The sequence below is a fragment of the Pseudopodoces humilis genome, chromosome 1 (genome assembly GCF_049639895.1).
Source record: "Pseudopodoces humilis isolate 2021_Gansu_Grassland_sample_001 chromosome 1, ASM4963989v1, whole genome shotgun sequence".
Lineage (NCBI taxonomy): Eukaryota > Metazoa > Chordata > Aves > Passeriformes > Paridae > Pseudopodoces > Pseudopodoces humilis.
In genome coordinates, this window is record NC_142200.1 from 150,149,502 (window position 1) to 150,292,331 (window position 142,830).

General features: G+C 47.2%; 1 protein-coding gene across 1 annotated transcript; it reads left to right on the forward strand.

Annotated features, from left to right (window-relative positions):
* Positions 1–7,643: 7,643 nt before the first annotated feature.
* Positions 7,644–65,315, forward strand: WNT9A (Wnt family member 9A). Its single transcript, XM_005527801.3, has 4 exons — positions 7,644–7,773; positions 42,906–43,165; positions 48,295–48,557; positions 58,523–65,315. Exons 1-4 carry the CDS (start codon positions 7,679–7,681, stop codon positions 58,994–58,996), a joined length of 1,092 nt encoding a protein of 363 aa, XP_005527858.1. The 5' UTR covers positions 7,644–7,678; the 3' UTR covers positions 58,997–65,315.
* Positions 65,316–142,830: the final 77,515 nt, after the last annotated feature.

Below are 142,830 nucleotides of genomic sequence, written 5' to 3' on the forward strand. Positions count from 1 at the left end.
GCAAAACACTGTGAAATAAAACACTTTTATTAGCACGAAATGTCCAAAAAAAGTGAAATAACACGGCCGGCATCACCCGTCCTCTAAAAATAAAAGCAAAGAGAGAGAGTTTTCAGCAGGGCTGGAAAATCCCCGACACACTTTCAATGGGTGGGCTTGATGTTGTGGCTACAAAAATATTTCTGCTCAGTTTGTTTCTGGCTGTTTTGCAGCTGAAGGGTTGCCAGATCTCTTGGCTGGATACCCCTTTTCCTTCGGCATTCCGTAAAATGGGATTGCTCATCCCAAAAAGCCTTGGAGGGATGGTGGACTCGGGGAAATGTCCTAGAAATATCCCAACGCTTTGAGCCGCAGCAACTGCCAACAACTTCAGAGAAATTCCTTAAAAAAAACCCCAAAAACTTAATTTTTCTCCAGAATATCAGATTGGGAAGAGCGGGACCGAGAGACAACGCTTTTCCCGTTTTTGCTGAAATAAGTGTGGCTGCTCACAGGACGGAGGAGCACGGGAGGACACGTCCCTGGGGACACTCCTGCCATCCAAGAGCTGCTGGGGAGTGGCTTTGGGAACCCAAAACCAGGCTGGGAAAAGGAGGCAGGAGGAAGTTCAGGTAGTCTGGAAACACCAAGGGAGTTTGGCCTTTTCTTTATTTTTTTTTTTATTTTTTTTTGAGGCTTTCCAGCAACAAATGAAACCAGAGAACAGCAAATGTCCTTTTGGCTCAGCCCGTGACATCCATGGGAGCTCAGTTTTGTTCCCTTCTGAGGGCATTTCACTCCACCCTTTCCAGCCTTTCCTTTGCACACAGGAATATTTTTTTTTATTATTATTATTTTTATTTTTTTTTTTTAAGTCAGCTTGTAATTTGCAGGCAAAAAGGTCATATTTTGAAATATCCAAGGAAATATGTTGATGTTTTGGACCTGCCTTGAGAATACTTTCATTTTTTCCCCGTAGAAATTTTCTCCCATCTTTTGTGCCACCCACAGAATTTAAACATGGATTTTTTGGATATCTTCCCCTGCCAATCTCCATTCCCAGAAAAATCACTATTAAAAAACAAAATGAAAAACCCAAAAAACAAACAAAACCAAACAAACAAACCAAACAAGCAAACAACAACAAAAAATTAAAATAGATAGAGAAAGCACAGCCCAGACCTGTTCCTCATCCACTATTTTTATGAATTTTTTTGATCTTTGCTGTGTTAAAAACTGGTCAAACATCCCATGTCCCTTTCCAGTGGAGCCAATGGAGGGAGGATTTTTTAACTGGAATTATTTTATCAGAGCAGTAATCAATTAGAGGAATTTCCAAAAAAAAACCCCATGCCATGGGGGAATGCAGCACCCACAGACTATGGAGATGGTTGGAAACTGTTAAAAAACTTCAACAAGAAATGAATATGTAGAGATTTAAAGAGATTTCTGTTACCTCTTTCCAAGGTGACAGCAGTGACCACAGCCAGGGACAGCTGAACTCCCAAAAAAACTGGTGTCTACTCCACGCTTTCTACTCTTTATTCTTTATTTATTATTATTATTTATTTTTTCCTTTCCCCTTTTTCTCACATTGTCTCATCTCTCCTTTCCCCCCTCAGGAGCCGTGCACACCCTGCTGTTAAATGGTTTTTTAATGTATGTTCAAGGTCAAAGAGCCTTGACTGGGGCATCTCCCACTGCCATCAGTCCCTGAGAGACAGAGGTGGGTGACCTTAAAGACAGAGGGACAATCACCGGGGCACCTGTCACCCTCGGAGCGAGGTAAACAAGAGGTCCTGGAGGAGCAGAGCTGACGAGGGCATTGGGATATTTACCCTCCCAGTAACCCTTGAGTCTCCCTCTTCTCCCCCAATTCCTGCCCCCACAACCTCAGTTTCTTGATTTCTCCCTTCCAGTCGCTCTCCCAGTGAGCCCAGGAGTGCCACGGCTCGGGAATATTATTATAGATATTAGAATTAATCAGCTCAGAGGAGCTCCTCCACCACAGTGCACAAACCCAGGTCTGTCTCTGATTTTCGTAAGGAAATGGCAATTTTCAAATCGTCCTCACAATAATGGCTGGTTATCTCTGACACCTGATTTTCGTAAGGAAACAGCAATTTTCAAATTGTCCTCCCAATCCCTCAAATAATGGCTGGTTAACCCATGTGTTTTACAGCTCAGGCAGAAGGTGGGGACGGTCCCTGCTTCCGTGGCACTGCTCCTTCAGAACAAAAAAACCCCTCCTGCAGCTCTGCCTCACAGAATTCCCTCATTCCTGCCATGCCTGGTTGTCCTAAAGACAAAACTGACCTGATTTTGCACTGGGATTAATTGCATTAAAAAGCATTCTGGTCCTGACTGTAAAGCCCATCCTTCTCCATGGAATTACCAGTGGAAAGGTGATTTCCATGTGAAGAATTCCTGCCTGGGTTTGCTCGGAGGGGCTGTTTTGATGGTATGGATGTAGGGAAGAAAAAGCTTTGCAAGAGCAGAGCACGACTCAGGAAGGATGTGCACGGATTCAGGAGGCAAAAAAAAAATTCTCTTTTTAGGTATTTTAACAAATAATTTGCCAGCTCTTGGGAACATCAGTGAGAAGAAATGTGCTTTGTAGCCAGAACAAAAGGATTGGACCTTAACAGAAGCAATAAGAGAGAAAAAGAGGATCATGAAAACACTCCAAAGGCTGGAGCCCCTCTGGAGCTGGGAGAGCTGGGAATGTTCCCCTGGAGAGGAGAAGCTCCAGGGAGAGCTCAGAGTCCCTTGCAGGGCCTGAAGGGGCTCCAGGAGAGCTGGAGAGGGACTGGGGACAAGGGATGGAGGGACAGGACACAGGGAATGGCTTCCCACTGGTTGGATGGGATATTGGGAAGGAATTCCTGGCTAGGAGGGTGGGGAGACCCTGGCACAGGGTGCCCAGAGCAGCTGTGGCTGCCCCTGGATCCCTGGAAGTGCCCAAGGCCAGGCTGGACAGAGCTTGGATCACCCTGGAACAGTGGAAGGTGTCCCTGCCATGGCAGGGGTGGCACTGGATGAGCTTTAAGCTCCCTTCCAACTTTTTTATGTTTCCATGATTCTCTGAAGGTCTCTGCAGGCACCTCGAGGTCACTTCATGCAGAAAGGTGAAGAATCGGTGCTTCCTTCTGCTTAACTTGGAAGCAACAGCTTCCTAAATTAGAGGGAAAGGGAAAAAAAAAAAACTCCTAAAAATCGCCCCTTTCTCTTCTTGCATGAGGTACTTTCAAAGTGTTTTATTGTGTGTCCTGTAATCAGCTGAGGGAGGGGATCTCTGAGGGGAGGGGGGTTTAGGGAAACCTCCACCTTGTTGAGGTTTGAGGGGCTCTGCTGCATTGTGATCACCTCGGTGCCCTGGCTGATTCTTTCCCCAGAAGTTTGCCCCGTTTGGGGTAGATTTACAGAGGAGCAAGGGAAAATTGAACACTGCAGCCCAATAACCACGGCTTTGAGTGCATGGATTCCAGAGGGATCCCAGATGGACCTCAGAGGCAAAGCTGGTGGCTCCACAGCTTCTGCAGCAGGGGACACACTCACAATACCCCAGATCCCTCCATCCAGCTCTGCTCTGCATGGAAAGAGTGGCAAAACAGCTCTCATTTGCTTTTTGTTTTCCATGCCACAGCAACGGGACCACTGCCTTTTCTTCACTGAGAGAAGTGGGAAGGGGCAGGAGGGGGGAGCGGGGCCATGCTACTCCTTATTCCAGTGATTTGCACGATGCAGAGGCCTGGGGAAGCAGGGATGCTCCCAGCCTGGCTCTCAGTATTCCAGCTGAAAGGAACAGGCGTGTTTTGGTCACATTTTTACCCCTCAGAATTACTGACCCCAGGAAGGGATGGAGGTGTAACAGCAGCAGTGAGCTCAGAGGTGACTCCTGATGGAAGAGAAGCAGGAACGTGGCTTCCAGCCCATGTGGGGTCACTCCAAGGGAGGAAACACCCTGGAAGTCCACATGATGGTGAAAAAAGAGTGACTGGAAACGCAGGAGGTGTCAGGGAAAGGTTTCACGGTGTGACCCCAGTGGAACAAACGTTGTCCCGTGGGCAGGCGGCGTTCCCGGCTCTTGTCTGTCATTTCAGCCTCTGTCCGGAGGGCAGAGGAATGCCAGGCCTTCTTCTAATTCAGGAAACTGAGGAAGGGAAATGTGAGTGGCTCCTCTCGGAGGAGATCTGCCGTGAGGAAACACCACCAGAGGCTTCTCAGCTATGCCAGGAACGGTCTCGGACACCCAGCCCAGCCCAAGCCTGGTGAGGTCCCCACCTCTCGATGCCTTGCTTGGGTTACTCCAACCTGGGAGTCGCTGCCAAATATCTGGTGGGGAATCCATGCAGGACTGGCAGTGAGGGATGAGCGAGATGAGCTCACGGGTATTTTCCTTCCCTCTCACCCTCCTGTGAGTCAATCGCCCTGCTGAGCTGGAGTCACTGCCCTGGAGAGGCTGGGACTGTGCAGAGAGACCTCCGTGGGCAAAATCCCGAGCTCTCCAAAGGGAATGGTTGGAGGGTGGGTGGAACCCGGTGGTGCTCTGCAGAGGAAAAGAGCTGGAGCAAAGTTCTGGGAGGGAAGGGAAGCCCTGACCAAACGACGCACTGGGATTCCTACAAAAAACACGTGGGTGGGAGTGAGGGCTCCTCCGGGATGGGGAAGCCTCAGGCAGAGCTGAGTCATGAAGCAGGAAAACTTGAAATCACCCTCCAGATCTCCCTGGGAAGAGCCTGCTGGGGTGGACACAGCAGGGCTGGTGAGATCCTGGCACCTGAGCTGCCGTGGGACGGTGGCACCCACAGGACGGGGACACAGGGCTCACCCTGGCACCGGGAATGGGAGAGCAGGACCCCTTGCAGGATACCAGGCTTGGATCCTCACAGGTCCTGCTTGGCCTGCAGGAACATTCCAGAAGCACAGCGGTGGGGCCGGGGCTCGGGGGAGGACACAGGCTTTGTGGTGGTGCCAGACCAGAGGTGACGACAACTCCGGGGCTCCTTGTCCAGCGCAATCCTTGCACCTGGCACCTCTTGATCCCAGAGAAAAAAAACAATTATGACCCTTCGGAACTGCCACTTACGCCACCAAACTCCTTGGGCGCTTGGCTGCTTCCCCCTGGCTCTGCTGGGTCCCCTCCATCCCGGAGAGACAAATTCCCACTCCCGCAGCCGTGGCACTGCGCCGATGTGGCACTGCCCTCTGCTGTCGGTGGCTGCGGGGACACCGCCCGAGGCCGCTGCTCTGAGCACAAACACCGAGGTTTATGTCACCCCAGGGCTTCCTGAAGGACCTGAAAGCCACAAAGCTGTCCCACGGAAGATGCTGCATCCATGGGACCCAGGCATGACAAGCGGCAAAGCCCCGGAGGAGGTCGGTGCCTGCTCGGGCTTCCCTTTTTCCCCGGCTGGAAGCAGAAGTGGGGACTATTTTTGGTGCTGCCTCACTTTGGAAAGAGTCACACACGCCCAGGGCATCACCCTGGGTCCGGCACCTCGCTGTGGGCAGAGAAAATGAGTAACAGCAAGGGTCTCACTGCCTTTCCATGACCCACAGCTCTGCCTCGGGGCTGCCGGGAGGAACCGGAGTTTCCTTCCACGTGCTGGGATCACCAGCTTCTTGGGGATGCGCGTGGAAAATGACTCCTAAACTGCTTTTTCCACCGGACAAACGCTCAGGCAAAGCCTCCCAGTGATAACACGGCTCGTCCTGCCCTCCACCCACAGCCCTCCATCACCTTTTCCCAAGCTGGAAGAGCTCGGGTGGCAGGAAAAGGTCACTCAGCATGAGCCTGGCACTGGTCCTATCTCCTGAATTCTCCTCGAGGAAAGGCCTCTAGATGAGGTTTAAATGAAATATTGCTCTGGCCTCTGCCAGGCTGTGATGGCCCACAGGGCTTCTGCCCCCAGCACCCACAGGGGCTGGCTCGGTGCCGCTTCACCCCAACCACTGGGAGAAGGAAATTGAGATATTCCCAGATAAAGGTGAATCATGTGGATTTGAGGAAGCTGGAATGGACGTGACACCCACCCCAAGCTGGTTTCAGCCCCCACATGCCATGCACGGGTGGATGTGGGAAGATTTGAATGGTGCTTCTCCACAAGGCCACTTTTATTTTGGCGAAAATGTGGCCAGGAACTGGGCTGGGATGTTTTAAACATTAAAAAAATAAAAAAAATCTTTTCCCTTCTCACCCCAGAAATAAACAGAATCCACACAGTTTGCACAGTGCTGGGAAGACTGGAGATGCCCAAGGTCACAGTCAGAGGTGAGAACAAATTCACTGAGCTCCCGGTGTCACTCCAGGAGCTATTCCAGGACAAAAGGCTCATCCCCATTCACTCTCCCCCTGTGTGGCTCCTGAACTGGTTTCTCCACGGATTCTGGGGGTCGGGAACACCGATGACCCCATTCTGAGCACCCAAGGGTCTTGCTGCTCATCATGTGTCACCCGCTGGGCACAGCTCCGGGGTGGGGGGCTGAGCTTCAAGCCCTGGGGGCAGTGGCTTTTGAGATGAGAGCCCAGTGCCAAGTGTCCTCCTGTCTCTGTCCCCATGGGGACACGGGTGGCTCAGCAGTGTGACACACACATGCTCAGGAGGGGAACCTTCCTGCTCTTGGGTGCTGGAATTACCTCCAGGGTGACGACGACAGTGACATCGGCAGACCTGGAAAAACACTGCCAAGGGGTGACATTCAGGGCATTAACTGCTGTCACTCTATTGGGAACAGCGAGAAGAACAACACCAGACTCTCTTGTGAGTTGAACAGGAGAGCCAAGTTTATTATTCATGATCTTCTTTCATAGAAATGTTCGACAAAGTCCGAGAGGTAAAACTCTCATTGGTCATTCAAGTAACACATCACCATCACTGGTTAAGTGTAACATCATCCCTTGATTGTTTCCCTAAACCTGCAAAGGTTGTTGTCCTTTACCAAGGACTGTTTGGATTCTTTCTCATGCTTTCTCAGGCCAGAAGGAGAAGCCTGTGACTTAGTTTCACACAGGCTCTGTTCCCTTCTTTTTGCATTTAGTATCCACAAACTGCTTCCCCGCGGGGAGCTCCGTGTCCTGTCCCTGCACTGCTCACAGGTGTGTGGGTGTGCACACGAGTGTGCGATGCCTGTGCCTTCCCACATCCAACCTCTGCCCAGATGTGGCAAACCTCGCACAGCTGCCCACCCCTGGCACACCCAGCCCTTTCACGACTGCCTGGTTCTTGCACAGCTGCCCAGATGTGGCACATCCACCCCTCGCAAGCTCACCCAGCCCTCGCACACCCCATCCCTGCCCAGCTGCCCACCCCTGCAGCACCCACGCCTTGCACACCTGCCCCTCGCACCAATCCCTTGCACACCCACCCCTGGCACACTCATCCCTGCCCATCCCACCCAGCCCCTGCACTCTCACCCCTTTCCCACCCAGCCCCGTCCCAGCGCCCCGCTATCCCCGCTCCGCTCGCGTTTCTCGGCGCTCTCCCCGCCCCGCCGCTCCGTCCCTCCTCCCGGGGCGCGTCCCCTGGTGTCCCCCCGCCCCTCCGCCGTGTCCCGCCCCCCCTCCGGCCCCTCCCCGGCCCGCCCCGCCGCCGCTCGGGCTCTCGCCGCCGGCCGCGCTATAAGAAGCGGGGCGTGCGGCGGGGCCGCAGCGGGCGCGGCGGGGGAACGAGATGAGCAGCGCCGGCGCCGCTGCAAGATGCTGGATGGACACGTCCTGCTGGGATGGCTCTCCTCCTGCGCGCTCCTAGGGCTGCTCGCCTGCGCCCCGCGGCCCTCCGCCGCCTACTTCGGGTAGGTGCCCCGTGCCCCCCGCTCCTGCTTTTTAACTTTTGCCTGAGTTTATTTTATTTTTTTTTTTTTGGATGCCGAAGGGGTTTTGCGTCTTGCGCGTCCCCCCCGAGGTGGGGATGCTGCCGTGCGCCTGCGGGCACCCTCCGTCCTCCGGTGGGTGCGGGCATCCCCTCCTGCGGGCGCTGACAGCCGGCCCGGGACGGGACAGCGACAGCGCCGTGCCCGCGGCTGTCCCGCGTCCCAGCGCTCGGAGCCGAGCGCCCGGAATCCCCTTGGCTCTGCCAGGCGGGACCGGGCTCCCCGGGAGCCTCGGGGCTGTGCCCCGGGGCCGCGGGCAGGAGCTGCCGGGGGCGAGCGAGCGCTCCGTTCCGCCGCTCCCCGCGGGGGTGCCGCGCACGGAGCGGACCCGCAGCGCACCAGCCGCGGGCTGGAACCCCTTCCAGCACGGGACAGCGCGGAGGAAACTCCTTTACCCCCGCGATTTAAGGGCGCGTTTCCACAGCAGGTGCTGGCGGGCGGGTGTCGCTGGCTGGTTTTTGGGAGGGATCCGCGGGCGCTGCGCGGCCGCCGCATCCCCGGCGCTCACCTGTGCGCGGGGCGGGGCGCGGGCGGCAGGGGGCGCTCCCGGCCCGGCGCGCGCCGCGCAGGTGGATCCCGCTCCCTTCCCGACCCCCGATCCCGGGGGTTTCATCCCCCTTATCCCGCTGTCCCGGCTCTGTCGGGTGAGCTGGAGCGGCCAAATCAACCCACGCCCCCGCTCCTCTTCAACAACGCGGGGCTTTCCCTCTGTGCTTTTTGGGGTGTCGCTGCCTCTTATCCTTAATTTGAAACCATTTGTCCCAAAATGTTGTCGGTTGGAGAGGGGAGTGGGACGCGAGCAGCTGTGGAAGAGGTTTTGTTGTAAGTTTACACAACAGTGGTGATTCTTGCTTATTCTTAATTTTTTTTTTTCTTTCTGCTTCTTTTTTTTTTTTTTTTCCTTTTTTGGGGGATGTTATGTTGTGACCACTGGTAGGAGCCACTGGACCAGCCCTGGAGAATGTTTTAGCAGACTTGAGGTTTTCCCCCCTTCTTTCCAGTAAAACAAATCCTGGTGTTGAGGCTTGTCCATTGCTTGTGGTCTGGCAAAGTTTTCCAAACAGTGCTACTTACATCTTCTGTTTCCAACTCCAGAACCGTTTCACTTCCTGCTGCTGGGGCTGGTTTTCTAAGGAAGCAGCCTGTCCCGTGTGTGCAGGTTTTTAGGGAAAGCCCTTTTCTCCTTCGCAGTGCTCGTGTGTCTGCCGAGGACCACCGGCGCTGTGCAGCTGAATTGTGCCTTGGGGACTGACAGGCTTTGGAAGGAGCTTGGCTGTAACTCCCCTGTTAATCCCTGCCGTGCTGGTATCTGCTCCAGAGCAGCAGGTAACTCATTCCAGTTCCTGCTGGGATTTCTCTCTTGGCTGGTTTTAACTTAAGAAGGGGAGTTCTGAGCCAAGGGCAGTGTCTGCTGTCTGTCCTGTCCGCTTTGGGTTTTTCTCAGTCTCGGTCCAGCTGCTGTTTCTGATTCCAGACTCCCTCCCTGGCAATAAGGAGGGGAGAGGAGATGCTGCCAGATGTGCACCCAGCCAGATGTGCGCTCCAGGGCTGCTTTGGTGTGCAATGGAGTTTGTTTATGCAAAGCATCCTTGTCTGTGGTTAAAGCCCTAGCGAAGGAGCAGCATCTGCTGCTGATCCCCTCTTTGTTCTTCCAAGAGCAGAGGTTGCACTTGCTGAGCTGCTGGGGACACTGGGAATAGTCAGTGCCGAGATCCCGGGTCCTGATAATCTGCAGTGAGATCCCACACGTGTGTGTGGAGGAGCTGAGCCCTCCTGGCTGTGGGCTTCTGTCTGTGCATAAGGAAAGAAATCCCATCTGGTAGAAGCTGGATGTTCCTGCAGAACTCGGTGGCACTGCAAGTGCCCTGGGAAGGCTGGTATTGATCTTTTTTTCTTGTGCCATGTGCATGAAGGAGCTGCTCCAGGTGAGGCAGCACATCTGTTCGATCTGATAAATGTTTGCTAACAGCCCGAGCTAAAACACACCCTCCAGGCAGGGAAAGGGATGCTTATTTTGAGTCCAGGGCATCCCCAAAGCCGGCTTTTGGTGGCCTGCTGGTCCCTCTGGGTGCTGCCATCCCTGTGGAGGAGGTGGTGGGGCACAGAGCGAGGCTGTGTTAAGCAGATGTCACGCAGTGGCTGCAGCTTGGCTGCTCCCTTCCTCGGTCTGGATGGGGATAGGGACAGCTGTGGATGATCCCTTCCCCCCCAGCCCCAATGTCTTATTTCAGGGAAAGAATTCCATGTCTCCAAATGTGTTGCCTGGTGGGGAATTAGTGCCCAGGGACAGAAATGGGGCATGGTTACACGATAACGAGATTGTGTCAGCATGGAGTTATGTCTGTGCCTGTCCCGGGGGGCGGCAGGAAGGGATGCTGGGCTGGGGAGATCATGGCTGGAGGCTACTGCTTCCCTGGAAATCTGGCTCTGGTGTTCTTAGAGAGATGCACAAGCAGCCAAATAGGACAAATGCCCCCTGGAAACAGAGTTTGGGGTGTGTGTGTGTGAGTTAAAGCCGTGGGGCAGGTGGGGCTCTCGCTGTGGTTTTGCTCCATCCCCAAGCTGCCTGACTGGGGGATGTGCCGAAGTTGATGCTCCAGGGAGGGAGGGAGAGATTTTCCCTTTTTCTGAGGGGAATTCTGGCAGACTGGGTGTTGCTGCCCTCCTCCCTGGAGCAGGTGCCAGCATCACCTGGGGCTGCTAACCCAGCTGGGGATGCCGGTGCGCAGCACGGAGCAGAGCCGAGACCCTGCAGGCACCTGCTCAGGAGGGATTCTGAGGGGTTTGGCTCAGCCCTAACTCCTGGGAAACAGCTGGAGCAGCCTGGCTGCAGAGATGTGGTGATGCTACAGCTCCAAAACCTTGCCTGATAAAAAACTTCTTGACAGGGAGAAGAAAGCACATCTACAAAACCGAGCGCAGCCCTGCTGCCTTTTTGTGTGCTTAGAGCTGCCCCTCGGGAGGAGGATGATGACGGTGGTGGCTGGATTTTGGGGTAGGATGACTGTGGGAGAGGCCGAGCCTGCACCAGAGGGGGAGGCATTGCCTCGGGATCGGTGTCAGCCTGCTGGGATGCGCCCAGAAGTGAGGCTGCTTCTGTGTCCAGCCACGGCCTCTGCAGCTGGGCTGGCTGAACGCTGATTTGCACCGTATTCCAACTGGCTGCTGGGGGGAGCTTGGAGCAGCCCCAGGCTGCCGGCATCCCTGAGAAAGCATTGCATTTCACTTTTCCTCCCTGCTCTGCTTTCCCGGTGCCTGACACGCTCTGGGTGTGGGCACCTCCCCTCCCTCCCTTTCCTCTCTCAAATGTGGCCGGGGGTGGTGGAAATGCCGGAGCGGCATCTGGGAATTGTGTTGGGACTTGCAGTTCTGGGCTTTGCAAGTGGCAGGTGACAAGATTAGCTGTGCTGGGGTGACAGGGTGGCTGAGGAGCTTCAATTCTGCTGTGCCCTGTGCTGGTGGGAAGGGAAACCAGCCTGTAGGAGCTTCTGCTTTCCTGAGCTGCCTGATCCGTGGATCTGAGGTGACCCAGGCCATAAATCAACCCCCTTCTATTTCTGGGGGTTTTGATGTGGAGTCTGATTCAGTTTTGATATGCCTCTTTAAAAAAAAAAATAAAATAAAACAATATAAATTTTTGTTGGAAGAAGTGTTTCTCCTGCAGGTTGGGATTTGCTCCGCTTTCCCTCTGGGAGCAGAAGGATCCCAGCAGCTCTGCCCCCTCTGCAAACACTTGTCAAGACAGCAGTAATGTTACAAGTGGCTCATGCTTACATAGTGTTTATATTGACAGATTGCAATGTTCTGCATAAATGTAACTGATCTGTCCCCTGCACGCAGGCAACAGGAACCCTCAAATGCTCACAGGGGGGAGAGGGAGGGAGGGGAAGCATAGCTTGCCCTAATTTACCAACACACCACTCCCGAGGGCTGCGCTCTGCGGTTTGGAGTGTGGGAAGTGCGATGTATTTTTATTCCCTTTGGCAGGTGCAGAATAGGTGCCCTGCTCTGCCGCAGGACAGAAACCTCGTCGCTCAGGGTGTGATTTTTGTTGAGAGGCTTGGGAAAGAGCGGAATGTTGGACTCGAAGGGCTGTTCAGGAGCTGTGAGCACTCTGGGGTGGGCTCCTGAGCGGGGCGAGAAGTCACTGCGAGTTCCCGAGCTCCGTGTGGCGTCAGCTGGCGTGTCACCTCCAATAAAAGCACTCCCAGGGGCTCTGCCGCCTGTTTTCCAGCCTGTGGGCCACGCTGGGCGATGACCCGGCGGTGGCAGGTCCCGGGTGTCTGTCGGTGTCACCGGAGGGTGCGCGAGGCCTGCGCGTCCAGCACGACCAGGCCGCGGTGGCTTCGCGGACGCGCCCGCCGGGCTCTGGCGTGTGTGAGATGGAGCAGCTGCTTCCCAGCACAACCCAAAAAAGCAAAACCTGGCCTCGGCTGGCGAGGCAGGAATGCGGCACGCAGGCAAACACAGCTGGAGCGGCCGGAGGCAGCGCCCTCGGAGAGGACGGCTTGGCCATCGCGCCCTGAGCGCCTCTGCTGCTTGCTCTGCCTCTGCCACACGGCTCTGCTGGGTTTAAGGTGCTGGATTTGTGGTTTTTCCTTGGAAAACTGGAAGGATCTGCCTGGTTTGGGAATTGTTTTATGGATTTTTTTTTTTTTTTCCCCTTGCTTTTTTGGAGCTGGGTGAATTGTCAGTGCAGTGAGTCCCGCCTGGCTTCACTCCCAAAGTTGGCCTCTCTGGGTCAACTCAAAGCAGTGTTTAAGCTCCATTCCTTTGGAAAGGGAACCCCAGAGGCAGCATTTGCTTTGTGGGTGCTTGGAAGTGGCATTGGGTTTGCTGAGGTGCCACAAGGGTGGTGACAAAGCTTGGGAACATTTGGGAAGATAACTCTGCCAGACCTGCATCTTCATCCCTAGGGAGCAGGATTTGTCCCAAATCAGGCTGGGAGGTACCTGGAAGCTCCTTCTGCCTACAGAGGATGGAGCAGCATTAACTCAGACAGGAATTAGAGTTTTTTTGGCTTGAGTAGTGGATTGACCACGTTGCTTGGTGTTTTGGAACCACTGCCTCGTGCCTCACCTGGGTTTCCCTCACCTGGGGCTGTTCATCTCTGAACTCAGGTTAATGATGAGTGCTGTGGCAGCCTCCATGTACAAATACTGCATTTTGCTTTTTCCCAGAGCTGTAAATGACACCTTGGAGGGGGGAGATGGGTTGTTAGGAGAATATTGAGTGGATACCTGGCAAAGCAGGAGGCCAGTGACTTCCTTTAGCCTGGCTGGTGATGCAGAACCCGAGACCAGCAATCCACAGGACTCTGGTCTCCTGCTGAAAGGCCTGGTCAATGATTAACTTGATTTCTGGAAGCTGCTGACAACAACAAAAGGGAGTCCAGCCCCACAACCCCAACACAAAAAGCCCCAGAGTGTTTAATAATTAAAGGCCTTGTGCTTTATCGGGGTAATGAGAATCGCCTTAAGGCTTATTCAGTGGCAGGTAATTGAATTAGGCTGTGGGATCAGGAAGGTGGAGCAAGTTCAGTGGAAAGTTGGGAAGACTGCAGGGAGAAGCCTCTGTGATGCTGCTTAGTCTGAATCTTTCTGACCAGAGCAAATTTTGTCAGTTTTTGCAGCTTTCTTCATTTTTCTGTTGGATTAATTCGTTGAGCTGGCAGACTTGGTGTAGTTGCCTCTTGGAGGATCATGGAATGATTTGGGTTAGAAAAGATTTTCTTGTTCCACCCCCTGCCATGGGCAGGGACACCTTCCATCATCCCAGGCTGCTCCAAGCTCCATCCAGCCTGGCCTTGGACACTGCCAGGGATCCAGGGGCAGCCACAGCTGCTCTGGGCACCCTGTGCCAGGGCCTGCCCACCCTCACAGGGAAGGATTTCCTCCTAACACCTCATCTAAACCTGTTCTCTTCCACTTTAAAACATTCCCACTTATCCTATCACTATCTACCTGTATAAAAAGTTCTCCCTAGCTCTCTTGGGATGCTCCATTCCATTCCCTTTTTAAGGGACATGCTGACAGTGTTATTTCTAATAAATGTTGATATTTAAACATTCTTTAAGATTTATTTTTTTTTTTTAGTGGAAAATCTGAGTCAGAAGAAACTGCTGAACTTAAGCTGTTGTGGGGGTGGCTGGGCAGCCAGAGGAGGTGCTGGACCAGTGAGCATCACTGGTATTTCCACAATATCAGGCATTTATGGTCCAGAGCTGCTCCAGGCGTGGTAGGACACGGAAGTCTTGGCTCAGGAGAGCTGAAGATTGCATTTGCCTTCCCTGTCTCCTGTTTCCCCCCTGTGCTTTGATGCCTTTGAAGAGGGAGTTAGGTTGGAAGGGGATTTTGAAGATGTTGAATTGAAATATCCCCACCAGGGGAACCACCAGAGGTGGGAGGACTTCTGATGCCAGATGCTCCATGTAGATCCTCTCTGCTGCAGTTCCATGGGATAATGGAATTATTCCCCATGTGGCCCCTTTGGGGCTTGGGTTCTGTGACCACCTGAGTTCTGCAGAAGAGAAAGGGCTCAACTCCTTTCCTGGTGTTTGAGGAGAGGACTCGATGCGTTAAAAGCATCTTGATCTGCTCTCTCTCAGTTTCTGACCCCGTGGTTCCAGCTGCCTCCTGAGAGACCCTGCTGGGGTGGGGTGGTGCTGAGTTCATGCTGAAACCTTCTGCTAGACAAAAACTTCCCAAGTTCCCAATTTCCAGGGGTGTGTTGGAGCAATCCAAGAGCTCTCCTGGATGTGGCTTTCCAACCTGAAACCTGCTGAGCCTCTGGCTTCCCTCCACGCTGCAGCAGCCCCTTCTCTCTGCAGCCAGAACAGCTCTCTGGTGGCTCGTGGTGTGTGTTCACACAACTGGTTCCTCCACCTGAGGAGCCCTCGAGTGCAGGATTTGTTGTTTGTGCTCTGAAATGGTCTTGGGGGGCCACTGCTCCTCCTGCAGAACGTGGCTGCAGGTTCTGGACCAACCTGAGCCAGGTAGGATCTGTTTTCCTGACTTTTTCCAGAGCTTAGGTCAAGTTGAGACAACCCAGAAATCATTAGGATTATTATTTTTATTATTATTATGGAAAGGGTTAACCCTTTAGAAGCTTTTTTTTTTTTTTTTTGACGTCAAGATGCAAACTCTTTTCCTCTTCTCCTGTTTGTAACTGTGCTTTTTAAGGTTCCTTCAGATGGTGGCTGTAAGTGCTAATGAGCCTTATCTCTCCAGATACTGTCATAAAACACACTTATGAAGTTTATCAGCTCAGCAAGCTTTACATTTTATTGTAATGTGTGTTTGCACTTCCCGAAGTGGAACAGGGAGTATTTTGACTCCATGGATAAACACAGCAGTTACAGGATTTGCTGGAGCTGATAGAAAAATCTATCCTGATTTTTTTTTTTAATTTTTTTTTTATTTCACCCCCCCCCTCAGCTCTTAGCAGGAACTCTCGTTTCAAATGGATCAAGCAGCTCCTGATGGTGTCTGTAGCTTTCCAGTCTGTTATTATAAACCATTCTCTGGGGCGTAATTTTGTTAATTCAGTTGCTGAAGGATTTTTGGGGAAGGGGAAATGATAGGTTAAACTCTTTCTTTTGGGAAGAACGCAGAGGAAAAGCTCTTTTCTCCCCATCCACCACAGGACATGCAAACTCAACAGTGTCTGACAGTAATGCTGAGTCTGGGATACAGCATGGAACACCCAATTCCTGTTGATTCCCAGCAGGCTGGATGGGAGTTGGCAGGAATTTTATGAGCAGATTCATTTGGCCTAGCTGATTAAAATGGCATTAATTGGGCAGCCACATGGACTTCGGGGCAAAACTTGCTCTGATTTCTGCATTTGCCACGCACCGGATGGAGGAATTTCCCAATTGGAGCAAAACTTCCTTTTCTTGGAAAAACTTCTTGGAGTCTTCCAGGGAGTGAAGCAGCAAAAAGGGGCCATGAGGCGTAGCAGGAGGTGGCTTTTTGTGATGTGGAGGGACAGATGATTTCCCCTAGACATGAATGAAGCACTGAACGAGGCCCACAGGGATCTCTGAGTTTAGCTTGAAGCTCTCCCTGATGGCTGCCTCAGGCAATCCTGGGAGGAACGGCCAGAAGTTTAACCAGAACGTTGGTGTGCTGTTGAAATCCTCTGAATTTCTGTGGAACAGCCCCCCCAGCACAAAGAGGGTCAAGTTGTTTTCGAGGCCAAATCCTTCTGGAAGGGGTCAATTGATGAGCAAAAGGAATAATACTCAAAAGCTAACAGCTGGTTTTGGAGTATGCAGGGAGGTGTGTGGAGTCTGACCCCTGGGTGATGCATGGGAGGTGACACAGGTGGGAAAAGCGAATTGTTCTGACTCACAGAGCCCTTGGCACTGGGATTTCTGCTTCTGGATCTTCAGCACCTCTTAACTCTGGCCATGGAGAGACCTTAGAGCTCCTTCTTGCTTAAAGGGGCTCCAGGGGAGCTGGAGAGGGACTTTAACAAGGGGTGGAGGGACAGGACAATGGGAAATGGCTTCCCACTGCCAAAGAGCAGGATAAAATGGGATATTGGGAAGGAATTCCTCCCTGTGAGGGTGGGCAGGCTCTGGCACAGGGTGCCCAGAGCAGCTGTGGCTGTCCCTGGATCCCTGGAAGTGTCCGAGGCCAGGTTGGATGGGGTTTGGATCAATCTGGGATGGTGGAAGCTGTCCCTGCCCATGGCAGGTTCTTCTCATGACTTGGTGGGATTTTTGTAGCCTTCCCTTCCCTGATCCTAAAAGGAACAGCACAGAGGCCTCGCTGTGCCCTGCTCCTCATGGTTTTCCTACAGCAAATTCCCAGTGCAGAGCTCAGAGGGAACCCCTGTTGTCAGCCCCTGCTGAGCTGCTTTGCTTTGTCACTGTTGCACTGTCCTCACTGTCATCTCTTCTCTGCAGATTGCTTCATTTATTTTTTTTTTTAAATTGATGATCTGGTGTTTGGTATTGCAACAGAACAAATCCAGGCAGCTCTGGGGGTGTAACTGCATTTTTTTTTAGAGATTGCAGAAGATTTTAGCTGAAGATGATTCTCTCCAGAGGACCCTGTGGGGTTTTCCAGCTCTGTTCAAGGATCACTGTCAGTGAACTTCTTACCCTCGAAAGTGTCCAAGGTGTGAAGTTTAGTTTTCTGGGTGTTGGATGATTCTCCTTGCCCGTGGCTGAAGCTGGGATTGGGGTGGCTTCATTTTGCAATGTCACACCTGGGATCTGGAGGAGATCCCTGGCAGCTGGCTGCTCTTGGGTGAGATTTTTGGGGTGGATTTACCATTCTGGGCCTTGGCACTGGAGCTCCTCACAGCCTGCAGGAAGGGTCGCTGTCTTGTTTGCAGGGGAAACAATTTTGCTTCTCCAGATTTGGCTTTGGGCTCAGTGTCTCCTGATTCCTGTAGAGAATCACTCAGCTGTGCCTCCCACGGGTGCAGAGCCTCACCTGAGGCACTGGGGAAGGTGAGGGCTCATTAGATGAGGCTTTGAAAATTACTCAGATAATGAAAGAAAATGTGTTTTCCCTTGAGTTGAACATGGAGGGGCTGCTGTATTTTGGTGTTTCTCGGCTTCTTTGCATCCTGCTTGAGCCTCAGCCCATCCTGGATTGGGAAGCTGTGAGCCAGCCCAATGATTGCACTTGGGATGAGCGTCCACCTTGGACTGCATCCACTGGTGTTGGCTGCAGAGCCTCTCCCAGGGCAATCCATGACTCCAGGGGACCTTTCCCAGCTCAGGAACACAGCGTTCAGCTGCTCTGCAGGGCTGCCCATCTCCTCTGACAAGAAACCAAATCCTGCAGCCCAAACCCCTCTGGGGACAGTTCACCAGAACTGATACTTGGTTTAAAAGAACTGACTTGTTTGGCTTAATCTTGACAAAATTCTTTTCTAGTCCTAATCCTCTCCCAGTGTAAGGTGAGATCTTGAAATACCTGGCAAACTTAGAGCTCAGTACTCTCTCTCTGCATCTCTGGGCCTCTCTGCAATCAAAGGTGAGGGGGGTAGGGGCATTTTCAGCCCCTGCCAAAGATAAATCTCCTGCTGGGAGCAAGCAGGGAGCTCTTTCCCAGTCTGTGGTTAACAAGTTGATCTGAGAGGCCAGAGGTGAAGCAGCCACTTGAACTGAATTACAGGGTCTGACCAAAGATCCAACACTTCCTCTGGCTCATTAGCACAGCTGTGTTGCATCCCTAGGGACTGTTTCTATCTTCTGGCTTGTCCCATGTTGACTCTGGAAATCCAGAGGCTTAGCATGAGTTTGGAGAGAGGACTGGAGCTGAAGAGCTGCCCTGGGGAGGGCGTGAGCTGCACTGAGGAAGGCTTTGAGCAGTCCCTGTGGTCAGTGTTACGAGCTGTAATGTCCATACCGGTTTGTGGAGCTGAGGAAAATGTGTTTCCAGGCAGAGTCCTGCCTCTCTGCAAGGTGCAGGGCAGGCTAAAGGGAGAGTGCTTGGAGGGGACTGAGGCCAGGCATAATCCTGCCTGTGCAGGATCAGCTGGACTCCTGAGCTTGCAGAGGGCCTACCAGCCATGGAGAAACAAATCTGATGTCGTGGAGATGCCTTAAAACTGCAGTGCCTGGGGGGATTTTGTGTTCCCGGTGCACAGATGGGTTCAGCAGGGCTGTCCCAGGCACCAGGGGAGGGGAAGGGAATCCTCCCTCAGCACTGCATCCCTGGGGCTGCTCGAGGCTCATGGAAAATCTGAGGGTGGGGGGAGCTGAGCTGACAGCCTGGCCTGGGCTGACTCACTGGGATGAGAACACCTCAGTTTGGGGCTGCACAGGTTCAGAGACCCCTTTACACCGTGGCTCTGGGGGTATTTGTGCTGGGGGCTGGATGTTCCCCCTCACAGACTGGGGCACCTCATGGTGAGGAGTTGGGGGGTGACTCCTCTGCTCCAGAGCCTCCACAGAGCCAGGACTGAGCTGAGCTGCTCCCAGGGATGCTCTGCTGCTGGACAGGGACAGGTCAGTGGCCTTGCCCAAACAGCTGCTCCTCCCTGCCTGTGGGGCTGTGTGTTCTGCTCCCAGAGCTGTCTGGAGGCTCCTTTCGATTGAAGTGGCTCTGCAGCTGGTGTCTGACCTGTCTGGATGTGTTCGGTTTGACCCCGTTGTGGCTGAAGGGAGCAGAGATTGCTCGGGATCTGTGTGGCTTTGGGTGCTTGAGCTGTGGCACCGGGCTGTTCTCACAGTGAGAGGCTCTGAGCTGAGCCAGGGATCTGGTGCACATCCTCTGGCTCTTCTTAGAGCCCCAAAAGGCTGTTGGGCTATGGATTATATTTGAAAGTGCCCTCAATCTGTGCCTGACAAAGCAGAGCCCACTGGGTTGGAGTTTCTCCTCTTGTTGCAGCAATAAAAGGAATCCAAAGACAAATTTATAGGAACCTTCCTGCTGACCTGGTGAGGTCTGAAGTGTTTAAAAGCAGGAAACACCAAGCTTCAGCCCACGAGGTCTGGCTGCATAACAAGATGGGTGGTGCAGGCTTCATTTTCGGGGTGCAGTGTTGCACCTGCTCTCCTTTTCCAGAGCATGGCTGGGAGATGTGTGGCTGGATTTCCAGGGCAGCTGCTGCCCTTGCTTCAAGCACCAGCCACACGTTGCTCTTGCTCCTGTCAGCTGCCCGAGCTCCTCTGTTTGTGTGTCTAAAACTTGAAGGCTGGGAGAAGGAAGAAACCTGACCAGTGCAATGGAAACCTTCAATTCCCCGCGGTCCCAGGAGGAGCAGAGCAGCTCCAGGCTGGAGCTAGGAATGAACTCCGTTTGTACACCGCCTCGCCTCTCCAGGAGGAGCAGCAGCCAGGAAAAATATCAACAGTTCCATTAAAAAGTCTGCTGGTTTGCTAAAGTAGTGGAATAAACATACCTGTAGGTAAAACGGCCTGAACCGCACAGGAAACATTAGCGGGAGCGAACACACGCAGCCTCGCTGCCTCTCCCTGCGGATCTCCTCGATAAAAAACACTGCCTCCATGGCGATGGGGACATCAAACAGCAGCTGGGGGGATTATTCTTAGCTGGGGAAGAACTGGCTTGCATGAAACAGGGGCTCCGTGGTTTCCTAGAAAGGCAAAACCTGGGCTGAGCCTGCCGGGTCTGGAGAGGAGGACCTGGAGTAAAAATCGAGGCAGGATGTGGTTTGGGGTGGTTGATAGCTCTGTTAGATTTTTATTGTCCTTCTTAGCTTTCTGATCCCTGTTTCTGTGGGAATCGTGTGGGGCTGACCTGCTTTTGCTCTGAAAACCAGTGGGAAGTGGGGAAGCACCTTGGGAGCTTCCGGGTGAGCGGGGCAGGTGTGGTAGCACTAAATGGGGGATTCAGTCACCCCCCAGCCATCAGTGCTGGGTGGGGTTGGCCCCCTCCCACCTGCACAGACCCCAAATCCATCCTCTGACCCCTTGGGGGACAGGGGGAATGGAGGGAGACCTGTATTTGGTATTTCAGAGAGGGGACGTGGGAGATGCTGCCAGCACTTCTTGGACCAGGGAGCTGCCCATAAAACCCAACTTCCCCTTGGCCATGCCCAGAAAATACGGTCTGCCCAGAAAATCCATGTGGAAAATGCCTTTGGTTGCAACCAGGTGGCACCTGTCAGGCACAGGGAGACGTTTCTATTAGTGCTCTTCTTGGAGCGTTCTGGATCCTTCCCAGGCCCGAGCTGTCCTCCCCGGGGCAGATGGATGGGATTATTGCATGCTAGAGACAGTCCCTGTGCTCCCAGGCCTCATCTGCACAGCCACTTAGCACAACTAATCTGAACTGACTTTTAAAGTGGATTAGTTCAATTACTCTTAACTAGGCCCAGTGGAAACACTCTCCTTTGGGGATTAAAGATCCTTAATTCACTTTAACAGACTTGATTTCAATGCAAAGCAGGCTAAACTGAATTAAGGGCACTTTAGAGCCTTGTTTGGAGGAGGCACTCCAAAACTGATGTGGTTTAACCACGCCACTTTGCATTCCTGGGCTCGATTCATTCCAGTTGAGCCCTGCTGGAGTGTCCCCTTACGGGTGACTAACACAGGCAGCCTCTCAGATAGAAAGCTGCAAACTTTACCTCAGCTAACGTGGGAATCGGCTCCTCTGTACACCTCCTGCATCTGCTGAGCCACTGCCTAAAATTGGTGTTTTAGAGGGGTTTACTTGCTGTAATTTTTATAAACCTTTTCTTCTCTTTTCCAGATCTTGCTTTTTTATTTTATTTTTTTTTTATTTCCCTTTAACTCTTTAAACCAAGTTTTTTGCTTTTTCACTTAAAAGTGCAGGGCAGTGAGTCACACATCAGCTTTTCCCTGATGTCTCTGGGTGAACTGGGAATACTTCACCAGCAGCACACTCCTCCTTTAGCTGAGGAGTTTCTCTCCAATTGAGGGTGAGCTGTGGTTGTGAAAGACGTTTTGGCCTCATTTTCCCTGAATTTTTTTTGTGAAAAACAGTCATTCCATGCGGTGCCCTGGATAATTCTTGCTTTGGAGGGAGCTGGGTGGGACAGGGCTTTTCCTCTGCCTTTGAAGTGTTGGATGATGTGGGTGTGGAGGAGAAAGAGGGGAAGTGCCAGGGAAGATCCCTGAGGGAAAAAGTATCATGACATTTTTTTTCCTTCATGCTGATCCTAAACATTTTGACTCTGAAGGGGAGAAGAGGTAGCACTGACCCCTCTGCAGATGGGGCTCTCCAACCCTTGTCCTCATCCCTACACCCCATTCTCTCATCCAGTAGACCCTGAGAAGATCCTGACCCCTTGCCCTTCCCATGAGGCCCCAAATTTAATCCCTGAGGAGCAGATTGTGGAGGGAGTGTCTGCTTGGCACGGCTTTGCCACCTTTCCTTTCCAAGGAAAGGAAGGGTTAAACCCAGTGACTGAAATGAGTGCCAGCACTGCTCTGGGTAAGGCTTCTCCAGCGTGCCAGAGCAAGGTTTATTTTACTAATAGCCCTGTGTAACTTCACCCTCCCCTCCTGCTCAGGATATTTCAGCTCCTCTCCTTAGTTCAGCATCACTTCAGAACTGGGGGAGCAGTTTGGGTGGCCACAGCAGCAGCTGGCAGCCGTGTAAGGATTTTTTTTTTTGGGGGGGGGAGGAGCTGAACAAACCCTGAATTTCTTTAGGTTGGGTTTTTCACGGCTCTCCCGAAGAGTCCCTGCAGGCTGTGGAGAAGGGAACAGACACTGCACACAGGCAGGACATGGATGCTGCTGCTGCCCTGATGTGCTGGGGCTGTGAGACCTCTCTGTGCTGCCGCTCAGAAATCCCTCAAAGGCCCCTCTGTGCTGCCCTGCCCTGGCTGGGTCTCGCTTACGGCTCTGCCTGAACCCTAAGCTGATTTAATCTCATTTTCTTGCTACCAAGGAACTCCTCCCTCCCTCTTCAGAGCAGCTGAAGGACATCACCAAGCTGCTCCTCAGTCCCTGGTGGCCATCAGGCTCGGCTGGGAGCTTGGCACGGACAGTGGCAATGTGGCTGCTGTGGTTCTGCACTAAATCTGCTGAAGTTTTCTGGAGCGGTGATGGGAATCAGTGGCCAGATTTGGGGAGGTTTTTTCTTATTCTTATCATGGAATGGGTTGGGTTGGCAGGAGCCTTAAACATCATCTTGTTCCACCCCCTGCCATGGGCAGGGACACCTCCCACTGTCCCAGGCTGCTCCAAGCCGAGCCTGGCTCGGGACACTTCCAAGGATCCAGGGGCAGCCACAGCTGCTCTGGGCACCCTGTGCCAGGGCCTCTCCACCCTCACAGGGAATAATTTCTAACATCTAATCTAAATCTCTATTCTTGCTCAAAGAGTACCCTCAAACAGAAATACCTTTTTAATTTAAATTTTTAGTTATATGCCATTGTTTTTAATTGCCTGGGCCAAGAGCTCTTTCTCCCTCGGTTTTGCTGACAATGCCTGGCGAGTTCAGCACCATGAGGTGCTGGTATTTTATTCTTGAAGACACCAGGCTATTAACTTCATCTTTAGCACCTCTTAAGACTTTTGGGGACAGTTGCTCTGGGAAATACTGAAAACAAGAACTGAGAACACATCAATTTTGTGTAGGAGTCCAACTGAGAAACTCCTGAGAAGACACCAAGGTGTTGCTGAGAACTCTTTCACCTCAGGACACATTTTTATTTTGGAATGATGCTGTTTTTCAGCCTCAGGATCTATAAAGAGGCACATTAATACATCCAGCAAAACCTTCTCCTTTCTTAGGCACACCTGGGGGTGTTCAGTGGGCTGGACAGGGCTTGGAGCAACCTGGGACAGTGGAAGGTGTCCCTGCCCAGGGGAACTGGCTGGTCTTTAAGGTCTTTTCCAACCCAGACAATTCCATGACTCTCTGTCCTGTTCTAGGATAGCTTTTTGAAGTCCTCTTTGAGCTCAGGCTCTCAAAGCTTGAGTTTGTGACCATCATCTAAAGAAGGAGTCCAACAAGCTGCCGTTGAGGTGGGAATTGCTCACATCCAAGAGCAGTCCAGCGTAGTTTTCCATCCCTTGTGGCTTTCTGGGGGGGACTGCGGAGCTCCAGAGCCGCTCTTGTTAAGAGGTCAGGAGTGCAGGAAACCTAAATGCAAGACCTGCCTAGTCCTGGGAGCTGCGTTTTTAGACCCAAATTAAATTATTTCAGTTATTTCCCTTGCAGTGCCAATTCTTCCATCGTGTGTTGCTGTGACCATTGTGGGGGTGGGGTAAAGGATCTGCTGGAGTGGCCCTAAAAATGTTCTTTCAGTAGGTAGGAGATACCTGGCAACACCTAAACTGAATTTTTCCTCCTGTGCACTTTCAGTCTGAGGGATGTGGACCTGCGGCAATCATGGGATTGGTGAGGTTTTCAGTATTTTCTGTGCAGATCTCCATTGCCCCCTTCTTTCTACTCCTGAAGCTTTTCCACAGAGAGGAGAACTTCTGTTTGATCAAATCCTCAACTTCCATCTACAAAAATGAACTAATCAGTGTCAAAACCAGGAGTCGTGGATTGAGTGAGATGTTGGTGTATGGATTTGATGGCTTTTTGTGGTTTCATGTTGGGAAGAACAAACCCAGGAAGGTTTGAAGAACCTAAGAACCTCGTGAGTTCTTGCTGTGCTCAGGTGGTGGTTGGGTGGAGGAGCTGAACAGAATTAAATCTGGAGCAGAATCACAGCTGCTGCTTTGAGGATCCAAAGGGGAAATTTCTTTGCAGACCAAGCTCTTGTCCAGTTAGATGAGGCCAACATCTTCCCCAGTAGTTCCGAACAGGAAGGTGGTGCTCTGAAAATCACTGAAAACTCTTAAAAATCACTCAAAACCTCTGCTGTGGGATTTATATACATCCTGCTTAATGGGTTCACACTGGAACACTTCTTGATCTCTTGCTGCCCTGTTTTCAGCAGCCCCTGGCCAACCTGAGGACCGTTGCATTTAGGTGCCAGGATAATTTGGTAAGGATTTGTCCTTTTTAATAGTTTCTTTCCCACCTCACTCTTTAAAGCTGCTCTAATTCCATTTTGCCCTAATTGTGATATGTAAACTTTAAAAGGAAAATCGCAGCCAATGTATTTTAAGATCCTTTTGGGCAAGCAGCCCCCTACTTAACGTGATAAATTTGGACAGCTTTTCTCACTAAGGAAAATAAAAAGCTTTCCAAATCAAGAAAATTATGTAAGCAAATCCGATGAGTGTGCTCTAAAATTAAACCTGCCTCGCAAGCTTTGGGACCTTCAGTGTGGAACTAGTGTTGGGGTTTTTTGGGGTTTTTTTGGTTGGTTTTTTATTTTTTTTTTTTTTTTTTTGGAAGCTGTAAAACCTTGCTGGGGAATCTCCAGTGGTTTCTTCCTGGTCCACCCATCCACTTATTATGACCAAATGTGGAAGAATACAGAATTATTAGGGACCATCTTTTCCCAGGACCTTCACCCTAATCAGCCTTAATCAATGAACTTCCCATCATCCTAAATCAGCCATAATAAGTATTGGCCCAGAAATTTTACGGGAGCGGTGGTTGACTTGTCCTGATCCTTCATGGATCTCCTGCCATGCAGCATCCAAAGCCACGACTCTGTAGAATTCCAGAATGGTTTGGGGTGGAAGGGACCTCAAAGCCCATCTCATTCCAACCCCCTGCCATTAACCTTCCACTACCCCAGGTTGCTCCAAGCCCCATCCAACCTGGCCTCGGACACTTCCAGGGATGGGGAATTCCTCTTCAGGAACTGCAGTGCAATTGTAGCTCAGTGTGGATTTTCTGTGCTGGAGCAAAGTTGTGCTGTCTCCTCATCTGTGACCCAAATTCTTGTGTGAGCTTCCTAAACCTGGAGTTTGCGAACTGCTACGGACACTCTACAAATGATGATTATTCCAGGAGGAAGGTGGGATAGGAAGGTTTTTACTGGTCACTTTTCCATAAATCCCTGTCTCCTCATTCCATGTGCATTGGGAAATTCTCTTTTCTTGCTGCTGTCTTCATCCTCCCTCCCACTGTACCACCTAAACTCTCCTCCACTTTGTCCAAGGTGTGTTTTTCCATGGCCAGAGTTGAAGACCTTCACTCCCTTGCTGCAAACTCAGAAGAGCTCAGTGTTATCCTCCAGGGATAGCAGTCAACAACTTCCTCCTGAGGGAATTGGAGCTGAGGAATTGAGGAATTGATCTCCTCTCTGTAGTGACCAGTGACAGGATCCAGGAGAAGAGTAGGAAGCTGTTGAGGGGTTTAGGTTGGAGATCAGGGAAAGGTTCTTCCCCCAGAGGGAGCTGGCACTTCCCAGGCTCCCCAGGGAATGGTCCCTGAGGCTGCCAGAGCTCCAGGAACATTTGGACAATGCTCTCAGGGACAGGGTGGGACTGTTGGGGGGGGTCTTTGAAGAGCTGGAGTTGGACTTGATGATCCCTGTGGGTCCCTTCCAGCATGGATATTCCATGATTTGAGTGTCTCCATGAACGTTTCCCTGCTGACTCTGGTGCCACGTGCCTTTCCAGTTTGGAATGGGAGGGAGACCCTCAGCTCTGCGTGCAGTTGTTTTCTCCAGCCAGAGCAGGAGTTAATTGACCTTAACGTTGTTCTGAGTCGTCTTGGGGCTGTTGATGACCTGGGGTGACTTTAGGGGTTTGTGGCACCTTTTCTGGCCAAAGCCAGATATAAACACCTGTAAAACTTTAACGTTTCACCCTTTGGAGTCTCACACTGTGCTCCTCGCTTGTTGCCCACAACAGCTGTGTCAGCTTGGCCTCCCAAGGTGTTTCCATGGGGGAAAATCTCCCCTGATCCTGTTTTACTCCTTTATCTTCAGCCTGGGGACGGGTTTCCAGCAAACACTCGGAGCAGTTGTTAGCGTTGCTATCCTTCCCCTCTCTTGTTCTTGGCCCTTGGTCCTCCCGAGCTCGTGCAGCCAGGAGACACTGAAATCCCGACTCTGCAGGACACAGGATGGATAAACATCTTAATCTCACGGATCCTTCAATCTAAATGTTTTCTGGGGCCCTCCTTCAGGCAGGATTAGCCGGGAATGGTGTCCTAAAGGTCGTAGCCTTGCTCTGACTCGCGCCGCTGCTCAGAATGCTGAACGTGTGTGAAAGCCTCAGCAAAAGGCCTGAGATGCCATCACTGTTCTCCGAGGAGCATCTGTGTGTCCTCTTGGGCTTTGGACTTTGGTCTTGGAGCTCTGCCTGCCCCTGTTAGCCATTGTGATAGCGTTGCCTGGAGCGCCCAAATGTGACATGTAGCAACTGGCATTTTGGCTACACTTAAGTGTAAGATTTTTCCAGTGTAGGTTTATATCTGGTTTGTTTTTTTTTGTGTTTTTTTTTTTCTTCGCCCTTCTCTCAAGTGTGTGCATATTACTGTTATGATTTATTTTCAGTCTCTAACTTGGGTTTTATCACTTGAAATGCTTTGGAAACTTAGAGGGCTTTTTTTTTTTTTTAATTAGTGGCATGGCCCTCTTTACCTCGGAGGAAAATTCCAGGGTGAAGAATGCTTTTGATGCACAAAGAAGTTATGTTAGAAAGGTTTTCCTCTTATCTTTGTGTTCTCTGGGCATTACTTTCCCCCTCGAAGCTGCCATTTGCTTTGCTGAAGTTCACTTTGCTTCTTGACAGCTCTAGAATGGATTAGGGTTTGTTACTGGAATGTCAGAGCCCTCAACGTGGATATCCTTCAGGAGCCAGTTGAGTGGGAAATCATGGTCCTGGGAATACAGTGTTGAGTTCCTGCTTAAAGTGACACGGGGTGGAAGAAATGGATGCAAAGAGTATTTCTGATGATAAAAAGCAATATTTTTGTGCTAGGATGGGTTGTTCTTGCTCCATTCATCCCTAGACCTGTAACAACAGAGTGAACGTCCCCCAGGGGTTCCCTCCCTGTAAAATGCGTCTCCATGATTTTGGTTTCGGTGTTTTTCATTGCTCCAGCTGCCTGCCCTGCGATGTGTTGTTGGGGCACTTTCAACCACTGCTATTTTGGGGCTGCACAGGGGTAAACTGGAGGGATTCCTTCCTCCACCACCAGGAAAATAAACGGCACCTTGGGGAATAATGTGGTGAAGCCAGCAAAGCTGGCGGGCGCTTCTTGTTCCTGTGGTTCAGGCCACGGGATCGCTGGCGGGGTTTCGGGGATGTGAGACGCGAGAGCTGCAGGTTGGTGTCACTGGGGATGCGGCTCAGGGGATGCTGGATGCCTCCCCAGCCTCGGGGAGGGCCAGGGGAGGCTTGGCAGGAGGCTCTGGCAGCAGGGAGCCACCAAGGCTGGGGTGGGACAGGGCTCTTGACACGGGGCCAGCAGGAAATCTCGGGCTCGGATGGAGAGAGGGGCTGGGGAATGTGATCCCGGCTCCCAGGAAAGGACGTGGCCAAGTTTTGTCACAGAGCTCTTGGGTTTCAGCTGCCGCTTCAGCAGCGTGGTCGTGCAGGATTTGTTTAAAAAGCTGGGAATTCTGGTTGGGTTTGTCCAAGAAACCAAAGAGAGAGCTCACCCTGGGGTGTGTGTCTCCATAAACTCCAAACTTCCTTGAATTTCCCTTCAATTTACATCCATACCCCTCCTTTTTAATATGTTTTGCCACAGGATTCAAGGAAAAAAAATTACTCAGGCTAAATTGAAGTGCAAGCAGGGCTCAGCCAGATTTTAATTTCTTTTTCCCTGAAATGTCTTTGTATATTGAGTGGGCAGCTCTGGTCCTCCTTACCCTCCCTGCCGGGAAGTTTTATTCATAACCAAGTTTTTATTTTATTTTTTCAACTGGAAATACATCTACTCTTGCACCAGTATCATTATTCGTATTTTTTTTTTAGATTTTACTCTATAGCTGATCACCTTTGTGACACTTGGAAATTAATTTAGACCCTTCTGCCTTTATTTTTTAAAAAATATTTTTAGCTTATTAACTCTGATTCTGATAGGCTCCGTGTAGCTGTGCCCTGTATCCTCCTGGGAATAATGACTCAGTCTCCAGATCCACAGAAATAGGTGGGATGTGGGATTTGTACAGCTAAGCCCACGTGCATTTTGGAGACAGATGGAAACTCCATTTCGGGCCGGGGCTGCTCTGGTGGTGATTAGCTCTAATGAGCATCTGTTGATGGAGTAGTTCAAGAGGGGTTCTCAGTGTTCTTTATCCCTGCTTGTGTTGGAATATCAAGAGCTGAACTGAAAAGGAGGATTCAGGAAGTTTGAAGACTTCCAGCAAAGCTGTCTCACTTATGGAATATACCCAATGTGGGGGTTTTAATCCTTATTTTAATTTTTATTTCCCTTGTTGTTGTGCTTCCGTACCGGACAAATTCCACCCGTGTTGTCAAAAACACTCACTTTTTATTTATTCACGCCTCAGGATTTCCCTGGTGTGTCTGTACCCTCAGGTACGGGCTGTACTCCATGGAATTTGCTTGTCCCTTGTAGTGCTGGACACAATTCCTGGCAAATCCATGAAAAACTGAGCATAACCCCCAAAATGCATCTGGGGTGAATGCAGCTGTAATTTGTGATTCGATGCCAGCACCTCAGGTATCTGGAGACACCTTTTACTGCGCAATTACTGCTAATCAAGAGCTCACAATTTAATTTGGGAAGCTCCAGAGGAGAGCTGTAGGAGTTACCTCAGTCATCCCCTCCGTGCCTGCACCCTGCCATGGAATTTTGTCCCGTGATTCCATGCGAGGTTTGTTCTGCAATTCCTCACCTCTTCCAGTGAATGGGCAATTACTGAATATTTCTTTACTGTTCTCATTAACTGCCTGGCCCCAGGGCTGATTTAGAACACATTATCCGTGTTCTGTATTTCATGGAAAACACATTTGGGTCCTCGTGGGTGTTTTTAAGGTGCTGTCTGAGACACAGAGCTCAGAGAAAACTGTCAAGAGGCCACTTACTCCAGCATCCCTCCTGATGCTGAAAATCAGATTTCTTTTCATTACTTGGGAGTACTTGGAATTATTATAGGTCATCCTATATTTGGTTGTCACACCAGGGAAACCTAAAGCCTGGAAAATGAGGAGTGTTGATGACCTGGGAACAACTGTGAATGTTCTTTCCCTGAATCTGCCTTTTTTTGTGGCACTACGAGAATGAATTTTAATTCTCAAAATTGAGTTTGCTCCTCCCATTGCCCACTGCCTCCTTTCCTTCTAGCTATCCTTTGGGAATTAAGACAAGATGGGAATGTGGAAAAGGATTCTGCTCCCTTGCAGTATGGCCATTTTTCTATTCTTTTTAATAGAATTGATTTCCTACTGCATACATAGAATTATGCTGATGTTTCCTGGCCCTTGAGTGGTTCAAATACAGATAATTTGTCTGTAATGATCTTGTTCCTTTTGCTTCTTCCACTCCTAGTTCCCAAAGGAATTCACGAGGAATAATTTAGACCCCCAAACCTTTCAAATCTCTTCATCTCTTTCACAGATGGATTCTGTAGCACTCTGGGTTTCAGAGGAATTTCAGGACGTAGATAATTATTTCAAATGAGATGTTATCTAAATACCTCTGAATCTTTAGAAAACTGATCATTGTCCAGGCCTGAACTGGGAATGGATCCTCTATTTTCAGCACAAGCAATTTATGATTCACGTCCTCGTGGGTCAGTGCTCTGTGCTGAGTGCAGGAATTGCACCACTCGGCTTTTCCCAAATGTGTTGATTTTCGGGATATCTCTCAGCTGGGACTCCTGGCCTCGCTGAAGTTTCTCACAGATGGAACCTAACGCCCTCCATTCAGCTGAAACTCAACCATCTTCCTACAGGAAAAGATTGAAACCCTGTGCTGGGGATGGGTTGGGGAATGGAACCCCCCAAACCCCCCCCTTTCCGACATCAAAAGAGTAAAACTTTTTTTTTGTTGAGACAAAGGGAAATCATGGAATCACCCCATGGTTTGGATTAGAAGGGTAAAGGATAAATCACCTCATGCCACTTCCCTGCCATGCCAGGGACACCTCCCACTGTCCCAGGCTGCTCCAAGCCCTGTCTGACCTGGCCTTGGGCACTTCCTGTGCCAGGGTGTCCCCACCCTGACAGCCAGGAATTCCTTCCCAATATCCCACCTATCCCTGCCCTCTGGCAGTTTGAAGCCATTCCTTGTGTCCTGTCCCTCCAAGCCCTTGTCCCAAGTCCCTCTCCAGCTCTCTTGGAGGGTACCAGAAGCATTTTCTTTTTTCCTCAAGTTCTTTGGGACTCAGGAATGCCCAGTGTGGGATACTGGAAGGAGCCAGTATTAGACCGTGGCAGCTTTACTGATCTCTCAGTCCTGTTCAGCAGGTGAAGATACAACATCATTTTTCTGGGTAACCCATGATTTAGGATCTCTGCTGCTTTTCTGAGCTTTCCATGGCTGTTTTAGGAAATGGGAACTCGCACAGACTGATTGAAGGTGTTTTGGATGATGTTTACATGCAGGGATAACTCTAAACAGGTGGATACTCTTCCCATGAGAATTCTTCCTCAAGATACTTCCTATTGTGTTTTCTTCCACTTTTTAATTGGCATTGAAAATGTTTTTCCCTTTAACTGCAAGACACAGGGATGCAGAGGACTGGCAGAGGAATAACACAGTGTAGCTCTGCTGTTGGGACTTCTTTCTCAAACACCCCCAACTGCAAATGAAATGGTTTCTTTACCTGCTCTGCTGCTCCTGAGGTCACCTTTTTTAGGCAGCGGTTGTAACTCGAGGCTTGCTCTGAGCTGCTTCTTGGAATTGAAGTGGAACAGCCCCAGTTTGATGAAGGATGGGTCTCACAGAGCTGGGGAGCAGCTCTCAGCTCGATGAATATGGATGCAGCTGTGGCATCCCACAACTTCACATCCAGCCCTAAAGCCAGGCTCTGTCCCCTCAAAAGGAACCCGAAATCTCCCAAAACACTGTGGGGGACAGCTGCCGCATTCAGTGAGGACTGGGCTGGTGAGGCACACAGTGACATAATATGTCTTTGCCCTCTGTAATCTTTTACCCCTTCCAGCATCCAGGCACACAAGAGCCGATTCAATTCTTAATCTTGGTGTAACGAAACCACCTCGTGGTTTGTGTGTTTGAGTTGATCTAAATTGGGATGGCAGGAGCTCTTGAATCCGACAGCTTTAGGCTATTTTGGGTGGTGAAAATCTGCCATTGGCACCATGAGAGGCATTTATAAGTAACAAGCTAATTATGTAAAATGCACACTGTCCACTTGTTAAGATCTTCTTAAAGTTTCATAATCTAATCAGAATTTGCTATGTATAACACTTGGCTTGTTGTCCTCCCCCCCTGCCTTTTTAATGCCACTTTCTGGGGTGGGGGCATGATCAATACAGGAAGGAAATGCTTTCCTTAATACTGGTTGGTGGGGTGTGCCCCACGTGCTGCTTTAATACAAGGCACAAAGGATTTTCCTTTCCATTCCTCAGCACGAATGCATTGCTTTGAAGTGGATCAGAGGTTGGGTTGGGTTGGAAGGGACTTTAAAATTCTCCTCCTTGCCTTGGGCAGGGACACCTCCTGCTATCCCAGGTTGCTCCAAGCCTCATCCAGCCTGGCTTTGGACACTTCCAGGGATGTGGTGACTTACAGGGAAGAAATTCTTCCTTATGTCTAATCAAAATATTTCTTCCTTTTGTTTAAAACACTTTCTAAAGGCTTTATCCTATCATTGTATAAAAAAATGACTCTCCCTCTTTTTCCCACTTTTTATGGATGCCGTGCAGTCCCATCTGCTCAGCAGCACTCACAGAATAAAACTGTGGCTTTCCCTGGCCTGGAGTATTTTGGTTAACGTGGCTCTTTGTTCAGACAGACTTTATGTAGTATAAAAAAAAAAACCCAGGTATGTGCTGAACTCAGCAAGTATCCTGAGGGTGTTCACCTGAAGTGTTGGCCAGGGTAGGTCTGGCTGAGGTCCTTGCCAGAGTTCTGTTGTCAAGTCACATTCGAAAGGTAGCTGAGGTCTGTTAAAAACATCAATATTGATCTGTTTGTCCCCTCTGATAAACCCCAGACACAGCATCTGCTTCCCTTCCGTGAATCTGCAGGCCTTGGAGGAGGGTGACGCCGTTCCCGTGTGGTGTGGGCCTGTCCCGTGGTGGTGAAGGACCATCAGGAGGCTGAGGGCAGATGTTCACTGTTCTTTCCCTTTTCCTCTCGCTGGGACAAGCTGAGGTGTGCAGGAGCAGGGCTTTGGGGCTGGGGGAGCCCCAGGGCAGGAGCAGCGCTCAGGGGCAGGCAGGGAAGGAAGGAGCAGGCAGTGCCCCTGAATCTGGAGCAGAAAATGGTTTGTGGTGTCAGTGGCTTTCTGGGAAGCTGTTCCAGGATGCAGCAGCAAGAACAGATTCCCCTGCCCTGGTGGCTCGTCCTTACCTGAGTTTGAAACCTTGGCCAGGGCTGCTCTGTTTGGCTGGAGATTTGACCATTAAAGTCCCATCTGAGGCTTGTGAAGCCTCAGGACTGCAAGGCTCCTTCAGGAACTCATTCACAGGACACCGTTTGTCATGGGATGAGTCTCCTGCACGAGCCTTTGAGTGTCTTCCTGTTGAGTTTTGTAAGGAATCAACCTCTGTTCTCACACGTGATTCCCACAACCTGTGCTGGGGCTTGGGACGAGGACAAACTTCCAAAACCGCGTCACCTCTCGTGCATCCTGCTCTGCCCAGTGCCCTGAAAGTTTGTTTTTTCACCTGTTTAGTTTTGAAACCTGCCACGAGGATAATGTGACATTAGAGTGGAAAAGCTATCGGGGCTGTGCAGGGGAGGAATTGCAGACCCGTAAACTGCTCCCAAAATAGCTGAGATGATGTGTCAAACCGCCCAACCATCCCAATCCTCCACGAGCTGACCTCCCAGGGATATCTAATAGGGGCTGGAAACGTTGTGAGGGGAGGGGGAGCTGACCCCCCTCCTCCCTGAATCCACATGCTTGTTTCTAGAAGTTGTCATTTATCCAGAAGTTGACCAAGAGCCAGTCTCCGTTTCCAGCTGGGACCTCCAGGTCCTGGATATAAAACTAGGGCTGGGGAAGGAGGAAGAAGCTCATTCTCCGGTTATTTTTGTGTCCAAATGAACTGGACGAGCTCTTTGCACTCGCTGTGCCTCCCTCAAAGGTTTAATTTAATTTGTGTTGTCTGGAGAGTAAACTTGATTTTCTCTTTAGCTGCTGGAGCGTGTGTGAGCGCGCTCAGGGATATCTCCAGGCAGCCAGGGAAGCTGCTGCCTTGGCTTCGAGGAGTTTCTTCCCTGGCTGCCAGGCTCTGTGGTCTGGGCAAGGGCAGCTCTGTGGCTGCAGCATCTGCCGGGAACAGACCGGGCAGTGTTCGGGATGGACGGCACAATTTATCCCACAGGTGGGATAAGGCAGGGGAAAGGCCCAGGCTGGATCCTGCTGCTGCAGAGCTGGTCAGCCTTCACCCCCCAGAGTGGACAAAAGGGCTGGCTGAGGTGTGAGGGAGACAAATGGGAATTCAGTGGGAAGTCAGATGCATTCCCTGGCGGTGGGAGACTGACACCGACACATGGTCGCGGGAGCCGTGCGAGCCGTGCCCACAGCCCGGCGTGCCCGGGGCTGCCGTGGGTGGGAGCCGTTCTGGGGACCTGGGAGGCTTCTGCTGGGATTGCTCCAAGCCCCCTCCAACCTGGCCTTGGACACTTCCAGTCATCCAGGGGCAGCCTTGTTTTTTACCAGCCAAGAACTTGTTTGTAGCGCCTCATCTAAATCTCTCCTCTTTATTTAAAACCATTCCCCCATGTCCTATTCCTTTCTTATTAACAGTAAAAAGTCTCTCTCTCTCTTTTATAAAACTTCTTTAATCCCTGGAAAAGGCCCCAAATGAAAAAATACCGGTGTGGTGTGTGCTTGTCGCCTCTGGGGCCGTTCTTGCCGTTCATCTGGCGGGTTCCAGAGTGCAGATGGGTTAAATCTTAAATGTCTGAATGCTGTGGCTGGAGCAAGGAGCACCTCACAGGTAGCTGGGAGTGCAACAGCTGCCATAAATCAAATCAAAGGTTTCTCCAGACAGACATGGATCTCTGGATCCATGGAGATCCAGGGAGAACCGGGACCAGTGATGTGGCTCCTGCTGTGTCCTGCTCGCTCCTGGCAGCCTGTGGCTTAAAGGCTTCCTGAGCCCTCGTGTTTCATCAGCCATCTGGATGAACCTCCCTTTCCTGAGTTTGTTTAATCCCTCTTGGAGTCAGTTCATCATTTTGGGCTTCACAACATCCGGTGGCAGTGAGCCTTGACGTTTAATGATGTGCAGTTTGGAAAAAGGGCTCCGTTCTCAATGTCTGCCATTTATTATTATTATTAATATTATTATTTTTAACACTGTGCCTGGTCTGAGTCAAAAGGTCTGACTCCTGCGCTGCCCTGAGCAGAGCTCTCCCTGTGGAACTTCCAGCCCTGGCTGGATCCGCAGGGTTTGGTCACGCCTTGTGTCAGGAGCTTGAGCTGTAGAGAGCCAGAAGGATGAGCAGGAGGTGTTTTGGGAGCTGGAATTACCCTTTTGAAGGAATCTCCTTCCCCCTTGTGTGATGTTTTCTGATTTCTTCTTGTAAACCTGCTGGAATGAATAAAAGCAGCATCAGTGCAAGAAGCACAGGGAGCAAACATTTATGGGCCTTTTGGGCCCCTCTGTTTAGATTTCAAGTGCCAAATATCATTTATTCTGTGCAACTCTTCCCAGATAAGGGGAGCCGGTGAGAGAGACCATGAACTTGGATTTTCTTTGCTTGGAATGGAAAATCAAAGCTGTTTCTGCAGGTTTATAGATGACATCTTGGCTCCTAGGAATTTGGGATTTGTGGCAGAAGCAGATGGAACAAAGTTTCTGTGGGGTTCAAATTGGTCACGAGAAACTCAGAGCACCTGGGCCACTTCCTTTGGTCTCCTGCCTTTAAAACCTTGTGTAAATTATTTTGTTCTGTTCTGTCATGTGATCCATGATATTTGTGGTCCTTTCCTGATGCTGAATCCCACCAAAAACTGCTGAAAAACAAGGCAGGGATGATTATGCGTATTTTCTGTAAGCGGTGTCTAGAAATGTCCTTTGTTTTCTGTGTCATTTCAGGCCTAATTTTAGATTAAAAATCACCGAATATCTTGAGTTGGGAGGGACCTGCAAGGAATGAGTCCAACTCCTGGCCCTGCACAGGGCACCTCAACATTCTCACCCTGTGCCTGAGAGCATGAATTTCTCTAACCTTATGTCAGGGATGGAGCTGGGATCCTGGGATAAAAGGATATTCAGTAGTGTCAAAAAAAAAAAAACCCAAACCCACAAACTCTTCCCCCCTCCCCCAAAAAGCTCTGACAAAAGCCCAAATATTTTGAAAATCTCTCTCTTTTTGGGTTTTTTGATTTCTTTTTTTTCTCCCCTCTAGACCATGTGGAGTTAATGGATTAAAAAAAAAAAAAACCACCTTTATTTTCTTCTCTGGGTTAATTCTTCATCTTCCATCCCACTGCTCCCCATTTTCCTGCTTCCCTGCACCAAAACTCCCAGCTCCTTGTTGCCTACACTGGAGCAGGCTCTAGGCCAACAGAAATGATGTTAGGCTAAAAATCAAATTAAATAAAAACAAGCAGTGGCTGGACAAGGAGCAGGGGTTTGGATCGGGGGTTCGGGAGCTGTCCAGCCAAGGAGGGGACAGTGTGGGGGGATAATTCCTGGCACAGGCTTCCAGGGGCAGAGCTAATGCCTCTTAAATCGGGAGTGAAAGCCCCTGTTGCCGCCTGGCCCATGCATTCCACTGGCACCGTTGGGTTGAAAATCCTTTGTAAATCTCCCTGATTGTTGTTTCATTCTTGAGAGGATGAAGGGGAGAGGAAACAACCTTTCCCTCCCCGCCCTCTTTCTCTGCTTCTGGTTGTTTGTGGACAGAGTGGGTTGTTCCAGGGGAATTAGGTCTTGGGGCTGAGGTGTTTACCTAAAATAAAAATGTCTTTGGCTCTGATGGGCTGGGAACTTCCTGAATAAGGTTTGGTGTAAGGAGAGATGGGGGAAAAGAGGAGAAATCCTTCAGCCTTGTGGTTCAGGTGCACCACCAAAGACCCAAAATTGATTTTTTTTCCTCTGCTGTGGGATCTCTCTGAGTTTGTTCCCCTCACTGGAGAAGGGAAATCCTTCCTTCACTGAGTTGTAATTCATAAGCGGTGCAGGTCTCCAGCTTTGCAGGAGTGGGGAATGCTGCAGCAGCTCAGAGGAGTTTCTTGTGGTGCTCCTGATGGCCACGGTGCCAAAAGAGCTGTTCCTCATGCCACCTCCATCCCATAAAGTCCTCTGCAGGAACGGGAACATCTCCAGCCCTCCACAGCTCAACTGAGTCACATCTTCCCTGCTCATCCACTGAGAGATTTTTTTCCTTTATATATTTCATGCCAAACTCTTTGGTAATTTGTCCAGGGGAAGGTGAGGGCCTGTTTTGGCAGGAAATTGGATGGAAGTTTATTTATTCGTGCAGCAACCATCCTGTATCTGGGAGAAAACCATCCGTGCCTTGTCCCATTCCCAGGGAAATCCCTCCTGAACCGGTTTAACAGCCCAATGGTTGTTGGAGTCCAGTGTTCTCGGTGCAGGCCTGGGGAAATTCCTCTCTCTTCAGCAGCCCGGGGGAAATCTTCCAACTTCCACATGAGCTTCACCTGCAGCTAAAATGGGAAACTCTGGTAACATCCAGAATGAATTTTGGGATCAGAGTGGTTGCTGTGAGTACTGGAAGCGTTCAGGGAAGCTGTGTTGGGAGGGGAGAAGCTGGAGGCTTGCACCACTGGATTGTTTTGTCCAGAGGCAGCTGTTGTTTTCCCTTTTTGCTGGATGATGGAAGAACTCTGGATAGGACCCAAGATTGTGGATCCTTCCATGTCCATGTGTCCATTCTAGGACTCTCAGAGGAGGCTCAGGAAACTACTGTATGAATCTATCCAAGTATGGTTGAACAAAGGCTTGGAAGATTGAAACCCACATGAATCTGCACCTCTTTTTCCTAGAAAAGAACCCCAGAAATCTGTCTGAGCAGATTCCATAAGGAGACTGGTGCTTCCTTCCCTGGTAAGTGGGATCTGCTGGGCAGGAAGTTCCCCTGTACTGTCTCTTTTATCCTCTCTCCTTCCCATTGCTCAGAAGCCGATCCAAAGACCTCGAGGATTTCCCTCTATGCTAAAATCCCAGAACCTTCCACTAGAAAATCCTATCAAGCATGTGCTGTCCTTTGGAGCAGGACTGTGGGGTTTGGCTGCTTCCCAGCTGGATTCTGTGCGGTTGGAAGGTCCTGTCACCCCGACTTTGTGTTTTTTGGGAGCAGGTAAGGTTGCAGTAGCCTCTGTGTTAGGGGCTGTGACTGGTGTAGAAGATCTGAACAAGGAGGAAGTGACATTTGAGAGGTTGTCACCTAAAGAAAGCTCTGGCAGAGTTTTGTCGCTGTTGAGAGGAAGATAAGGATCAAAACAGCCATTGGGGCCTAATTGTGATGGGAATTGCTGGAGTTTCCAATTGCTTGGTTCAATGGTCTCCCACAGCAAGCCACCATTGTTCAGGGACAATGACAGGGAGAGGTGAGCCCAGGGCAGAGCTGGTTGGGAATGGTCCTGAGGGAAGAGAGCTGGCAGGGCCTTGAGGAGTGGTGGGACTTGCAAAGATGAGTTTTAGCAAAGCTGGGTTTGATTTCTAGCCGGGGTTCAGCTCTGTCTTGTAAAGCTCTGGATGGCTTGGATTCCCTCAGGCTGGGATAAACACTTTTCCTCCTGTCACCTTCCCTGACCCTCACGATGTCACAGCATCCTCTCAGAGGAGATCACTGGGAAAATTACACCGGGAAGGGGTTGAGGTAGAAGAATTCTGCAGAATTCTGACAGAACAATCTTTGAACATTTGCTGAGATTTTACTGTGGAAGCCTGAGGTTTGGAGAATCCATAGCCTTATTTTTATGCAATCTAAGGAGATCTGGGGTATTTTAGACTTTAGGGTTCATGTGGGCACTTAAAGCTGTAAAACACTTAAAAACCCAAACAAGACGGTGCAGAATGAGGCGTTTGAGCCTTCAGTGCAGCTCTTCTTCCAAATATCAAATCTTCATCACGCAGCCTGAAATTCAGATGTTTTTTCTCAGACTTTTGGGGTTTTGTGCTTCAAATATTCAATAGCCTTTGTGGGAGGAGGTATGTTATGAATCAATTTAGGAAAGATTGATGGTGTGGGAATGTGATGATAGGAGAGAGAGAGAGAGCAACTGGAGGTTATTGGGTGCAAAACAGAATAACATAGGCCTGGTGTCCAGAATAACTCAGACTCCTTGAGCTGTGCAATCATTAATTTAGGTGATTAGGAAGATTTGTGGTCAGTTTGTCAATTTTCCAGAAGCTTTTTTAGTTATTAAAAGGAAAATGGTGGAAAAAGAAGTAAAAGGGCTGAAAGTGTGGCAATTCCACAGTAAAAAAATAGTGTGGAAAGCAGAACCAGAATTAATTCAGTCATCGCAGGGATGGACCAAAGAGAAATCTCTTAACAGAGAAGGAAGTGGGATAGGAATGGAGATTCCGGCAGCCCTGTAATTCCAGATGGGAATAGCAGAGGAAACAGCTCACCTTGGATCCCATCTCCAGTGGCACTTGCAAAGGAAACACTGGGGCACCTGAAAAATGAGGGTGCATTCACAGTGTAGATGCCTTAAATCTGCCTCATCCTGCTCAAATCCTCATCAGGAAAGTCCCCACTTAAACAAGGGAAAATCCAGGGGCACTGATGGAAGTGTGAGCTGATGAGGCCATAAAAGCTCTTGACCCCTGAGATGAGTGGGAAGCAGGATCTGTCTTGAATTGCCTCTTGGAAGGGCAATAATTCCATGATGTCACAGATAAAACTTGGCCTGTGTAGTGGCAGGGGCTCTGCTTGGGATCTCTCCCAAATCCTTGGGTGATTGAACTCCAGGAAAAAGAAAAAAAAATAAAAAATGCAATTAGCAATGTTTGAGATGAAGTTCACAACCAAGGAAGCTGAGTGACACCAACAGAGTGTGTGTGCAAACCAGATGGGTCTTGCTTTTTACATCAATTAATGATAAACCACCTGGTTTTGTTGGCTCCAAACTGGTGGGACTGGAAGGGGAGTAGCACAAATGATGCTGCAAAGGTTCCTCTCCGCGTGGTGGGTGTAGCACAGGGCAGCCAGGTCCTTCCTGAGGTTTGGACATTGCACTGGGAGCAGAAATTGGGCAAGATTAGGTCAAAAAACCCACAGAATATCCTGAGTTGGAAGGGACCCATGAGGTTCATCAAAGTGCAGAATTTAAGAGCAGAAATTCAAAATCCTGAATTCTATAAACAGTCTCTTGACTCTGGAGGTTGATGCTGCTCTCAGAGAGGCCGGAGTTAACTTGCAGAGAGGTAAAGTGCAGAGAGGTAAAGAGGTTGTGTGCATTGAGCTGTTTGCTCTCTCCCCAGCTTCCTGGTGGACGCACACACACAGTCCTTTGGAATCTTGGAATCTAGCTTAAAATACTTTGGGTTGGAAGGAACCTTAAAGATCATCCAGTTTCAACCTTTTTCCCCTTAGAGGTGTCCACTCCATCTCCCACTCAGCCCCTTCTTGGAGCGAAATAGCACAATCACAGGGTTCTGGCTGGCAGTTTAATCGTAACAGTCGTGGCTTGGGTGTGTAAAAAACAAAAAAACCACACACACACAAATGCACACCCCTGAAACGTTTCCTTGGAAAGAACAGCTTGGCCTTTGTGAGGAGCTGAGAAAGCGTCCGACTGACACCGTTGCCTTACAGGACCTCTCTCAGCTGAGGTTGCATAAAAGGGCTTTATGGGATTAGAAAGGTTCCATGCAGCAGCGTGTCAGGTGGGGCAGCTCTCCCTGGCTCTGCCTGCGCTTTGTTATTGATGCCACGCTCTGGAAAGTGCCACCTCACCCCTGTTCCCAGGGCCTCCGGAATGTGCGGAGCTGAGGGCCCCGCCAGGGAAAACGTGCGCATGGGTGTGTGTGTGTGTGTGTGTGTGTGTGTGTGTGTGTGCGCTCCTCTGCTCTTCACCTGGCGGAGTTTCTGCCTGCTGGTGAGGGAAAACCCCTTTTCCCCCTCAATTCACTCCTTGTCTTGTTCCGGGGATGCTTCTGAGCAATAATGCAGGCAGCGATGGGCGGATCCGTCGCGGTGTAACGTGGGTTGTTCTTCCAGCAGCTGTGGAAGAGTTGTGGCACTGTGAAGCACCGTGAATCCTATTTCCTGCCACCCACCGGATCTTTATTTCATGTGTGTTTAGGTGGCTTTTGTTGGAGACACACATGATTGATATCAGCAAGTTTTGGAAGGCTGATCTGTGGGGAACTGTAATTTGAAGTACCCCAAAGCCAAGCACCTGAGGGGGACAGGTGGGAAGAGGGTGAAAATCACCAATTGCTCTGCAGAAATCTTGGCTGTAGGATCTATTCCCATATCCCTCCTCACTCCAAGAGCCATCTGCTACAGGGTCCTTGGAGTTTTTTCCCAGACCATTTAGGTGAACAATCCCTGCTCAGTTGGAAATTAAAAATGGGGAGAGGGAGCTTAGGAAATGCTTCCATGCCTCCCTCCCTCTCCCGTGCCAGCTGAGGGTCGCTTGTGCCAAAGATGAAAGTTTGCAGGAATGAATCTCCAGGGTACCATGGAAGCCAGGAATGAACGTCCTGGAGATTTTGTTACAGATCTTTGCTCCAGTGAAGCTCAGGCTGAGTCACCTCTCTCAGGAATGAGCCTCCTGGGAGCTTTGTCTAGCGAGGCACCAGGGCTGGCTGAGGACCCCTCTCCGTGGGGAGCAGCTGGGACAGAACAGAAATGAAAGGGTTAAAATATGCATAGAATGGGTCTTGCTGTTTGGCCTTCCAGGTTTTTTTATCATTTTGCCAGGTGAAAAAGTTGAGGGAAGATATTTTTCCATGTTTCCCACAAATTGCTTTGTGCTTTTATCACTGCAGGGTTTTTCTGGAGACATCAATACCTTTGAATGTAACCAAAGGAGAACATTTTCCTGCCCATCTTTGTTCTAAAAATCCCGCCTCAGCCATTTTTGCTCCCTCCCTGAGATATCTGATATTAAATCACCTCATCAATGCCTCGGTGATGACTGGATCTGTACTGGATGTCCCTGGCTGGGACTCAGGTCAGGATTTTATGCCCGTTGTGCCCCAAGGTTTGGGAGTTAAAGCATCCCGAGTGCCTGCCCTCAGGAACTGTGCTGCTGGCAGGATGCATCCCGCTGATTAGAGAAAAATACTCTTTAAAAGCAGTGAATCACTGCTCCTGCAGTGGGAGCTTTAGAGGGTTTCCAGGATCTCAGCAAAGGGGGTGAGGGAGTGCTCCCCTCCATTACCATCACCCTGCTTTTCCCAGTGCTCCTGCAGCGCTGGAGATGTCTGAGCCCCCAGCCCACCCCTGTGCTCCCCAGTGCAGGACTGCCACATTCCAGCATCTTTCCAGTTCTGGATTTCAGCCATTCTTCCTTTTTGGCCAGGGAATGCGTCTCCAGGTCCTCTGCGAGCCCGGATAGTGATTCCCATTGACTGTGTGGACTGGCACCTGGCCGGAACAGGGCAGAGCCAGGAGAGAGGGGTACAGCAGCCTGGCCAACAAAGCTCTCCTGAGCCCAGCAGATGTTCCTGCAGCCTCTCTGCTCCCTGGGGCCGATGCCAGCCTGGTCCTTTTCCAGCAGCTCGTCACTTGACACCGGGAACAGTCCGCTGGCATCTTTTGTTGCCCACTGTAGAGCCAAGGACCTTGTGCTGGAGAAGGCAGGGGAGGGAGGGGACACGGCAAAGGGACACAGATTTCTTTGGGTTGTTTTTTTTTTTTTAGGTTTTGGGCTTGTTCTGTCTTGTAAAAGCTTTTGGCAGCATCTCCTGGAAAGTGTATCCTGCTCTCCAACCTCGGGCTGTGGCTCGCTGGGTTTTATGTCAGGATCTCTTCTGCTGAGGGCAGGGTGGCTTTCTGTGCTTTCTCTCGGTGTCTCTTGGGCTTTGATGGGACAAATCATCCTCTGTCCCTTCCCAAGCTGGGTTCTGGCTCTGCTTGATGTGCTAAAAGGATTTTTTTGTTTATGCCCAGGACAGTGACGGTGGTGCTCATGTATTTTTGCCAGTTCCCCAAGCTCATGCAGTGGGGCACCTGAAATGATTTCTTTCCACTTTCAGTTTTGAACGCAGTCCTGTGGTGGAGGTGGCCAAGAGTTTATGTCCAAACAAGCTCTGTGAGAGCTGGTAGGGAGCATAAATCCAAATATTTCCTCTTACCTTTCTCCTGCTGCCACCTTACACACAGACTGTGAGGAACCTCACTGTAAAATCAAGTCCACAGTGATGCTCAGCCAGGAGATCCCAATCCCACCACTGACCCCATTCCTACCACAGGAACCCAAATCAATCCCACGGGCTGGGTTGGAAGGACCTCAAAGACCATCTAGATCCAAGTCCCTGCCCTGATGCCACTCACTAGATCAGTTTGCTCAGCATCCAGCCTGGCCTTGGACACTTCCAGTGATGCTGCAACCACAGGCCTCTCTACGCAACCTGTGCCAGGGCCTCACCACCCTCACGGGGGGAGAATCTCATCCCGTAATTTTTGTTTTCCCTGCCCTCACCGTCGTGCCCCTCTGTTTCTCGGCAGGCTGACGGGGAACGAACCCCTGACCATCCTCCCTCTGACCTCGGAAATGGAGGAGGCGGCCGTCAAGGCCCACTACAAGGTGTGTGACCGCCTGAAGCTGGAGAAGAAGCAGCGCCGGATGTGCCGGCGCGACCCCGGCGTGGCCGAGACGCTGATGGAGGCCATCAGCATGAGCGCCCTGGAGTGCCAGTACCAGTTCCGCTTCGAGCGCTGGAACTGCACCCTCGAGGGCCGCTACCGCGCCAGCCTCCTCAAGAGAGGTGAGTCTGGGGGGCTCTGCACCCGTCTCCTGCCCTGATTGTAACTTCTCTGGATTTCTCAGCCCCCTTTGGGCTGAGCTCCTTTGGGATCTTCCCTCGTGGGGAGTCCCACTTATCTCAGCTCTCTGGGTTTGAAGAAAACTCCCAAGCTCGTTAGAATCTTGTTTCTCGTGTTTATTAGGATGCCATTACAAAACTTGGCAGGTCTCTCCAGACTTTCTGCACAAGTTCAATTCACCACAACCTGGCTCATTTTGCCCTGATGGTACAAAATGGCCCCAAACCACGCAGCCTCTTCACTTTTATATCTATTTTTACCCTATTAACTATGGACAGGTGTAGTGTTTTTATATTTTAACAAATAAGTTTTCTGTATCTACTTACGCAATTAAAACTGCGACTAACTCTAAACCAATCATTCTTTGTGCTCCCAAAAACTGCAGATTCATGGAGAAGAAGGAAGAAGAAGAGCTAAAAACCACACCCTTTCTCTTCCATCTTTACTTTAATACCATGTATTAAACCCCTCTAAAATCTCTATTTTTCACCTCAGTGGCATACTAAACACTTTACTACTTTCTACTTAATTCTTTTATAAATCCTGGTTTACCCAGGGGTATTTGGAAGCCTTTCCAATAGCAAATAGGATTGATATTTTGGAGAGTAGAATAGAACAGAGAAATGTCTCTCCATCTCTGGATTCCTACACTGGTGGGCAGTCCGAGCCGTCCTGTGCTGGGGGTGCTTCCGGCCAGGGCCACAGAGGGCTCTGTTGGAAGGCTGGAGCTCATCCCTGGAAGTGCACAGCAGGCAAAGAATGTGCTGATGGGGGTAATTTATGGGCTTGCCCTGCCTGCTTCCCACTGCTGGCTGCTCTCCTTGGAGCCTGGAGGTGTTTGTGCAGGTCTCTGCAGCCAGGAGCTACATTTTCTCCCCATTTCTGCTGGAAATTCTGCTGCTGGAGGACGGGGCTGGGAATCTCTCAAAGGTGTCCCCTCTTTGTTTATTATTTTGTTTATTTATTTCCTATTTATTTCTCCTGTGTATTTTTCCTATTTATTATGCCAGCCTGTCAGGAAAGAAGTTAAGAAAATGCCTTTTTTAAGGAAATAAGGTGAGCCAGGCTGTTCTGTGCTGTCCTGTTAGAAGGGGCAGGGGGAACCCTGTCACAGTACAGGGTAAAACCTGCAAATGGCTGTGTCCGGTTACTGCCATGGATGTGAGCACTGGGTAAATCCCAGACCTCTTCCCATCAGCCCAGGTGGAGATGGCCAGGAATATTGGAGGAGAAGGTGATATTTTTATTTCTTTTCTTTGTTATTACCGCATGCAGTCCAGTTTCGCCCACCCTCCCAGTAAAATCCAGTTCTTATTTCCAGGCTGCAGCACCATTTTACAGACAGCATGCGAGGGTCTCCAGGGCTTTAGTGACTTCCAGAAGGTCCCACACTCAGGGCCTGGACCTGGAAAAGCTGGGGTGTGAAGTCTTTACGGATAAGAGCAGAGGTTTGCAGGGCTAATTAGTGAGGAGGAGTAATTCAGAAGCACCAGGGCTTAACTAATGCACTGTCACTGGCTGGTGGAAACAAGGAAAGTCCTTATGAAACCCAAGAGGTCCGGCCAGAGCTGCAAGACATTTAAAAATATCCCTGCATGCCAGAGGAGTCCCTGGATTAGTGGTGCCTTGGGGAAGCCAAGCACTTTCTCATGCTGACACCTGGAGGCCACAGCTCGTTCCTTCAGACGTGCCTGTCCCCTGGGCAGCCCCGAACGAGGGGCACTGCAGATCCTCCAGCAGTTAAAACCCCACGGAGACCCCCTCGTCCCAGCCCTTGTCAGGGACCTGGGTAATAAATGAGAGCTCTGAAGGCTGCAGGGCTCTGCTGCTGTCTCATTCTGCCGTGTTTTATATCCCTGCAGCATCTCTGCCCTGCCCCGGTGCTGTAAATCCTTCAGGTGGTGTTCCCGAGCAGTAACACAGTGCCCTGTAAATCTTCCTCCTCCTCCTCTCCAGGAGCTGCTGGTTCCTGGCTCAGCACTGCAGCAGGGGATACCCCAGGGCACAGGCTCACGTGTATCACCCACCAGGAGACAGCTTTCCAAAGTGATCTCTGAGGCCTTGTTTCCTCTCCTCCAGGGCTTTGCAGGGAGAAAGGAAAAAGGAGGGGAAAAAACCCCACTTTTTTCACTTAAAAATTTCTCCCTCTGCTTTCACATTTTGGTCACCAGACCAGCCCTGGCTGCTGGTTTGCAACTTGGGCTGATACAGCCCCGTTTCTTAAAATAACAGGGGATTGTTTAAGGGACTCGTTATCCTCTTTGGATACTCGGGCACAATTTTGGAAATGGCTGAAACTGGATAGCCAGGGCCGGCAGACTGTCAATGCACTGGGGCTTAGAATGCCTGCATTGATTTAAAGCTCATTATCTTGTTACAAAATATCTTAGTGCAATCAAATAGTGCCTGGTGGAGATGGCTTTAAAATCTGGCCAGAGCCAAATGTCACATGGAGCTGGTTGGGAGCTGCCTGTGGGTGAGATGATCCCCGTGCTGATGGCCACGGGGAATTTGGGAAGCTTTCAGTGATGGGGAAGGGGAGGAGTGGAGACAAAGCTGATGGCAGGGGAGATCCTGGCAGATGAGCTGTTCCTCCTGGCTTTCTGTCAGGTCTGGAATGTGTTGTGGTTGCACGGCGCTGACTTTCTGCTGGGATTCCACAACTGCTCCGAATTCAGCGCTTTAAATCAGGAGGGCTTCAAGCAGGGGGGAGATCTGGGCTGCCTAATGAATCAATTAAGGCTGATGGCTGTGAGTTAAGTGTGCAAGGCCAGCTTGGATGGGGCTTGGAGCAACCTGGGATAGTGGAAGGTGACCCTGCCCATGGCAGGGGGGGGCACTGGATGGATCTCAGGGTCCCTTCCATCACAAACCATGCCATGAGCACAGTCTCGGATCTCCAGGGCAGGGTTTGCATACCCCATTCTGCTGAGGATTCTGAGTTTGACACGGTGCCGCTTCACTCTGTGTAGCTGTGGCAAGAATTCTCCAATCCAGGAGCACAGTGGCTTGGGAGCATCTGTCTTTGGTAGTGGCATCCCTCTGACAGGCATGTGGGCAGTCTGGCCTGGGATGTAACCTGGAGAAAATAGTTTACAAGGGATGAGAGATGCTTCGAAGGCATTTTCTACCCAGAGGAGTCATTGGGATACCCAGGAGTTTTTGTTGTGTGAATTAAGAATTCTCTCACCACTTCCAGTGAAGTATGTGTAATGCTGAAGGTGTTTCTGGGCTGTCAGAGGACATGGTCTGACTTCAGTGTCCTCATTGAGTGTAGAGTTAAACCTTTTTTTTATTTTAATGTTTCTAGTGGGGAAAAGGTTCCCGTTCTCTTTTTCCAGGTGAGCAGTAGAATGATTGGGTAATTCCTACCACAGTCCAGGAGGAAGCAGAACCTCAGAACCTTGAGAGGACCAAACCTCAGTCTCCTGGGCTGGATTTTCATCAGTCTTCCTGCTCCTGGGAGTGTTTTGGGAAGGCAGACTCTGGGAATGGCCACATGAGTTTGCTTGGACTGTCATGAACCTCCCAAGGAACAGTTCCAAAAATGACCTGGCAGTGTCTCTGCATGTCCTTGGTTGACACACCAGCTCACAGATATATCCACTACTGTCACCATCCACTTGTGTTATTTTTGAGTGGGGGATTTCTTGAGTCCCATCCAAAGCTGTTCTGGAATTGCATCTCAAATATGCAGTCGTTTATGGCTTCCATAGCTGGAGAATGGGCGGCTATAAATACTGCCATGTTTGCTTTTTATTTCTGGCTTTTGTAACTTGGATTGAAACCCTGGGTCCCTCTGGGTGTCGTTTACCTGTCGGGGGAGTGGATGCTGGTGCATCCCTGCAGGTGAGTGTGGAGGTGTAAAGAAAGGCTGTGCATGGAAGGTTTGAGGTGTAAACTGGGTTTTTTTTTCTCACCCACTGCATTGGGTGACACATCTTCTGCTTCCCAGCCCTCAGGTGTCTTCTGTCAGCAATTCTGCTGGTCTGGAGTAGGACCCAGTGATTTGATTTGGGAAGAGAGGGAAGAATGAGGAGGACTGGAAGTCTGTGCTCAGTTCCTGCTGTTTGGTGTCCCCTTGGTAGGAGCAATTGTACCTCCGTGTCCTGTCCAGCTCTTCATGGAGTCAAACAAAGGCTTTGAGGGGACTTTAAAGCTCATCCAGTTCCACTCCAGGGACACCTTCCATTAGACCAGCCCTGTCCAGCCTGACCTTGGACACTTCCAGGGATCCAGGGGCAATTTTTGCTCAACTCTTTCCATTTTCAGGCAGAGAATGTGAGTGACACAGAGTGACAGCCACTGAGCCAGCCAGATTCCATTTGCATTCCTGAATCTGAGCTTGTGCCACCTCTGCCCAGCAGTCCTTGCCCTCCCCAGTGCCCTCTTCACCATCAGTGATGCAAGTAGAGCTTGCCATGCTTTCAGAGTGTCAGGACCAGGCTTTTCCCAGTGGTGCCAAGGAGGAACAAGCAGGAACTGATGCCCAGGAAGTCCTACTTGAACTTGAGGAAGAATTTATTTCCTGGGCAGTGACTGAGCACTGGTGTGGAGTCTCTCTCAGTGGGGATGTTGCTAAATGATTCACACAAACACTCTCAGTGTCAGAACAAGAAACCTGCCTTCATTCTCTGACTCCAGGGTTTATAGATTCTCAACAATGACCAGGGATTGGATAGTTAAGTTACCACCTTCCCAAGCACACTGGTCATGAGAAATGTCCATCAAAAGACATTTCTTAGGAGGAATGTGATAAACAACTTATGTTTATAGGATTTTTATGGGAAAGTAACTAAAACTATGAAAACATTATCAGAAAGTTTAACTTTCAGGGTGACATGGGGATATTCCAGAGCAGGCTGGATGTAATCCTGAGCCCTGTGCTCTGGGATGGTCCTGCTGGAGCAGGGAGGTGGCACCAGATGCTCCACTGTGGTCCCTTCCAACCTTATCACTCTATTTCTCTGTCACACAACTCATGCTCTTCTCACGATGGGTTCTGCCTCCTTTTCCTGGGTTTTTTCCTTCCTTCAAGCTGCAACTAGAGCCTCTCCCTCTGTCCCTGCAGGTTTTAAGGAGACAGCCTTCCTGTACGCCATCTCCTCGGCGGGGCTGACCCACGCCATGGCCAAGGCGTGCAGCGCGGGGCGCATGGAGCGCTGCACCTGCGACGAGGCCCCCGACCTGGAGAACAGGGAGGCCTGGCAGTGGGGAGGCTGTGGGGACAACCTCAAGTACAGCAACAAGTTCGTCAAGGAGTTCCTGGGGAGGAAGCCCAACAAGGACCTGCGAGCCAGGGTGGACTTCCACAACAACCTGGTGGGCATGAAGGTGCGTTGAAGGCGCCGCGGGGTGGGGGGCTCACGCCACTGTGGGGTTTTGGGGGTAATAACGCTGGTTTTGGGTGTGGAGAAGGAGTTGTTGGATGTGAAATGAATGGAGTGATGCTCCTTCTGGAGGGGAGGAGTCTGAGTTGTGGGATTGTGCCCTGGTTTTCACTGTGCAAAACCATTGGAGAGAGAGCAGAGGGGAAAAAAATGGGACTGGCCAGGTCTAGGAAATTGGAGGTGGAGACAAAGGTTGCTGGTTTCCCACAGGGAGGAGAGGGTTTCACATCTCAAAGGGTTGGAAAGACGGGTTCCTCAGGCTCACATGAGGTAGGACACAGAGGAAGGGTTTTACGCTGCCTTGAGGGACGCCTCCCTTGCAGCAGTTCAGTAGAACATGGACAGTGTAGCATCTCCCTGGCCAAGTTTCTTTAAAACTGGCTGGAGAAACACCTGGCAGGGAACCAGGGTGGAGAGATTAATTTCTGGCTGACCTCAGACCTAAAAGTCCCTTCAGCTTTCTCTTCTGGCAGAAACCTTCTGTGTCACCTAGAGCAGAAGACGGTGCTTGGCTGTAGAGTCCCTTTTTCCTTCTCCCATCTTTATCCTCTCTTCCTGCTCTTCACACCTGTGAGGCTGCCTAGGGGCTCCCCTGCAGGACTGCCAGAGTTCAGGAAGCATTTGGAGAATGCTCTGGGGCACATGGTGGGGTTTTTGGGTTTGTCCCGTGCAGGGCCAGGATTTGGACTGGATGCTCCCCGTGGGTCCCTTCCAGCTCAGCATTTTCTGTGACAGATGTAAAAGACAGGGTGTCTGCAAGTGCTGGGTCATCCCAGCAAGGGGGAAGAGGAAGGGGCTTTCCATCTTCTCCCATGATACACTTGGCTGTACCTAGCCTGGAGTTGCTCCAATGTGAAAATCCCTCAGATTGGCCAGCACAGGTGCTCAGGATCAGTGTTTCATTGCACCAACCTCCAAGGGGGACATACTGCAAGGCCAGAAATAGCCCTCGAGCCTTGTTATTGTCTGTGTGATTGGATGCAGGCTTGGGGCTGGGATGGGGGACCTGGGTCTCCAGTTTCCCAGGCAAATGCAGCCCAGCCAGTTGTGCATTCTAGGAATGGCCACCCCAGCTCAGTTGTTGCTGTGTCTATGTATAAAATGTCATTCCTCGCGACAGAATTGGGGCATTGGGGAATGCCACCAGCCAGGGCTGGCCAGCAAAATGTCTCCCCCTCTCCCCAGTACCAGATGCTCCTAGACAGCGCTGAGATCAGGATTAGAAATATCCTGGATTTAGCTGGTGTCTGGTTTTGGCTGACAGCTTTCCTGCTCTGGATTAAAGGGCTCAGTGTCTCTGAACTCCTGTGGCAGCTCTTTGACATGTGAAACGGGCTTTGGAAGGTGATGGAACTTGATTCAATCCTTGTGTTGGTTGCTCTGTCCCATCTTTTGGAGTTGAGTGTGTAGCAGGTGGGACTGGCAATGGAGAAGGAGCCCATGGAGGCTGTGATTTCATCCTGGATGCTTCTGTAGATGTGCTGGCTCTCCTCTCATTCCAGAGTCACACAATACAGCCCCATCAAAACCTCCAAGGATGTGACTTCAGCTGCCACTGGCAAGTCCTTGTAGCTCCAGGAAAATCCACCAACAGCGGCAGGGCTAAAAACCTCCCAGATGGGTTTGGCGTGGCTCCCCAGTGTTCCCAATCCCAGGAGCTGCAGTCAGGATGTCCATGTGGTTGAGGCCACTCTTGGATTTGGGCTTTGTGTCCTGAATTATCATCTGTGCTCTACACTGCATGACTTGGAGCTAAACAGACTCCAAGGATGAGCTGGAGGGGTTGAACCTTCCCTTCTGTGTCCTGATCCTTGCAAGTTAGCTGCCAGGGGAAGATGCAGGACTCTCCAGCATCCTCTGCCTCTGCTTCCCTTGGCACAGGCGGGCTCTGGCAGCGGTTTCATGGTGTGGTATCTGCAGCTAAACAGCTGAGTAACAGTTGTGACGGTTGTCCAGACGCCGAGAGCCCTCCTGGCAATCCAAGTCACAGACCTTTGCTGCAGGTCAGTGATCCAGTGTTCCTATTTTTGTCCACCCACAATGTGTCTGTCGAGTTGGGATTGCTGTCTGACAGCTTTCCTTTGCCTGTTTGCAGCAGCAGTTGAAATGATTTCTCTCTTTGTGCTGCTGGAATAATTCATTGTGCCGTGGCCTGGTTGAAAGCCAAGCCACACAGCCCACCAGGCTGACAGCACCACCGTGGAGCCCGACAGGGAAGGAGGGAATGTTGAGAAGGAAGCTTTCAGGAGGGTGGTGGTTGAAGATCAGAACACACATCTGTGTGGTTGGGATATGTGGCCCTAAACCACTGGCACAATTCGGTGTCACTTCAGATGATGATCAGAGATGAGGACCCAGGCTGGCTTTGTGACTACAAAGTCAAAACTTGCAGTGCTTGCTTCAGATTCCAGAATACTGAAACCGGTTTGACCCTCCTGATGTGGAAGATGGATTGTCTTTGGCACTGCTTGCACTCAAGTGTAGATTAATATCAGGTTTGGTCTCTGTTCTTCCTCCTGTTCCCACTGCAAGTTCAGGGGTGAGAGGATGGAGGCTGAGAGCACTTCTACTTTCCTTGCTGAGTTTAAGGATATTTTCCTTGAAGAAAAAGGTAGTGAGTTAAGTATGATTCTCAGCACATTTCTGTGTCTTCAAAGAAGCTGCTCACCACCCAACTCCTGCCGTAAAGACTTTGCAACCATCGGGTAGGGTTTGCTCACCCGGTGACTGCAGCAGTCTGAAACCGCTTTGGACTAACCTGGTGTGGTTATTGGAACAATATCTCATCTGGATTTGATTTGGGGTGGATCAGAGGCAGCACAGGAGTGCAGACAGCCTTGATGTGTGACATTTTGGAGCTGGGGTTCTTGCAGTGCGTGGATGTGTGTGTTTGCTGAGGGAGTGGAAGAGTCTCTGCGAAAGATACAGCACAAGCTTGGTGGTCTCTCACTGATCCTTTACGTGTCATTTTTCCCATCTCATTACTCCCAACCATGGCAAAACATACAAATAATCCCTTGAGACCCAGCAGAAAAAGGACCAGTGCTGGACTGACTAATTTGGCAAGCAACCCTCTCCCCTCCTGGTCACCGCAGCAGTTTCTCCATGGTGTCACACCAGCAAACAATCCTTGTATTTCTGTGAGGGTGACACGATCCTATCCCGCCTAGTTTTAGTGTCTCTTGGTAGACGTTCTCATTTAATTATGATTTTACTTCTGCTTTTTACAACCTTGATGGGCTGCCTGTAATTTTGCTGCCACCAGTGAAATAATCACTGAACATGTTGTGCCCGTGGTGGCTCACCAAGTTATATGATATGACCTCAGTGGTTAATGAAAGGGCGAGCTTGTCTAGTGTGAGGATGAGGTAATTAGACCAGGACTTCTCCAGCCTTCTCTTTATTGAAAAGCAGGAGCTCTGAATAGACCACTTATTAAAAAAGCAATTTCCCTTCCTTTGCCAGATCGACTCTCCCTCATTCAGCCATTCTTTCGGAGGGGTCTTGGGTGGAGAGGGTGTTCTGGGGGGAGATGTGTGTGTGGAGGGGATGGGGGTGAAGTCAACTGTATTAAAGCTCTGTTGCCAGCAATGAAGTTTCTGAGTTATATTAAATGAAGCCCAGGCAGCCTTGCTAAAGCTCTCATCCTCTCTCTATCCTCCCCCCTTTTCCCCCTTGTACACACAAGTGCAGCCCTCTTTTGTAACCCATTAATGAAAAGGCGGAATATTAGAGCACTCAATTAGTTCCACTGGGCTTGAGTAAGTGATGTTTTAATTAAATTTGCCCAGTTTCTCAGCAAAGTATCATTAAACATGACTTTCCAACTCCCTCTCTGGAGCGTTGCTAAGTTTCTTAATCCCAGGAGTGCTGACCTCTTCCAGAGGTATGTCTGGTCAAGCATGTCTTACAGATCCAAGGGGCACAATTAAAAGGGGCTGCTGTTACCCTAGAAAAAGAAATTATCATGTTCTCATTGCCTTTTTCCTCATCCTTCCAGAAGGAGGGACACAAACCTTTGCCTGAAGCCCGTGTGTAGCCTCAGTTGTCTTGAGAGCCGAGGGTGATTAGTACAAAATTATGGGGAGGCAGGAATGGAGAACAAGAAAAGATCTCTCTTTAAGTAGCTTTCTGCTTTGAAACTGGTTCCTTTCATGAGGCTTCATTGTTTTTTTGCACAAGATGTTTTGGTCTGTGCAGAGCAGGTGTTTCTGAAGGATCACAGAATCCTGGAATGGTTTGGGTTGGAAGGGACCTTAAATGTCGCCTTGTCCCAACCCCCTGTCAAGGTCCTTGTCGCCCTTGTAGGCTTCAAGTCCAGACCCATCCTGAGGCAGCTACACCTGAAACCATCTGGGATGCTCTGGAGAGGATAGTGGGAGGTGCCTGGACTTTCCCTTGCTGTTGACTTGCTTATTTTGGAATTCCATGTGAGGAATGGCTTTTCCCCCCAGGCGGTGCTGGCAGGGATCTCTCTGGAGGGCTGGAGATGCACTCTCCATATCAGGGAGATGTTTGCCCAGCTATCATCTGTCTGAGGAACTTCATGAGCTATCACATAACACGTTATCAGAGCATGCCACCCTCTTCATTTCTGGAGCTCCGTTGGGCAGAGGGGGGAAATTGAGACCCAGAAAGATTAAGTGACTCACTAAAGGTCACACACAGGCGGAGGGAGGCACAACTCTCCTGTTGCAGAGGCAGTGTTTACAAGCACTGACCATCCAGTCTCACACAGTTCCTACTCGTTAACACAGTTCCAGTCCAGCTCCAGGTTTTGCTGCACACTCGTGATGAGCACTAATTGCTGTTTTGGAGCTTAATCAACTTGGTGCATGCAAAAAAAATAAAGAAACAAACCAAAAAAAAAACCAGAAAAAAGAAATAAAGCATCCTTTTTGGCAGTTTTTTAGGGATATGTTTGAAATGAGAAGTGAGAAATGGAGCATCACATGTTTAGCAAGGTACAAATCAAACCCAGCAAATAACAACCTGAGAAGAGCTCTTAATGTACAGATCAGTTTTCAGGGCCACCACTGGTATTAATTGCTGCAGGTTATGACAGGTAGGAATGCTCAGGCGTGCTCTCTGGATTTTCTTCTCCTTCCAGGCTGAGAATGGCTCAGCCAAAGCCTTTCTTAGGCCTGGAAATCAATACTCTGGAAAAAAATTGCTTGCTGTGTCCCATAAGTGATTGCAGTTGGTTGTTTATGTGGAGCTTTTTTAGCACGGGAAGCATGCTAGGAATATTGAGCATGGGGAAAATACTTCTGAAGTTCTCAACTTTAAGTAGGGTTATGTTGTTCTATGCTTAAATGTTTGTTTTTTAATACCTATGTCACTAAAATATGAGCGTTCCCATTTTTTAAAGAAGGGAAGGGTGGTAGGAGGGGAAAGCTGTTCCGAAAAAGCAGGTTGAGAACAGGCTGAAAGGAAACGTTTTCTTTTTAACAAGGTAGAAGGAAAAAAGAAAGGACAACTTCTAACAATCTGTGAAAGTTTTTTTTAATTCAGCCAACTGGCGTTGGCCAGTGTGAGGGGACAAGTCTGGTCCGCTGGTTGTGTGTGGGGACCGTGGCTGCTGTCCAAACAAACATTAATACTTGAGCTGAGAGAATGACTAAGCCTACTTAAATTGAAGAGGGCTCTGTATGCGGGGGATGGAAGGGATTGGATTTGTGGGGAAGCATCCCAAAGCCCTTTCCAAAGCCAGGCAAGGCTTTTCCCCGTATGAGCTGCCTCCGAGGAGGGTTTGCTGCCTCCTGTCCCCCAAACCATAGCGAATGGTTTGAAGCCCTGGAGCCGCAGCCCAGCCATGACGACAGCGGAGCAATAAGCGAGGAATTCCCACGGCTGGGTGTCCGCCCTGGACTGCTGCTGCCCAGACAAGAGTTGTCTGAAAAAAACCACTGCCAGAGCCCCGTGACCCAGCTGGGAATGAATGGGAATCCTGTCCTCGGCGTTTCAGCTAAAACACTGAGAAATTGTGTGTTGCAGCATGTCTGAGACTGATCATGACGGGGGCACTTAGTCTGAGCTTCGCAGCGCACCATTGTGGGAGGAAGGATTACATGTTGCATAGCAATGCTCTGCTGTGATCCCTTTTCCCCGTGGCTCCTCGTAAAGCCAGTTGGGAAGGCAGTCCAGCAGCGCTATCTGATTTCCTCTGAGCAGCAAACCCCAGGAAAAATGGTTGTGGCTCGCTTTGTGTTTTCCTCATTCTGCGTTTGTCACTACTGGGTGTTCTCACAGCAAGGTCAGTGGGAATTTGTGTTCCTAAGTCAAGCTAAATAGCTCAAAAATCCTTATTTTCCTCCCAAACTGTTCTGTTTGAGGCTGCCAAACCAGGTGGTTGTTCAGAGGAGAGTGGGAGGATGGAATTTCCATGTGTGATGCCATCCCTGACCCACCACTTGTCTTTGTTTGGCTTTGTTTTCATAGTAGGAGCTCTCTACAGCACACCATACTCAAAGGATGCTCCTTGTTGTTACTCCTGAGTTGCTACAATCCTGCTGCTGCGTGGTAGCTGTAGAGTTGGGGCTGTGGGGAGCATTAAATATTTTGTGCCTTGGATGGAAGCTGAGCCATTCTGTGACAAACGTGCAGGTGGCCACATCCTTGGTGATTATTCAGTGGTGTGTTCAGAACAGGTTCAGGTCTGTGTAGGATGAAGGTAAATCAGGCCCTGGACTGTGACGAGCCTTGAAAAGCTACTACAGCTCTTGAAATATGATTTTATATGGTAAAAATTTATTCTTCCTCATCTAACCAAGAATTTTTTTGGGAATAAAAACTGTGTTTTTTCCCATCCTGGAAGCCCTTGCAGGTTTGAAAGCCTGATCCAGACATTTGTCCCAGGATCCAGCCAGCAAAGCTTTCTCCAACGCTGCTCCAAGCAACCTGCTGACTTGGATCAGCCTTGCTCTGCTTCCTGAAGAAATGAGGTGGATTTAAGTGTCTCTGACAGGAGCTTGCAACAAGAGGAGGAAAGGTCGTTGTGGAAGCTGGGGAGCGGGACAGGAACCAGAAGGGCTTTGCCAAGATTCATTCTGGCTCGTGGGTGGTTGGGGCCTGGAGGCAGCAGTTCCCCATCACACAGCGCCTCGAGGAGCTGCAGCGTGACTGACAGCAGCAGGGGAGGCTGCCTGGGCAAGGAATTTTTCTAGGATTTTCACTCTTGCTGTCTCGTAACATTCTTGAGCCCTTCCCGGTCCTTCCAGGAGAAGGTTTACGGTTGGGATGTGCCGCACTTGCATGGCAGCCATGTGAAAATCCACATGCTGGATTTCATGAACTGCTGAATTCATGGGGATAGGGACAATGGAAACCTTTTATGCTTCGGTCCACCAGTGCATGACACCAGAGCTGTCCCAGCCACTGCTTAAGAAGGAGCTAGAAGCAAGTCAGGAAAATCCAGGCCGGGGTTCATGTGGAACTTTGTTTGGGCCCAGATGAGGAGAATAGAATTAATCTACCTAAATATACTTATTAGTAGTATTTATTAGTACTTATTACTACCCCTTGAGAGACCTTTATGCTGCTGGAAGGACAGCTGGTGTGAGGAGAATGTTTTAAAGCACCTCAATTTTTGGTGCTAGGTGGAGATATTTAGACACCTGAATTTGGCCCAGAGGGTGTGATTCTGCTCACAGAATCCCCAAGCTGAGGCGCCTCTGTGTGAGCTGGGTCCCCAGGCTCCCGTTGGTGATAGAGATGTGCTCAGCTGTCAGTGGCAGCCTGGAGAGCTGTTCAGTGGAGCAGGTGTTTGCCTCACTGCAGGGCCCTCTCCTGCTTTGGCTCCCCTGACTCTGATGGGACTTCTGAGGTGTTTCTCAAATGGAGGTGTTTAAATCAAGTGTTTGCCTCAGTGAGGTCAGCCCTGGCTGGCTGATGTGATTCAAGTGCCTAAACCTACCTGACCAAAGGTCTTCTGCTGTCAGCCAGCTGCCAATCCATCAGGATCAGGTTTTCCAACACGTGTTGGGCTGTATCCACCAGCCCCACGTGGATGCCTTGGCTCTAGTGCTCTGGCAACATCAGCACTCCCACAGAGCTCCAGAGAGGTGGCTCCTGACAAGAACAGCCCCGACTCCAGGTTCCCTTCCTGAGTTTCATGACCCTGTCTTGTTCAATCAGCTCCAAGTCCAGGAGCATGACTACAAGCTGAGCCAGTTCCCGTTGGTTTCTTGTTTTCCCAACTCCTGTACAATGGGGGTTGTCTCCTTTTCCAGGTGGAGCAGATGCAGAAGCGCTGGGGGAGGAGGAAAGGTTGAGGAAAGCCTGAAGTGATGAATGACTGCAGTGTGCAGCCCTTTCCCAAGTATCCCAGCAATTTCTGCCCGGTTTGCTGATGGTGTGGGCGTGAAATCAGGTGGAGGAGCTTTGTTTCACACCAACTCAGCTCTCACTTCTGGACAAGCACTGAAACAGGACTTTACACGAGGGAGGGCACGGGTGAGGGTTGGGGTTTTTCCCCCCCCCTCAGTGTTGAAATGCGTTCTGCACGCTCTTGTCTGACATTGTGGGATTTCTTGTGGACTTGGCGAGACACTTTGGCACTCAAAGCGTGACAGCCCTTACCCAAGCCATCCCAGCTGAGCGCTATAACCAGCAACACATCTCCCCCTGTAACCCGTCACCGCTTTGAATGCTACTGTGTATTATTGGATTGCGCTTGCAGAGGTCTTTGGCTGTCACAGGAATGAAGTGTGACCATTGGACAGGCTCTGCTGAAGGCTGCATTATGCATATTGTCTTTCTAAAAACGTTTCTGGAATATCACAATTGGGCCAGGCCCCAATTCTGAGTCCATGACCTATTGCACGGTTGCACATGGGGCTCAGCAGGATTTGTGCAGCCAAATAATTAAGAACCGGATGGTCAGGAAATGGACTGCAGCCAGTCCTCTGCTGTCAGGAGGCCACAGCGTAGCCAGATGCCATCATGGGCACGGGGGGAGGTTGTTTTCTTCTTTTTTAGGTACCGTAGATGCCCGAAGGAAGGGCACTTTCAAGAGTACTTTGGTACCTTGTCAGGACCCAGCTCTGTAAAAGAAACTCTGTTCTCACCTGCTGTTTTAAGAGGTGGTTGTACCTTACCCATTTAAATCAACAGAAACTAATTTTGGGGAAGGGGCAGGGTGGGAAAATTAGAAATACAAATTTGTGTTTATAATCTGTGGACAAGACGTGGAGTTTCTGTGGCTGTCCAAATAACATCTCTGCTCTTGTGTTGCCCGTGGAGGTATCCCAGGTGTAAATCTCTCTCTGGAAAAAGGGAACCGGAGCCATTCCAATGCTGTTTCTAAGGAGATAGATGTGGTTTTGTGCCGTGAAACTTCTTCATTTCAGCTGATTTGAAAAGGATGGGATCCTTTGTTGAGCATCAGTCAGTTGATGATGCTGAACTATGATTACTTCTGCTCATACTTGGCTTTGGGGTTCTGTGGTATGGAGAAGGTTCCTACTGTCCACATTCCTGCTCTGGAGCATGTTCCACCCCACCTCTTTCTACTAACTTCTTCCACTTTTATATCTTATCTAATTATTATTGGCAAACATAAATAGGTGTTAAAATATGTATTAAACTCTTAGTTGTATCACAGCTTCAGATCTCTGTCAACATGATGAATGGCAGCACTGGACAATCATTATGCACCTTTTTAGTATCTTTAATTAGCCAATTAAGCAAAGTTTTTGCAGGCAAATGTCATATTCTGGGAACTAAGAGCCTTTTGAAACGAGTATTTCCTGTAGGATGTGTTTTCTGTCTACTTCCAACAGTCATTTTTTTGTATTATCGTCAACTTAGCGTCCCTGAAGTGTCTTCTAGAAAATGTGGTGTTTTACTTGGTGTTTTGATTTCTTCCGCCATGACTGATTTTCTCTGGGGCCGTGTGTGTGTCTGCAGGTCATCAAAGCCGGCGTGGAGACCACCTGCAAATGCCACGGCGTGTCAGGATCCTGCACCGTCCGAACGTGCTGGAGGCAGCTCTCCCCCTTCCACGAGATCGGGAAGCAGCTGAAGCAGAAGTACGAGACCTCGCTCAAGGTGGGCAGCACCACCAATGAGGCCACGGGGGAAGGCGACATTTCCCCCCCTAAAAAATCCATCCCCGGCCACAGCGATCAAATCCCAAGGACTACAGATCTCGTCTACATTGACGACTCCCCCAGCTTCTGTCTGATGAGTCGGTATTCCCCCGGGACCTCGGGACGGAAGTGTTACAAGGACAAGAACTGCGACAGCATCTGCTGCGGCCGGGGGCACAACACGCAGAGCCGGGTGGTGACGCGCCCGTGCCAGTGCCAGGTGCGTTGGTGCTGCTACGTGGAGTGCAAGCAGTGCACCCAGAGAGAGGAGGTTTACACCTGCAAGGACTGACACAACCTGCGGCTTCTGCTGCACGGCCACCCCCGGGGATGGGCCAGCTTGGAGAACTGCCTATGGAGACAAACAGGGTTTGATTGACCTTCTGGGATCTGGAAGCTATGTTGAGACATAAGCACTTTGTAGGGTACAGGTGACCCAGCTGTGTTGCTGTTTTGTTTTGGGGTTTTTTGGTTTTTTGGGGTTTTTTGTTTGTTTTGTTTTGTTGTTTTGTTTTTGTTTTGTTTTTCCTGTAGACTGAATTTTCACGAGGTCCAACCATGTGGAAATAAGTGCCTGTCACACTGGGGTTAGACACCAGTTGACCTTCACCATCTACGCAGTTTGACGGATCATTTCTCCTTGGAACATTGTTTCAGCCATCCTCCATGAACCCCTGGGCTAAGATATTCCCTTTGGCATAAATATCCTGTACATCTTTATTCCTGGAGATCACCCAACTGCTTAGAGAGCTGAGCAGATACAAAAGATCTTTCCGCTTTGAGCGTGGTGATACAGGAAGCCGGCGTTTATTTCTCCTAAAACTGGAGAGGGATTGGTAGGGAATGATGGGTTCTTCCAGTGGGGTTTCTGCACATGGAGCACACCAGGCTCTGACAAAGAGACCCACTGGGAGCATCAGCTCTTTAATGACAGCTCCGTATCCACGTGCATTGTCACCTATAGCTCAACAACGTTGGGTCCACCCAGCAGAAAGAAACAGACAGAAATAGATCCAAGAAAGAGGTTGGGAAGTCAGCAGAACACCAGACGTGCCTGTCCCTTCAGTCCAATCCCACGTTCTTTATTGGAAACAATTCGCTCAAGTGCAGGTTCTTTAGCGCTATCGCTGTCTTAAATTTAATATTGTTTTTTTTTTTTTTTAAACCACTAGATACTTTTGTTTCATTTTCACTTCGCGCATGATTTATTTTCCTCTCCTCTTCCCGCCTCTTGCTGATGGAGGTCAACCTGTGGTAACTGCTTCAGAAATCCCAACTGGAACTTGTTGAGTTTTATGCCAGCTGAATTTGGACGTGTTTCCCTTGAGCAGGACGAGAGGAATCCGAGCGCATCTTGGAACCCGGGGCTGTCTTGCATTGTGGAGCAGCCGTTTTGGCCTGGATCAGACCTCTGGAGGAGTTGACTTTTCTTTCCTAGGTCATCATTCCATTTACTCTAAACCATGGCAGTGGTACATGACACAAGCTGTATGTAAACCCTATGACCTTAAGATGAATTTTTTTTTTTTTTTTTTTTTTAACCACTAGATCGAGAACTGTATTTTAAAAACACACCTGCTAAATCCTACCAAACTCATGGATTTGGAATAAGCAATCGACACAGAGACAACCTGAATAAGCCAGAAATTTGATGCAGGGGTTGATCACTCCAACGCTGTGAAATACATGACAACCTCCAGCATTTCTTTTTGGCTTGGAAGAGGAGATTTAGGACTTGGCGTGCCAATTTTCTTCACATAAAAGTGGATTGGAGGCAGCCAGAGAATGCCTGAATGAAGCTTTCTAAGGAAAAAATGGGGAGCAGAGGGTGTTTTGTTTGATTTTTGGTAGCAATTTTTGATTGTCCAGTGGTAGCAACTTCCACCAAGTTTCTATAAGCCATTGATCTGGTGTTCAAGAGAGTAGATTCTCATGCATTTGTAAAAATCAGTAAAACAAAATGAGAGTGATTTCCCAAGACAGACCATTATTTTGCAAAATCTCCTTTCCCTTATTTTTATTTAATTTTTAAATTTTTTTCCTCCCAAATTGTGGCCACTAATATTTAAGCTGTTCCTATGCATCTACTGGGAAAAGAAAAGATAGGTTTGGGGTTTTCTTGGTAACCAATATCTGCAGTCCAGCCCTGCTCGTTGGCATCAAATCTTGAGGAGGGAGCATGAGGAGGGACAGGATGTTAGTGTTTAATAGCACCATGGTTCTGCAAATTGAAGCAAAATGTCTCTTTTTTTGGTGTTTCCTTATTTGCTGTACAATTCTGGAGGCTGGGATAATGCTGGAGGAGCGAAGGTAGAATCCACGTATGGAATTCCCACCTTCCACCCCAGCAAAGCACCAGGAAGGTCTCACAGCTTTTGGGAAATTCACCCCTGAGCAGTTTATCTAATGGTTTAAAAAATAAATTGCCTAGAAACCTATTATTCAGTGTGTATATATGGATATATATATACACACCCTGACACATAAATATATAAATATATATATAAATATTGAACATTTATTTATTGTAAAGCCCTTCAGAAGGACCTTCTTATGGTTTCAATGTGGTATTATGTTAAATTCTCTTTCTCTGTCTCTCTCTCACACATATGTGCAAACTCACTGTTACATTTTTGTGTGTTCTAGAATAGCTCTTCCCCTCCAAAGTAAAACCAGCTCCAAACCTGCTCAAAACAGGAATTTTGGGGTCTGAATTACTATTTCTGGCTCCATTCTTTTTTTTTTTTTTTTTTTAAATCTGCTCTTAATTAAAGAATGGGCCACAATTTATGTGCATTATTATTATTAATAATAATTAATTATTATTATTGTTATATTTAAACCGTGGGCCTCATTTTCCTCCTTTTCACTGGTGTCTCTGTCTCCGTTGACCTCGCTGGAGTAACTCCACATTGCACTGGTGTGAGAGGAGAATGAGTCCCTGGAAGCAGAAGAGAGGGGAGTGTTGGCACAGATATCCTGGCTGAGAAAATGCTGGGATTGGGAAGGGATGGGATGGGATAGGGAAGTTTGGTGTGTTCGGCAGTGCAGGGGAGAGAGAGATGGGTGGGAAAAAGGCAGATTGTCCAAGCTTGTCTCGAAGAAAGCAGCAAAGAGTGAATGAACTACTGAGTGAATGAGCTCTTCTGTGTATTACAACTCACGCACTGAAGCCTGGATGCTTTCTGCGAGTATTTAAAAAAAAAAAAAAAAAAAGACAAAAAAAGAAAAAAAAAAAAAGAAAAAAATGAATAACAAAAAAAAAAAACCACCACAAATTGTATTTATGTTCATGTGGATATAGTACTTGCCTGTTATATATTGTAAATAGCAAGGTTTATTCTCCTGTGGTTAAAAAACAAAATATAAATAACTAAATAGTAGCGAGGCACATGTGTTAAATGTATAGGCAGTGTATAAAATATACTAACACTCTGAAATCAGGAGAACTTGTCTTCTTGGCCTTTTGACCTAGGGTGGTAAAACAAATGTGGGTTATTTTTCTTCTCCCCCCAGCATCACGTTGTGGGTGTGTTTTGGGTGGGGGTCTTTAGTTCCAGCATTTTCCAATGTTTGCCTTATTGTTGAAGAAGAAATGGGGGAAAAAGCCTCCTTTCGGAAAAATCCAGTGGAGCTTAAGTAGGAGCTGGGAGAGAAGATGTAAAACCATCTCAAAACCCTTTGGAGTGCTAGGCAGGGTTTTCCAATGGTGAGAGATGTGTTGAGGTTTAATTAACTCATGGAGTTAATTACTCCATCCACAAATCTGGAAAAGCCTAAACAAGAGACTGGGAACTCCTGTATAAAACACTGGGGAGTGTCCTGTAAAACCTTTTTGTCCCAGCTGGATTAAACTGGATTTTTCCAGAGAGGCTGATTCTGCCACCACACCATTGGATCTCCAGTGCAATTCAGTGAAATTGCTCAGCTTTGTAAAACTACTTCAATGGTGGATTGGGGTCCCTGAACTTTTTCATGGTGTCATTTCATATATATATTAAAAAAAAAAGTGCAAAGCAACTTAACCCCTTATTCTTATCCCCAGAGAAACAGGATTTTGCTCAGATGTAACTGGAGAAGGATGGATGGGTGGAGGGGAGATCTCTGGTTCCTGACACCCTTTCACCCCCTGTCCCCCCAAAAGTGTCAAAATGTTGGTTCTCCTAAACTGATCCAGCCAGATCAGTTTTGGGGTGGGGGGGGTGCAACCATTATTTATATAACTTTTTTATTAATTTTTTTAAAAAGAGAAGTTAGCTGATGGAAGAATATTTTTATTGAATAGTGCATTTTAGTTATGTCAGAAATATAAAAAAAAAATATATATAATATTTTTGTAAACAAGGCAAACTGAAAACGTTTGCTGTTTTATATTAGAATTTTCTATTAAAAGAAATAAAAACCCACAGAAATAATTGTTGCACCCGTCATCTGTTTTTTAACAAGCTTCTGTTCTGTGTGACTGACTCATTTATGCCAGATGTGGAGAAATGCAAAACAAGTCCTAAACATTATGTTCTCTTTACCACTTATCAAAATCTCCAGTTGGTGAAACAAGCAGTGTTTAATCAAAGAGGTTTTTTTTTAATTATTATCATTAGTAATGCTAAAAATGAGTTATGAAAAATGAGTATAAAAAATCTACCCCAAAATTTCAACTTTACCCTTTTTTAGCTGAACATCCTGGTTTTGAGATGGGTCTGGATGGAGGAAATCCCAAATATGTTCCAAATAACCAGGGATTTGTCATTGAGCTCAGTTGGCTTGGGAAGAATGGCTCTTAAAAAAAGTGGTTGGGGAAAGTAAAATCATAATCTGAGTACATTGCAAGGTTAAATGAAGAGGACCAAATTCCAGGCTTGATCCAACAAGAGGAACTTTTATCTGTTTGAATGGGGCAGTGCAAAACTGGGGAACTGGGGATTTGATCTGCTGTGATTAAGGAAGTTTGTCCATCACCTTAGGAAGCAGGGAATGATTTATGGACCCCGTTTTCTAAAGCACTTTTGAGATTTCTGGCTTGGAGACCTGAGCAGGGGCTAAAATGATTTCTGAGGAGTTTTTGTTGTCAACCAGCTCGTTGACATCTGCCTTCCTTCAGCCCAGGTCTGGAATTCCTTTGTCTGTCACTTTTCAGCTGCCCTGTTTTAGGGAACATACAGTCGGGTGCTTTGGCTGGGGTAGGGTTGGATGAGACCCCAGATGAAGGGACAGATTTCTCAAGGGTACTTTCATGGAGTAGATGCTGCTTAAGGTGATTTTCTGGTGGATTATGGTGCCTGTGAAAAATTCCTCAGTTGATGCTGCAGTAAAATCCGGTCTGTTCTGTACCCGATGGAACAGGTGCAGTAAAGCTCTTCATTCCCGGTTTATCCAGCTCTGCCGGCACATCTGTTGGGTTGAGTCTAGCTTCCGTGGCCAGCTCATCCTGGATTTCAGTTTTTAGGATGCTAATTAGGTGATGACTTTTAGAAAGTGACGTTTTCCCACAAGAAATACAAGATACGGCCTTTCTGGACCACATCACTCAGTATGGCATAGGATCAGGTCCAGAGGAATCGTAGGAATCGTGGACTTTGGGATTGGAAGGTCTCTGTAAGATCCATCTCATTCCAACCTCCTGGTTGAGTCTGCTCAACCCCCTGAAACCTGGTCATGGATATTAGCGTGGAATAGTTTTTAGATCTGTTTTTCACCGACTGATGTTGGATTTGACCAAATTATTTGCAAGTTCCAGAAACTGAGTGTTTCTGAATAGAGCAAACAAAGGGAAAAAGGGAATCTTGAGGCTTTGTGGGCGGGGAGGAAAAGAAAATGGATTTGGCAGCACAGTTTTACTCTGGCTTCCTGTAACTACAATTCCTCAGGTGCAGGGAGGGAGTGGGGAGACCAGAATTATGCAAACACATCAAATTCACCTGTCAGGGGAAACATCGGAATTCTGCCTTTTTTCAGATATGGGGAAAAAGCCCTTCTTAGCACTGGGCGAGATGACCCGAAAGGACAGGAGATTACTTCCGTCAGGAATGTTGGGAAAGGTGTTGGCATTGTTGTGCAATGGATCTGGAATCTCCCCGCCTTAGGACAGGAGCCCGTGGTCTGCAGTCACTGGGGGCACCTCTGGAAGGTGTTTGGGCCACGTGGAGGTGCCAGTTTTCCCTGCTGACAGTAGAAGGGGACAAAGACATCCAGGTTAAGAGAGGTGGGATTGAATTCAGGAAAATCAAGATAAGTGTGGATAATCCTTCCAGCTCCCCTTGAGCATGGATCCATCTGAAACACCAATCACCTAAACAGCCCAGGAATTTCCCTTGGACCACCCCACCTTTAACAATTCGAAGCAGGAATGTAAAGTCTAGGATTTGTTTTGCACACCTGGGATGGCATTTCCTTTTAAAGGGAGGTGGGAATACTAACATGAAGGATTCGTATTTTTCTTGTTTTTCTTTTTTGTTTTGTTTTGTTTATTTTCCAATGTCTTATGGGAGCCTAAGTTATTTTTCTCTACCTCATATGTACAGCTTGTAGGTATAAATCTGATTCTGAGTGACTGTTGAGAATGTATTTAAGTTATTTAACATCTTTGTATAACAAAAAAAAAGAAAAAAAAAAGCAAGAACAAATGAAACAATAAATGTATTTTAAATTATACTTGAAGTGTGCTCCTCTTTCTTCACATCTGTTGGAAAAGTCTTTTTACAGTGGTTGTGGGAGATCCTTCCTTGAGCCTTATTCATGAGCATAAGCCTGGCCTTGGGGCTAATTTGAGCCCCAAAAGTCGTACCCTGAGCTGGAGAAATGCCTCTCCATCCATTATAAATGACATTGTTAAACAAGCTGAGGGACTCCATCAGCTTCCCATGGGATTCCATGGTCATCATACTTTGCTGGAGAAGTCAGGATACACTGGCAGTGTGTCACTGACAGGATGTGATTCCAAAATAACTGGCTGGAGCTCAGAATAGGTTGGACGTGGCCAAATTTAGCCTGCGGGAATTACAACAATTAAAAGAATCGCTGTTATCCTAGGCAACACACTGACTTGCTTGATCAAGTGTCCTCCTCTTCACAGTGGACCTCTGGAGCTGTTCAGTTCCTCATTGCAGCTGAGCTTTAAATAACCAGAGTTGGGAGGGACCCATGAGGATCTTCCAGACCCAGCTCCTGACACCCCAACAATCCCACCCCATGCCTGAGAGCGTTGTCCAAACACCCCTGGAGCTCTGTCAGCCTTGGGAATGTGCCCATTCCCTGGGCAGTGCTCCACCACCCTCTGGGTGAAGAACCTTTCCCTGATATCCAACCTAATCCTTGGAACAAGATCATCTTTAAGGTCCCCTCCAACCCAGACCATGGTATGATTCTGTTACTTTGGAAACTCTGACTTGGGTCCCCAAAGGATTTCCAAAGTCCCTTTGGTTTTTCAATTCTCTTCTTCCTGTGCACACAAAATTCTTGCATTTATTCATTTGTTTTGCCTTCCAGTCTCATTTCCTGCTCTGGGAAAAGCACACAGGTATTTAATCCACCCTTTCAGAGCTGGTTCCTTCACCCAGAGTCAGTGCTGCCCATCCTCAAACAGAAATGCTGGATCTTTATCCAAGATTGTGCTGGTGTTGGGATGGCATCCCACAGTTGCTCTCCTCACAGATTATTATTCACCCAAGGAATTGTTTGCTAAATCAGTGAAAACTCTGGCACAACCAACGCTTCTCCTGCTTTTGCTTTGCTTTGTCCCTTCTTGTGATGAGAAATAGCAGCTCAAAACTCCCATGAACCAGGCAAACACAGAGCTAGGTATTTTTCATACAGTCATGGAATGGTTTGGGTTGGAAGGGAACTCAAAGATTATCTAATTCCCATCCCCCTGCCGCGGGCACCTTCCACTAAACCAGTTTTTAATCCAGAAGAGCGGACGACTGGTGATGATGGGATGGGAGATGGAACTCCCACCAAAGCCCGCAGGGTAACCCCCTGCCTTCTTCAGCTTCCCAAGCGAGCTCCCGTTTTCACTTCCTGGCGCTTGGGTAATGGGAACTCGCAGGTTTGGAGCCTCACAGGCAGCCCGGGCAGCCCCTTCAAGAACTGCTAACAGGAGCCGTAAAGCCGCAGGAGCCAAGGATGTGGCGGCGTTTTGACAGCTGTTCCCGCAGAGGAAGTGGGTGACGCGAGAATGCATTGTGAGAATTTGGGATTAAAACAAGGATCAGATGAGAGATTTCACCTCCAGAAAAATGAAATAGGTTTCTTCCCCCCTTCTCTCCCATCGTTTTCCTCAGCGTCACTGTGATGTCTTGAAGGTGGTTGCAGGCTGTGGATGCGCTGAGCAGAAGGGGAGCATGAGAAGTAAAATCCACTAAAAACAGGGTTGCCTTTAGCTTAGAAAGAAATAATGACTTGCCTGAATCTCTTACAAGCTTCCAGGTACACTGAGGGATGTTTTGTGTGGAGCTGTGTGTAACCCAGTGATTGAGCACAGATGAGTGGAGAAGAGCATGCGAGTGAAACACAGAATGAAGAGAGAGAAAAAACAGTGAGGGGACAAATTTTATACCAAGCTTCCTCTTAAATAGGCATGAAAGACTAAAATGCAACTATTATTTGGGCAAAAATAAAATCAATCACCAAGAGATGAGATGAAAGAGTCAGGTCCCACAATCACAGATTAGTTTGGGTTGGAATGGACCTTAAAGTTCTTCTCATACCACCCCACTGCCATGGGCATGGACACTTTCCACAAGTCCAGGTTGCTCCAGCCTGGCCTTAATCACTTGATATTGATTCTTCATCATCATCATTAACATAGCTCAAGCTGTGTAGTGGTTTTGAACATCTCCTTTTAGGGGTTCTAATTGAGCTGCTTAAGAGACACAGGAGATGCCTGAATTTTTTTAGTCTAAACAGAATGACAAAGGGCCAGAATGACCTCACTTGTGCCTGTTTTCCTTTCTAATTCCTTGTGACAGTCACAGGGACACGAACCCACCTCCAAAACTACAAGGCCACAGTGAGAAGGGGGTTTGTTTGTAATTGAGTTTTATTTCTGGATCGCATTTGCCATTAACTTTGAATTTTCCCTCTTAAAAACCCTGCAACCACCAAGAAGCCATTCCTGGCTTCTTTTGGATGCTCTGGGCTGGTGGTGGCCTTGCCCAAGAGGGTCAGAAATGAGACATGACTTGGCCAAACTCATCCCTCACTCCCTCTGAGAGCTGGGCCTGGGGCCAGGTGGTGGGAAGTGCCCTCATCGCTGATATGTGGGGGCACCACAGGTGAGCAGGGCAGAGCCCCAAGTCATGCCACATTTCAGAGTTCATATCCTGCCTCTGTGCTGTGGGATGTGGATGGGACAGCAGCAGGATTTTCCTGATTTCCAAGAGATTTGCTGGCTTCGAGCTGTCTCTTCCCCTTCTGCCAAGGGCCAGTTCCGTAGTGGGAACCAAAGCTGGAGCTGATGGTGAAGGTTTGACTCCCTCGTGTGCTGGTGGCTCCAGGGTGTAACTGCTGCCAGATGCAGGATTTTCCTCAGGATCTGGGACATCCAGGTGGTGGGAAGTTGTTGGGAAGAGAGGAGGTGCCATTCAACCCCTACATCCTCTCCCAGGCCACCTCTGCTCCTGCTTCCAGGAATTATTGTCGGTACAGGGGGTGGATTGGACTTTTTGGCTACAGCTCCATGAATTAATTAAACACAGCCCTCATGTTGATGCCACCTGGCCTAAACCAGCCCACATCCAACCTATGAAATATCCTGGCCTTCCAGAACAAGGTGGCTCTATCCAAAATGTCCCCTGGGAATGGCTCGTGGCCCATGCCAGCTCCCGAGCCATGCCAAGGAATTATTTGGGAGCGTGCTTTTACCTGAGCCAGAAGCACTCCAGGGATTTTCTAATATTTTAACAATATATTTGAGCGAGTTCCAGTGCCCAGGAATGTTCCTTGCCACTCTTTAAATGGGCTAAAATCGATGCAGAAATTAAAGTGCTTCGCAAATAACCCTCGCAAGCCAAGCCTGAAGTGTTATGGGTTGGTTCTTTGATTCTGTTGGTGGAGAAACCACATTTCTGGAAGGCTGACCTTCCTGGCTGGACTTAAAGAATTAATTGAAGGAATTAAAGCAAGAAACAAGTCCATGGAACTGCTCCAGCACATCAGCCTCTAGCTACCCCTGAAGGAACGGTGAGTAAATATAATTGGACCACACAAAACTCCGCATTTTTTGTATAAAACATGGCCAGACCTTGAAAAAAAGCCTCATATCAAACGGCAGAGTGGGAGTTTATCAGTGTTTGTAGGCCCTTAAAACCCTTCCATTGCTTCATTCCACATTCTCAAGGACTGAACAGCCACAGCTTCCTTTAATTATTTAAATGAGGTTCCTTTCTAAGGAGTGCAGGGGGGAAACCTCCACCTGTGATTAACGGGGAGAGAATCAGTGGGAATCAGAGGGAGGCGGTGCCTTTCCTCCTCCTCTTCCTCCACTCTTCGTGCCTGGGGCTGTTGGTGTGCCTGGCCTCACACTCATTTCTTACTTTCTTGTTTGTGTTCCCTGAAACTGGTCAAAAATGTGTGGCTGTGGCAACTGGGGCGTGGTTAAACGGTGAATATGGTGCTGCTGGGTTAAGTTGGACATGATGATCTTAAAGGGTCTTTTCCAACCTCATTGATTCCATGATTTACATTCCCATATCCTATAAAGGCTGGCAGCATTCCCTGCAGAATTCCAAACTCAGGGACTGGTACAGGATCTTCTTGAGTCAAGAGACAGACCCTGATGGCTCCTGACCAGCCCAGAATCCCAGATCCACACAACTAATAGCAGAATATAAATTATAAATATCAGAATATCTATTATAAATATTATACATATTATACATATTATAAATACTATAAATATTATAAATATTATAAATATTAGAATTCAAGTCCAGAGCCTGCTTCTCAATCCGTTTCCCACCTCCCCTTGGATGATGAACTCCCTAGAACGGCATTCCTGTCCTGGCTTCTCTTTCATTCCTGGCCTTCTCAACTTCCTAGGGCAGTGTTAATTTGCAAGGTGCTAATTACAAGGGCACTCAGCCTAAATTAACACTCATTTTTCCCTCTCACTTGCACAGAAAAATCTCTCAAAGGATTAGGACGGGTTGGATGAGGCTTGGAGCAAGGTGGTCTGGTGGGAAGTGTCCCTGCCCCTGGGACAGGGATGATCTTTAAGGTCCTTTCCAGCCCAAACCAATCTGAGATTCTACTTTTTTAAAGCTTTTCAGGCTCTACCTGAGCGATGTCCCAGGAGAACTGGGCAGCCTTTTGGGAGGGCTGAGGTAATAAAATGAAAATAAAATGTTTGGGCACTGAGGGGTTGACTAAAGGGGTCTCCAGCCTAAAGAAATCCCCCAAAACCTGCTGGGAAATTTTACCAGTTATCCCTGCTAGGTGATTCAGACAGAAGGCTCTGCATGTCTGAAATTTCACTTATTTTCCTCAGAATGAAGGAGTTAAAAATGGGATTTGTTACTTCTAACAAAGGTAGCACTAAAATTGTCATGGAGAGAGTTTTACAAAAAATCATAATGAAGATATTTGAGACAATTTGCCTGATTTGGTGTCTTGGTTGTGGATGGCCAAAGGTCCCAAACATCAAGGCTGGTCTGGTATCATGTTTTCCATGAGCCACCTCTCTCTTGTTCCTCTGTTTGTTGTCTCCTGAGGCAAGGAAACTTCAATAAAACCAAAGTTTTCCCTTCCTCAGGTGGGAATGACCTCACTTGTGCCTGTTTTCCTTTCTAATTCCTTGTGACAGTCACAGGGACACGAACCCAGCTCCAAAACTACAAGGCCACAGTGAGGAGGGGGTTTGTTTGTAACTGAGTTTTATTTCTGGATCGCATTTGCCATTAACTTTGAATTTTCCCTCTTAAAAACCCTACTTCTATCAGCTGCCATTTGGAAAAAAAAAAAAAAGCCCCACAAAGAAGCCATTCCTAACTTTTTCTGGATTCTCTGGGCTGGTGGTGACCTTGCCCAAACCATGTTTGGTGGAGATTTCTTTGGTTTTTTTGTGGTAATAAACTGGATTTTGAATTGAAAATGGGATCTGTAGTGGGAGGGCTTTTCTGGGGAGAAGCTGAGCTGGAGGTTTCCACTTTCAGTCATGGTTTGAGGCTGCAAAAGTGGGAAAAGTAGGTACAGGCAAATTTTCCTGAAGTTTTGGCAAGGTTTGGTGATGGAAAATGAGCTGGAACCAGTTATTTCAACAGCATAAACATGGTGAGAATGACTGCCGTGGGTTGGATGATGTTTTGGGTTGTTTCCTTTTAATCTGTGCAAAAAACAATTTGTTTTGGTTAAAAAAAAAAAATAAAAAAATTAGAAAATTCTGCACTGGTGCCTCAGAAATCAGAGTCAAATTATTTCCATTCTCACTTTTCCCAATGGGTTGGCCTCCTGGGCACACCAGATTAATCCATCCTCTCCATGGGAGATGAATTGGCCAGGAAGTTTGGGCTGTGTCTCAGAGCAGTGACATGAGATATTTGAGTTTTAATTCTCATAAAAACAACAACAAAAAAAAAAAGAAAATAATAATTTCATTGCATGGAAGTACAAAGAAAAGGATAGCAGGGAGGAAAACTGATGAAAATAACGATATTTTTCATGAAAATCACAAAATATTTTATAGAAAAAATAACTCCACTGAAAGAATGTATGAGAATTTTTAAGTTTTCTGAGGATAAGAGGATTCTCAGAGATCATCAGGATAATCCTGAAGCTTCCTGATCCAATTTCTTGGCTTCTGATGCCAAGATCATCCCAAGGCCAATCTCACCCAAACCACCTCAATTTTACCTCTCACTCTCAGATGTGCAGCGACACTCTCAGAAGGGGAAGGTTGTTTACATAAATCCATATTTCATTTTTATTTTTGGATTCTGTGTTGTGAGTTTCTGAGAAATCCAGAGTTCTAGCAGGTTAAACACACTCAAAATGCAAAACAAGCAGCTGTGTGGGAGGCCTGATAATTTAAGTATTCAGGAATTATAGATCTGAAAATATGGTTCATAATTTAATTATTATTCATTTTAAATTAGGGTTTGTTTGTTTTGGGTTTTTTTTTTTTTAAATTCCTGTTATTTTCTATACAAATGATCGTTCTGGAATATTCTTGCTTTACACAGGGCTTTTAATTCCATTTTTAAAGTATCTGTGTGGAACACTTGGTACAGGAATCACCACTGGAAGGTATGTGATGGAGTTATTCCTGTTTATTTTGAGGAAAGAAAAGCACAAAACGGGAATAGGATCTAAATAAAACCTTTTTGCTGGATGCCCTCCCCAGTGCTCCATCCAGCCTGGCTCCCACTTGAACGCCCACCTCAACTGGAATTGGAATTATTATGACAACTGCCAAATATCCTTGGGAAATAATCAGCAATTCCTGACTTCCCTGTGGTTATTTCCAAGCGTTTTCTTTTATTCTGGAGTTGGGGGAGAAAGCAGTGTGGCTCCGACGCTTCCTTTTCCCAGGGTGGGAATTCTCTCCATGCTCTCCCCTGCCCCTGGGAAGAGCCAACTGCACATTCCACGCTCCATCCTCGCCCGGGCACCTCTCCCTTCCCACAGGGATGTGTCCGAGAGGGTGGAGGAGGTGGAGCAGCAGGGAACACCCCTGGAGATCCCGATGGGTGGGGATGGGATTGGGACATCTGCTCTGCTGGTCTCCAGCTCAGGACACACACAGGGGGTGATTTACGGAATAAATGGCATTCCATGGGGTGCAGGGTTTTTTGGAAGTGTTGCCATGGCTTTGCTTGCCTTTCCCACACTTCCTGACTCCATATCGTCTCTCTACAGTTCATCAGTGCTTCCAAGCCTGGAATTAGCCCCTCTAGCTCCCAGAACTCTCTACAAAGGCTCCACTTCCCACACCCTGATGTTTTTCACACCAGTGACCTCAGCTCCTGGCATGTGGAAGCCAGGGGAAGATCCCAAATGGATGCACCCAGCATTCCCAAGCCATTTCCAGCAACCATAAATAACAGTGTTTGGAACCAGCTTGATGATAGAAGTCAAAGCATTGCATGTTTGGGGCTGTGGCATCTGAATTAGCCATGAGCCAGGCCCAGGAATTTTTGCCAACTCATGATTTTTGATTAATTAAGATGTTTGGAAATTAGATATTTAATATTTAAGAAAAAGTTGTGACTTTTTCATGATTCTTTTTTTTTTTTCCCGTCGTGTTTTTTTCTCAGGAATGTATTCTGTTACACATTTTAAAATATCAAATTTCTAGCATGCAAAAAAAAAAGAGCTATTATTAATTTCTGCTTTTAGGGAATGTTTTGCATTTCTGCAGCTACCTGGGTTTTCTTTGCAATCTTCTTCCTCTCTTCTTGGTTTCTTTCTCTCTTTTTCTCTTTTTTATTCTCCCTTTTCTTCTCCCAACTGGTAACCAAAAACCAGACAATGATGTTGCTGCTGCTGTTCTAATTGTGTCTGGAGAAATTTGTGTTAAGGCCTGGTCTGAGCCGTATTTTGGACCAGGAGCTGACCTGATCCTGCAGATATTTTAATCAGATTTATTTTTTTAGCCATTCAAAGGGCTTTGAAGGGTCCTGCACTGATCCAGTGTTATTTTGTGGTGTCTGTATCTGTATCTTATCTTTTTACAACTCCTTATCATTACGGTCACGTCAAACACACTGATAAAGCTGAAGTTATCTGCACCAGCGTGAGGCAGAGGTGCAACCTCCTCTTCTTCATCTGGGAAGCAAAGCAGGAGAGGTGAGACACTTCAGGCTATCTCAGAGGACATGAGATGCCCGGTTCTGGGCAGCTGAGTTCAGGCTTGGACATCCCAAAGGCCAGTCTGGGAGATGTCATTGCTCTGATCCCACTTGGAGAAGCTTTCACGGGATCACAGATTATCCAGAGTTGGAAGGGACCCAACAGGATCACCAAGCCCAGCTCCTGGCTCTGCACAGATCCAAGAGTCACACCCTGTGCCCAGGGGTGTTATCCAAACTCTTCTTGATGGTCTTTCAGGTCAAGAAAAATTCAGCCCCAAGGAAAATGCTGGGAACAGCTGCCAGCCCCCACTTTCTTCCCAAATTCCTTCCTCCCAGCTGTGACTTCCCCATGGCGCTCACCACGGGCAGGGGATGGGCGCTGAATTTGCTTCCCTTGCAGTGAAGGGCTGTTCCCATCCCTTGAGTGCCACCCAGAACGAGGGGCTCTCAGCAAAACAGCAGCAGCAGAAACAATCCCTGTCCCCTTGGAGCCCAACCCGATGACCACAGCAACGGCCCAAATGTCCTTTTTGCCACCAGGTGGAGCTGGGAGAGAATTCCTTGGAAGGGGCCAGCTGACAGCACCCCAGGATGAAGGCACAAACAAAACCAGGAATTTTTGTTTGCTCATCTGGTTGCTTCCAGTGCTTCTCCCAGAAAATTCTTGTTCTCTCTCACAGAGAAGTTTCCTCACGAGAAGCAAAAAAAGGGGAAATCACAGATTGTTTAATTTGCAATGAATAAACTCCTGCATGGCTGGTTGGAACTCGATGACGTTTAGGATCTCTAAACCCAAACCAGCGTGGGATTTTGGGATTGAAGAATGAAGATTGGCTGAGAGGAGCAGCAGATACCAGGCTGTTGTCGTTTACCTCACGTGCGACTGCTCGGTTGGTGTTCACTCCTGCCTGTGGTCACCTCATGGCTCAGGACTGTCCAAGCTTGCTGGGAACAAGGCTGGCTTCAAGCTATTTCCATGGAATTTCTGTCCCCACCCCTTGGTGACAGCTCCAGGAATGGCAGCAGCGTTCCTGAGCATCCTGTTGGTTCAGCCCTAGGCCAGTGGGTGTGGAGATGCTCTGCCCTTGCTCTTCTCCCATCCACGAGAGGCTCTCAGCCCCAGGAGACACTGAGACAGCTTCTCCCACCCAGCAGCTCACAGGAGCCGCTTCTGTAGACGGGTGGGGCTGGTCTTTTCTCCCAGGCAACAAGGAGAGACCTCCAGAGCAGAGAAATGTTTTCCCAGAGTGTTCACAAGATCATAGAAACCCCAGAACGGTTTGGGTTGAAGGGACCTTAAAACTCATCTCATTCCACCCCTGCCACAGCCAGGAACACCTTCCCTTGCTCCAAGCCCATCCAGCCTGGCCTTGAACACTTCCAGGGACATACACAACTTCCCTGGGCAACCACCACCTTCACAGTAAAGGATTTTTCTCTCTCCATTTTACTTACACCCAACCAGGCTGTTTCTAGCCTCCCTTTTTTTTTGTTTCCCCCAGCTGTGCCATTCCTTCCTCAAGCTGGTTTATGTCTTTTCCATACACTCGGCATCTTTCACAGGGCTGCTGGAAAGGCTTTGCAAGCTCCCATGGAGGTACCCTAGGTAATAAAATTCATGTTACTGAATGCTGTGCAAACAAGTGAGGTCACCCTGTTTAGTAAATCTGTTTTTCCCCCGACTGAGGATAAAACCTTGTTCTCTCAGAATGCTGGAAAGTCTTAACACCTTCCTTTTTTCCCCTCTCTTTTTTTTGCTTCTTTTGCTCATTTTCAATTCCCTCCGTCGGTTCCCCTTGTGAGTATCCCACCTATTTATCCAAAGCTGTTATTGTTGTTGGATGACTGGAAAAGATCTGCCTTTGGTGAGCAGTCTCCCAGCCCACAATGCTGCCTTTTTCTCAGCAAAGACGCTGAGGATCACTAATACCAGCTTTATTTTCCTTGGCACTTCCCAGAGCTGGAGCCACCCAGCCTTTCCTTGCCGAGTGCTTCTTAATCAATATTAAAGGGCTGAGAGTGCAGGCAGCTTCCCTCTGCAAATAATTATTAATCAATGGTGTGGGGCTTTGGTGGGGAAGGGAGTTCAAGGAGCCTTTAGGATGGGAGGGTGCCTGAATCGGGTTTTGGCTGAGGGGATGGGTGTTTATGTCAGGTGTTGGTGTTTAGGTTAGATAGAAAAAAGGACATTTTTTCACAATGAGGGTGGTAAAACACTGGCAGAGAGAGGTGGTGGATGCCCCATCCCTGGAAACATTTAAGGACAAGTTGAACAGAGCTTGATTTAGTTGAAGATGTCCCCACTCATGTCAGGCAGGTTGGAGTAAATGACCTTTAAAGGTCCCTTCCAACCCAAACCATTCTGTGATTCAAGAATCCACCTCAAGCCCAGACTTAATTTGAAATTCTGGAGTAGCTCAAGTTGTATATTGACATTTCTTTAATTTAAGGAACATTTAGGTTCTTAATTGAATCAATGTATTTTGAAAACCAAGGGTATAAGAATTTAAATTCTGAGAAAATAAAGAATTGGCTCAACGTAAACACTGTTTGAATTTAGTCATTGGTCCTGCACTGCACTGAATACACTGATTAAAATATTTAAATTCCTTCATTTAAAAGGATTCAATTCCAATACAGTAATTTTCTGTGAAATGCATCTTCTGGGAAAGCAATAGTTGGGCAGTTGAAATTCTTGGAGAGCAGAAACAAAACCCACTCTTTGTGACCTTGATATTGCAAAGCCCTGCTTGCGAGCCAGTGGGAAATTTTCTGCAGGAATGTTTTCCTGTTGGAAAAAGCCAATTTGATAAAACTGATATGGTTTGTAAACAGCAATTCTGACAAGCTTTCTTTAAAAAGAAAACTTTTGGTTTTCAGTTTTAGGAAGTGTTTTTATTTTTATTTAATTTTTTTTTTTTAATGCTGCAGTATATTGTTTATATAAAAACAATAAACCTCAGCTCAGTCCCAAATTTTGTCTTTATTGACATTTATACCAACTGCAAGTGTCCTTTTCCCTCAGAGCCCTGTTTAGTAGGAAATCTTGAAAATATTTTGCTTTCCCTTGCATCCAGACTGGAAAGATATTTGAAAGCATGGGATTTACCACAGAATGGAAAGTTGGATTCCTCTCCAGCTCCGGCGCTCACAGGTAGCGGGCTCTTTACGGTGCTTTTTAAAAGGACACGGGACCAGATTGTGGAAAAGCCTTTCCAGGAACGTGGTAGAACCCCCTGTTGCTTGAGGAATGTTAAAGCTGATTTGACAAAGCCCTGGAGGATATGTTCTTGAGGGCAATTTGGGATTGGCAGGCAAGTGGACGGGTTGCCTTAAGACATTCTTTATGCTTCCATGAAGGGAGGACAAAAATGTTTATTTTGGTTTCAGGTTTTAATAGGTTTGGAGATATTTCAAGCTACTGGAGGCTTCAAAATTATTCAGCCCAGAGACTTCTCCTTAGTTTTATTTTTTTTTTTTTTTTTTCAGGACTAAGAGCAATCTGGGCAGTAACAAAACTCCAGCTATTGACACAAAACCTCTCTCATGTCACAGTTGGGGTCAAAAAGCACTTTTTTACCTGAAAAATGACATTTTAGAGGGCAAAGTTTTCTCCCTCTGTCAAAGCACTACTAAATTTCCTGGAACCTTCGGTCAAATTGACTTGGGAAAAGTTCAATCTGAGAAATAAAACTCCTGAAACGAATATTAATTCCTCAAATGAGCATTAATAGTTGTTTTCTGCAGTAGGGCGAGTGTTTCATGGCCTCCTCGTCTCCATTTCCGCTGGCTGTTGACGTTTCCGTGAGGCTTTGCAAGGAACTGTTTTCTCCAGAACGTGGAGACTTTCTTGCCTTTCAGTTTTCCAACGGCACATCAGGGAGCCAAAGCCCTTGGAAATGTCAACTCCAAGGGGAAACAGGTGATGTGAACTCGCCATGAATAAGGCTGGAGGGTGGCTGCAGGAATATGACATTCCAAGAGTTTTACATAAAAATGCCGATCTGCTGGAGCATGAAATGACCCTGCTGCTCTTTTTTTTTTTTTATTTTTTTCTTCCTTTTTTCCCTTTTCCTTTCTTTTCCTGCCCCTTTTAATTGTGTGTGTCCTTTTCACTGCGCCGTGGGTTGTGTGTTTTGGATGAGGAGGAACCTCCTGCTCTCTCGTGTGATGGGATCCAAGGACGGGCCCACCAAGAGCAGATAAAACCTCGGGAAATCTCCAAATCCAAGTGTGAGTCACCAGAAGAGTTGATTTGAAAGGACAGCTGTACTAACATTGACTAAGATGCCTATTAAAAATATTGGCAGCCATGGAGGGATCACTCAGTATTTGATCATCCATTTTGGAAATTAGTAAAACAATCCACAGAGATTCTGAATAATATTTTCATGTCAAGATAAGAACTTTTAATTTGTGGGTGTTTTTTAGCATTTTACGATTTCCTCCCAATTTGACTCAGGAAATCATAGAAACACAAAATACTCCTAATTTGGTGGAACTGATATTTGAAACAAAAACAGAAGCCTAGGCTACGTTTGGTGAACCTAATTATGATTTTCCCCCATGATCCATTATTCTCTTTATTAGCCTGTGACAAACTGCCTGAGGTTTCTGGGAAATGAGCAATTAATTCCATGTCCTCGGGGGCTCAGTTTGTGTGTGGTTTAATGCCTGGGTAACGCACAAGGTTTTGGGGGCACTGGGAGCCTTTCTGGGAAAATCCTTGGTGATGAAGATGGGATTCCCATGGGACCAGATGGACACTGCAGGATCTGCTCCATCCCCCAAATCCCCACATTCGGGGCTGGTTTTGGGACCACGTCACAAGGTTTGTCCTTGTACATGGCAGTCCTAACCCTCCATGTATTTTATCCATCAGGAATGGCTTGCTGAGCCCAGGAATGAGTCCATTCATTCAGAGAACCTCTGCAGCTGAGGCTGATCCTCAAATCCTTTGAAATAAGGAGCTGCTTGTTTTTCTGTGTGAATCCCATGGTGGGATAGACCTGGCTCCTCCCAAAGTCAGGTAGAAACCCTCAGGGAGCTGGTTAGGATGATTTTGGTGAGGAAGGACCCGCAGGTAGATTCCTGGGGCCCGGATGAGCTTCCAGAAGTGATTTTCTTTGAGTTTCCTTCCCAGGGAATCCCAGCCTTCAGCCTCTGTCTGTCAATCCTTCCTGCTTTCCCTCTTATCCCTTGCCAGAGTGGGATGCAGCAGTGCAGGGGCTTTGCTGTTTGCTCTCTCTGGAGGTGGGGGGAATGGCAGCACTGGATTCAGTGTGGAGACCTCTTGGGAGCTGGGGAATCATGGAATATCCTGACTTGGAAAGGACCCACAATGACCATTGGAGTCCAGATCTCCAGATGGAGCATTTCTATTTTGGCCCATATTTCCTCAGCTCTCTGCTGTGTTGGGGGTTTGGGGGACATCAAGGTTGCTTTTGCTGCTTGTTGCAATAAAAAATTACCATTTTGATGATAACAGGAATAATTCTTAATATGGAATTGTTCTTTAACTGAAGTTTTAACTGAAGAGATGAAAATCGTAATTCTTGGGGTTTTGTTTTCAGCTTTTTTTGGTGCTTTCTTTTTGATTTGGTTCAGTTTTTGCGTGTTTGTTTGAGGTTTTGTTTTGTTGAGGTTTTTTTCCTCCCAAGGGAGAGAGGGGCAAAACCTCTTTGCTTTTGTCAAGGTGGACAGTTGGACTTTAAGATCTCAAAGGTCTTTTCCAACCCAAACAATTCTGTGATCCTGTGATTCTACATTTGTGAGAGCCTGCATGCAAGTGAAAGCAGGAGGTATAAATAATATGAGTAGGAAAACAGGTTTTTTTTTTCCAAGGGCTGTAAATATGCTACTTTTTTAAGAGCTTTTACAGATTTTCCTTACCTCAAGACAAAATCAAGCTCCCTGAGCACTTGTTAAAAAACAGCAGAGGCATGAGACTCGTGATGGGTTGGTGGTGCTCATGCTATGACATCAAAACCGGGGTTATCTTATCTTATCTTGTTTTGTCTCTTATTTTATTTTATTTTATTTTATTTTATTTTATTTTATTTTATTTTATTTTATTTTATTTTATTTTATTTTATTTTATTTTATTTTATTTTATTTTATTTTATTTTATTATGTTTTATGCTTTATGCTTTATGCTTTATTTTATTTTTTATATTATTTTTTTTTATTTTTTATGTATTTTATATATTTTATTAATTTTATTTATTTTATATATTTTTCTTTTCTTTTCTTTTCTTTTCTTTTCTTTTCTTTTCTTTTCTTTTCTTTTCTTTTCTTTTCTTTTCTTTTCTTTTCTTTTCTTTTCTTTTCTTTTCTTTTCTTTTCTTTTCTTTTCTTTTCTTTTCTTTTCTTTTCTTTTCGTCTTTCATTGTCTCATCTTTTTCTTATCTTGTCTTGTCTTGCATTGTCTTGTCTTTTGTCTTATCTTCCAATAACCCTTATCTTCTAATAACTGTTATTTTCCAATCAGGCCCTCAGTGTTTGTACCTAAATTCTGCCAAGCAGTGGCCCTGGTGTTGTCCTCCCTATTCCAGAGGAGAGGGTCAAGGGATGGGAGAGATTTCCATCCATTCATTGTCCTTGCCTGTGCTAATTCCCAAGGGAAGTCCCTCTTTCACCAGAGATTATTTACATTGCTCTGACTCAAGCCAGGCTGTCAAAACCTCTCTCCATGAATCCATGTGCTGCAAAAAGTGGGGATCTTCAGCCTTTCCAGCCTTGAAGAAAATGGGAATGACTGGTGAAGGAAACCATTGAAAGAGAAGAACTTCATCCCACTCCCCAAAGCCATCCTCTTCCTTTCCACCATGGTACCAGATAAAATTCAGGTTTGTGCTACTCCTGGATGAAAATCCATTTTTCCCTGTGCTCCTGTTGACAACCTGCCAGGAAAGGTTATTAGATACCATCCCTGAGGCCTGTGCACACTGACCTGGTCCGAAGGAATCAAATGAAAACCTATTCCCTCCCCAGCCTGGGCCCACCCAGGGAGAAGCGAGCTGGTGGCTTGACAAAACTCGGATTATTCTGTCCAGAGAGCTGCACTTTTAATGGATTAAACATCTCTGTCTTTTGTGGTTGCCTGCTTAAGAAAGAAAATCATTACAAGAAGAAAATGTTGAACTGGTGTATATTTTCATCTTTTGATTCAGAGTCATTTTTCTTTCCTCCCTGCCTTCCTCCTCTCCTGCTTTTCTCCGTACAGAGGAGTAAATTTTGTCTCCGTGATATTTCTTTGGCTGAACATGATTCAGCACCGCTGGTGCTCTAAATCAAGGTAATCAAAATAATCCTGTTCTTTTAATCCAGCCACTGGACCCAACCCTGTGTACTACATATATATTTTTTTCCGAAAGTTTGGCTCTGACATCACTGAAATATTGCAGCAAAATATCAGGAATAAACCATCATTGTTCGTTCCTGCTTTCATCCCCAGCCAAACACCCACAGCTCTCCACAGGCCTCAAAGAAGACCTGGCTGCCTAGAAATGCCCAAGCAGGATTCCTTCTCCAGTGCAGGAAGAGGATTTGTTAAGGAGAAAAGCTGGAATTAAAGATTCCAGGAGAATTGTACAGAGGAAAAAAAAAAAAAAGCCGCAGCAACAACACAACAAAAATCAAAAAAAAAAAAAAAGCCGCAGCAACAACACAACAAAAATCAAAGAGGATCCTGGGCTGGCTCTGGGCTGATGTCAACCAGCAAAGCTCTGATGATGTCCAGAGCTCTCTCTCTTCTTAATCCAGATGGAGATTTGACCCAGGATATCCCATCTGAAGCTCCTGTTTGCCATGCAAGGATGTGGAGTCAGTGGTGGTTTTTCCCATGAAGTCCTAAAAACGAGCTCCTGGGTTTATTTTCTCCATGTCCACTGAGCTCTGCTGACCCATCCCGAGGTCTGCTGTGCTCTGTCTCCCTTCTCCAGCCCACCCAGGCTGCTGGAGATCACTTTCACGGGTGGGAACGGTGGTGCTGGAATGTATTTGCCTCTTGAGGGAGTGGGAGGCTGATAAGGAGCGTGGGAACTCCACCAGCGAGGCGGGAAATATCTGATATCCCAGTTTTTGGTCTTTCCTTGTGCTCTTAATCTCTTCATTGCTGCATGAGTGGCTTTCTCCTCCTGCTTCCACATCCAAACCTCCTGGAAAGCAGAAGTTTTCAGCTCAGATACAACATTCAACCCCAACTATGATGTTTAAAGGATTAAACTGATATCCAGAATGGATTAATGAGGAAATTGGACAAAACTAAGTTTCAGTGTAAGATTCCATTGCTCACTGGAGATGTTCCCAAGTTTTGGACCTTTTTTAGGAAAGAAAACACCTGCTGCCTTCCATGTGACCACTACGGGTGATTACCACTGTTAAAAAACAGAAGTTTTGGTGCCTAAATCTTAAAATGGAGGAAATTATAGATATAGATGTACCTAAATCCACAGCTTCTGAAAATTCTGTGTGTGTTCTTCCAAAAAAAAAATTTGTGTGTGTATAAAAAAATAATTTTTTTATTTTTTATTTTTTTTATTTTGGAGAATATAGGGTCTGGAAATCAGCATGAACACTTGAATTTTACAGCCAGTCTCCCTCCACTGATATCAGGGAGGTTGCATCAATTCCTCATTTGAAATGTTGGCTCTGGGAAGTTGCTGAAAGTTCCTGGGAAGGAACCAGCTCAAAGTTTCAAGGAATCTCACTGAGAAGTTATGAGTAACAGGAAAAAAACAAAGGCCAAAGCTGGCTTTCCAGCTAACCATTTATTTTCCCAGAGAAGTCCCTTATTAATTTTTATGGCGCATAAATACCAGAAAACGAGACACCATTAATTAGTGACTGGTTTTGGTCTTTGTTCTCAACTCACTTCAATCCAAGCCAAACTGGGATTTTTTTTCCTTTATTTTTTTTTTTAAGAGAAAAGTTCATATGTGGATAGACAGATTTTAGTGTTTATTTGATTTTCTGAGCAAGTCTGATCCTAATTTAAATTAGTGCAGTTTTCTTTTTGTTCCAATCACTGGGACCCTCTCTCAAAAAACATTTTTCTTCACCTCCACCCCAGATCTTCCAAGATGTGCTTCACGGCGCTTCAGGGATGGATACAGCACCTGGAAGAGCGAATTCCAATTGGTTTGGATCTCGACCTGAAATCTATTGGCTCCACACAGATATCCCTGGGTGTCCTTAGGGTGGTAAGAGATCCCTTTGGGAAGTGCCTCCCTGAGCTGGATGAATGTTGGCTGTGCAGTCCCTCTCGGACAACATTCCCACTCCAAAAGTAGGACCAAAAAGGCCGGGGATGATCCCCAGCAGATCCTTGCACACAGGGCTCCAGCCCAAGAAACATTTTGGCTGCCAGAGTGGCACCAACATCACCTTCCTCCTCTGATAGAGAAATCCTTGAAGCTGACCTTTATCCTTCATCTCTCACAAGGGCTGTGACGCAGAGGATTGGGATGGGCCCCTCATTGTAATCCCGGGAGAAAGATATTCCCTTGACCCTGGTCAGCTGGAGTTTGGAGAAGACATCCCTGGCAGACCTGACCAATCTGCAGTTTCTCTTTGCTTTCAGGTGCTGACAGGTGCTTTCCTCATGTGGAGCTTCTTTTTAGGCTTCTATGAAAGACCAATCCTTCAAAAAAATTGCAGATAATCACACCAAGAATCTGCTCTATGAAATTCCTGAGCCCGAGAGGATTTGAGTGCGATGAGCTCTTGGCCACTGATGGTAAAGGATGATGTTTCTCTGAGCCTAAATCTGCCAGTAAATAGCACAGAATTTTGACTTTTAATCCATTTACATTTAGGAGACGTGCCGTAGGTGCTCTGCTAACCCTTCTGCTGTCAGGCTGTGTTTCAGGGCTGGTTCCAGCACGGCTTCCACAAGTCCACAAGAGGTATAGAAAGAGCATTCACTGAGGCTTCAGCACCTAAACTCGCTTAGATACCAAGAGAAAAAAAAGGAAAATCTAAATATCTAAGCCCAGTTTGGTTTGAAAACCTTGGAGGTTGGATCCACACACTGTTAGGTCTGAGCAATACATCCTCAACCCAAATTAACAACATCCTCAAGCTTTGGGTTTTGTCTCAAGGTCTCATTGAAGAACCATCACTTCTGCTCCAATTCCCACCAAATCAGAAAAAGAAACCCACCTTACAAGGTGTTTTTCTGTATCCTCTACCATCCCACTGGATGAAAGATTAGATTGGTTACACCTCATGCTGGTTTGAGGTGTAAAATTCTTTTGAAATCTCTCCATCTGGAACAGATTTGCTTCATTTAGGGTGAGGGTATTGCTGGAATGTGACCGGTTCCAGCTGAGAGATGAGTTACGTTGGTCACTGTGCAGATGGTCCAAGCTACAAATCTACCTTCCAAATAAAGAACTCCTCTGTTTTTTGCCCCTTTTTAAATTTTTTTTAAAAATTTTGATTACACAAGTGACCTCTTTACCTCTGTCAGCTGGAGGAGTGTGCATGTTTAACTTGAAAAGATAGGTAAGGACTGAAAGTTTCAAGGATTTCTTCACCCCACCAAAAGGAGGAGGTGGAGAGGAGCCAGAATGGACTTTTTCTGCCTCAATCTGCTGTGGTTTCCTCTCCAGTTCTCAGTGTCCCACCTCACTCACAGCTGTTGTGTAGTAAAACCATCATGGAACATCCATCAACACATCCATGTCATTGTTTGCGTATTTTTCACCACATTTTGCTTAATGAAATAATTATTAAACAGGAAAATTAATTCCAGAAACCAATATAAATCAGAGCAAGAAACACAGTGCACTGAAAGCATTTTGCCTGCAGGATCTGCCAACCCTTCGGAATGGGAAGACAATGTAAAAATTAGAGATCTGGGTGTTCAGACCACAGAGCTGGGAAAATGGAGCTGTCTGAATGTAGGGTGGTGAGAAATGGTGTGAAAATTACAGGTCTCAGGCTCGAGCGCCACTGTAGAGCACCCAGGGGTATGTGCTGCTCTGGCTTTCTGCTATTCTTGGCTCTCCTAGTCCCTCTGAAGTGGCAGATGACATCTTGAGAGTCTCCATGCATGACATGATCCATGTGCTCTGGGAAAACTCCGTGCAGGATTAACGTGCTCTTTGCTCAGGAGAAAAAACTGGAGGTCCTGGAGAGGCTGAAACTCAGTGTCATTCAGGGGAATTCATTCCCAGGAGTTGCCTAAGTGGAGCAGCAGGAATTTGGGAGCCTTGGGAAAGGCTCCTGGGTGTTCAGGGTGTTCAGAGGGGTGAATGTCCTCTCTTCCTGCCTTCTCTGCTGTTCCACCCCAGTGCTGCATAATGTGTGTGGGCAAGGAGAGCTCTTCCAGAGGCTGGTTTAGAGCCCAGCGCCTTTACCAGTAAAACTGGACTCATTTTTTCAATATTTGCCTGAAATCACTGTTGACATTACAGTTTAACTGAAGACAGACTCACTTGTGGCTTAGGAGATGTAGGTGCAAGTCCCAAGTGGGATTCTGGACAAGCCACTTGAACCTCCCCTGTGTCTTGGCTTTTTTGCTTTTTGCTTTTTTTTTTTTTCCCCCTCAGAAGTGAAATGTTTTGGTTTTAAGCAAAACTGTTTTCCCCTCTTTAAAATGTTTCTCCGTCCCATTTTTACATTTTAGATGGAAAATTTCTAAAAGTTGGGGTTTGTTTTGTTTTGTTTTCCCGGTTCCAGTTCCTGTTGGAGAACATTTTTTTTGTGGAAAACACAACTTTTCCCATAAAGTGTTCTGAACTCTACCAGAGGAAAGCACATTATGAGTTCTATTATTCTTGTGGTGCAGTTGGGGTCAGGACACATTCACTGGTCACGTAGCCTTACCCAGTGTGCTCTCCTGGAATGGGAATGCTGATGGGAGAGGAGCCCTCAAGGACATGGTTTGGGGTTTTTCGGGTCTATTTGCTCTTTAAACATTTCTAACCTCTTCTTAAATGCAGCCTTCTGCTCCCTTTTTTCAACTCTTTCCAAAGGGAGGCATCCCAAATCCATCCCTCAAGAGTTTTTTTTCTGTGTGGAAGTACCACACACAGCTCTTATTACCCTCCTTTACCTCTCCCCCTCCCCACTCTTCACCCTCTTCCCCGGATCCCTCCCAAACACTTGGGCTTGGCTCATTCCCGAAGCCAGTTTGGTTTTCCTTCAAGGAGCCTTTCCGCAGCTCTTGTTGCAAACCACACATTAGCAAAGCAACGAGCTCCTCCAAGCCTCCGTGCTGTTGTGAATCCAGGAAAAAATAATAAAATTCCTCAAGAATAACAAACATCCTTCCCCCTCTGCTGAAAAATCAGGATGTTCCCATCCTGAAGCAGGGGTTCATCGGGCCGGCATTCCCTGAAATCCACGGCGCGAGGGGGATTTTCAGGGAGCTGTGCCACAACACTGAACTCTTTTACCGACCCGTTGGTGGACTCACTGTCTGGTTTGGAGCAGAACCCGCGACCTGGAAGGGAATGTTTAATTTAAAAGGGAACCTGGAGTTTAATTGTCCTTTGGTTTTGGCTGTGCTGCGAGCGAAGCCCTGGTGTGCGTCTTGCGGAAAGGGAGCAAACCCAAATCTAGTCAGGGCTGATTTGCTTTGGTTTGTTTTGTTTAATTCACATGAACATAAACCAAAAACGGTTTAAAAGTGGGGTGTCTGAGCAGAGGAGCTGGAATGCCATCAAGGAAAGGGACCAAGGAGTGATTTTCCAGCAGGTCGGTGCACGCTCGTCCTCAGCTCTCAGATCTCCAGCCACAGCCTCCGGCTTCTCACTTGCCCCCAGACAAGATGGGCTCTAGGAAAGACACGAGGAGCCTTCCTGAGGCTGCAGTAATGAACTCTAATTATTAGTTGGATGTCTGGGTTTCTACATGGGGATGTATCAGCGCAGTCATCTGCGGAGAGGCAGACTGGAAGGCACACAAAATGTGTGGGATCTGCCTCTGGCTTTGAAGAGAATTCTGTAACCTAAAAAACACTGTAAACTTTCCCAAGAAGTTAATCCCCTTCCTTACCCTCTCTCTCCCCCAGATTGCTTGAATAACATGAATCATTCCACCCTGCACATGGCAGATGAGGGAATTTTCATCTTAAAGCATTAATTTTCTATTGGGTTGTTTTTCCTATTAAAAAAAAAAAAAAAAAAAAAGCAAGATTAAAATGAAAAAAAAAAAAAAGAAAGAAAAGAATAAAGTATTATCAAAATCAATTTGTTTTCACATGATATTTCCACCTTTTTACATGAAAAACAAACTTCCAGATCAAAACCTCTCAGGAGCTCAGCAGCCACCAAGATTCTAATAAATTGTGTCACTGTTCCTTGCTTTGTCACTGCTGCTGGTAAAAAAAGCACTGTAAAAAATAAGCAACCCGTGGTCAGACAGCGTTGTAATGTCCCAGTCAGCACCAGTGGGAAAGGCTGTGCTGGAAACATCACTGGCTCTTTTTTGGGTACAAACCAAACTTTTGAGATGTTCTTCAGGTCACAGGTAAAAGTGTTGACTTCCAAATGTTATAAAGCCCCTCCTCTCTTCTTTTTTTTTTTTTTTTTCCCTTTTGTTTTCAGCTGAGGTTTTATTGGTTATTTAGGGTTCTCTGTTTCTCCTTGCTCTGCCCAAATCCCTCTTTTTCCCACTTCCTTGTTGGTGTATATAACAGTGCCTTGAAGCAAGGCTTCCGATGATCAGACACTTCTGGACCCATGAAATCAGAATTTAGTGTCCATACAATGTACAAGGAGGGAAATATTTTAGGGAGATGATGGGGCCAGCCTGGATGCTGTCACCCTTTGGGATGGATTGGTGGGATGAGGCTGTTTGCTCCTCCCAGGACACAGGGAGAGGTTTGCTTGTCTTCCAGCATTGCTGGTTTTCCCACAGGGAAAAACAAATGGGGTTTTCCCACCCTTCATCCAGAAGGAAGGGCTGTTCATACAACGTTAGAACAGTTTGGGTTGGAAGGGACCTTAAAGATGCTCCAGTTCCACCCCCTGTCATGGGCAGGGACACTTTCCACTATCCCAGGGTGTTCCAAGCCCAGTCTGACCTGGCCTTGGATAATTCCAGGGATCCAGGGGCAGCCACAGCTTCTCTGGGCACCCTGTTCCAGCTTTCTTCACTTTTATACTGAAGAACATCTTAATATTCGACCTAAACTTACCCACCTCCAGCTTAAAATCATTCTCCCTTTTCCTGTCACCCCAGGCCCTTGCCCGAACTTCCTCTCCAGCTCTCTCGTAAGCTCCCTTTGGGCTGGAAGGGGCACTATGGTCTCCTGGGACCCTTCCCATCTCCAGGATGAGCAGCTCCAGCTTTCCCAGCCTGTCTTTTATCACTGCCCACCTCATGTCCAGCTCCTCCCTGGCTCTGGTCGGTGCAGCCTTTGCCCTGCCCTGACCTGCCGGGTGATAAATGCTTGATAAGAGTCATAAGCAGATGAATTTTGGGAGGGTGTGAGGAGCGATGTGAAGCCAAGGAGAGGAGGAGAAATTCTCATTCTGATGAATCACTCCAGAGCTCCTCTGTTTGCTGGAAATTTCTCTATGTCCCCAGAAAAAAGCCACTCAAATCTAATTTTGTTCCTTTCTTTTGCCACGTCTCTGCACCTCCCCTGCAGTGACCTCCGTTTCCTTTGGAGCGAAGGCATGTTGCACAATGAGTGGTATTTTCTCTCCTACCCATCCTTTCCCCATTTTTCCAGCCTGGAATGCGGGATTAGATGTTGTAATGTGGCATTAGGAGCCGTAAAGGTCAATATCCTGCCTTCCAAAGTCACCCTGAGGCTCACACGGCTTTGTTAATGAAAACCCCGTAACCCTCCCCTGCTTCCCTCTCCCTCCCAAGAAAAAGGATTTAGGAAGCAGGTCAGGGTGAGAAAGGGGGAGGAAAATAATAATGACCAATACATTAAATAAAGACCAAGCCTCCTCCTGCCATACCCAGGAGTCAGGAGCCCTTTTGCATTTGAGACACCCAGCAATTACCAGCTAATCCATTGGGCAAATGCAAGATGGTGCCTCCAGCCATTCTTCCCAGCCCAGCTGTTCTGTGTGGGGAATGTTTGCCGACTGAATTAAGGGACAAGCAGAGAAAATACCTTCCTTGTTTCTCTCAGGGCAGCAGAGTGGCTGCACAAAGCCCCGGGCTCTTTGGGCTGCAGCTTTGGGAGGTGTCTGGGAAGGCTGGAGGAGTCCCGGCGCTTTTGGGGGAAATTCCTGGGTGCACCTTGCGGGAATTCATCCTCTGCAATTCCATCTGGCCACGGTTCAGGGCAGGCTTAAGCACAAGTTGTGGTGGGAAGGAGGAGGGTGGGAGAGCCCGAGGTGCCACAGTCATGGAAGAACTTTGTGCCATAACTCAGGGGTTTGGCTCTGGAAGCTCTGGCAAGGACAGGGGTTGGCATGGGGAAGGGACTCCATGGTGAGGTTCATTTATCTGCCCCCTGGGGATTTGGGGAAGGCTCCTGAGGACCCAGGAAGGATGTGTGGTCCCATCCTGATTGCATGGAAGGTTGGAATGTCTATTCAGCCTTCCTCTGCTAGAGGAGCCCTCTCCTAGGACTGAGGACTTCCACTGCCCTATGGAAAAGTTTCCTTCACACCTGTGCCTAAAAATGAAACAGGCTGAATTTGGAATTACCATGGTGGTCTGAACTGTAGGAAATGGAATACGGGGCCAAATTCAGCTTTTCTCTTAAAATCCACAGCTGACAAATAGATGCTGTCAGTATTTTTGTCTTCTGCCTGGATAACTGAGAAATTCGTGATTTCTTTGTCTAAAGTCAGCAGAACCTTTCAGGAAACCAAGGAGCTCCAAAGGCAAAGGGATAGGAAGGAAGGGTGCCTACAGAATGAAATTTCTACATCATCACAAATCCCAGAAATTGGTCACTGGCTCTGCTTTGTTGATCCAATCTGTTTTTCCAACCTTGGGAATATTTTTCAGGCTCTGATGGGAAATTTTACTCTGAACCTGACAGGGTCTAAGGTAGTATCTTCCTGAAAAAACAAGTCTTTCTGTGATGAAATGAGGTTTTCCCATTAGAAAATTTTCCATCACAAAAAATAATCCAGGAGCCCTTTGGAACCAAGCAATTTTCCACTCAATCTTATCTGAGTGGCATTTGCAGGTTAATCCGGCAGGATTGTCATGCTCTAAATAAGAAGTTATAATTTTGCTACGTCAGAAATATTTTGAAGAGAAAATCCCAATAAATGATAACATCTCCAAAACATTAGGAGGTAATAATCGCATCTGTTCTGGTTATTTCTGGAGTAATTCCATAAAATAAGAACAGTCCTTACTCCTGCTCTGGACTGGGTAGCTTTGTGCTTGTTGCTATTTGAATTTCTATAAAATTCTTATTTCTAATATCCAAAGATGTCCAGTAAAGTGTGAGGATGAACAATTGCAGGGAATTGAGCTTGTATTTCAGGATTTTTATTTGTTTCTTTTCTTGATTATGATATTTTAATCCCCTGGGATTGTGATTAATAATCTCAGCATTGATGTCTAGAGCAGTTCAAGTGATAGATAAAGTGGTAGATAAATAAATCAATATCTTGATTTGTATTGAATAAATTAATAAACCAATAAATTAGAAATACTTCAGAGCCATGTCCCAAGGACTTCCATCTCTTACTGCCCTGGATATTTTTGGGGAATATCTGCATAACTTTCTTCATGAGAAAGAGTCCACAAGTTACACAAGTTACACAAATCCTGTGTAACTTTACACTAAGTTTGGACTGAGTTGGAATATTTGAGAGGGCTTTTTTTTCATTCTCAGATTTCCAAAAACTTCATCAGGAATCTGCTGGAGGCTCCACTCCAAGTATTAAAAATAAGTTTAGCACCCAGCCCAGCAACTCCAGTGAACTGCAGCGATCCGGTGGGAGTGACAGCATTTCTCCTACCCAGCCATGGGAAGTGCCATAAAAAGCAGGGAGAGTTTGAAATGAAAATCCGTGATTGATGGTGCTCACGAGGGCCGTAGACCCAGAATTGCTCCAGTGTTCATAAACCGAGGACATTCCACTCAACAGCTCTGGGGAAAGGTGTCCCTTTGACACCTTGGCTGTCCTCCAGCTCCAGCTCCAGCAAGACCTCACACAGGGCCACGGAGAGGCTGAAGGAGCACGGAACAACCTGAGCCCGAGGCCGTGGCATGGCAGGACCCGGAGGAATGACGGAATGGTGATTAGTCTGGGAGAATGACTCGTTTCCATCAGCCTTGTGTACAGAGCACCTTTGTGAGCTGGGTGCTGTTGGGAATGTGGGATTAAAGTCCCGCAGTGGTGGCTTGGAGACCTTAAAGCCTCCGGTTAAGCCCAGCACTAATAGACCAGAGCAAGAGTGAAGGAATCTCCTCCATCCTTCCCTGCTGGGGTTGACTCAGTGCTGAACTGAAAGAAAGAAAAAATTCCCAAAGGTTGTTTTTTCTTAATTTATTCTGCTCTTGGTCTTGGATCCCCTGGCAAGGGCAGAAGTCAAATCCTGTCAGGGGCACGAATTGGGATAATAATAAGTAAAAAATTACTGCTCATCTACAGAGAGCAGAACTTCCCCCCAGATCTGTCATCTATTCCAAATCCTGGGTTTTATCTAAGATAAAATTGGTTGGTTTTGGGTTATTGGTTATTTTTTTCCATGGGAAGCTTTTAGGGACAACTGAAGAAACAGATAATCCAGCTGTGATGGACCACAGTGAGTGGTGAAAAGGAAAGAAACAGAATACACCATATTTCGTCTTTACAGAAGATTTTGCAGTGAGGCTTTCTTTCATTATTTTTTTTTTTTCTGAACATGGCTCATGTATTTAAAGGAGACATTTGTCAATCTGGACTTGATCCTCCTAAAGCTGCAGGGATTGTACCAGAGTGTAAAGGAGATCAGAGTGACCAGTGGTTGTCATGGTCCTACCAGCACCGGGGGATCTTGGGAAAAGGTGATTTTTTTACAGCACATCCTGGGGATAGTGGATGCACTTCGTCTGGGATGATTTTAGGAATGGAATCGTAAAACAGTTTGAGTTGGAAGGGATCTTAAAAATCATCCAGTGTTGTATTTGTGCTCTTGAACGTTTGTGTTTGAAGGGAAAGGGTGTGGGAAGATCCTGAAAGAAGTCCAAGAGTATGAGCAGGAATGGCTCATGAGGCACAGCTTCCATCAAGGGCCTCTTCTGCTTCTCCCTTGTCCAGTCTGGCTCCAGACTTCTCCTATCCTTGATCCCGCTGCAATTCCCAGGTACATCATCACCCAGAGAGAGCACAAAGCACTTTAATGAGGTAATTAATGTCCTTCTCTGGTCGCTTCACGTGCAGCTCAGCACAGGCTCAGCACAGTTACCGTGGATGATGGGAAGTGTGAGGTGTAACCTTTGCTTTAATCTCCATTGATCCCACACTTCCCATAAAATGTGGAATTCAAGAAGTTACTCTCAAGAACCAGCTCTAAGTCTAGTCTTAGCCTTTCCTTCAGGTTCCTTGTTTTGCTGCTTTGTTTTATTTGTGTTGCTGATCACACCCAGTGCCACTGAGCTGGGATCCTGCTGGGAATTCCAGGGTTGGGTCTGGCCACTAAGAGAATTCCCTCTGACTTGCATTTGCCTTGGAAAGATGGCTGCGAAAGCAATTCACGAAGTCCCCCAGATAAACACATCCTGTTATTTATCTGGATTACAGCTGGGTAGAAAAAGGAAGGTCAGTGTTTGTTTTTACCCCATCTGTGGAGATTCTGAGAAAGGGTCCCAATATTGACAACCAAGCGGTGCCACCTAAAAAGTTGGATCCACTTTTTCTGTGAAAAATAGAAAATATCCCTCTCCTGTTTTTCTTCCAGTTTGGAGCAGCCTGTTTTGGTTGCAGAGGCACTGGGGTGTTGGTGGTGACTGACGTGAAACGAATTTGTGGTCTCAGCCCATTTCCCAGGACACTCAGGGGCTGTGTCATCCTTAACATCTTTAATTGTCTGGGGGCTCAGCAGGGAAGCCAAGCCCTGCTCTGGTGCAGGGGGTTAATTAATGGTGTTCTGCAGAGCAGACACAGTGGTTGGGAAGTGGGAAGAGGCACGGCGCTCTGACCCTGATTAAGTGCGGATTTGTGGAGAAAGCCATCCCCATTTCTGAACCTCGAGGAAAACCAAAGCAAACCAAATAAAGGAAAGCAAAGAGAATCACAGAATCATTTTCAGCTGGAAAAGAGCACCAAGATCATCGAGTCCAACCGTTCCCCCAGCACTGCCAAGGCCATGACTAAACCCTGTCCCCAAGTGCCGAATCCACACATATTTTAAATACCTCCAGGAATGGCTGCTCAACCACTTCCCTGAGCAGCCTGTTCCAGTGCCTGACAACCCCTTCAGGGAAAACATTTTCCCCAATATCCAACCTAAACCTCCCCTGGCCCAGCCTGAAGCTGTTCCCTCTCCTCCTGTCCCTGTTCCCTGGGAGCAGAGCCCGACACCCCCGGCTGTCCCCTCCTGCCAGGGAGTTGTGCAGAGCCAGAAATTCCCCCTGAGCCTCCTTTTCTCCAGGCTGAGCCCCTTCCCCAGCTCCCTCAGCCTCTCCTGGTGCTCCAGATCCTTCCCCAGCTCTGTTCCCTTCCCTGGACGCTCTCCAGCCCTTCAATGTCCTAAATGTCCCCCTTTTCCCCTTCTCTCATCTCATGGCTGGGAAAAAGTGGAATGTAGCTGCTCAAGCCTGATTTTGGTTTTCACCCCAGTCTGGGGTGTTTTATCCTCATCTGGATTTGCCCTAGATTTACCTCCCAGGACAGCTGCGGTTGGATTTTATCCCCTCGTTCTTTGGTTGGTTGGTGTAGTCATTGGCTTATGTCCTCAGGCCACTCATGGAATTGTTGCTGGGTTTTAGGGTAGGATTTAGATGATAGAATCAACGGTTTGGGTTGGAAAGGACCTCAGAGGTCATTTCGTTCCATTCCCTACCATGGCCAGTGACAACTTCCACCATCCCAGGCTGCTCCAAGCCCCATCCAACCTGACCTTGGACACTTCCAGGGATCCAGGGGCGGCCACAACCTCTGTTCCAGGTGCAGATGATGTTTGCATCGCATTCATCTTGGAAGGCTTTGCACCCCTAAACCTACAGCCTTGTAAAAACAGAGGTTGGGAACATCTTCCTCTGGGCCCGGGTTTTCCCTGGAGCTTTTCCAAACAATTAAATTAAAAGTCAATGTTGGTAATATTCCCACTCACACATTTATCATTTGATTTATAACGAAGATAAAAGATTTTGTGCACTGAAGAGACTTTAAGCTTCCTTCTGACAAATCAGCTGCCTTGCCTCAGTTTCCCCAATATGAATAAAAAGCCCGAATAAAAAGTCATTCCTGGTTTTCTGATATCCATGATTTTAAGGGTCTTTGTTTTACTGCTGTGCCTGAAGTGTTTCAGGCCCTCAGCACTCCACACTTCGTGGTGACAGAGAAATCGTGGGCAAGAGCACTAAAATTCCAGCAATTTAGCTGACTCCTGTGTCCTGCCCCATTTTTTCAGATTTCAGGAATTATTTCTCTGCTGTTGAGCACTTTTATAATAAGTGGATTCCACTGGGGGCCAAAGGCCCGGTGGAAGACAAGGAGACAGTTTGACCAGGACAGAATCAGACCCAGGACTCAGCCCAAAATAGAGTCATATCTATTTTGAGAATTTGATTTCTAGTTTTAATTAAGGAAACCTCCAGATGGTCAAAGAGCCCTGTGGCTTTGCAGCAAGTACAGGAGGTTCTTGGCTCGGGGGTCGGCGACCTGACCCCTCCCCTGTGGCCAAGTGGTGGGATGGGGATGCTTCCAGGGAGAAGTCATCCACACATCCCGAGGGAGCCGGGGTTTGTGGGCTGGCTCTGACCGCCAGAGGCTGACTGGGCTGGGGACACGGGTTTCTGGGATGAAAGGAGGTGGGATGGTGTCACTCAGGGAGGGTGACAAGCCCTTTGTGACATGCACGAGGAGGGCAAAAGGGATTTGTCAGAGCTTTGGGACACGGCAGAGCTGAGAGGGATCCTTTGTGTGGGTAAATGCCAGCTGGGCTGGCATTCCAGCCGGGAGGTTGTTTCACTTGGGAGGGAATCCAGCTTTAGGAATGTCCTGTGACAGAATCCACCAAGTCATCTGCGGCTCCTGGGAGAGGCCCTGCCACCCTGGCTGCAGCTTGCTGCTGGGCTTGGAAAACTCTCGCTCATTCCCAAGGGATGGACGGGATACAACCCCTGGCTCCCGGGATACAGCCCCTGGCTCCTAGGATACAATCCCTAGCTCCTGGGATACAATCCCTGACTCCCGGGACACAATCCCTGGCTCCCGGGATACAGCCTCTGACTCCCGGGATACAGCCTCTGACTCCCGGGATACAGCCCCTGGCTCCTAGGATACAATCCCTAGCTCCTGGGATACAATCCCTGGCTCCTACGATACAATCCCTGACTCCCAGGATACAATCCCTGACGCCCGGGACACAATCCCTGGCTCCCGGGATACAGCCTCTGACTCCCGAGATACAACCCCTGGCTCCCGAGATACAATCCCTGGCTCCCGAGATACAATCCCTGACTCCCGGGACACAACCCCTGGTTCCCGCTCACCCTGTCAGAGGCCAGGTCTGTGCTGTGTCACTGCCATGCTGGGATGGTCGGGGTGACAAGCAGCCAGAGACTGAGGATTTTTGGGGAGGGAAAGTGCCTATGGAAGCAGTGCTGGAGACCCTGAGGATTTGATGGAAAAAGCCCATGGAAAAAGCTCTGGAAAGGGGAACCTGAGGATTTTTGGGGAGGGAAATAGCCCACAGAATCAGCTCTGGAGAGCCTGAGGATTTGATGGGAAGAGCCCATGGAATCAGCTCTGGAGAGCCCGAGGAGCTGTGGCAGCGCTGTGTGCCTCTGCCAGATGTGGCTGGGATGGATGCAGGGGCATCCAGCTGTTGCTCTGCTCTGGAATGCTCCCTCCAGCTGTTCCTCCTCACTGGCAGGAACAAACCCAGCCCTCACCCTCCAAATGGATCAATATTCCCGGCCTCCAAGCCCTGTTCCTCAGGGCCCCCTGACCAGGGTGGCAATGGGGAAGTTAGCTGGGTGGATGTTTTGTTTAATGATGAGGATATATTTGTATAATGACATGTTCAGGTCTCAAATAATGAGCTCAGATTTTTCTCCCCCCCGTTCTCCTCGCTTTCCAGGGAATGCTGGCAGGTTTGGCTCTGTGCATCATACCACAAAAATCTCACTCCTCCAGAAGAAGGCTAATACACGGAGGAGCTTTCTACCAGGCTGATGTATCCCACATGCTTTCTATCTCAGCTTGGATTTCTTCAGGCCAGACAAAAGGATCAAAGACAGGGAGGGGCAGGGCTGGGGGGAGCTTTAATCCTTGCAGACGTGGAGAGCAGGGCAGTGGAGCGGGGCTAGAAAGGCTCAGACGTAGCCAAATTTAAGAGCTGGTATTTATGAGCTGTGCCTAGAAATTGCCTCTGAGGATCGCAGAGCAGCTGGTGTCCCTTTCAGCTGATATTTGTACGGCTGGAACACAGCACAGGCATCAGCAGGAAAGACAAATCATGGATGGAATTGGTGGATGCAGGAGCAGGAAATCGGTGCTGTGTGGTCCAGGTTGCCTTTTTATGGGTTTATGTCATGTTATCTGCATGGAGCTAAGGCAGGTATTAATCCCAAGGCTGAAATGCTGCTGGGATGGGAGTAAATTTAAATGTCTTCAGCTAAATCAGTCTTCAAGGGACACCAGAGAGGGACTGCCAAAGGTGTTCATCTTTCACCAGGCGAATATCTGAGATTAAGCCATTCTCCAGCTCTGAGGGTGTCCTGCAGCCAACTCTCCTTTTGGAGAAATTACCTGGGCAGGAACACGAGTGGAATTCCAGCAATAGAAAGAAGGATGTCTGCAGGAGGAGCTACCCAAGAGTAGTAATTTAAAATATATTCCAGCTCACAAATATTTGAAGGACTTTTCCAAACACAACTCACAAGGGTTGCTGTGCTTATTAAATGCTTGTTAAGGAACTGCACGGTGCCTTGTCTCTGAGTTTTGACTGGGAATCATTAACACCCACTCAGTAACATTTCACATTCCAGGCTCTGGGTTTTAAGGCAGTTTCATGTATTCAGCAGACTCCAGGAAAGAAGAGCAGCTGGTGACAAATGAACACCATCCTGGTGACACACGTGCCCATCTCCCATAACTGTCCCCCAGTGAAGAAATTCCTTTCCCTGTGGTTTTCCTCTCAGAAAACCACCAAAAAACAGGTTTTATGCTGAGGTGCCATATGAGGGTGAAGGATTCAGCAAGGCACTGCTGTCCCCAAGTGAGCAGTGAGGTGACATTGCCAACAGGGGTTGGGAAAAGTCATTATTTCCTTTAAGTGCGGTGGGTTAGGAGCATCCCTGCTGCCCACAAATGGCCAGTGGCTCTTAGACCGTGTCTTTGAATGTTTTTATGTAACAAAGGATTGTATCCCATGGATGCACTGGATCATCTCCGTGTTAGGATGTTATTCCTGAGTCAATTTCGGCACTCCCATCTCCACAACTGCCACCAGACGTCCTAATGGATGTGCCAAAGGTGGGAAACCTGGCTCATGTCCTGGCCAGCCTTCGGTGGGGTTTTGTCCAGGATCTCTTCATTCCCTGGCCCTGAGAGCCATGATCCCTTTCCATCCCAAGGGCCACATTCCCCCTTGCTGGGACACCCTGGATCCAGGCAGGATAAGAAATGACAGCTCATGTGAAGAGAAGTCCTGCAGATCTCCTGAGCTTTGGGCTGCCTCCTCCTTCCCCATCCCCTCACACAGCAGGCATCCCTCCACCCTATATTTATATTTATATTTATATTTATATTTATATTTATATTTATATTTATATTTATATTTATATTTATATTTATATTTATATTTATATTTATATTTATATTTATATCTATATCTATATCTATATTTATATTTATATTTATATTTATATTTATATTTATATTTATATTTATATTTATATATCTATATCTACATCTATATCTATATTTATATCTATATATTTATTTATATTTTACTTTAATTTAATTTAATTTATATTTATATTTTTATTTTATGTATATTATATAATATATAATATATAATATATAATATATAATATATAATATATAATATATAATATATAATATATATTATATAATATATAATATATAATATATATTATATATTATATATTATATATTATATATTTTTATTTTTATTTTTATTTTTATTTTTATTTTTATTTATTTCATTTGTGCCACTTTTACTGAGGACACGAGGTACTCTGTACCCCAAATCAGACTCGCCAAGTCCAAGAAGACAAAGCCCGGCTTATGCTGGCAGCAGAGAAAGAGGGAAAGAGGGAAAGAGGGAAAGAGGGAAGAAGGGAAAGAGGGAAAGAGGAAAAGAGGGAAAGAGGAAAAGAGGTCCTGCTCTGCCTCCTTCCCGTTTTTAACTGCTCCTTGCCGCTTTATTTTCCGTGCAGGAAGAGCTGGAGAGCTCCACACACATTTTTGTTCCGTCTGCCCCTGCCTGGGTTGGCAGGAGGGGTTGCTAAGCACTCATTGTGAGTGTTTGTACACACTCAGCACCAGGTTACCATGAAAATTTGGGAAAGACTCAGCCTGGAGGTGACGCTTTCATGGATACAAGGTGACTCCCTGAGCACTTTTCCAGGGCTGCGGGGAAATTCTCGCTCTTTGCAAACATGGATAGGATTTTTTTTATTTCAGATAATGCCAGTATTTTTGTTGTTCTTACAGCTTGCCCCATGGCAAGACACCAGCAGCCATAGGGAAAATCCTGCTTGGAGTAAAAGTGGGAAGAAGCTGTGCTTTCAAGCGCTGCACATCGTTAAATAAATTCATTTGCATCACCCAGGGACAGGGAGGGGGCACGGAGGAAGTTTATCCCTGCCATTTGTCTGGAAATTGGGAGTGGATGCAAACCAAGCCCCTCTCTCGGTGCTCTCAGGGTGGGAGAAACCCACCCCCCTGTTCATCCAAACCTGACTCTGATGTTGCTTTCCAGGGGTATCTCACCAGACCTGGAAAATCCTAATTCCAGTGTTTTTAAGGGCTGGAGTGGGAGATGGGATGGGATTCTGGAGCACAGGCTCCTGGAGCCACGGCAGGACTGAGTGCGAGAGCGGTTCAGGGGAAGTCTTAAGCAGCGGGAGGGCAGAACAACAGCCCTGGTGCTGTATCCTGATCTTGCTTCAGTGGATTTACAGCTGGTTCCTTTCCTGGAATGAAAAGATTAGGATCGCTGGAGCTGCGTGTGCGTCTTCCAGCGAGGAGAAGTAGGTATGCAGCAGCTGTAAAAATAAAGAGCCCTCTCAGGCCGTCGTAGTAAAAAGGTTTGGAAGCTGTTGAAAGTGGGGTGGGGTGGGAAAATCCTCAAATTTCCTAACTTTTCTTTTTTTTTATTTTAATTTTTTAAATTTTTTTTTTTTTTTTTGTATTGTGAATTTCAGCCTGTGAGTTTTGAACTTGGTTTGAAAGAAAAGAAAGACATTTACATGAAACTGGAGGGGAAAGGCATAAAATTACAAAAAAGGCTTCTAAACTTCCTTGAACGCTCACAAAAATGGGTTTATTTTTGTCTCTTTTGTTTCTTTCTGCTGCCTTTCCCAACAGCCCTGCTGGTGTTGGAGGGCCTGGCTGCGAGGAGTGGAGGCCACAAAACCCGATGAGAGGAATTCCAGAGCGACTTGACCAGACTGGACTGTGTGCTTGGTTCTGTGCTTGGTTCAGCTTGTATCCGTGATTTAGGGACTTGAAATCCCGTGGGAATCGTGGAGGGACAATGCAGGTGAGCAGGGATTCGCCTGTGACTGAACCTGTGATTTCTGCTGAAGGAAACAGAGTGGAATCATGGAATCATTAAGGCTGGAAAAGCCCTCCCAGATCATCACCCAGCAGTGCCAAGCCCACCACTAACCCGTGTCCCCAAGTGCCACATCCACAGACCTTTTGGACACTTCCAGGGCTGGATTTTATCTCCCAGTGCTGAGAGAGGACGCTGGGATAAATGAGACCCCCTTTTTCTGGATCTGAAAGACTGGCACCACCACAAACTTTCCTCCCAGTCCAGATCCAGCATCAGAGAACAACAGAATTCCTCCTCTCTCCAGAGGTTCCCAGCCTGTGGGCTCCAGGGAATGGGGTGGTGCCTCCAAAGTTGCCAAGCAATGCAGATTTTCTCGGGATAACCAAACGCCATGGTGTTCACCATTAATTTGGTGGGGTTTTTTTCTGGTGGAATTAGGTTTTTCTGGAAGTGAAACCCCCCCACCTAAATGCAAATGCTTAATTCCAAGCCCCTAAATTTCCTCATTTGATACCAAAACCAAGGAGGAGCTACAGAGAAAGGAGAGTGGACAGAAATGTTTTTTTCTCTGAGATCATATTATGAAAATAGCCCTCTTGCCTATCAGCAAGTGAAATCTGTCAAAGTCTTTACACACTGAGGTGAAATTATTAATTGTGAACTTACTGACTTGCTTATTCTGCCTAATTTTAAGTCCCTTGGATGTCTTCTGCCTCTTTTTTTACCTCTTGCTCAGGTGAGTGTGGTAATTTCTTTCCAGGATGGTGCTCCTCGGTTCTGAGCTCCGCAAGGCTCGGCAAGGGCAGGAGGACACCACAGCACGTGGTTTTCCTTCCTCTCATCTTTGTTCCATTTATTTTCTGGGAATGGAGGCTGATATCCTGACTGAAATACGCATCCAGGACCTCTCCTGACTCCCAGAGACAAGTGCCATCTTCTACAGGAAAAATATTCCAAATAACACTTAAGGGAAGCTGCCCTTGCAAAATTTCTTCCTGACTTGTGTCAGCAAGAAATCAGTTTATTTTGGGAATTTCCATGCTGTCCTGAAAGTCCATGTTAAAATTCCTTCTTAATCTTGTAATGTTATTCTTCAACATTTATTTTAAATACACAAGGACAATACTGGAGTTTGCAGAATTATTTGTTGTGCAAAGGCTTTTTTTTTCCCCCCCTCTTTATAACTTTTCACAGCCCCTCACAGAATTTGTTGAGCAACCCCTGAGATTCGAGGCTGGTTTGGACCCGGTCCTAGAAAACAAGCCAAGTAGGATAAATAAAATAAAACATCTGGAAGTCTAGCCATCGGAATATCATCAGATATCCTCTGATTCCGAGGGTATCTTGTGTATGGAAGGTAATAATCTGAGGCATTGGGCTGTTCATAACACATAACTCTCCGAAAGAATGTGGAATGAGACATGAAATAATGTTGATCTGTGTTGATTGTCTCCAAAATTTACTGTGGAAAATCATGAGGTCTGTAATGAATAGTTGGATCGCTCAAACAAATGTCTGTGCCAATAAAACCTAAACATATATTTAAAAAACAAAGATAACAGAAGTCAGTCTCGCTGAGCAGAGATGGAGGGAACAATGTGAAGGATAAACACTGTTGAAAGGGGGGAAAAGGCAAATAAGGTTCTAATTAGGGGGAGGGACTGAACAGATTACACAGAAAAAGATAAAAGCAAGGAAACCTAATTGGAAACACAGCAGTGTGGTATCAAACAATCCAAAATATGTTATCTGGGACAAATGGGGGTTTGGATCTTTCCACAGCGAGGAAAAAGGTTGATGATCTGGAGTTTAGGAGACAGGAAGCAGAGAGAAGAAAAAATATTAGTCAAGGACTAAAATCCCATTTCCCGAATTGAGAAAGGCCATGCAACCCTTCCTCCATGTGGAAAAAGGGAATTTCTTCCTCAGTCCTCGTGGAAATGCAGGAGCACGGAGTGATGTTCAGTGTCCAAGGTTCTCATCAAAGAACTGCTTCCTCTTCAGGTCTTTCAGTGCTGGTGGAAACAGAACCCAAAGTTCAGCCTGGCCACCGCTCTCACGTCGTCTCTCCACGGTGGCCCAGGAATAAAGAGTATTTCCCTCAATTTGGCCACCCCACTGGAGATATTAACTATGGACTTCGTGGTGTGGGAGCACCACGTGGGTGCTGGTTAAAATAGGCTGGAGAAAGATTTCAGGTTCACTTTGGGATGGTGTCTGGACAGATGTCTCAAGGGCTTTGAGGATCCAACCCTAAATCCAGATTCTGAGAAAGGATGGACAACTGAAGGAGCAGGAAATCGCTCTCCTGAGGTTATAGCACCCACGTTTATCTTATGTGCTGCACCTGGAGGCTGGAATATGCTTGTTCCCTGGAATACGCTTGTTCTCTGGAATATGTTTGTTCTCCAGAATATGTTTGCTTTCTGGAAAATGTTTGTTATCTAGAATATGTTTGCTTTCTGGAATATGTTTGTTCCCTGGAATATGCTTGTTCTCTGGAATGTGCTTATTCCCTGGAATACGTTTGTTCAACCCCCAGTACTCTGTGGAATTTTCCACCATGGTGTCCTCATTGTCAGCTTCAGAATAAAAAGCATCCAAAAAATGGCCTTATTTCCCACAAATTCTTTATTTTTTTAAAGAGAAGGGAAGATCTTGGAAAGCTCTCTGGTTAACATTCTCTGCCTTTCCTCACTTTTTGTCTCCCAGGTTGTGATTTCCTTGAGTTGAGAGGCTCCAACTTTGAGTTTTGATCCGCTGAGAGTGACCAGAGGCTCAAGAGACCCTGCAGATGCCCAATTTCTTTGAAGGAACACACACAGCTTTGGAAAGTTGTTTGGTAAAAAGAGAAAATCCCTTTTCCAAACGGCTCTAGGCAGGATTGGTGTGGATGCAGGGAAGTGCTCAGCAAATTCCCCCCCTTGCCAAGGATGCTCCTCATGGATTTGGCTGCTCCCTTTCCAACCAGCACTGCCAGCAGTGCCAGCTCCTCAGGAATTCCCAACACAGGCATATTTGTGGTCATTTCTCCTTGTTTCACGGGGCCTTGCTCAGCAGTGCTTGGAACACGCTGGCCTCGTGGATTTCTGGCAGGAGGCTGGAGAGCTGTGATCCGTCTAGGAACAGTCTGTCTGTCTGTCTGTCTGTCAATTCTATCTGAATTTTAAACAAGCTCAGCTGTGCCTGGGGTGGGCATTCTGCCTTTCCTTCTCATGGATACCCATCCAAAGGCCCATCCCCTCTCTGAGAAGCAGCTGCCCTGGTTTTCCTGATTTTACTTCTATTTTCCTTCCTTTATTTCTATTTTACTTCCTGCCCTGGTTTTCCTGATTTTACTTTTATTTTCCTTCCTTTATTTCTAGTTTACTTCCTGCCCTGGTTTTCCTGATTTTACTTTTATTTTCCTTCCTTTATTTCTAGTTTACTTCCTGCCCTGGTTTTCCTGATTTTACTTTTATTTCAGTAAACAGGACCATGGGATCATCTTTGCCATGAGTCCCCTTCAACCTGCTCCAGAGATAACTTAGTTTGCTCCTGGAGAGAAGCTGCATTTTTCATCTTTTAAAAGAGAAATTCAAAATTTTGAACGTGGCCTTCCCCTGTGCTCTGCTATTCATAGCAGAAGTGTCACAGATGCTTTTCACTCCTTCGCCCTTCTTCCTTTTCCCCCCCCTAAATCCTGACGAATTAACAGACAAAAAGAGGACAATCTTAGCCTTCCCTACTGTGCTTTTGAGAGTCAGTGAATAATTAAAACTTCCCAGAGCAGTTCACAGCACCTTTGGGGTTGTGAAAAGATCTGATTAATAACGTGGAAATAAATGTGCACTGTTCTGCTCACCCCATGATGCCACCAAGTGACCCAACCACTCCAGAACTGACCAAAAACCCCAACGAGCCAATGGTGAAACATCTCTAAATAAGGGAAGAGAAGACGGGTTCTAAAAATGAACGATGTCTCATCTCAGCATGTGGGAAAATTCTGAGGTTATTGCTGGGGGCCAAATATAAAAAGCAGCTCTCCATATGTTCTCTTGATAGATTTGAAGCAGGGGACCGCGCCGCGGTTGAGGTTTGCAGCTCAGATACGGAGTGATACAGTCACAGAAAAATTTGGCACAGCAGCCGAAGGTCGGGAGCGGCGGCGCAGACACAAATGGAAAGCTGGGAGGCAGGACAAAGGTTAGGAAGTAGCAAAAGGATCAAACAGCCTCAGGAGCGAGCCCCAAATGCAACGTCTGGAGTGACTCATCCCCACTCTGTTCCCGGCAGGATACGGGATGGAGTTTGTTTTTAGGTTGGATATTAGGAAAAATTTATCCTCGGGAAGGGTGGTCGAGCATTGGATCAGGCTGCTCAGGGAAGTGGTGGAATCGCTGTCCTTGGAAGTGTTCAAAACATTTCTAGACAAGAAATGATTTACTGGTGGATGTGGCAGTGCTGGGGCAATGGTTGGACTCGATGATATGAGGGGTCCTGTCCAACCTTCCCCATTTCGTGGTTTCAGCCCCTCCAAGCTGAGTTTTCCTGGATTCCTGGTGGGAATTGGTTTGCCAGGCTCCCTCCAAGCCCCTGCATGTTGGAGCCTCAACCACCAGCACTGATTGTCTCCCGTCCTTCCCATTTCCAGCACAACTTTTCCCTGGAAGCCAGACCATAACCTAGGGAATTTCAGGCCAGGGGTGGCTGCGGCTCGCCTCGTCCAACCTCTTGCTCAAAGCAGGGTCAGAGATGAGGAGAACTCGCAGACAGTGAGTGCCTGGGTGCGAGAGCTCTCACCCTACCCCCAGATTTTGTGAAAGGACGATGAAAAAGGACAAAGGAAAAGATTTCTCATCGTCTGACGCTGAAGGACGCCCTCTCATGAGCCAAGCAGGGTGGCATCCCACTTGTCACCCCCAGCCCTGGCACAAGCAGTGATGTCAGGCTGGCAGAATTCCTTGGAACCTCTGGAAAAGCCGCTTCTTTCAAAATGACCCAAAGCTGTGAAGAAGAGCTCTTGTTTCTCTTGTTCCGGGGATTCTGAATTCAGCACTGCTTATCATTGGCGTGGAATGAAATCAAAAGATGGAATTCTGGGAGCAGAATGACTGATCCAGAGCTAAATTAGACTTAAAGAGCTGGTGCTGAAGACAACACTGGGTAAGTCTGGCTGCTGTAGGAAGAGGTTTCAAGGTCTCCACAGCTGCAAAATTACTTTTTTTGGTGGCTTATTGCACCATCTGAAGTGTACAATGGCACCATCCTCATTCTCAAAGTGAAAAGTGGGGTTGGTGTAAAGGAAAGAGGAAGTGTAACGTTCATTTCAGTCAATATTACCCATCTAAAATGAGGTATCTACATTAATTTTTTTTTTTTTTTTTTTATTTTTTCCTTTAGAAGGCAAATGATCTGATTCTACAGGATCCTGTCATAAATGAATCCACATCAGAGGATCGTTCTGAGGATTAGGAATGGAAGAGGGGTGAATCAAAGTGAGCTAAATACCTCATTTCAGACTATTGCCTCTGATTTGCAAACCTGTTCTGCTGAGAATTCTTTTTCCAACATTAAAGCAGTAATTTACTCAGCGATAACAATGACAGAAACCTCCAAATTAGTTAATTATTAGGCCTTGGACACTCCAGATTCTGATATAAACTAATTTTCCCCTTTGAAGCCTATAATTTTAATTCTCTGCTCTTGATCACAGGCTTCTCACAGAGAGCAGATGAGGCTTCAGAATTATTTACCAGGCTTAGTGTGATGGGCGCTCTTAATGAGCCCTGCTCAGTGACTTTTCCAACTTCGTTAACTCCACTTGACGTCTGGACCCGCTCCTCCCAGATCCACAGAGCTGCCACGTCTCCTTGGATGTCTGTCTTTGCAGAGCCCTAAGAATTCCCTGAGGCTGAGTTATCAGCTGGTTTTCATCTCATTTTGATTTTTTTAATATTATTTCCCCCCCCCCCGCTTTTCTGGGCTTTTGTTTAGATCCAGAGAAATCAATAAATATCCCAGCAAAAGGCATTCCTGGAAGGTTGGGGTGCATGGAGCCACACGAGCCATTAAAAGTGTCTGCAGGGCACAGTTCCCAGGCCGTGCCTGTGGGGGTGGGATTTCTCTCATTTTAATATCAGATGTCTGCAAATTATTGAAGTCTGTGCAAGTCACTCAATTCTGCCTTTACAGCCTCCAGACACCCCTTCCCTCCCCGGCCTCCAGGTTCAATTTCATTCAAGGCCTCTATAAACCTGCTTAAAAGAAAAATAAAAGCAAAGCCAACCAACCAAAACACCCAGAGTGGGTTTTCCTTCGCAGCAGGTAGAATTTGAAGGCTGTCAGACAGGGCTGTCTCTGAGCATTTCAGGGATTTTTAAAATCCATTTTACTCCCAGCTGCTCTCTCCTCTCCTAGGTTTTCCTCACCAGAGACTCTCTTAACCCCAGCCCATCACAGCTGACTTAAAGCCCTGCAAGTCAAATAAAGAGCAGCCACATTTTCAGCAGAGCAGGGTCAGTTCTGGTTTAATTCCAATTGGAAAGCCAGGTGCTTCAAGTGCACTTTGCAAGAGGGGGTTAAGTTACAAAAATAAACTTCCTCGCACTGGCACAAGCTCGTGGAGAAGGAGCAAAAGAAAAATTAAGCTCATCCAATTCTATACAGCTTGGCAGGAGATGGGAAAAGCAGAGCAGGGTTTCTAGGAAAGCTCAGAGAAAGTCACTGCTTAGAAAGCTGATCTGGTGAATTTTGCGTTTTACCTTTTTCTTTTTTTTTTTTTTCCCCCCCTGGATTCTCACAAAACCACACAGGCCAGGAGGGATTGACTTCAGCGTCTGCCACAGTGCACCGGTCCAGAAAGAAGCTTTGTGCAGATGATTCTGTGTGCGCTGAGCCCGGTTTGAAGAGATAAAAAGAAAGTCCCAAAGCGCAAAGAGCAAAATCCTCTTAGAAGTTCCAGCCATGTGGAAAGCCAGCCACAGCTCACGTCTTTATCTCTACTGGAAGTTAAAAAAACATTTCAGTTATGACCTTAAAATGAGAGTCAGGTCTCTCCAGATCCCTCGGAAAGACAAGGATTGGATTTGGAGGTGTGAAACTCACCCCATTCCACTTCTCTCTCAAACTCTTCTCATCCTGCAGAGCATCTGGACCTTCTCCAGGTGCCCACGGTCCTGGAGACCACTCCAGGAGCGCCCATCCAGGTCTCTGCTCACACTTTTCCAAGGAATTCGGTGCTCACTGATAAAGAGGGTTGGGATCCTTGAGGGGTTTTCTTGATGTCCCTGAGCGCTGGATGATGGGACTGTGACTTTTCCTCTGGTTCAGGCATGAACTGTGATCCTCTGGAATAGGTGGAATCAAGGGGAACAAGGATTCCTTGAGTATTTTTTTCCTTTTTGACCCCATCAGCAAAATGGAAACTCAGGGGGAGTTGATGTATGGATATTTGATATCCACAAAAAAGCACGACGTGAATAAATCAGCGAATGCTGCTGTTTAAAGGTAGCTGTGCACAAAAATAAAAGTGTTGGTGTTTTGGTTTTCAGGAGCATCTCAGATGGTGTTGGACACCTTTGTCTGGGAAAGGGAATAAAGGCCTTCAATCACCATGGCCAGTTTGGAGAAAAGGAAAAGGACTCTCCCTTTAAAAAAGCTGGAAAGTTTGAAATTGTTCCAACATTTTGAAGGTCTGACCACGCCCTCAATCCCACTGGGAAGATGGAGCAGTAATCACAGGACTTTTTCACTTGCATATTCCACATAATGGAGGAAAAACAAGGTAAGAGCACCTGGATACAACCAAAATGGGGAAATCCAGGGATTGTAGGAGTTGTCCCAGTCTTTACCTGGAGGGATTTTTAGCCATCCCTCACTCTGGAAGACAAGTAAATAGGAGGAAACACCCGGCTTCTTTTAAAAAAGAAAATAAATTCCTAATCCTCAGAGGTGCAGAAGAAACTTTAAAGAGGCAAAATGGAAAAAAATTTCCAGTTTGAGAAAGTAAATCAAGAGCCTAAATTTATTTTTGCAGAAGTCTGATGAAGTTTAAGTCCATAATAAGCCCAGGGTGGGAGGGGGGAAGGCAGTGAGAGGGGCTGACTCATGTTTTTTGAATGTTTGGGGTTAGCACCAGTGTGTTTGGCGAATTCTTCTGTGTACTTAATACGTGTGAAGGAAATTATAATTGGTCCATAGATGATTTGTTAACTAAAAATAGGGGCTAAAGCTGTAAAAATATTTGTAACATAAAATTTCAGCAGCTCTTCATCATTCTTTAGTGCTTTTCCCCAAACACGTTGCGAACTATGGGGTCTCTAAACACCTCTCCAGGGTAATTTATTGGAGAGCTGATGGCAAAGCTGAAGATGAATTTCAGCACTTGGGGTGAGATCTGCAAAGGCAGCTGAACCAGACGAGGACCTACCAAGGTCATGGAGCAGCGGCTTCTCCATCACAACACGGAATTCCCTCGCTGGCCTCGGTGTTGTCACCCTGCCAGCACCTTTTGGGCTATTAGGGATTTGGATTTCTGAGTGAGGGTGCAGCAGCTGAGATTTGGCTGCTCAACCTTGGTGGTTGAAAATGTCCCCAAAGCCATAAACTCATCCCAGGATTTGCCGATCATTTGCTGTTATCTTTCCAGTCATGATTTTTCACGTTATTTCCATATTTTGAACAACTTTCTGCCCACGTTTGGCCACTTCTTCCTTTGAAAAAATAGCAAAAAACCCTTTTTGGACACTCCTTTTTCATGCAGCCTGGACAGGAATGTTCCCAGATGTCCTCAGCAAGCTTAGCATGAGAGAGGAGCCCTGAGTGAGTCAGCCCTGTGTGGTCTCACTCGTTACGTGGCACGTCACCTCATTTTTTTGGGTACACGTAGGGAAAGTCACAGGGTGAAGCTGGAATTGATTGAAAGTCCAGTTGAACTTGGTGGAAAAATTCCTCTCTTGACCTTCCCAAGCTCTGGCTGCCTTCCAGGCTCATGATGTTCACACCTCCTTAATGCAACCCCCGGCACTTGAGTCATGTCGAGCTGGGGCGGGGGAAATGTCAGGTAATGTGGCCTCAGCAGCCACCCCGGAGGGGACTCAGCCTTTTCCAGCTCTGCCACGCTCCAGCCCGGAGTTTATGACGTGTTCCTTGTCCCAGTGCATCCCAACCGAGCGGCAGATTTTGCTTTTTCTCGCTCTGCACGCGATGACGGGAGCTGGCGGAACGTGAGCTGCCCCCAACACCTCACCCTTGACCTCGGCCTTGCTCCTGCTCCTCTCCACGAGCTCTGCCCCCTTCCCAGACATCCCCCCCTCCTCTTCCTCTCCCCAGTCCCATGACAGGGCCTGGCCGGCTCCAAAAACCTGTCAGCTGGAGTTTCAGCCTCGCTGAAATTATGGGAGATGTTTTGTGGAATGGCCGGGGCCTGCTCAGTGTTACCTCCCTGTCACTTCTCATTTGCCCTTTATTAATAGGTGGATGAACTTGAGCAAATCCCACAAATTCCTCTGCTTTCCTCTTTTTGCCTCGCTGTCTCATCTCTCTTTTGTTGCTCTGCTCCTCTCAACCAACCCCTTCTCCATCTTCAAGCCCAAGTCAAAATTCAACATTAAAACCACTGTCCCTTAACCAGTTTTCAAGCGTGTGAAAAGAACCTCAACATCAAAGTTATTTCTTCTTTCAGAAGGAGTGCAGAGCTTGGGAGGGAATTTATCTGGCAATGGGAGCACCTTGCTAGCAGTCAGTTAATTTAATTTTAATTTTAAATCTCCACCATGGGGTCATGAAGGAAAAAAGCTGAAGAAATCCTTGTCCCTCTTGCTGTCACCTATTCCACAGGTCCAGAGCAGCTGCCTGCACCGGAGAGAAGGCACAGCCTCCACATCCAGCAATGGAATTTTTTCCCTTAGGGGGAATTCTGCTGCTTGAAGGCACTGGATTGAATTACAGGTCACATCTTTAGGCAGGATGAGCTCAGCAGTTACACATGGCAAAGCCAGCTTTCTCTTATCCAGGTAATTATCCACCCATTCCCTCCCTGCCTTGCCAGGGGATGCCCTGGTTTGAACTGATGTCAAAACACGGAGGAAAAGTTTGGAGGGGAGAAGTTGGAATCATGGAATCATGGATGAGCTGGTTGCCCCATGGGTGGAATATCTCAGCAGTGTGGGAAGCCAGTGTCCAACAGTGCTGGAGTCAATGGTTTCCTGAAGTCAGAAATCACAAGGAAAAACAAATTCTGTCCCAGGTGGATCCAGTAGATTTTTTGTTGTGACCCCCAGGCTTTAGACTGAGAATAAATGGGCATTTTATTAAAAAAAAAAAGATTGTTGAATAAAAAAATAATGAATAAATATTTTATAAAGCAAAAATTTTATTAAATACAAAAATCCCTCACATTACCATTTTATGTTTGGCCCAGTTTTTCAAGAAGCAAGGCCACCATTATCCACCTTCTTTTCATCTACCTGAAGAGAAAAACAAAACAAAAACACTTTATTGTTTTCTTAGAAAAGAAGCATCACCCAGCCATCAGCATCCCCATCCCTGGAGGTGTCCCAGGACAGGTTGGAGAGGGTTGGAGCAACTTGGGACAGTGGAATGGGGTGGTCTTGGAGGTCCCTTCCAACCCAAACCACTCTGGGATTCTAAAAAAGGTGGGGTTTTTTTGTTGGTTCTGGATTTCTGCGACTCATTGAGATCTCCCATCCCACCAAATCCCTTTCCATCCACTGAGGAAGGAGGGAATTCAGGCCATGGAGTTTGTCCTGCTCAGCCTGTGAGAGATTGTTGGGGTTTTTGGAATCTGAGCTTATTGGATGCACGTGATGAAAGGCTTCAAAAAACCCATTTGATCTTCTTGTTGAATTTGTAAGGGTTTAATAAGTCAGCTGGGTAAAAATCAAACCTCGATTTGATTCTTGTGGGTCCCTTCCAGCTCAGGAGGTTCCATCATTCAATGACTGCCTCAACAACATGGCTGCTAAAAACATAATTAATTATTTTGTTAATCAAAACCAACAAATGTTTCAGTTCTTTTGGCACAAATGTGACATTTTTTTCTGTAATTGAGGACCTCCCTCGATTTCCATGTGAGCACTTGAGCATGGGCTTAACCTGCAGCTCATTTTCAGACTCTTGGCTGAACCAAGGCTTTGATATCAGTTATTTTTCTGCCTCCCCCTCATCATTTCTCACCCCTTTCCTCATCTGCTCCTTTCAATCACACCTTGTTTTGTATAAATAAACCCTAAGCTGATGTCATTTTTTTGTCCTATAGACAATTGTTTATGTTGAACCAGTTCTGCTGTTTTTTTTCAGAGCTGAAGGCAACCTGAAAGATCCAGGTGCAGAAACCCATAGCTCAGTGGTTTAAAACCAACATGTGGATGGATCCAGGTAAATTTACATTAATTAGCTGGACTTCTCAACTGCTCTCCTGCATTTTGTCCCCCCCACCTGTTGCTCCTTTGCTAAATAAAAACATTATCTTGGTTCACGCTGTTTAAATTTGCTTCTAGGCTGACACAGAACTGAGGTAGGTTTTGCTTGGCAAAGAAAAATTTTGCAAAGATTGCTGAAAACTCTGATTTCTATGTGATTTTTTTTTTTTGTATTTTGTCCTCACAGGTGAATTCAACCCAGGTCTGCAAATGAGGTGAGTCTAATTTAAACTCCTAACTGCTTTATCAGTGAAGTGACAAATTTGCTGGAACTGAGGATATTTGTTTTCTTTTCCCCACTTATGCTGAGAGTGGGGACATTATTTTTCTGTAGGAAGGCCACTTCCAGCTGAAACAGCTCCAGGCTTTGCTGAAATATAAATTTGTTTAAATGACTTCTACAGTAAAAGAAATAATAAAAACACCCTCGGAAAAGAGCAGGACCTCGATCAAAATTTAGTTCCTCAGGCTTCATTAACAACTTTTCCACTATTTTTTTTCTATACCTTGAGAATGTGATGTTACCTCTTATTTATAAATTGGCAGAAAATATGAAAAACGCTCCCTTTGTCTCATCTCTGTGCACTGAGTTGTACAGGTTTTATAATAACTCTGTGTAATTAAGTGTCACTTGAGGGTCCCTTTATCAAGGCGGAATAGTGCACACATTTATGTTTTTATATATATAAGAATGCAGCCTTTCATCTTTTGGTGCCTTGATCTGTAGTGACCGTGGTAATTCTTGCTTTGTGCCCGGGCTCTTTGATCCAGGGACATTTCCAGCTCCGTCACTTTTGGGAGTCCCTGGCTGAGTGAGGACTTTGTTCTTCGTTGGGCCCACCACAACATTCCCTATTTCCTAAAACACAGCAGATGTCTCAGCTGTAAGGTAGGGCTGGAACCACCCCTGGCCCATTCAGTGTTCAAAATTCAATGGGTTCCTCTTAGAAAACGGCAATTAAAATTATATATTATTGCCACGGTTTGGGGGTTTTGCCCCTGGGTAATTTGCTGAAAGCTGCTGGAGAACAGAATGACCCCTTTCCTTTCTGACTTCTCTGTCACGCTCATATTTCACAACAGCAACTTTTCTGCACAGATGGACACACAGAAAATTGCGAGGCTGGGACTTGCCTTCAGCAGAAAATGGAGCTCTGATAACTTGGGTCCTCTTTTGTGCACGTGAGCCAGAAGGAGAAACCACTTTTGCTTTTCTACAGCATTTGAATCGTGTTTGGGATAGAGGGAGAAGGACCCCCAATGGAGAAACGGAGGGTGGGTGTCACCACAGGTCATCATTACAAAATAATAATGTAAATTTAATAACAGAAAAGAATTTTTCGGTTCCAAAATCATGCTTCAGGCTCCATCAGCTCAAATTCCTGCTGCCATCAAACCCCAAAGGTTCAGATGAAGTGTCCTGGAGCAGGCCCATCTCTTTTTCACTTTTCAGAGCCCAGCAGTCCCATGATGCTGCTGAAGTGAATTGGCCAAAGATAGAAAAATCACCAACTTACTTTTTAAATATTTTCCTGTATTTTTCCCCTTCACCTTCAGAATATGGAATAAAATTAAAATATATAGAAACAAGGAAAAGCAGCTAAGCTGAAACTAGATTTTACTTCCTAATTTCTTGCTGCTGAAATTACGGTGCCATTTGGGGAGAGAAGGAAAGGAAGGAAATATTTTTTTTCAGTGAGTTTTCACCAACTTATACTGATTTTTTTTTTTTTTTTTTGAGTAGCTGGAACCATGAGACACAACGATGCTGAACATCACCTTGCTGTGCAGGTGACAGGATTTGGCCTGACCAAATGATTAAACCCCAGGATACAAACCCTAAATAATTATAGGTTAAACCATATCTGAAAACTGTTCGGCCACAGACAGATTTGTATCCAGCTGGCTTAGTGTCAGGACTGAAACCAGCCCTGTGCTGCCCCAGATTTCCCCTCTGAGGGATTCACCTGCCTCTCTGGGATAAGACAGCTCCAACAATCCCAGACTTCTGCCAGTCCCTTTTCTACTGGAACTCAGCAGCTTTCCCAGGACGGGTTTCTCTAGCCCCTTTTCTCCTGGGGAGTGTCTCTCCAGTCCCTTTTCTCTTGGTGAGGGTTTCACCAGCCCCTTTTCTCCTGGGAAGGGTTTCCCCAGCCCCTTTTCTCCTAGGGAAGGTTTCTCCAGCCCCTTTTCTCCCTGGAAGGGTTTCCCCAGCCCCTTTTCTTCTGGAACTCAGCAGCTTTCCCGGGGAGGGTCTCTCCAGGACCGTCTCGCTGCTGTAAGCTGAGCCAGTCAGGCAGGAGGTTTTAGCCCGCCTGAGGAATTTGGAGGAAGGGTTTCTAAGCCTCTCAGTGCATAAGCCATGCGAGCATATGGCCATAAATCCCATAAGCTCGGTCACTTAGTGGTGATACAATAGCACTCGATGGGCTCCGCGGAATAATGCCGCTCTGATGGAAAGGGGATGCAGCAGGGAAGGCTCGGAGCCTCGGGGGCGGCTCCACGGGCTTTGCTGTCTCAGGAAAAGTGGCAAATGTCCACTTGCCACAGGGCGATTCCTCTGGGCAGCCGCTTTTTGGGGCCCGCTCCGCAGAGACGGAGCTCTAAGCATCCTCAGCCGGGAGGAGGTTTGGGGAGAGCAGTCCTGGTGTCCCCAGGGCACAGCTGAGCCTTCCCCTCTCACCCCTTGGCTGAAGTATGAAGAGAAGCGGTTCAGCCTTCTCATCCCCCCCTGCTCCCCCGAAAAGTGCCTCAGAGATGAGAGGATCACAGAATACCCCGGGCTGGACGGGACACAGAGCGATCATCCAGTCCCGCTGCTGACCCTGCACAGGACGGTGCCAGAAATCCCATCCTGTGCTCGACAGCGTTGTCCAAACACTCCTGGATCTCTGGCAGCTTTGGGAAAGTGACCATTTCCCTGCAGACCGTGATATTTGGGCTCTGCGTCTTGTTTTGGGTGCCGTGAACGTCACCATCCCAAAACGCAACCCCCTCGTGCCAAAACCCAAGACACCATAAAGGATTTTTTTATTTTTATTTTTATTTTTTTTCCCGATTCACTTCTATTTGGTTACGAGCCGATCGCGGCATTTCCTATCGGGGCTCGCTGAGCAGCACCACCCCCTTCCTCCCCTCTCAGATGTCCCGGGGCTGAAGAGGCTAATCCTTTACATTAACCAGCCCATTAACCATTGTGCCTGTAAAAACACCCAGCCTGTCACAATGACTCCTGGCTCTGCTCCCTCCTGTCCATCAACTTGATCGAAGATAATGTGTAAGGGGATAGCTCGGCCGCTGCGTGCTGTTGACACTGAGAAGAAAGATGCCGAGGCTGAAGTGCCACTCAGGTTACAGATGAGCTGGAAAATCCACCCACTCCCGAGAGTGGTGACAGCTTTGTACACAAACTCCTGCTGCCCGCGGTGCCGCCACCGCAGCGGCTGCGGCTCTCAAGGGCTTGGCAGGCAGGGCTCCGAGGAGCCAGCAGGGCCGGGGGATGCTGCTGGAGGTCAGCTGGGACCGCTCCTTTCAAACCCTGGTGTTGGAGCATGAGCAGGACAAGTTTTCAGCTTGAGAGAAATCAATCGCGGGGGTCTGCTCTCTTTCCTCTTTGGGCTGGGCAGTGGAGGAGTTGGATGCACAACGCTGTGGTGGCCGCGAGTTGCTCCTGCAAACGCTCCAGGCTGTGGTGGATAATTCCTAAAAGCCCTCCCAGCCTGCTGCCAGAATTTTACAACATCAGGGCTCGCAGTGTCCCACTGAGAAGCCCTGCCTTGTCCTCTTGCTCTGGCACCAGCACTCCCCACTCCACTGCTTCATCCCACACCAGGAGTTCTATAAACGCTTCGAGGCAAGCCTTCAATATTGACTTTTATTTTAACTTTGCTATCTATGTCAGCTGAGTCCTCCCTTTTTAAACCTTTACGGTGGAGCATGAGTGGGACAAGTTTTCAGCTTGAGAGAAATCAATCGTGGGGGTCTGGTCTCTTTCCTTTTTGGGCTGGGCAGCACCAGGGGCAGTGGAGGAGTTGGATGCACAGGGCTGTGGTGGCTGTGAGTTGCTGATGGAAACACTCCAGGCTGTGGTGGGTAATTCCTAAAAGCCCTAAAAGTCTGCTGCCAGAATTTTGGCATCCCAGCCAGCAGTGTCCCATCCAGGACACCAGCACTGCCCACTCCACTGCTTCACCTCACAGCAAGTGTATTATAAATACTTCAAGGCAAGGCTTCAATATTAACTTTTTTCTTTAACTTTGCCAGCTGGGTCATCTCTTTCTAAACCTTAATGTTGGAGCATAAGTGGAATAAATGATCAGCTTAAGAGAAATCAAACAGGGGGATCTGCTCACCCTCCCTTTTGGGCTGGGCAGACGAAGGGGTTGGATGTACAATAGCCTGGTGGTGGCCATGAGTTGCTCTTGCAAACACTCCAGGCCTCACTGGATAACTCCTAAATGCCATCTCTGGGATGTGTGGCACTCTGCTGCCAGAATTTTGGCATCCAACCCAAGGCATCAGGACCAGCAATGTCCCTCCCTGGAACAAGCCTTGCCTTGTGCACTGACACCAACACTCTGCTGTTTCACCTCACACCAGGAGTTTTATAAATACTTCAAGGCAAGGCTTCAATATTAATTTTTTTTTAACTTTGCCCCCCAAAAGTGTGTTTTTCTGACTTTTTTTTTCCATGGGAAAAGGTTAAAAAGTCAGCTTCCAACCTGCGGTGGCTCAGCCCGAAGCAGAACGTTTCAGTTTTATCAGCTGGCACGGAGGGATCTGTTTCAAATCATTTTTGACAGCATATTAAGCTGCATTTCTATCCCAGCTTGAAACTGTCCCGCCCATTGTCATTCCCTGTCTCTGAAAACAACTCGCTTTTCTCCCTCTGAAACCCAGGTGAAAGAGCCGAGAGCGGGAATCACTGGGACATGAACTTGGCTCAGAGGAGAACAAGAGGGGCTTGGATTTTCAGAATGTGGATCCAACAAAGGAGCAGTTTGATTTTCACTCGATCTGAGAACAGCCCGTGCAGCCAGGTCGGATAGACTGAAACACAACACTGCAGAAATCCTGCTTGTCCCTTGCCTCAGCCATTTATTCACCAGCAGGCATGGCCAGACTTCACTGCTGGCTGCGACATTCCATGAAACAGCACGAATATGCAATAAAGGCTGCTGAGTTCTCCAGGATTTCCTAGGAAGGATGCAATATGTTGGGATTAGGTGCAGTTTTTAAGATAGAAGCTCACAGAGAAGGATTATTCATTGGAATGCTGGAAAATGATTGAAATGGAAAAAAAATGATCAAAACTCTCTTGATATTTTTTTTTTCATGCACAGCCCTTCACTGCTGATGTAGCAGCTCCTCTTACAAAGGCAGAAAATGGAGTAACAGAAAACTATTCCTGGTTTTTCCAGAGAAGTTGTGGCTGCCACAGCCCCGGAAATGTTCAAGGCCATGTTGGGCAGGGATTGGAGCAACCTGGAACAATGGAAGCTGTCCCTGCCCAAGGCTGGAACAAGAATTTTAAGGTCCCTTTCAATCCAAACTACTCCATGATCCTGATTCTAAGATTTAAAGGGTCTGGGGACTGTTGTGAGTCCAACTGTGGGAGATGAGGTCAGAATTTATGTTGAGATCCAAACTTTCTCCAAGGAGAAAGAATTCATTATCGTATAATGAATACTCTCCCTCAATATTATGTCAAATTCTTTTTCCAATGGTTCACGTAGAAATAAAAGGGGCTGATGGCAGATCTCTGATTGCCTAAGCCAAGATGTCTCTGTTCAGTTCCTCCTGACTTTCTGTCAGGAGCAGGAGTGGCTCTTCCCTGCTCCTGCCCCATCACCCATGAGGAGTTAATGGGACGTGATGTGATGCCAAACACTTCATTTCAGCAGTTTGGATGGGAACCAGCAGCTCAAGTCAAGAGCACTTTAGAACCCAAGCCCAAACTTGCTGGTCCTGTTTCACCCTCGAAGAAAAGCGGGTTTTAGTGTTTCCTCTGGGTGTCCAATCTAATAAAACCCTGCCTCTCCCTGCTGTATCTGCTGCTTGCAACAAGATTGTCTTTCGGCAAAGGGCAGAGATGTTGAAAACCCCATGAGGAAACATCTGGAAGGTGGTCAGCAACCAGAACAAGGTGCACTCAGCTGATTTCAGCACCTTATTTCCCTCTATAATGGACTCTGAGGGAAATTAATTAGAATGACCTTCCTAAAGCCAGAATTGCCAGTTATATCTGCCCTTATCTATGGAAATAATAAAGGAAGGGATGCCAGGAGGTCATCACTGCTCAATCCCTCTAAGAGGAGATGCACTTTTGGGGAGTGAAGTGCTGATAAATCTCTTTTCTTGCCCTAGGGAGGAGAATAGGCGCTGGTCAGTCTGTTAATAATTGTTTTATCGTTTTAATAATTTAGTTCCTCAAGGACACTGGGCATTATTACATGGATAGGTGACAGCAACAATTCAGCTTTGGAGATCTCAGTGACAAAGGTTGGGATGAGGAAGATTAAGAGAGATTTAGAAAAATAACACAGAAAGCAGCAGCATTGCATTACAAGCCCTTCATCCTGGAATCTGGAAAAACATGGAGACTTTTGTTTAACAGATGCAGGAATTCAGCTTTATTTTTGTTCCCTTCTTTTCCTTTAACAAGGAATCCTGAGTTGAACTCCTTGCAGCCCTCTGCCTTTGGCTGGCTCCCACAGGCTTTTCCCTGCAAACCCTGGAGTGAATCGTTTAATCCCCTGGACGGGATTTAGGGAAGCTCTGGAGCAGCTAGCTCCTTCATTCCCTGGCGGTGGCTGGCCCAGCCCACGCATGTTCCCGACTCCTTCGGGATCCGTTTCCCCGTGTGCTCCTGCATTCCTTTGGTCACAGGGGTGTAGGAAATGATCACGTTGTTTCTCTTGTGTAAGGAAATGCCCTGGCAAAGCCGGCCTCGATTTTGTCATTCAGCTTCGATGCCTCCTCTCTCCTCCTCCCCTTTTTCTGCTGCTCGTAAAAGCAGCCACGAGGCCACCACAGGAATCATTAATCCAGCGAGGCGGGGAGGTCTCCGTACCAATGTTGCTGACTTGGGCTTTCAGCAGAGGTTTGCAGGGCTTTTCTAGCCTGGGCTTTCCCCTCCAGGGTTTGGGGCTCAGTGCTGGTGGACATGAGAGAGGACTTGGCCCGACAAAATGCAGGAATTGGTGGTTCCAGTAACCACTGGCTCCAAGCGAAGACAGAAAGCCAGGAGGGGAGGCATCGGGGTGAGGGAGGAATTTCCACCACAGCGTGATGTTGGCTTTGTGATTCAATACAATCAACATGTGGGGATTTTATTTCTCCTTTTCCTTCTCCTTCTCTTTCTCCTTCTTCTCCTTCTTCTCCTTCCTATCTTTCTCTTTCTTGTCCTCCTTCTCCTTCTCCTTCTCCTTCTCCTTCTCCTTCTCCTTCTCCTTCTCCTTCTCCTTCTCCTTCTCCTTCTCCTTCTCCTTCTCCTTCTCCTTCTCCTTCTCCTTCTCCTTCTCCTTCTCCTTCTCCTTCTCCTTCTCCTTCTCCTTCTCCTTCCCCTTCCCCTTCCCCTTCCCCTTCTCCTCCTTCTTTTCCTGTCTTGGATAAAAGTGGGTGCGGTCTCCCTACAACAGACTCCAAGATCCTTCCAAAGATCCAAGGGCTCTGGATCCTGTGGAACCTGCCACAGCAGGGAAAGCACCAGGGACATCCATCACAGTGCTTCTGAGCTCAGGACGGCTCAAAAAACATCTCCCACTTGCACATTAGAGCCAAAAGCCATGAGTTTGGGGAACAGGTAGAATACTTTTCCTCCAAAGCCAAGGTGCTGCTGGTGGATGTGTCTAGAAAAGCTGTGGAGAAGCTGTAGCCCCACACATTCCATGAATTTTCCATACTTACTCCAAGTAGCTGGAGCTCTGGAGTAATTTACACCATGCAGAACGTTCCCTCATGGTGTGGTGGCTTTGCAGAACAGCCAGGTTTATTTTTCTGCCACTGTCTTTCCTCATGGCTGGCACTTCCTGAAGAGACAGCTCTGTGATGAAAATAGGGTTGGTATTTGGAAATTTATTTTTTTTTTCACTTACAATAAAAAAAAGCTGTGTCTGGAGCAGGCTGCATTCAGCAAACATATGTGAGTGTCTGAGCATATGCAAATGTAGCATTTTGTGGGATGGAAACATTCTGAGTTAACCTTTGTCAGAAAACAGAATTACCAATTTTCGTGTCGTCGTGACTTTCCATTTTCAGGACTGTTTTCTATGCTGTAAAATCTATCACAATTATTAAATTATTATAATAGGCCTTATCTGTTTCATACATGTGAGACCTTTCTGTTTCCATCTACATATTTTTATTGTGTTCTCTTCCCTCAAAAAAATGTTTTCAGGTTAGTTTCATATTGCCAGCAGTGATTTTCTTCTTGAATATTTTGAACTATTTCAGAAATGAAAAGTTCACATTTTTATGCAGACCTAGAAATGTCTCAGAACCAGACAAGGAAGGGAAATTAGTGTGGATGCCAGGAGTGTGGAGCTGGGACTGGAGGTGCCTGGTGGGCATAGGAAGGGCATCAGGAATGTGGTGGGAAGGAAACAAAGGATTCCCAGAGCGTGAGGATGCTGGAAGGGAGGTGAAGATCGTCTACCATGTAGCTGTGCAGGTCTGGGCAGGACATCCCATTCACAATGAAACATGTTCATAATGATCAGGGAATGAGTCATCACAAGAGGGAATATCCAGGGTGAAATTCATCCCCCAAAATATGGCAATAAAGATGGATGGACACTAGAAAGGATGGGGAATGTGGAGTTGGGGTCTGTCATGCATTTGGAACCATCTCACTGGGAGGATTCAATGGGCTCCCTGTCCCTTAAGCTTCTCCAGGGAGAGATCCCATGTCCCTTATGATCTCCTGAGACACTGCAGGAAATAAATCCTTTATCCAGACCAGCAGCTGCAGGAAAACAGCTCTTAATGACACCCTTGACCATGGAATTCCAGGGTTTGGGTTGGAAATGATCTTAAAACCCAGCTTTTTCCACCCAGGGACACCTTCCACTATCCCAGGTTTCTCCAAGTCCCATCCAGCCTGGCCTTGGACACTTCCAGGGGTGGGGAATGATGACTGAGGAATGATGGTTACTTGTTTCACTGACAATTTCTCTCTGGGACACTTTTGCAAGGGCTTTTGCCAACAAATAAAATCCCATCCAACATCTTCTGTTACTCCTCATGGTGCATCACTGCTCATGAGAAGAGATTTTGGCCATGAAACCCATAAAAAGTGACATTGTGGGCCAGATTGGTGGCTGGTGTCCGTTGAAATCTCTAGGGAGATGCTGATTCACTCAAAGCTGGGGACACGTAACTCTTATTTTCTGTTTGGAAAATTAGAGAAGCAATGTACGGGAAGGCTCAGCCTGGAATTTCCCGTCTGGAAATGCCATCTGGGAAAGGTACAGTGTCACCTAATTCAGTGGGTAATCGCAGCCACACGGTGATGACCACAGGGAAAAAGATGTCCTTCCCTTTCCAAGGATCTTCTGAGATCCTGAGGCTGCTGCTGTCTCGAGGGGAAAATGACTGTGAAAGAAAACATTCCTGGATCCCTCTGTTCACCAGCCTTTTCAGGTAAATAAGGCTCTCCCCATTTCTCATCTGTAGCACAGCTCCACGTCATTCCAAGCAGTGGAAACCGTGCTTGTTTTCCTACCACCTCTCCCCAGAAACACTCTCAAATCCCGATTTCCCGAAGTGCCAGGGCCGTGATCCTGGATTGCAGCAGTGCTAAGCCTCCTGTCGGTCTCAGCACCTGACTGGGAGCCCCAGCAGCCAGAGAGCTTTGCCCGGGCTCCAGAGCCCAGCACAGCCCGAGCTGGGGCTCAGCAGTGACAGGGCCCTCCTAGCATCCCCTTCCCTACCCTCTGAGCTCCGTCGGCACAGGATTTGCCTCCTTCCCTCCCGGCAGCAATGTACAGGCTTGCACCATCCTGCCGTGAGCTATCCCGTAAACAACAACAAAATGAGCTTATAACTTTAAGCCTCCCAATGAAATAAGAAGCTAATTTGCCCCATCACAGTGCTTGCCATCTGTAAGAATTAGTCCCAGGGGGAAATGAATAGAGCCATTATTCCTACTGGGCTCTTGGCTGTGTAATTCCTCCAGTGGTGAAACAGTAGACAGCGAGAGGAAAAACATAATACTTGTGTGACCAGGCTGCCATTGGCTAAAGGAGTTGTGTGTATCTTGTTCGTGAAATGAAGAGTCGGGCAGGCAGCTTAAGGGGTGACAGACCTCGCTGTCCCAAATGCTTCTTAGGCACCAAGTAATTAAAGCACCGTGTGGAGGGGATAATCGGGCCAGGAGGAAAATTAAAGGTGCGTTTAGTGATGGCTGAGGCTTGGGAATGGCTGCGCTGCAAACCGTGGCAAATACCGGCCTCGGATTGTAATGATATTTATGCTTCCTCCAGAAGTTTCTCACTCCCTTTCTGTGTTCTCTTTTTTTTTTGGGATGATGTTAAAAGGGAAGCGTGACAGCCCCTTAACCCTCGTGGGTCCATCCGAGTGGTTCTTGCCAGGGGAGATTGGATTCTGCCCTGCTGAAACTGGCCCCATGCCCATTTTGTATTACGTGAGGATGTGGCCTCTAATTTTTCAGCCCAGCCGAGCCCAAGCCATGAAGTAAAAGTTTCACAAAGATTTTCCAGCCTTAAATAAAATTACTTTATCTGAGATAAATGAACAAGGAGGAACGTGATCGCCAGGAGCAGAACAGAGGGAGGCTTCTGGCCAGGTAAAAAAAGGTGTTGGGAAAAAATGGATGCTGAACACAACCAAATAAAAGAAAAGTCAGTGTCATATCCAGGAGAGCATCTGGGAACTCATCTGAGCTCAAATCTTGCTGTCCAAACAAATGGAAATGCCTTGATTCCTGACATCTGTATCACGGAGTGAGGCACAGTCAGAGAAACTCCTGACGTGTGTGAAAGACCTGCCCGATGCCACACAAGAATTCCCAGCTCAGGGACTTTCCCCCCAAACCACTTGGCTTTCCTTTGTCCCATTTATTCTGATGCTTTTTGTGCTTTGCCAGTGAAGAAATAAATGAGTCTGCTCATGACAGGACCTCCCTGGTTCGGATTAGATGCACCCATTCTGCCTCCAAAATGGAGAATCTTGGAGTCTGTAAGGAGAAAAAAAAGCATCATGGGACTGTCACCCCTTCAGCTGAGGGAAAGGCTGCTCTAGTAGGAGGGAGGGAGTCAAATTTGAGGACTTAGTAAGTGATTCCACATGATAAGCAGCTTTTCTTGTGCAGCCCAGCACCACTCCGTGCAGGCACTGGCTCCTGCCAACTTTTTGCTGCTGACACGACTTTCATAATTTTTGATTTGTTTTTCTGCCTAGAGGCAGAATAATGGAGGAAATAATGTCTCCATTGATGCTGCTGACCTGCCCTAATACTTTTGTTTGCTCTTTTCCTTGATGTTCCATGTGGCTTTTTAGTTTATTCAGTGCTATAGCTGAAATTGTTCCCTTCCCTTCCCTTCCCTTCCCTTCCCTTCCCTTCCCTTCCCTTCCCTTCCCTTCCCTTCCCTTCCCTTCCCTTCCCTTCCCTTCCCTTCCCTTCCCTTCCCTTCCCTTCCCTTCCCTTCCCTTCCCTTCCCTTCCCTTCCCTTCCCTTCCCTTCCCTTCCCTTCCCTTCCCTTCCCTTCCCTTCCCTTCCCGCACCTTCCCTTCCCTTCCCGCACCTTCCCGCACCTTCCCGCACCTTCCCGCACCTTCCCTTCCCTTCCCGCACCTTCCCTTCCCTTCCCGCACCTTCCCTTCCCGCACCTTCCCTTCCCTTCCCGCACCTTCCCTTCCCTTCCCTTCCCGCACCTTCCCTTCCCTTCCCTTCCCTTCCCGCACCTTCCCTTCCCTTCCCGCACCTTCCCTTCCCGCACCTTCCCTTCCCGCACTTTCCCGCACCTTCCCTCTCCCAAACCTGGTGGAATTTGAATATCATTTTCAGACTGACCACCTTGGACAGTGAATTAAAGACGAGTCCAGCATTTCCACTGAGAACATGGAATAGGAGCACCAGGAAGGAAATTAGGAACCTTTGCTGTGTTCTCATAGAATCCTGGAATCCCAGGCTGGTCTGAGTTGGAAAGCCCATCCAGTCCCGCCCCTGCCATGGCAGGGACACCTCCCACTGTCCCAGGTTGCTCCATGCCCTGTCCAACCTGGCCTTGGGCACTTCCAGGGATCCAGGGACAGCCACAGCTTCTCTGGGAAATCCATTCCAGGGCCTCACCAGCCTCACAGGGAAGATTTTCTTCCCAATAACTGGTCTAACCCTGTCCTCTGGCAGGGGAAGTCATCCCCCTTTGTCCTGTCCCTCCATCTCTTGTCCAAAGGGATGTCCAAATTCCCTCTCCAGCTCTCTTGGAGGTCCTTTAAGCACTGGAAGGGGATCCAAGGTCTCTCTGGAGCTTTCTCTTCTCCAGGGTGAGCAATCCCAGCTCTCTCAGCCTGGTGCTCTCTTTATAGCTGAGGTTCTCCAGCCCTCAGGGCACCTTGACGGCCCTCAAATTTCTGATTCACAGCACATGTTGACAATTTCTTTTTCACCTGTGCTTATGGAATAGATATTTCGAGTCCCGGTGAAAATATCTGCAGAGTTAGAACTTCAAAGAAAAGAGTTTTGTAGGTTTGGGCCTAAATAACCTGAAAATCCAATTTTTTTTCCTGCTGTAAAGATCAGGAGTAGAAATTCCTTTGAAGCAGAAAAGGCTTCTAAAGCATGGCAGGTTCCACAGGCTTTTCATGCCCGACAGCTGCCTTGGCTCTCCGTGTCCAGGAGGTGAGGTGGTGGAGTTCCGCACCAATGGTCTGGATGGGGAAAGAGCAGATTTCACATCTCCTCCAAGACCAGCAACTCCCACAGCTTTAGCTCCTAAAAAAGAAGCCTTAACCAAACTAATTGCTTATCACATTGGGAGCTGGCAAGGGCTGTTTGGGGGTGAAGTGAATATTTGGTGTCGAGAAAGAAAAAGTATTGTGTTACTGACTCAAGAAAAACATGTTGCAGCCAATTTGCACAGTTTGAGCTCGTTTCCATGGAGTTCCTGCAGGAGTGGGAGTAGATAGGAACTTGCTGTGGGATTTGCAAGTGCTGAAGCCCTGAAGTCTCTTTCTCCATCCACCCCACAAACTCGTCCAGCTACGAATTGCACAGGCACAGCTCAGCAGAGCCACTAACGGTGAGCCAAGGGTTTACTGGGCAGGGCCCAAGACAAAGCAGGGATTTCAGGAGGGGCAGCACCAGGCACGTTGATTCCGTGCTCGCAGGCGAAGCCCCGCGGATTCGCACACACACGCAGTGGAAAAACAGAGGCTGGATTGCTCCGAGCTGCCATGACGTTAACAAGATGGCTCCCTGCAAACCTGTGACCCAAACTCAGATGTTCCTACTGGGAATATCACGGCACAGAGCATTACGTCAGCCCCACGCAGTTCCCGAAGAGCGGCTCTGCCTTTCCGCTCAGCGCTATATATTCCTGCCTTTCATCTCCTGGAGAATTACCAGGACTGCCTGTTCTAGGCATGGAAATCTGCCTCCAGATCCTAAAGCCAGTTCACACATCCCACAGAACATTTGTGCTCACATGGGTGGACAGCATCATAGGTCAAGGAAGCGTGGCTTGTGTTGCCTTCTCCGTGCCAACCTGGTGAGGTGATGGTGACCTTCTCCTGACCCTGGACCTGGTCCAAGGATGTGAGAAGGTCACCACCACCGGGGTAATGAGATGAACGGGAGGTTGAGGCAAATGGAAGCTTGGTGTGGAGAAATCTTCCTGCAGCAGAGAGGAAATTCAGTTAAAACAGCAGAAATGTCCCCAGAGATGTAACATAGGCAGTGTTGTATTGCCAGTGTAAAATTGGATTGGTCTCAGAATCCTAGGGTTGGTGGGGTCAGAGAAAGGGAAGCTTGTTCCAGCCCTTTGGAGGGATGAGATCCACACCAGAGAAGGTCTCAGCCTGCTCCGTAGGAGATTCCAGATGGAATGTGGTGCATCCACCCCAAACATCTCAGGATCCATGTCCAGGGTTACATCACTGCGGAGTGACAGCAGATTTGTCTTATCTCAGACCCCATTTTTACAAGCCACTGCCAAACAGTATGACCCTGCAGGCAGATTTTGGTTCAAAATGTGACATAAGAGGCATGGCTGAACCAAGAACTGGATGTCTTTGAATCAACCTCCATGTGCTCCTTGTGGTGGCTCTTAAGTCTGGATGCAAGCATTGGGAATTCCTGTTTTCAGCTGATGCTCTTGACACCTACCCTGGCTGGAAGTGTTCAAAGCCAGGCTGGATAGGGCTTGGAACAGCATGGTCTAGTGGAAGGTGTCCCTGCCCATGGCACAGTGGTAGAACTGGATAAATTTCAAGATTCTTTCCAAGCCAAACCATTCCGTGATTCCATAAATCCCTGTCTCTTTCCACGGGAGACGTCTGGAGCTCATGTATGAAGAGTGGATTGTGTTTAGCTCACCTGTTGGAGTGCATGAAGAGGATGAGGATGCTCCAGATGGGATTTCATGGTGTGATGGGGATGAATCATTCCAACCACCTACCCTGCAGAGCTCCTGCATGCCATCCCCATGTCTGTGGAATGAAGCAGTCACGACAGAAGAATTCTGCTCCGTGAGTAGGTGGTCAGGAGAGTCCCATCTTCCTCCATTCCCTGGGAAAGGAGCCAGATTCTGGTCACCCTGACTGATGGATAGTTTGGGTTCTTACCAGACTTTTCATTCCCAGATGAGTTGTCTGTGTTTATGAAGGAACCACAGCTCCCTTCTCAGATATGGACCCATCGTCCTTGCGAGAGGCTTCTCTGCCACTTCCAAGTTCCCATCTTGGACTGATGAGGGAGGTGCAGCTTTTTACCCAGCCCAGATAGAAAAGCAGCCACCACCCAGCCCATGATTAGGGCCCCTCTCATTATTTTAATTTTGGGTTTGCAGTGAGACGAGCTGGCAGCCTTGCGCTGCGCTTGGCACTGCAGAAGAGTTTAATAATCACCTAATAAAACTTTTCATCTGGCTTCCCACATCTCTCCCTTTCCCAGCTTCGTGCCCTTCCCTGCACTCTCTATCAGGGATATGGGATTTAGCATAACACACATCACTGCTGTAGCAACCGGCTTCTCCCTCGCTGCTGCTACAGGTATTTGCAGGTACCATAATTTCACTGTCTCTAATCCAACCCCAGAAATTCCAGCCAAAATTGCCACTTGTCATCTGCCTCTGTGAGTTTTGTCATGCCCATTTTTACGGGGTTCCTCGCTGTCACCAAGGTTAAAGGAAATTTTGGATCTTTATTTTATGTTTGTTTGTCAACAGAGCTTGGGAGTGGTTCAGTACTGAGATGGCTCAAGGTGTCTTCATAGTCCTGACTTTTCCAATGAAACCTTGAACTTCCCAGCCTGGATTCTTCCAAGGAAGGCCTGGGAATTCTGCCTTGAGCAAAATGATGGATTTGAAGCTTAAAATCCTGATCAGCATCAGTCTGGGCTGACCCAAGGTGACTGCAATCCTGTCCCTCAGGGGCTACAGGTTCCCCTCTCTCCCTTGTGCTGTTAATGTCAGGCAGCAGCCTAAAAATAAATCCATGCAAGGGAACAGGACAGCTGGAAAATTAACATTTAAAAAAAAAATAAAATAAAAGAGGGAATGGAACTATAAATGTGCTATAATTGACAGTTCTTTACAAAAATTTCAGCTGAGCAGGAGACAACTCTGCTTGTTTGTCTTGTATCAGATGCTCCCCTTTGGGCCAGGGAGAGGAAATGGAAATTACAACCCTCCCGAAAGCAGCGAAGCTTTCCTAGGAAAAAGCCATTTATGGAGGGCAGGGAGAGAATGAGAGACAGACGTGGCCAGAAAGAGCCCGGAGGAAAAGCAGGGAGCTGGCTGAGGGCACTGGGGAGCACGGCAGCACAGGGTCCCCCTGTGACAAAGACAAATTCCCCAGGGTGCCAGAGGGAACTGTGTGGAATAATTTGTGATCCAGGATGCTGCTGGCAGTTCCTGGAATGAAAATGGGAGTAGAGAGACTCCTCAGGCCACTGGAACCAGAGTGGGCAGGTGGAGAGTCCTGTTTACAGCTATTTGTATTTCTAATTCTGTTAGGTTTGAGTTTTCCTTGCTAAATCCCAAATAAGGAGTTAATTCCTTTTCAGGTTCTGAGCTTTAGGTGGCTTTGGGGAGAAGCAATGGCACAGGACAGAGGGAAATGGGACTGGTTCCTTCATGATGGTTTAAAATGTTCATCAACCTGCAGCCTGAGGGCTTGAGAACATGCTATGACTGACTTCAGGGCTCGTAAAAATGCTGCAGAGCCCCAGAAAAATAAACTTAATTAGTTTATTGAGACATTTTTCTTGGCCAATTGATGGAACAGCACCATTTTCCTCACTTTAAAGTGGCTGCATTCACCAGATCTTGTGTCTTGCTTCCAAAGACCTCTTTTATGGACTCCAAGAAGAGCTGAGACTTACAAGCTCAGGTAGATTTCTGCACCATAAACATCCCTGTTTCTGCTACTTGAATCCCACTGAACACAGTTTAACTCCTGAAATATCCGTGTGAGTGTTGCCTGGGGCAAATTCTGAGCTGAGTTTGACAGCTCGTGCTGGAAGTAGGAAAAGTGTGCAAGGATTTCCCTGGAAAAGGGAAATCAGTAAGAGGGATACCTTGCGTAGCATTTTATTTATCAAAAGTCTCGCAGAATGTGGAATTTAAGTCAAAAATTGCTTTGAAGGAGCCATTTTGGGTGAATATTTCAGTGTTGTGCAAATTATACCAAGTCTTCAATGAAGTTGGGAGGACATGGGTGGGACCCACAGTCCAGAAGAGCAACTCCAGCTGTTCCCAGCTCTGGAATAATCTTGGGCTGAAACAAAGTTTGCTGCCAATGGATGGAACAGCACCATTTTTGATGGATAGTGGGGGTTTTGCTGCGAGGAATCTCATCCAACATCTGCCCTGGGCTGACCTTGCTCGGGTTGTGAAATCCGAGAGGATCCTGGCCCTCGGTGGCCCAGCGTGTGTCCAAGTGCACTTGAGGAATGCCAGCAGGCAGAGAAGCTGGGTAAATGTCTGAGAAGGCAAAGTTTCCTGCTCTGTTATTGTTAAAAACACTTCTATAGGATCCTTTCTTGAAGAGGTCATTTTGTTTTGTTTCCCGTGTGCTTTTTTCTAAAGTGAGTTTGGCATCTGATACCTTGTGCAATGTATAATCCCCGTGGTCCAAAGAGCTCGAGAGCGCCAGGAAATCCAGAATCTTGGCATGGATGTGGGGCCAGCTCCCACAGCACAGGGCTGCCTGACTTCTCTGTGTTTGTGGGATCTCTGTGGCACCGGGGTACGTGGTGGACTCAGGAATCAGAATCTCTGGCCTCTGCCCCAGAGACCCTGGCAGGGAATCCCCCTCCCCTCCCGCCTGGTGTGGCCTGCAGGAGCCCCGGACAAAGAAGGTTTGTTCTTTCCGAAGAAATAAATGAGGACTGGAAGGAATAAAACACTGACTCTTGTGGCCCTTGAGGGGAGGGGAAGAGAGGCTGAAGGAGAGATGGATGGATCACTAGAAACATCTCTGCAGTGGGAGGTGTGTGCGTGGAGGAACCGGGGATGGGCAATCCTGGAGGATCTGGATCTGTGGATAAATCACATTTATTGTTCCACCTCACCTCCATGAGCTCCATAATTCGTCTCTAGACTGACAGCACCTCAGCTTCTGAGCAGCCTGTGAGTTCCTAGTCGGAATTATCAAAGGTACTGCTCTTTGCTCTCTGCTTTTCCAGGTGAAGTGCTCTCCCCCTTTCCCTCTCCAGAGCGACCTGAAGCTCAGGATGGGATCCAAACAGCATCCTTGTGAAAAGGCTGCACCACACCTGGAGCGCTGAGCAGGATTATTTTCCTTTATGGAATACAGACATTTTGGTAATATTAAAATTATTTCAATTGACATCCCCTTAGTGGAGAGGGTAAAGTATTGCAGTGACTCAAACAAACGTTTTCTCCTGTTTTAAAGAGGTGATAATGCCGGCTGCCAAAATTCAGCGATGAAATCAACTGCCAAAATTCAGCGATAAAATCAACTGTCAATCTTACAGTGATCTGGTAGGAGCAGATGATGCAAAATGGGATTTGGACAGGTGGAAGAACTTCTGGTTCCCATCAGCTGAGGATCTGATCCTGGGGAGTTTCTCCTGAAGGAACCTACCTCAGCACTGTGTATGCCACTGTGAGTCCCCAAATATCTCCTTGGTGGACCCAGAAACTCCCCTTCCTCCTTCAAGAGACTTCCTTCCCCCAGGCAAATTATAGCAATTAAAAAAAAAAAAATTAAAATTATTAATTGCAGCCATGGATGGAGAACACTCACAGGAGCAATGCAACTGGAAAAAGCAAATATTGGTGCACATGGAGAAAACTCACATTAATGGATGAGAATTAGTCAGAAATTTGGGATAAATTCTCTCTCTCTCTAACCAGAATTAGAGAGAAGGAGCTTTTACAGGACAGGCCTGATGTTAAATAAAGCTGGGATTGGAAACTTCCAGTCCTGACTAGAAACTGATAATTGACAAGAAATCAAATCAGTGAATGAGAAATTATAATTCTTAACTAATCAGTTAAAAGTGGTAACCCAGGAAGGAATTTAAACCTAAACTCTCTTAAATTTTGGGGGAATTAAGAAGTTACTCTAGCATTATTAAACCCATTTTTCTTATAAATATAAATATAAATATAAATATAAATATAAATATAAATATAAATATAAATATAAATAGAAATAGAAATAGAAATAGAAATAGAAATAGAAATAGAAATAGAAATAGAAATAGAAATAGAAATAGAAATAGAAATAGAAATAGAAATAGAAATAGAAAATGGTCAAAAGCCAGTATTTCTACAAACGTGCAACATGTGATGTTGAAAATAAAATATATCCTTGATTTCTGTTGGGAAATGGATCCTAAATGTCAAATTCATCTCATCTGACTTTATTATTTATATCACCAAGGTTCTTTTGATAGTCCATGGAGTAGGAGATGCATCCCTAAAGGGTGATTCCTCCTTTCTGGAGGTGCATGGTTTTTTTTCCCCAAAATAAAAATAAAGCCAAGAATGACCATCTAAGACCTAAAAGACCCATCCAGATACTGTGGTTAATGGTCAAAGTGACTTTCAATGAAAGGGCAGGAAAAAAAGAGTTTTTATGCAAAGAAAATGGGAGAATGTGGCGAGTAGAAAAGGCAGGGATTTTCACCAGGAGGTGGAAGAACCACAACTCATCCTTCTAACTCCGGTTTTGCTGTTTTACACATTTGGGAGAGCTGGGTCCCCTGTTCCACAGCTTGACACTGAGATAAGGGGAGACAAAAGTGGAATGATCCCATGTTTCAGCTGGAAAACCCCAGACAGGGATACGAGCGTGGCTTCCAGGCTGTGGGTGTGCAGCGAGTCCAGGATGAGCAGGATTCATGACCATGAGTTTATGTTCCCTGTGCTGAGAGTTTAATCTGCAAAATTTCATGATTCTGTGCATCCACAAATCCTCCCGGCTCTGTTAACATCATTTTCCCAGTGCAACAGAGATGGGGCTTTTTTATTCCCAGAGCTGGGAATTCTGCAGCTGCTGCTCTGCTGGGAAGTCCTGACTAAACGGCCAAATTTTAATTTTCTGCCTGATGAAATTCTGGGGTAGCTGAAGGAGACAATCCATGGAAAGTGGAGCTGTCATTCCAAAATTGACTTTTCAGGAGACAAGGAGTGGGATGAACAAGACAGGGAGTAAATCTTCTGTAAAACTGCTACATGGGGCGAGGGCTGTGGCTTTTGACCCCGCTTCATCCCTGGATCCTCTTTCAGGATATCCATGGGCCTACCTTTGTCTTTGGATCACGAGACAAGATTACCTGGAGCTTTAAAACACTCCAGAATGCAAATCCTCACATATCCAAGGCCTGGCATCCCAGGGGATCCGCAGCACAGAATTCCTGCGGTTGAAACTTGAATTTTGACAAGAGAAAAATTGGTCAACCTTGACCTGCTCAGCTCAGGGAAGAGATGGGGAATCTTTGGAGCGCAGCTCTCGCTCCGCTCCGTGATTCATGGGGATATGAATCTCCCCGCGCCCGCGAGGACCAGGCAGCTCTGTCAGCGGCGGCAGAATTAGGAGGAGTTGCAGGAAGGAGGGATAAATGTGCTTTAACTCAACCACAAGCCATCGGTTACATTCCTGCAGAGGAACACAGGAACCAGCCCATGGCATCACCGGGAATCTGATCCCCATCATCAGTTTATTAAAGCTGCATCTCAGAAATGCGCGCGCATAGCGGGGATAATTCCTTCCATTCCAGGAATGGCTGGGTAAAGTTTCGAGACTGAGTTAAGAAAGGTCAGGGTGGATGATCGTAGGGTGTCTGCTGGCTTCGATGTCTCCAAATCTCTGTAGGGATTTAGAAGGAGCCAACACATTTTCACTTGGAAGTTGGGATTTAAATAGAGATTTGTTAACGTGCTCCCCTCTCTTTCTCTCTCTTTCCTCTGCATATCAGCTAATCAGCATCAGCACAGAAATATTTCTTGTCTTTCCCTCATATTGCCCCACTCCTCATTTCTCCTTCCTCTGTCTTTCAGAGCTGTGACAGCAAAAAACCCCACAAAACTAAATCCCAGTCCCAGCAGGGAAAGCAATTCAATCCCACACCCCCCCTGCCTCCCTCTCTGCCCCAAATCTGCTCCTGACTCCAACTGAACATGAAATATTCCATTATTCAGCAAAAAGCAGACAAGCTGAATATTTATTAGTGTTTCCAAGCTCAGTCTGCACAGCACCACTATCCTAAGGATTAGAGAAACCATGGAAAAGGACTAGGGAGTGATGCCACCTCTTTTCCTGTGCCTTCATGAAAGAAGTGCCTTGAAGGTGCTCTGCTATTTCCCCTCTCCTTGGAAAATGGCACCTGCTGTGGAAAATAAGGATAAACTTTCTGTTAACTTCAGTTAATGAAGAATTGAAAGGTTCTCGGGTACCTGCAGGGCTGAGAGAAGGCAAAGCTGTGCAAACCTCGATTGTGTAGTTCAGCAAAGTCACGGACACATCTGGGGCCATAAATTTGGGATATCATTAAGGCTGGTGGACTTCTCAGTGATAGGATCAATTCTAAGCTGGCCCTGCTGAAAAACAAGAGCCTGTAAAGGAGTGGGTTTTCACTTTTTTCCCCTGAAATAATCCACATTTGTTGCTCATGCTCACATGGGGAAAAACTTAATAGCTTCAGTTTGATGCCAGTGACGGTATTGAGCAACTTGGAAAAGATCCCTGGAAAATAGCCAAACCCTTTAAAAATAACGGCACCAACAATAACAATGCAAGATTCCAATTAAACTGCTGTGCCACTGCATGGGAGTAATCCACTGGCCATGGGCTACTGGGAATTGAAGGGGCAACTGGTTGCTCTGCTCTGATTTATTCAGCAGATCAGCTGCAGTCGCTCTGCGACTGAACACCAAGTTCTTTGCTTGCCCTCAAGTGAAATTATTATTGAGGTCAGCAGAGGTATAGAGATCCAGGCCAAGTGGGAATCTGGCACAGCAGCTCCCAGTACTACGGCTACATTTTCCATGACTTTTTAGTTTTTTCTAATTTTTTTAAATTTTTTTTTTCAACAGAGAGTGCAAGTTTCAAGGAGAAAATGCTGCTTTCCCTGAAAAAGGAATGATTCAGCACATCGGAGGCAGATGGAAAGACAGATAATATGGGGGAAATCAGGTGTGTCAGCTTTGGCTGACAGGGACTGGAACATTTCTCTGCCCTAAATCAGTCAAATTTTTGTCAGTTTGAAGCAAACAGGGTGAGCTGACACTGATGAGCTGTTTGTAGTGGAAGCCAAGGAGTCTCCAGCTCCTTCCTTGCTCCGGATTTTCAGGTGAATTCTCTAGCATTCCATTAAAGATTCTGCCTTTTTTTTCCTGCCCCAGGCAGCCTTTTCTTCTTTTCCTTGCTCAGCTATCTCCCAAAATGAAGGGAGAAAGAATTAATTTGAATGCAGTTGTCACTGAATTCCACTGGTTTATCAGTCAGGAGCAAGGACTCCAAGGGGTTTGTTCCGAAGAACAGCAACACTCCAGCCATCGGATGAGCCAAGCTGTGACTCCTGGACCAGCAAGGAAGATGTTTGTGGAAGTAGGAAGCACTGGGAAATTAATTTTAATACTTTAAATGATATAATTTAAAATTAATTTTTAATTAAATAAATTAATATAATTTTAAATTAAATATTTTTTAATACTTTTTATTTTTTTTATATGCAGGTGTTAAAAAATATTTGGCCCAATCAAGGGTAAGTTTTGCCATTTAGTTCTTCATGGGCATGTGCTAGACCTGAATATGGGGTATAATTAAATTTTTAGGGTGTGGTTCCCTGGAGGTGAAGCTGAATTTTTTGGGTTGCTGAGGATGGAGGAACAGAAGATGCTAAAACAGCCAAAGTTTGGGTTTCACCTTCTTTTACACGTCCAAGCCTGACCTATTCTTCCTAAACCTCTACAATCAGTGGAGGTGAATCACCCAAACTTGGATTTCTGGGAATATGAAATCAGGGCAGGTGAATCCCAGCCTGCATGTCCAATAAATGTATGGGATTAGCAAATAATGAAATATTTGAATATTAGATGAAATTTGAGTTTGAATGAAATAATGAAATAAAATAATGTGCCATCTGCTCTTTGTCTTTGGCCCCAGTGTTTTTATCCCTGCAGGATTTTGCAACCAATATTTGTAACTGTTGGCAGAAGGAAGGTGGATGAGGGATGGCAGGAAAAATTCCTCTCTGTAAAACTTTTATAACCTTGTTAGCAATGCTATTAAAAACGTTCTCCAAGTAGTTATCAAGGTGTTTCGCTTCCTGAAATTTGGATTTATTGAAACTTCGTGACAAAAATAGTTTGGAGAAGTGAAATTAATCACTGCATTTATTAAAAAGAAAAACAACCCCCCCCCCAGAAAAAACAAAGAGAAGAATTGTGTGAAAATATAGAAAAGAATTAAAAATAATCTATATTGAGGCCTGGGAAATGTTGGTATTTCTTCAAGAATTGTTTTAAAAACCTCCTTACAACACAAACAAGGTTTTGCTAAGTGTTTAACTAAAACACCTTTTGATTTCAGACTTCTGAAAGCTTTCAGCAGGTTTTCTGGGGGATCTGGAACCAGGACAATTCTGCAGGAGGGACTGTTTTTATAATGTATTTGGGCTTGGGAAACAGAAATCTCCAAATAATGTGAGCTCATGTGGATTTCTCCTGTGGATTCCTGACCCACCTTTCAGTGCAACTAAGCCAACTTTTCATCTGGTCTGTATCAATGTCACAGAGGCACCTCCAGCTTCTACCTGAACCAAAATACTCGCCCCCTAAAACGCAGATTAATCACTGGGAGGTGCATTAATTGGCTACTGGTGCTTCCCAAGGAGTTCTGTGCATTTAAAAGCTCAGCTTGAGGATTTATTGCCTTATTTTCCGAGCCCTTTTCTTTCCATTATCTCAGCGCCTTGCCCAAGTGACCCTCTGATGGTGATACACATAAATACAGCCCAGACATGCCCAGCCCGTGATTAAATACCCTGATAATTTTGAGGCCCTCCAAGATATAGGATTTCACACTATCACAAATCCTGCTGCAGTCAACCGGTAGCCACAATCAATTACTCGGAGCGGCCGTGCTCGTGTTCCTCCTCTGGAGTTTCTTGACGAGGTGCCAACAGCGTTCGAGGCCGATCGCTTTCCAAAGGCAGGGAAAAGAGCAAACTCCCACGGAGATCTCCCCAGAAACAGATAGAAATGCTCTGCCTGCAGGGGAGGCAGTGAAACAGCCCCTGAACAGGGGGTGTCCAGGGATCCTGACAGCCCCCAAACCCATCCCGCTGACGGGCGGAGGGAACAGACTTGGATAAAGCACCCAAGTGACTGGGAGCCACGACCAGTTCCAAGAACGCTCCGGGACCAGAAAGCTTTGGCTGGGTAGGATTTCAAGGTCTTGTCCACAAGGATCCACAATTAAAATTTCTCCTGCTAGAGTTTCATGGTGAAATAAAAACCCTGAGATTCCAACGCTTCCCCGCTCTCCCCTCCACCCCGCCTTCAAAACACCACTCGCAACGCGCAGTGGAAGGAAAAGAAAACCTCCAGTATTTTGGCAATTGGCTCTGCCCTCTTTTACATGTTTCAATTCCATCTTTTGGAAGAGCTGTAAATCTTTCCTCCTATTTCCCCCCCCTCCTCGCTCTGTCTTCAGCCCACTTGGCCGTGTAATTGCAGTGTTCGTGTTACTTGCATGCGTAGGAAATGATGTTTAAAGAGAAGGGAACTAAAGGTCCTTCTCCTTTCTCTCCTCGGCTTTAGGGACGCACTGATAAGTGCTGGGAAGTGATAAGTGGCTTGTACCAGCAGCAGTGTGGCTAACAGGGTTAGGGAAGGGATCATCCCCCTGTGCTGGGCACTGCTGAGGCCACACCTCAAATCTTGGGGCCAGCTTGGGACCTCTCATGACAAGAGGGACATTGAGGGGCTGGAGGGCGTCCAGGGAAGGGAAGGGAGCTGGGAACGGGCTGGAGAATTCCTGAGGGAGCTGGGAAAGGGGCTCAGCCTGGAGAAAAGGAGGCTCAGGGGGAATTTCTGGCTCTGCACAACTCCCTGACAGGAGGGGACAGCTGGAGGGTCGGGCTCTGCTCCCAGGGAACAGGGACAGGAGGAGAGGGAACAGCGTCAGTTAGCACCAGGTGAGGTTTAGATTGGAAATTCAGAAAGTTTTTATGGAAAGGGTTGTCAAGCATCCGAGGAAGTTGCCCATGGCCAGCAGAAAAAAGGACATGATGCTTGTCGTTTATTCACAACACACACTATAATTCCAGAGGCATGGGGAGCGCTTTGGGAGCATCCTCTGGAGCAGAGCAGCCAGTGCTGCTTTGCTCTGCAGGTGGGAAAACCAAATGATGGGTCACAAATCAAGGCTGCAAACGGCTGGGAATTCAAAAGGGCTCCAGAAAGTGAAGGTCAGTTCTCCCTGCGAGGTGACCTCAATCCTTGTCAGTTTATTTAAGTTTATTTAAGTTTATTAAGTTTATTTAAAATATTCCTCTCCCTTCCTTGGAAATGCACAGGATTCTACAGGAAGTGCAAGTTATGAGTGCTAAGAAATGTTTTTAAAGTTCTTATGGCTGTTCATATTCAGGATCTGCTGGCACAAAAAGTTCAGGGAAAAAACCCCACACCATATTTTCAGAATAAAATATTTTTTCCTCCCCACTTATCAGTTGAACGAATTTGAATCCTCTCAAAACACGATGGGATTTAAAGCTGATTTTGGTCCTTTTGTATAGGACATTTAGACAAGAGCTATGGATCAAATTTCTTGTTTTATTTCATTTAAATGTTTAAAAAGGAAGTTTGTTTGCTTTTTTTCCCCTCCACAAATGTTCCAGTCTCCATGAAATCTTCAATGGGAAACTCTTCTGCACTGGAGAATGAAGTGACCAAAGAGAGAGAATGAGTCATGTCCCCTCTAATTTAGAAAGAGGGGTCAACACAATCCCATGGGGTGTAGAAGAATGAACTTCAAGCCCCTCACTGGCACAGCTTGGATTTGTGCCCCCAAAAAATTCCTTTCTGCACCCCCAGAGTAGTGAATGTCTGGCAGTTGCAGTACAAATATTCCCCAAATTCTCCTCAACCTGCTGTGGTGGCTCTGCTGTGTTTTGGGGAAGGTTCAAACAGGTCCTTTCGTAAGCGGTTTCACTCCCACATTACCCATCTGTGGGAAGCTCATTCCATGGCCTCATCCCTCTCTGGCAAGTTCAGGGAGGCTTCTGGCCAGCTCCGTGATGGAGTGGTGGATCCAAGGTGTTTGGATTTGCCCTTGGCCTCGGGTTCCCTGTGACGTCCTCTCCGCTTCCAAATTAATGTGCAATTTGGGAGGGTGAGAGTGCCTCCAGCTGCCAGTGGCTGTGGAGATGGGATAATTATCCTGAAGAAACTCCTGACAAGCCAGAACTGGAAACTGTGGCCTGGATGGAAAGGAAAATCATTGTAGCCATGTAAACATGTGCTGATGCCCTTCAGGACTGGCCTGTTTTTTAACCTATTTTTAACCTTGTTTAGCTCTGAAATTTACTTTGGATTTGTGGGGTACAGCAGAGGGGAGCCTGCCCGTGTGTTTTGTAGAATGAAACATCAAATCAATGGAATAAGGAGGGAATGGTAAGGCAGGAGAAATCAGATAATGATGGGTTGGATCATGGTAAAGCAACGCTTTATCTTTGACAATCGGATTAATTGGAAAAATTAATGTGACTTTTTGATGGCAGCATTGCTGTAACTCCTCGTTTATATGCAAGGTCTGATGAGTTTAAGAACCAGATCCATTTCGAGTCTGTTTCTGGACAATGGAATTGGAATCCTGGATGTCAGACATGCAAATAAACAGTCATGTCTTTTCTCTTGTTTTGAACTCAGAGGTCAATAACCAATAACCAATAACCCAGGATTAATTGAGGGGTACAAAACATGGTGATATTGAGTACCTAGAAACCAGATAAAATCCATCAGCTTGGAAGAAGAGGGATTTTTCCTGTTGGTTTCTCCACTGAGGCAAAGGCTGCAGTTTGAATTCAACCTTTTATTGAGACCAGAGAATTCAAATGCACTGGTAAAACGACAGGGAGAGTCCTTGCAGTCCCAGATGGAGAAAAAAAATTCAACCTCAAAAAAACCCCAATAACATCATCCTCAAAATCAACCAACCTGGTCTTGCACACCTTGAAAAACAAGTGGGAATTGTCTGACCTGATGATCCTGGTGGGTCCCTTCCAATCTGGGGTATTCTATAATTCCAGGACCTGAGACCTTCATTTCAGGCTCTCTTTGAGGTCACTGTGACCAAAGGCCTCTGGCACAGAATTAATCTCATCTTTCAGTGGAATCCTGCAATTGATCAAGATTCATCCTCAAAAAAATCCTGGTGGGGAGTAAAGGGAATATAAAGGGAGTTGGGGGCACAAATGACAGGATTTTTACCCGACATGAAATAAATTTCTTTTTCTGCTAAGAATGTACCAGTTTCTCCTTCCATTTCATCTTCCCCATCCTCCATGAACGGTTTCCAGAGCTCCAGAATTAAAGGGAAGAGCTGATGTTAACAACCTTTGGGCCAAATTGCATGCCAGTCACAGCAGAGCTTTACCTAATCTGGATTCCTCTCACATCAGCCACATCTGGTGTTTTCCATCCTGCTTCCCTCTGGGTGGGGTTTATTCCCAGAGGAGGATAATCAAGACTTTCCAGCCTCGTTTTCCAGCTGTATTTTGGCCTTTTAGCTTAGAAGGGCTCAAAACTCTTTCCAAAGTCTTTATCGGAGCTTCCTCTTGTTTACTGCCCCAGCCCAAGGTGACAGGTCTTTCCAGACAGCCTAATATGGATTTGATTTCCCAAAATTCGTGCTGCCTTTCCCATAATTACTCTCTCTTTATTCCTGGTGTTCGTTTGGGCTGAATTTACAAACATGACTTTATATGGCTGATGTCAAGTGCAAGAACCGCTCACCGTACACACAAGGGAAAATCATGAATCCTCTGCAGAGGATTCTGCCTTAACTTTTAATTTCCCTTGGTTCTCATAACTCCTTAACAAACTGTAGATGAGCCTGCTCAATTAAACAAAGAGATTAAATATGGTAAAAAAAAAAAAGTGAGTATTTTCAAAATCCAACCCATGCGTGCAGGCAGAAATTAGGTTGCAGGGTTTTAGTGGGGGATGTGTCTCTCTGGTGTAAAAATGTGCTTTTTGTAAGCATTTTTCCTCATTTTGCTCATTTATTCAGACACCCAGGACTGGAGGAGGGAACACAGCATTTGCAACATTACAATTCTACCCAAAATAATTGTCAGGGTGTATCTGTCAACCTTCATTTCACACGAACTCAGCGTTGCAAGGAAAGATTTCTGCTCCGGATTTGTGGCTTGGCTGCTTTTCAGGCCATCAGGAGTGATGAGGAACCCTCGGTGCTGGTCTCAAGTGGGGTTTAAACTCCCTCAAGGACCCAAACTGCGACACCAGCCGCCAGGAGACAGAGAAACCCTTCTGTGGGGTCACATTTGTGTGGTTGAGGGCACTTTCTGGAGGCTGAGGAAAGCTTAGCTGCCATGTGGGCATCGTTTATATTCCCAGCAGAGCTGATTTCTTCATCCCCTTCTCCAGTTATGCGATTCCAGGAGTCCTGTGCCTTACCTGGGAAGGCAGCTACACCTGAGCCAGGTCTAAGTCTGCTGCAAGCTCAGTCCAAGGCAGAAATCACATCTCCCTTCTAGGGTTTCTCCCTTTGTATGGCTGGCATGGAGAACCTCTTAGGAATGGAGCCAATTGTCGTATTACATGTGCTGTTTGTCCAAGAGGAATTTTCTTTGCTTTCTCCTCTTTCCCTAGGAAATAGCCACAAACGTCCAGTGTAAGGTTACCAGGCCCACGCAAAAAAAAATAATAAATAAAATTATCAGATTTTAGCAGGTATTCCTGGAATTACAATATTGTTTTGTCTTTTTTTTTGAACAGAAATGACAGCGGCTCAGCTGTCAATTTTCACATCAGGGGCTGTGTTTTTTTCCCTAGGAGTTCAAATCTTAAGATGACAAAGATGGGAAAGCTTTCCCATCTTTTTTTTCCCCATAAAGGTACAGTAAGTTAGTGTTCAAAGTATTGCATTGGAAATAATAGAATTATATTATTATTATTATTATTATTTTTATTACTACTATTATTATTATTACTATCATCATCATCATTATCATTATCATCATCATCATTATTATCATTATTATTGTTATTATTATCATTATTATTATTATTAATAATAACATTGTTATATTACATTATATAATAATAATAATAATTATTAAGTGTAAATTCTGGCTCTACACAGGCTTCAAAGATACCTGTGTAAAGGAGCATATCTGAAAATTTTCTTTCAGTTAATGCATAAAAGAGGATTATTTTGTGTCATTATAAACTAAGGAATGATGAAAAGATGAGAAAATAACAGTTCTGTATTAAAACTTTTTCTCATCTCTGCTGGTTCTGTTGTATGGTTACCAGTTCCCATAATTTTTTTTTACCAAAATCAAATCAAAGATGACAAAATTACAGGGAAATGTTTGGATGGTGGAGAATCATTTTTTTTTTTTTTTTTTCTTGGTGATAGAGCCAGATATTTCTTTCTAAAAATCAAAACTCAATAACGATTATGGTCCTTTTGGGGAAAAAAAAGAATGTTCTCCCACAGTAGAGGAAGGAAGAGATCAGGGCAGACCGAGGACATTGTCAGTGTCTGAGAGGTGTTCCGTGGAGGGGATCTCAGGAGAGGGAGGGCTCAGAGCAGATGGGCCCCAGTTTTTAATCCTCACACTTCAGGAAAGTTGACAGATCCCCCAGGGACACCTCTCCTTCCTGGGCCATTTCTGGTCATGCAAGGTCTTTCAAGGGTGGCATTTTTGGCTGATTCTGGGATTTTACACGACCCCAGAAAACCAAATCAAAGCCTCCTGTGCTTTAGCGATCTTTGCTAAGAGTGTGAAATATGATATATTGGTCTTGTTGTGGCTCACCCTTACATTTCAGACCAAATGAAGATGACATAATAAAATGTTGATTTTTTGGGATGAGTCCAGAGAAGGCCACAGGGATGCTCCCAGGGCTGGAGCCCCTCTGCTCTGGAGCCAGGCTGGGAGAGCTGGGAACGTTCCCCTGGAGAGGAGAAGCTCCAGGGAGAGCTCAGAGCCCCTTGCAGGGCCTGAAGGGGCTCCAGGAGAGCTGGAGAGGGACTGGGGACAAGGGATGGAGGGACAGGACACAGGGGATGACTTCAAACTGGAGGAGAGTAGGTTTAGATTAAATATTAGGGATTGCTCCTGTGAGGGTGGTGAGGCCCTGGCACAGGGTGCCCAGAGCAGCTGCGGCTGTCCCTGGATCCCTGGAAGTGCCCAAGGCCAGGCTGGATGAGGCTTGGAACACTCTGGGATAGTGGGAGGTGTCCCTGCCCATCCAGAGGGTGGAGATGTATTCCACTGCTGTGGCAGCTCTGATTCTTCCCTGGATTTTGATGTCAGTTTGGGAAAGCAGCCAAGTGAGGAGGTGGCTTTACACACATGGATTAAAACTCTTGTAGGACAACTCAGGAATATGTCCAAGGCTCAGTTTTTGCTTTTGGCTTGATTACTCTGCTTCTGACGTCCTCAATTTGCTTTGTCACACATGTGTCACTTAAATTCATCCCTTCAACTGCTGTCCCAAAGCTGAGATGTCCTAATGAGGAGTGTGCTGGCTTTCACTTTCCACACAGCAGAAAAAGCAGGAGAAACACCTCCAGCCCAAGTGAGAGCTGTCTCTGCCAAGGCCTCTCCATCTCCAGAGGGATTAGATGAAGATGGCAATGCTCCCAGTGGATCACCCCCAGGTTAAACCAGGATTGAGCTGGCCCGTTTGGCACGGAGCAATCCACACTTTGGGAAATGCGGATGAGCAGGGACACAAACAATGCCCTTTGGTTTAGGGAGTAATCTCAGTGCTCTGGAGGTGGGACAGACTCCAACTCTGTGAGCTGCCTCAGGCTGTTGATTGCCAGCTTCAGCTTTTTCTCTCTTGAGCATTTTCCCCTTCTTCCCCTTCCCTCTCTGAGTGAATCTCAGCAAATCTGACAACCCCAGCGGACCCCACCCTCACCACCCCTCCTGATCTGATTGAAATGCCTGCCACTGCTGCTGGTACCAGCGCTGAAAAAAGAACTGGCTCCTGTTCAAGTCCTTCTCCTTTCCAAATGTTTAGGGATTTGGAGCCCATACATACAATTACTGTGTGTTTCTCGGGAAGAGAAAATAGCCAGCAGCTGTTCAGTGTCTGATCAATTATGAGCTGAGGAAGAGGAGTGGAAGAGAGGGGGGCTGTTGGTCAGAAGTCTGCACACAATTAGGAAACAATGCTGGGAATGGGTGTTTGGGAGATGTGGGAAGGGCAGACACCCTGGAAGTGAGTCCTTACGCTGACAGGTTTACAATGGTCCCCTCGACAGGGAGAGAAAATTGCCTGTTAGAGGTTGTAGGTGAATTTTCTAAGGATTTGGCAAGATGAAAATTGCCTGTTACAGGTTATAGGAGAATTTTCTAAGGATTTGGCAAGATGAAGGAGGAAGAGGAGCCAGTCCTTTTCTGGGAACATGGACAATGGAGAGGGATGCTGGTAAGAGGGGCTCTTGGAGCAGATCTCTTTCCCCAGCCAAGCTCTGTCTTTGATGGCAGCTCAGACACCCAACTCCACACTGGAGACACGAATAAATGGGGACAGCTTGGTCTGCAAGACAATTCCTGCCTCAGAGGCTCCCTCCAGTTGCCCCCACAAGGTGCTGAGTGTCAGGTGGGAAAAGAAGGACACACAGGGCTGGCAAATATTGTAAAGTGCCTTAAGGTACTCCTTAGAAGGTTTGAAAGGGACTTTGAAAGAGAGTTAAATCCAGAGACTGGAGGGTTTTTCAAAGAGCTGTAGACTCCTACCTTTGTACAAAGTAATTCAGCCCAAAATCTCCACTTCACTTAGGATGAAGAAAATGTTTTGTCTCATATTTTACCTGAGGTGACTTGAGACGATAATGGGGTGGTAGATCCTTCTCCTATTAGCATCACCCAGCACCACATACTGGAATCAGGATTGGTTTGGGTTGGAAAGGACCTTAAAGATCATCCAGTGCCACCCCTGCCATGGACAGGGACACCTTCCACCACCCCAGGCTGCTCCAAGCCATGTCCAACCTGGCCTTGGACACTTCCAGGGATCCAGGGGCAGCCACAGCTGCTCTGGGAATCTGTTCAAATATATTCCCTTTAACTCACAAGCCATGATCTGAGCAGTCTCCACACTGAGCCTGTGTTTGGATGATGCTCACGTTTACCTGAG

What these genes read in the sequence shown, in the direction of transcription:
- WNT9A (XM_005527801.3), top strand. Translation starts at nt 7,679, where the DNA reads ATGCTGGATGGACACGTCCTGCTGGGATGGCTCTCCTCCTGCGCGCTC. An exon ending in CGCCAGCCTCCTCAAGAGAG is followed by an intron (nt 43,166 to 48,294) that starts GTGAGTCTGGGG and finishes CTGTCCCTGCAG; the next exon opens with GTTTTAAGGAGACAGCCTTC. An exon ending in ACAACCTGGTGGGCATGAAG is followed by an intron (nt 48,558 to 58,522) that starts GTGCGTTGAAGG and finishes GTGTGTCTGCAG; the next exon opens with GTCATCAAAGCCGGCGTGGA.